At 32.9% G+C, this 106313-nt stretch overlaps 5 protein-coding genes across 6 annotated transcripts; 4 read left to right on the top strand and 1 right to left on the bottom strand.

Annotated features, from left to right (window-relative positions):
- The first annotated feature begins 1203 nt into the window (after window positions 1-1203).
- Window positions 1204-30978, top strand: LOC115881359 (DNA polymerase zeta catalytic subunit). 2 transcript variants are annotated; one of them, XM_030898805.1, is made up of 13 exons: window positions 1204-1499; window positions 1554-1740; window positions 1796-2561; window positions 5695-6015; window positions 6993-7380; window positions 20918-21172; window positions 21237-21273; window positions 21346-24457; window positions 25593-25868; window positions 25927-26117; window positions 27836-28063; window positions 28636-28858; window positions 30579-30978. In XM_030898805.1, exons 1-13 carry the CDS (start codon window positions 1361-1363, stop codon window positions 30747-30749), a joined length of 6294 nt encoding a protein of 2097 aa, XP_030754665.1. In that variant the 5' UTR covers window positions 1204-1360; the 3' UTR covers window positions 30750-30978. The 2 variants fall into 2 exon arrangements, with proteins under 2 accessions (XP_030754665.1, XP_030754666.1); XM_030898806.1 differs by lacking the exons at window positions 25593-25868; window positions 25927-26117; window positions 28636-28858; window positions 30579-30978 and having other exon boundaries at window positions 27836-27995.
- Window positions 30979-34447: 3469 nt separating this feature from the next.
- LOC115881361 (cAMP and cAMP-inhibited cGMP 3',5'-cyclic phosphodiesterase 10A-like) lies at window positions 34448-78656 on the top strand. Its single transcript, XM_030898811.1, has 11 exons — window positions 34448-34791; window positions 36453-36653; window positions 38286-38566; window positions 44728-45040; window positions 45974-46107; window positions 47197-47312; window positions 49060-49297; window positions 68677-68832; window positions 70040-70301; window positions 72893-73079; window positions 78510-78656. Exons 1-11 carry the CDS (start codon window positions 34521-34523, stop codon window positions 78598-78600), a joined length of 2250 nt encoding a protein of 749 aa, XP_030754671.1. The 5' UTR covers window positions 34448-34520; the 3' UTR covers window positions 78601-78656.
- LOC115881362 (sorting nexin-12) lies at window positions 78620-80047 on the bottom strand. Its single transcript, XM_030898812.1, has 3 exons — window positions 79581-80047; window positions 79104-79324; window positions 78620-79029 (listed from the first exon to the last, which is right to left on the bottom strand). Exons 1-3 carry the CDS (start codon window positions 79752-79754, stop codon window positions 78924-78926), a joined length of 501 nt encoding a protein of 166 aa, XP_030754672.1. The 5' UTR covers window positions 79755-80047; the 3' UTR covers window positions 78620-78923.
- A 1252-nt stretch (window positions 80048-81299) lies between these two features.
- On the top strand, window positions 81300-85105 carry LOC115881373 (cell division cycle protein 20 homolog). The gene is made up of 5 exons (XM_030898826.1): window positions 81300-81996; window positions 82062-82343; window positions 82476-82765; window positions 84576-84677; window positions 84736-85105. Exons 1-5 carry the CDS (start codon window positions 81300-81302, stop codon window positions 84928-84930), a joined length of 1566 nt encoding a protein of 521 aa, XP_030754686.1. The 3' UTR covers window positions 84931-85105.
- Window positions 85106-94598: 9493 nt separating this feature from the next.
- LOC115881384 (smad nuclear-interacting protein 1) lies at window positions 94599-101167 on the top strand. The gene is made up of 5 exons (XM_030898842.1): window positions 94599-94854; window positions 95013-95312; window positions 96987-97175; window positions 97243-97463; window positions 100695-101167. The coding sequence occupies exons 1-5, from the start codon at window positions 94697-94699 to the stop codon at window positions 100931-100933; spliced, it is 1107 nt and encodes a 368-aa protein (XP_030754702.1). The 5' UTR covers window positions 94599-94696; the 3' UTR covers window positions 100934-101167.
- Window positions 101168-106313: the final 5146 nt, after the last annotated feature.

Below are 106313 nucleotides of genomic sequence, written 5' to 3' on the forward strand. Positions count from 1 at the left end.
TATAGGTACCATTATCACATTTACATATGTAGTGCCATATTTACTAATTAGATATGACGGGAATACTAAGAAACGATAATCCAGAGAAAAACAATAATATTTAATCAATTCATGCATAATAACTTATTTTAATTGCAAATAAAATTAAAAAAATTACCGTGATTTATCATTCATATGCGTATGATCGGCATTGGCGTAACTACAGGGGAACCTGGGGGTGCCGGGCCCCCTTAGGTTCTGCTGGGCACCCCCCAGAGAAATCCTCAATTATGACTCTTGACTACGTATTAATTTTTATTTGCTTGTGATGCAGTCAAAATGACATTTTCTAGTTTTGTTTAGTTAATATTATTTTGTTGTGTTCAAAAAATGTTTTAAATTTTATTCTTTTAGAAAATTTGTAGATATTTAAGTAATCTACGGGAACACGGTTTGATAACCAAGTCTATGAAATTTATTGATAGAGAAATTCAGATAAACGTAAAACGTTCTATTTAAAAAATGTGTTTTTTAAAATTATTTTTCATTTTTAAAAAACAAAAGCACTAGGCCCCCCTGGGCTCAACCCCCCCCCCCCAGTCACACCCCAGGATAAATTGCTGGTTACGCTAATGATGATCGGTTTGTTACTACCCAAGAATCTTGTTAAGTGTTTATAATTTATTTCAAATATATAGAGCATAAACATCATCTAATTTTGTTTTTAATAATATCTGTAAATTTTTTCTATCTAAATTGTCTTGAATATGTATTAAATAATTGCAAGTAATACCGATCATTGTGCTTTTTTACGGACAATTATTGAATAATTAAAAAACTCTGTATTTCTGTTCACGTATCTAATTGTGAATCCCAATGTTATAAGAACATGCATTAACCTCGACCGTACGATTGTTGAATGTTTTGTTTATTTTTATTAAACAATCTAGACGCTTGTCTTGCGATTAAACACCATAAGATCATGAACCACAGGTTTTTAATTTTATTATGAATTCCAGGAGCTACTTACATAAATTGGATTGGTAATTCCAGTAATTTAAATTAAAATGATTGCTATCAATAAACAATAATTTTTAAATTTGCTTTATAGTTTGTTAATTGTTAATTGTTTTACTAGTTGCCTGAACAAAAACCAGAGAAATAAGAAAAATCTCTATATCTCTGATTCTCTGATAAAATCTAAAAACCTAACCAAACTTTTAATGTTGTTTTTTTTTAGTTTTAAAATGCCGATCTTTATTTACTTTTGGTTTAAATAATTTTAAAATGTTTTTATACAGATCTATCGCTTTATTTTATATGAAACGTAAGCTATAAATATCTCTTTTTTCTTATATTAAAATTCCTAGCTATTTTTAAAATGGTATCGGTAAGAATAGTTGTAATAGATTATTACATGTCTCCTCCTATTCCTGGTTTGGATGTAACTTATTCAGAATTCCGAGGCTCTTCTGTAAGTCAGGTACCCATTTTAAGGTGCTTTGGATCCAATGAAATTGGTAAATATCTCTCATTTAGTAATATTTCACAATACATTCCTGTATCATTTTTAGGACAGAAAATTTGTTTACACATACACGGAGTTTTTCCTTACTTATATATTCCATACGATGGTGTAGGTAATGTAGATAGTCTTATGTATCAATTAGCTTCAAGCATTGATAGGGCTGTGAATGTGTCTTTGAATCAAGCAAATTCATCTATGCAATATGTATATAAAATAAGTTTAGTCTCTGGCATGTAAAGACAGTAAGTTAATTTAAATATAATTAAATATTACTGTATAATATTGTAGACCAATGTATGGATATCATCAAAAGAAACATCAGTTTTTTAAAATATATTTGTATAACCCATCGTTAGTTTCAACAATAAGTAATCTGCTTATAAACAGGAATGTTTTGGATAGAATATTTCAACCTCACGAAGCACATATTAATTTCACTCTTCAGTTTATGATTGATTATAATCTTCATGGAATGAGTAAAATGATAATTTCTGATATTAAATATAGAGGGACTACTAGTGAAGAGCTTTACTCCGTTGAAAATATAGAAAAAATAACTTTATGTGAGTTGGAAGGAGATATTAATGCTGGTCATATACTCAACCAACAAGATATTATTAGTGGCAAATTAGCAGCTAATCCTGGTATCGCAGCCCTATGGGAAGACGAAAAACAAAGATTGAGAAATAAAAATCAAAGCTCTCAATTGGGTGAATTTTTGGAACTAAAAAACATGAAATTCACTCCAACAAAAAGTCACCTTATTTTCAAACAAGCCCTTTTAGAAAGATTAGCAATTTCATCCACAGACAATGAAACTGCTCAGGCAGATTTAGACATGTCAGTATATCCTGCTGAGACTCCAGCAAGTGTTTCTTTACAAAATGCTTCGATTGTTGATCTTCACACACCATCTTCATTAGAGCTATCTTTGGATGATACCTTTTGTCAGTCACAGAGTATTTTGGACACTACTCTTAAGCCTGAAAATGCAACAATAGATGAAGATGCTCAAAAGTTTTTATTGTTACTAGAAGAGTTAGCAGAAGAGAAGGTAAATTATGTTAAATTATTTTTTAATCATATTTATGATTTACATTTAACTAGTATGCTTTAGCGCATTTGGGACATCACATGGTATAAATGATGTAATCTGGGCGATCTTTTTTTTTACTGTGGTATACTAAATAATATAGAGCTAGTTGGGGGAATGGTAAACAGGGGCAATTGTAAACAGGTCCAATAACTTTTGAATTTGGCTGGTAGGGAACAAGTCGACTGGCTACAGTGGCGCCCACATCTTTGATGTGTATTGACTCAATTAAATGAGTTTCTAGTACTATTTGTTTATTGTGCAAAAACATTTTTTTTTGGAGAGCTGCTTTAAAACTTGTAAAAGGTTTTATACCTTAGCGAAATTTTGTTTAAAAATTTCAATTTGTGAATAAGTTAAGATAATTTATATACATAGTGGTCTCATTTAGTGTTGTATTAGTAAAATGCATGTTACAATTTGAGATTAACTTTTAGGGGAAATGAAGTATAGAGGTCTTTACAAATGCCCCAGTAAAATAGGATTGTGGGGTAATTGTAAACTTGATTTTGGGATAATAGTAAACGTGTGTTAACACTGATATGCTCCAAGACAGATATGAAAAAAACCAAAAAAAGAGAAACGTTAAAAATGCATTGGTTAGGTTTATAGGAAGGAATATAACATATTTATCGTCAGTGAAACGTGATAACCTGCTAGCTCCATTTTTTACGTTAATAAGTTTTTTTATACCATTAGAAAGAGAAAAAAATACTCTATAAGTAGGGAAAGCAAACATATTTTTTCCCATTAAAGAAAATTTTTTATTTCAACTCAATAATATCTGCTAACTCCTAGTGATCTGAAATAGCCACCGAAATGCTGCTATCTCCGTAATTTTCGTTACGATCACGCTAAAGCAAACACACAGATTCTTAGTCGTATGTTTTTTTAGTACAGTACAATACAGTACGTCGATCCAGGGTCGCACTAGGCCAAAGGGGCCTGGGTGGCAATGTAAGGAGGGGCTAGTGTGTTTTTTTTGGCGTATTTTTTCGCCTTATGTTTTGGTCAATTTTTCCCTATTATATGCAGGGTGAGTCTTAAATAAGTGCAAATATTTTTAGGATAGTATATTTCGACCCAAGAAACACGATTATGAGATTTTTTGGGCGAAATTTTTTTTTGAAAATTTGGAATTTAAAAAAAAAATTGGGATTTTTTTTTTAATTTTTAGTTTAAAAACATACTTTGTTTATCATATGGTAACATAGGTAGTAGATTAAATTTACAAGAAAGAAAATCCAATGATTCTCAAAATTATTGCAAAAAATTGGAAATTTTAAAAGTGAAATAACTCGGTTGTTTTGGATTTATTTGAAAAACCCGTAAAGAGAAAATATTATGTTTCTTTTATCGAGATTTGCCAGCCCTGCACATATTTGCACTTATTTAACACTCACCCTGTATAGAAATCAGGGAACTTCTCTAATGCAAGGTAAACCAATGCAATGCAAATTCCATAATGCAATGCAAAAGCAAATATTGTTATATGAGAATAATAATTCTTCTTAATTCTCATTAATTATTAATGAACTCTAAAGGGCCCCCCCTAATAGTTATATAATATGGCCAGTTCGACCCTGCGTCGATCCGTTCTGTAAATACGGGGTATCCGTAAAGGGTAAGAGGAAAAACGAAATTCTCTATATACGAGCAATTCATCGGCGTGCTATAAATAGTTTAAATAACATTACTTACTTGTACAAGAATTTCCATAATACCTAATAATTTTTATTTTTTTCAACGTCTTTTCACGTAAATGACACATAATTTTTATAAAAATTAAAAAAATAAGGAGAAAAGTAATAAAAATTTAATAAAATCACGCACTGTCTTCCAAGCTCGGTCTACTACCGTTGTATAAAAATTAGGATAAGCATGGAAGGATTCTACCATATCTTCTAAGAATTATAAGTTTAATTTTTAAATTATTTTCATATTCATTAAGTCCAAAATTCTGCTACTTCAGTTCTTTAAAAATGCAAAAAATTTTAAAATTTTCATTAAAAATTTATTCGTTTTTGGACTTGTATGTTTTGCTTCTAGACCGACGATATTATAAATATATGGTTATGAATATCATATTTTTTAATTTAATTGGTTATTTATAAATCTGTTTGGGTAATATTCATTTCCACTTTCAAAATTTCAAACAATAAAGGTTGCTATCTCGAGAAGTATATTTTTATTTCTTATTTCTGCAAGACGAATATCTGCTATCTCCCTATTGTGTCGGAAAAAAATGACGTAACACGAAATATTGAGTTTTATTGTTCCCCAGCCAATAAAATTCTTATCTTTTTATCATATTAACGCATAAAAATACTTCCCACATCTGTACATATTTTTTTGTACCGTTTTTTTGCTCTCCTGTAAAATTAGGAATAATGGAGTTAGCAGTTATCACGTTTCACCGACGATATTCGTTTTCGGGAAAGATAGTGGAATGTTTTTGAGAAACCTTAATATTTTTTGTACACTTTTGATGAAACAGTAATAAATAATTTGTCCAAAGAATTTGTCTTTATAACATAACAAAATGTTTTATTTTGTCTCCAAGGGGAAAATTTTAAACAATTAAACACATTGATAAACATAACCCAACTAAAAAAAAACAAACTTGTATAGTTTTTGGTTCATTATTACCCCGTTTAAAAAATATGTTTACATTTACCGCAAAATAGGACAATATCTGATTTTCCTATGGGGTAAATGTAAACAGGGTTTTTTTGGAACCTATTGCAAATTTCTAGCTGTCCATCAAAGCTCCTATTAAGTAAATTGTCTTAAAATATACCCTTTTAGAATTTTCAGTTCAAACGTCAAAGTTTCAAAGTTATACCTTGTTAAAATTACTTTTGTTAAAATCCTTTACCATTACCCCAACTAACCCTATATAATGTAATCATACTAAAACACACAAAATAATTTTAATTTTATAAACAAACGCTATCATATAGAATGTCTATCCCAACTGATCTAAGGCGTCGAGTATACAGTATACACTATTCATTTCTGCATGTAGTATACCGAATATTATTGATGATTATATTTGGAACATTGGAAGTTCATTTTCTTTTTTCAATTGAAGGAAAATAAAAAAGAACTGGAAGAAGACAGCATCTTGTCACAAACTATTAAAGATGCTGACCAGTCAGATGAATCTAACGAGGACATTTTAGATTTGAGTATGCCTTTAGGCTCAATGACTACACCACAAAAAATAGTTGTTAGTGCAAACGCTAATAGTGGACATACTGATGATATTGAAGATATTTTTAATACAACATTAATCCCACAAATTGATGGACAATATGATCTATCGGATAATGAGTTTTATCAGTATTCAGGTGTAATGACTAGATCAAGATGTAAGAAAATAGAAAACCTCAAATCACAATTACCAAAACAGGTATATATTTCATATTACTTATACAAGGTGACCCAAAATAACAAAATATACAGGGTGTTAATTATCTTAAATTAAATACTCTATAGTAGACTTTCTTCAAATTTGTTAATGTTATTTCTAGTAATAATGACCTAATTTAGGCCTACTTGAATGAAAATAATTAACTTCAGGGTATACATTATTGAAAATAACTAGAAAAAAATGTGCGCCACTGACTTCCAATTGTTATTTTCTAGATATTTTTATATTATATTTTAAATTAATCAGTTAAAAATTCAACTTTTTTCTCTTAAAAAAACATCGTTGCATCTTTGTGGACCCCATTAAAAAAAATTTCACAATTTTTCAAGGCAAGAAAGTCAGTGGGGCACATGAATTTTTTAGAAAAATATTCCAGTTATAACCTATATGCACGTACCTGGCGAATCTGTCTACACTTTTTTAGCATTCAAATATGTCGCACTTATAGTAACTTTTACCACAGATTATACAGATTATAAACTTATCGTCAAGAGCATTTTTTTTCGTGGTTCCAATTTTAGGAGTCGCGCACTAAGTTGGTTTGGTGCACAGCGCCTGACCGGCCTTGTGACCAGCGCAGTTATTACGCTGTTTAAACGGGAGTTTATTTTGCGCACAAGAAAATTTACTCGTTTGCTCATCGTCATAAAAACAATTTTCGTACCACGAATTAGGGACAAGATTTTTATCTGTATACTTATAGGATACCTAATCTGTGCTTTTACCATTGAAATTTCGTCGAATCGCTAAAAACACTTGGAGGAAAATTATAATAAATACAAAAAATAAGACTCTATAACCTCCAGTAGCTATGAAACAAAGCAGAATCTGGCGTTGATATAAAAAATAAATATTTTTTTACGTCAGGGATCTCCGCACGCAAGATGGTAAATGTTTTTTGAAACACCCTGTATAACTAAATTTACTCACTTTAATTTACAATGCTTTTTTTATAGAATCCAAAAAATGTATGTGCAAAAAGATCAATGCCTTTACTGGATGATATTTTTGAAAATCCAATAGAATTAGTACCGAATTTTTTACCAAAAGCTAAAAAAAATTCTGAGCACAATATTTCTTATCAAAAAGAACTTGTGAATATTGAACATTTAGATAAAACAAAAAGTTTAACAGCGTCACCTTCTGCCAAAATCAGGAAAAAAAGGAACACAACAGATAGTATTGAAAAAACTTTGAAACTTATTTCATTCAGGGTTAATAAAATGTATGCTCGAAGAAAACTAAACAGTGTTATAAAAATTATTTCTAAAAAGGAGAAGTTGTTTCATTCAAGTTATAAAAAACCAAAATTTATAGTTAAACCATCTGCAAAACGGTTTTTGGGTAAGTTTTTTCCTATTTTATTTTATTGAATGATTTTAATGCATAAGATTTAGTCATGATTGTTTATACCTAAATAATGTTTAACTGTAGTCTGTCCAACTAAAGAATATATGAGAGTGACCTTTGTTATCTGTCATTATACAGTATGTCGCGGGATTGCCTTTACAAAGAGAAAAACTTTTTTATTATTGATATTTTGAGAAAAAATCATTCTCCATAAAAATTTTTGCTTCTTCTAAAATGCTTAATCCCATGCATTTATACTTGTCCAAATTTACATACCTATTTAGAGAAAATTATTAAAAAAAACATGAAAATGTGGTTGAAAAAACATGAAAATAAAAAAGGTTTTCCTCTCGTAAACAACAACAATCCGGGAACATACTGTATAAATAATTATTCATAAGTAGGTTGAATTTTCTCAGTCATTTTTTGGATGTAAACTATCGAAATAAAATTTTCTGCCGTTGGATAGGCTATAGATGTAAATACATGAATGTACATATGCTTTTTTGTGTATATAGTATTATAATAAAAACTCTAGTTGGTTAATTTCAGTGAATTTTTGGGTACATTGCTATTAAACCAAGCACATCAATTAGAAATTATCATCCATTTGTCATGATTAGTAACAAAAAATTAAAATATATACTTAAATTAAGGAATAAACAATAAATAATGTGTTTTTTTAATAGGATTAGGATCGAAAGAAATCAACAGAAGTCCTTTGCACAATTTAAATCTGGACTTTCTTAGTCATACCCATTAATACACGGATGGTATAGAGGGGAGTGGTATATATCCCTTTTTTTCTTTTAAAACACATAACACACTTACATTTAAAAAAAACATAACATCGATATTAGCCTTGTTTATATATTCTTAAAGTTGCCCAACCGACTAGACAAAATGTGCTGCCAACTGGAGGACAAATCGTGAACCTTTCGGGGCGGAGGCAAAAATATCGATTATTTTCGTTATTTTCCTCAGAGTAATGTAATAATATAGCCCAGGATTTCTGCGAACTTTAATAGTGATCAGCTGATTAAGAAATTTAAACGAAACTTTTATTTTATTGTAAATTGTGGATTATTTTTGCCTGTTATTTTAAGAATTCCGTATTAACAAAAAAATTATTATTTCGATATGTTGGTACATTATTTATAATTTATGATAATGCTAGTTGCTGTTAATTAATATTTAAAAAAAAGTTACATACCTATTTTAATTTGATTTAATGCAGGTTTATAAAAGAATCATTTCATTCTTAGATTATTTTATTCTAAATTGAGTGCTTTACGAATTTTATGATATTTTTTTTGAAAACATGAAACTTTTTACATTTTTGATGCCAACTAATTGGCATGGTATTATTGGTATGGAAATTAGCCAAGAAAGAAAAGAATTGGCTATAACTTGTAATTTTTCGAAAAAAACATATTATACCTATATCGCTGAAAAGCTTAAAAAATGGCGCTTTTTATGAAGTCATGGCCAACTATGGTTTCCATTTAAAAAAAACATAATGTTTGTGTCATATGTCAAAAATGACAGGCTTTAGAAAAAAAAAAGAGAAAACACAAACTCATTAGGTATGTGATTATCTACAACTTTTATCTGAAAAGTTTTTGTCTAAAATACCGTATGATCGAATAAAAACGGCTTCAGCGATGGCTATGAAATGACGATCGATGATATTTCCCATATAATTTTACATAGATATAAAATGACCGCGATCTTCATTTCATAGCCATTGTTGACGCCGTTTTTATTCGATCATACGGTAGATTATAATGAAATTAGAGACAAAGTTTTAAAATAGCCAAAATTTGTTTTTTTCGAAATATCTAGTAAGCCTTGAATTTCTCCGAAAAATCCGAAAGGCGCATATTTATGACCCCACAAAACTGCAATTTTTTCCCCATTTAACCGACTCTTATCTCCAGTAGTTTCCGAGATACCCATAGAGAACATCGTAGGAAACTTACCCTGTTTAGTATTTAGAAACTAACTATTATTATTATTTGACTAGATTAATTTGATTAATAAAACTCGATTAATTTAATTTAAAATAAATTTGATCAGATTTTTTCTTCGTATATTCTACTACCAGAAAACCAAAATTATATGATAACGCACTTTTCAACGAAATTGAAGGAAGATATAGTGTATCTATCACAATACTTAATAGAATTACTACAATTAGAAGAAAAACAAAAAGAAAAAATACCCAAATACCTTCACCTACTACTCATCTACAAAATAAACTAATATAATCTCTTATAAAAACACTACACAACTACTTCTTCACTACTTCAACCACTTCTACACTGAAAAAATTATCAAACTTACTAATTAATCAAACAAAAAGAAAAAAATAACCAAATTATCCTTTCACCTACTACTTAACTGCAAAATAATAAACTACAAAAACACTACTAAACTATTTCTGGTATTCTACACCAAACATTATAATTAAACTTAATAAAATTAATCTAATTTTACACTACAACCACTACAACTACAAAGAAATAAGAACATTTTTTAAAACTAGAAGAAACAGAACCTCGATACATGCGACCAGTATAATAGATCAAGCGGACAAAGAATATAAAATACTTTAAAAATGTGCATTCAGAAAGAAAAAATATCTCGAAAATTATCTAAACAAACATTTTTTTTCTTATCAGTGAAAAGCATCGGCCTCGAAATTTGTCGGGTATTTACAATGGTCGAATTGTATAATTACCAGCTTTTATAGCATATCTAATAGACAAAAAGTATCTGGTCGATTAGTAACCAATTGGCACAGTCCGAAAATTATCGATTTTTATTTTCTCTGTTTTTATTGGTCGCTTCAAAATTCAGAGTAACAAAAAATATTTTTCTGTAGTAAAAGACTGTGAAATACGCCCCGCCATCTGGTGCTTTACGTCCATAAACATCTTAGGTTGAGCTACTTTAAAAATTCATATACAAGGATATTAGGTATAGAGAAATATCAGGAATTTTTTTTTTCTTTTTACAGACAAGCAGTGCAGATATACCTACGTTGACCGTATACAGAGAGCAACTCTGTATAAACACGTACTATATATCAGTTGCTCTCTATATACGGTCAACGTAGGTATATCTGCACTGCTTGTCTGTGAAAGAAAAGAAACTCGTGATATTTCTCTATACCTAATATCGATGTTATGTTTTTTTTTAAATGTAAGTGTGTTATGTGTTTTAAAAGAAAAAAAGGGATATATACCACTCCCCTCTAAATCCAATTAAAAAAAACACATATATTATTGGATCGCCAACAATAAAAATTAGATAAAAAATAAAGCATTCTTAAGTTAACGTCTCATTTTTGTTGTTAAAGCTTATCTGGACGGGGCCTACTTTGTTTACGCGGAATCCGAACCCGGGTCCTCGGCCATATTGTCCATTGCCTACCGACTTGGCGAGTGCCTAAATCGACTCTTACTCACGAGATATTCGATCTCATCCGGCCTCAAACCGGCGTGAATGAGCAGTGTGTGTCAATAGATTTTACACTCTTGCCATGGAATAACAGCACGAAAGCAATCATCCAATCACATGGTCTAACGTAGGGTTGCCAGTCGTGCCAAATTTTCGGGATTGTCTCGAATTTGGAGTTGTTGTCCAGATGTCCCCAAGCAACTGTTAAAAACGTTCATTTGTCCCGAATTTTAATGTCTATTTAAGCTAAAATTGGAAGTATTTAATGGCAATATCGATTTTAAAGAAATTTAACAGAAATTTGAATAGTGATGAGCGAGACTAGTCTTGGTCTTGCACAAGAGGCAAGACCAAGACTAGCGTTTAAGCTGCAAGACCAAGACCGACCAGTGCAAGGCATTGACAAGACCAAGACCAAGCATGCAAGACTATTGCGGTCTTGCATTTTTTCTACATTTGTGTGATACAAGAAATTACTTATTTTTTCAATTATTATTTAATTCTATTACAAATGGCGTTTTCCGACTAATAATTTCTTTTTTTAAAAAGTCGTTTCTGCAAAAGTCTTGTAGCAAGACCAAGACATGAAGACTACTTATTAATTGCAAGACCTTGCATTTGCTCATCGGAATGTAGAATGTTTAGGAGGAGGGTTAATCACCGCGACCTTACAGATCTATTGTGTGTTCCCCTTTATTTCTCCAACGAGTTATAACTCATCATAAGTCTCAGGGCTTTCACAAAAGCCAGTATCTGAGACGGCTCCACAGAGACCAGCTCTCCATCTCCGACATTAGCCGTACCAAAGTTTATGGTACGAATGGTTGTCTTCACGGCGCAGTCAGTGATGAGGTGTTCTGGTTTTTTTCCCATCCCCCCCTGCCTCCAGTATCTGCACTCGCCATTGTTTCTTAGCTTCAATCTACTGTGATGTGCGTTGAGGAGCCAGTTTCCTGTTAAAAACTCCGTGACAATCCGAAGATTTTTCTTACTTAAATCAAGGAAAATCTTCTAGTGTCTTAAACCGTTAGAGGATTGCCATTCCAGGTTACGGATAGAGTCTTCCAGGTTTTTGGGTTGCACCTTAAGTTGGTTTCCACTTGGAAAACAAAGCGGTTCTGGTCCAGTTCGTAGCTCCTTTTCTAGCTAGATAGTTTGATTTTTCATTGCCTTTTATCCCTTGGTAGACTGGCCATCCAGAGTAGGAAAACTTTATTTTCTTTGTCTAAGCTTCTCTAGGCTTTCTTTGACCAACTTTGAGTTGATGGTAACTAAGTTGATGGGTCTTAAGGCTGCTTTACTATCGGATAAGATGGGTACCTATTTCTTATTTCCTGTAGTTCCTATCTAAAGATGTGATTCGTTTTTATGAACTTACGAGACCAAAACATGTATTTCATTATATCAATTATAGGGAATTATATCACTTTATAGGGAAGGATTGTACAGGGTGTCCCACTAAGAACAGCTCTCGGCTGTATCTCGGAATGTATTAGCCGTAGAGCCTGCCGAAAAAAATATTTATAACTAAAGAGGCTATGAGAAATTCCTGGAAATTATTCTTACATTTGTAGATCGACCGCTAGGGGGCGCAACTGCAACAAAAAATAAGAAATTGGAGTTTTTACACAATTTTGTCTAGATAAGGTGTACTATAAGTAAGAGATTCATAATCATCAGTAAATTTTGAATATTTTTTGTTAGAGCCATTTTCCCCTATCTACCAAAATAAAGTGGTGGGAGGAGATTAGATCTGTTTTTATTTAAATATTAATAACTCCGGACTGGATGATCGGAATCCAACAAGCGAGGGCTCGTTTAAAAGAGCGTTTCTTACTCTATGTTCTACCATATAAACAATAGTAATAAGCCTTTGAACGTAGACGCTAGGGGGCGTTGTCTTACAATTTAACGTGTTTGCGTGTTTTTTGCGTGTTTTTTCAAAAAAATTAAATGCGATAGTATACGTAATTTTAACTGATAGTAAAGAGTAATAAAAGCTTAACAAGTCAGCGAAAACCGCATCTTGATATCTTTTTTCAACCCAAAGTTATTAGCAAAATTATAATAAATACCAAAAAAAAAGCCCTTAATTGCCTTATTTTGCTAACACGGTATTACTAGCCCTCATGATTATGAACATTCTGACAAAAAATAAGATAGAAATGATTAGATTATTCTAAAATCGACAATATACCAGAATACCATAACACCATATCTATTAATATCTAATAATTAAGATATCAATGACAGTTAAAAAGAAACGACGCCTCAGTGCAGTCATGCTTTGGAAAAAAGTTGCTTTTGACGTAATAGTATAAACGTCAAAGTGTTATTAGATCAACATTTTGATAGTCTTAGCAGCGTTTTTTCTCTGTTGAAGAAAGGCATTTTTAGAAAAGCAATCAAAAGATAAAAAAAGGCTGCTGAGACTATCAATATGTTGATATAATAATATTTTGATGTTTAAACTATCCGTTTAAAAGCAACTTTTTTCCAAAGCTTACCATGAATTCGCTGAGGTGTCGTTTCTTGTCCACAATCATTGGTATCTTAATTATTAGATATTAATACACCTAGCATTATGGTTTTCTGGTCCGTTGTCGATATTTTGATATATTTTTTTTATATTATTTTTTATTAGAGTGGTCATAATCAAGAGGGCTAGTGATATCGTGTTAGAAAAATACGGTAATTAAGGGCTTATATTTTCGTACTTATTATAATTTTGCTAATAACTTTGGTTTGAAAAAAGATATCAAGATGCGATTTTCGCTGACTTGTTAAGCTTTTATTACTCTTTACCATCAGCTAAAATTATATATACTATCGTATTTAATTTTTTTGAAAAAACGCGCAATGTTTGTTAAATTGTAAGACAACGCCCCCTAGCGTCTACGTTCAAGCGCTTATTATTATTGTTTATATGGTGCAATATAGAGTAAGAAACATTCTTTTAAGCGAGCCCTCGCTTATTGAATTCCGATCATCCAGTCCGGAGTTATTAATATTTAAATAAAAACAGATCTAACCTCCCCCATCACTTTATTTTAGCAGATAGGGGAAAATGGTTCTAACAAAAAGATCCAAAATTTACTGAAGATTATGAAGCTATTATTTATAATACATCGTATCTAGGCAAAATTTCTTAAAAATTCCATTTTGTTATTTTCCATAGCAGTTACGCCCTCTAGCGGCCGTCCTACAAACTTGAAAATAATTTCCAGCAATTTCTCATGATTTCATTAGTTACAAATATTTTTTTCCGCAAACTCTGCGGCTAGTACTTTCCAAGATACAGCCGAGAGCTATTCTTAATGGGACACGCGGTACACATCAAACACGCATACTGCTTATAAACGTTTACAATATTTTGTATATGCCCTCCGATAAATGTATATTTACACTTTTTTATCGCTTATTTTTACTACTTACTCTTTTTTCTAAAAGGAAGCAGACATCTTGCTCGTTAAATGTTTGGTTTAGTAGCGATAGTCCTACAGAATCAGTTTTCAACATCCTAGTTTCCTTACTGTTGTACATAAATCTCAGTTTTATTAATTTTCAGAAAATTCTCACTATCACCGCACTAGCAACACAACCATTTCTAATATTGCATTACTCACTCAGAATTACACTGCTTACAACCTTCATCTAACCCTAAAATATCCTGATGATCAAAATTTCTTGTTTTATTATGGTGGAAGGGATACCCCCGATGTTATTGAGGTACCTTCTAATTTATCTGAGGAAGAAACAAAATTTATTTGTACCGCATATCAGCCTGAACATTTCAAAAACATTAAAATACTCGATGACATGCTAAAAAGAAACTTGATATTCAAAAGTAGAATATTAACAGTTAAATCAATGTGGAATAAAAGTAGGAAAGACGTCAAAAATATTAAATCTGAGAACATATCTGTAAAACTTGAAAATTCCAAAGAAAATTTAATTAAACCTGATAACAAAGTCTTCACTAAAGCTACAGAAAAAATATTTTTTAAAGAAGTTGCATGGGCTAATAAAAATTACAAAGCTCATTTGAAATTCCTAAAAGATACGGAGATCTGCCCTTTAGAAAAAAAGACATTTAAATCGTTAGATGAAAGATTAGAAATTTTGAATAAAGTCAATTGCCTGAAAGATAAAAAGGATATAGGAAAAACCATAAGGAAATATAATGATTTTAATTAAAAAATCAATTATTTAATAATTAAGGTTCTTGAAAAAGTATAGAGTTGTAGCCAAACCAAAGTTACTGAGATTAAGCTTTAAATTGTATTAAGAATTAGCAAATTATTTTTCTAAATATTTAAAAGTGATTATATTATTTATTTTACGTGTTATATTTTACAAAAATATTAGAAAATGTTATTATTTAAACCTTATTTTCTTAATTTGTTTTTCTAACTTTATATTTTTTAATTTGTTTTCTTCTGATGAAATCAGTTGTTATTTATTTTGTATTTTGTTAAAACAATCATTATGTTTATTATACAGGGTGTCCAGAAGTGCAAGTATTTTAAGGGGTGGTAGATCTGGCCAAAAGAAACATATTTTCTCTTTGCCATTTTAAAAATAAATTGATAATAACCGAGTGATTTAACTTTGAAAATTAAAAAAGATAATGGTAACATTTTGAGAGCCGCCGGCAGGAATCGATAATCAGCCTCAAATACCAAGCAATTACCCGGATTTTAGCTTGTTCGACGCCCAGTGTTAATACATCGACTAGAAAGATTAAAAACTACTTGGAAAATTAAGATTAAAAGTAAAAAACTTAACTTACTTTGACAACACTTCATTTCATTGCGATTCTTGACAGCACTACATTAAAATACCCACGTGTATTTGGCACAAAATACATAAATTTGCTATCTAAATTATCTAGGGTTATTTTTTTGAGAATTTAAACTCCTCTGTTTTGCTATCTCACAATCTTGTTTTTGTGAATAAACACCAAAATAATTGATAATTCTATTTGAATAATAAAATTATTTTTACAAGTTTACCTTACATTTGCCTATTTTTAAGTTTTGTCAGAGGTTTACTGTTTTGAGTAAAATATCAAATGAATTTGATAACCTAAAATTCATCAGCTAAACAGATCAGCTGATTTACATCAGCTGGGGTTTTTAAATGTAGGACAAACGTCAATTACGACTATTTACATATCTAATAGAGGGCGCTGATTCAAGAAATTCGGAAAGAAGGTGAAAAAATATTTGATTTATTCAGTTTATGTTCAGTATCATTGGATTCATCGGTGGTAGAAGACTTTGAGTCTTGCTGGAATGCCGATCTCGGAATATTTAGATCATAAGTTGTATTTATGTAGAATTGTTTTACGTATATAATTGTTCATTATTTTAAGTTTCATTATTTCAGTTTACGAAACTGTATTTAAAATAGTATACGTTGTAGATACTAATACTAAACCACTAGTAATCTACAAGTATTTTTTGTAGAAATTTAAAAATGTGAACTTATAACTTATACAGAATGCGGATAACGTAGGAGGTGACAACACTGCATTCTCTCAAAGCAATATAAAACATTTCCGGACACTGAACAAGCGGCACTCAAAAGTTTTTCAATATTTTCCGGAAAATGTCAAGAAAAATATAAAATTTCCAATATTTTTTTTCGCAGAAAACCTCATGGCCGTGTTTCTGGAGTCGTACTATACTACCAGTTAAAATACTTGCACTTATTCTTGGGACGCCCTGTATAAAGATGATCTTCAGAGAAATAAGTAAACACAGATGCGCGTTGTCATATAAATAACCATTGGTAGTCATAATATATAACACCGCTTTAAACCTTAAAGTTTATATCTTAGTATATTTAAGTTATAAACAAAAATGAAATTTTTGTATAAGTATTTTAGAGTTCCTTTAGGTGTACTTATTTTTCTGAAGCTTCATAAAATGAAAGCTCGATGTAAATGAGTTGTATTATGAAGTTCTTGAGGCATATTTATGTTTTGTCATATTCTCAGAGAATAACACTTTGTATGTTTAGTACAAAATTTAGAGATTTTTGTATGTTTAAAATTACAGAGATTAAAAAAATATATATTTTTTATACTTTCATACTGAAATTACTTTAAAAACAATACAAAAGAATACAAAAATGTGCGATGCAGACTTTTTCATGTCTTATCTTTTAAATTTGTTGTTATATTTGTTTTATTATTTGTTTAATAGTTACTTTTAACAAGCACATGCCAATTTTGATATTTCTACCAAAACCATTAATAATATTAATTGATACAAATCTCTTTCAAATCCTTAAACTTTCTGACACATTTCCAATGCCTGGATAAGTATTTCCAGATTGAACAGTACGGTTTGAATTATGACATATAAAGTTACATTCAATGGATAAAAAAGAGTATGCGTCTCACCTAAATTTACTAAAAAAAGTTAGATTGTCTTATTTACACACCATTTTCTCGATCGATGTTCTCAAAGCACAACTTTTAATTGCATGGCATGATCCATCTTGTGTTTTTTGATGCAGACTCATCTGTACATTGACATGGGAGTTGGTAAGGTACTATAGGTGTTCAGTGTATATACCTAGTGTATAATTAACTGGTTTTATCATGTTATTGGTGGAGGTACTTAAAACTAAATCATTTTGCGTTTCACTTTACATCTACAAATAAAAATTTTGTTATATATTGTGCATCGTTATTAATTTCATCTGTTATTAATTGGGGATGTTTTTGATTTTCTTTATGAAGAGTAGTCATAAATACGCATATAACATTTTAATTAGACTTGCATTATTTTAATATAAGTAGATCGTAATTTTATTGTTTCTTGGTCTTAGTAGTAGTAATATACATTCAAGTATACATTTTAGATTTTTTAGAAGTTTTGGTTTTGTATGTTTGTATATTTCCATAATATTATAAAAGAACTAAAGAATATGTAGGGTTTTTTAAACATTTAACACAAGATGAAAAAACACATCTTTTAAAATTACGTAATTTTTACTTTTTTCTTTACCGTAAGATGATTATGAGTTTTAGTATTTTTTAATTATGATTATTTTTGATGTTTTATAGAGGGTGTTCACTTCATATGAATGTATGCCCTCAACATCTTAACTTTTGAGGTACAGGGTTTTTCTAAAACAACTCTTTTTTCATAATTACTCTGATGCTATTAGCTATTATAGATATCTTTGTGAAACATGATAAAGGTTTTCTATGCATTAATGTGCCTACACAAACACAAACAATTTTTGTCTATTTTAACCAGTGGGATTCATACGTGTTTTACATTGAATAATTTTGAAGAAAAAATGGTACGCTACTGGCTTCTCGTTAAATAAACATTTTTAAAATCTTCATTCTTTTCCACACAATTTTCATCTCTTGATTTTTTCGTCCGACTCGTAATTTTTGCTTTAAAAAATTAAAGTCATTTTACTAAGGGCTCAAGGCGCTGATGCGGTGATTGTTGTGTGATCGTTTCATGCATTGGCTGGATTTAAATTAAGAGATACAACAACAAAAAAATGTAGGTACAGGGTGGGTCAAATTCGACGCTTTTAAATGGAAACACCCTTTTCTATAGGAGATAGACAAAAACTAATATCGGTGTCTGGAGCTCAATTTTTGTCAAAAATATGATGGTGAAAACGGCATATCGATATCTGTTACCGTTTCGGAGTTACGGGGTATTTTTCAAAAATATACATTTTTAACAAATCGCTGTAACTTTTTTGCTATGGAAAATTTTGTATTTTTATGAAAATATTTCCAAAGCACCTTTTTACGTAGAATTTAATGGTTTAAGTATAATTTTTTTAAAATTAATAATTTAAGAATTATCAACAGAAAATTTGATTTTTTATATGGGACACCCTGTATATTATTAATTTATTGAAAAGAATTTAAAATTACCTTTCCAAAAATATAACACACTTGATATTTTGCTCGATTCCTCTTCGAGATATAGAGTATATAAAAATTCGTCCGCTTTAAATAAGTAGGCTTTGAACGACACCGGCTGTATTGCAAAAAATATATAGCTGTGAGCATCAATGCTGTGAGCATCAAAAGCGAAAATAATATTTTCTATGAGAGATGCAGAATTTAGAACAATTTAAAATATATTTAACTAACATCAACACATTTAAACTATATCTAATAACAATAAAAATAAATAGCAAACCAAGACATGAGATTTTGCTACAGGTTTTCGACATATCGACCGTCTTCTGTTATGGACAGACGGGGCAGTTTTTGGATATTTCTCGCGAAATTCATTAATTTATTGGGGGTGAAAGATACCCTTTCATAACTGCTAAGTATTTCTAATTCTTGTCTAGATTATACGGAAGAATAAGGAACCTTTACTTTTCAGCAAATATATCCATAGGATTAGATCCATGGGCACTAAGTCAGGCGGCCTCGACGGCCTACGGCTGGGATCTTGGTTAGCTATTCAATTATTCTTGAAATTGGCTGCAAAAATTTGCTGATAACTTCAGCGTTCACAGGCGGTGCGTCGTCTTGCTGGAAAAATATGTTTTCGAGTTCCATTAAGGGCATATCATCAATAAGGGGTCCAAAGCATACTAGTTAAAAGTGGCGAACTTTTAAAAATTCTGTATTTCGAAGGGGATTATTTTTTTTAAACCAAGACATGAGATTTTGCTACAGGTGTTCGACATATCGACCGTCTTCTGTTATGAACAGACGGGGCAGTTTTTGGATATTTCTCGCGGAATTCATTAATTCATTGGGGGTGAAAGATACCCTCTCATAACTGCTAAGTATTTCTAATTCTTGTCTAGATTATACGGAAGAATAAGGAACCTTTATTCTTCAGCAAATATATCCATACTATTAGATCCATGGGCACTAAGTCAGGCGGCCTCGACGGCCTACGGCTGGGATCTTGGTTAGCTATTCAATTATTCTTGAATGTTTTCTAGTTCCATTAAGGGCATATCATCAATAAGGGGTCCAAAGCCTACTAGTTAAAAGTGGCGAACTTTTAAAAATTCTGCATTTCGAAGGGGATTATAACAAAATATCAAGTGTGCTATATTTTTGGAAATGTAATTTTAAACTCTTTTCTGATAATTAAAAATATAGAGGGTGTCCCAAATAAAAAAACAATTTTTCTATTGATAACTCTTAAAATATTAATTTAAAAAAAATTTCACTTAAAACATTAAATTCTACGTAAAAAGGTGCTTTGGAAATGTTTTCATAGAAATACAAAATTTTCAATAGCAAAAAAGTTACAGCGGTTTGTAAAAAATGCACATTTTTGAAAAACACCCCGTAACTCCGAAACGCTAACAGATATTGATGCGGGGTTTTCACCATCATGTTTTTGATAAAAATTGAGCTCCAGACACCGATATTAGTTTTCGTCTATCTTCTATAGAAAAGGGTGTTTCCATTTAAAAGCATCGAATTTGACCCACCCTGTACATAAAAAATCATTTTTATGCATAGAAGATATGTATCAAATGTTGTAAAGATATCTAGGTATAATATCAGTGTTATGATTTTTTTTAATTACACCACCCTGTATCTCAAAAGTTAAGATGTTTAGGACATATATTCAGATAATTTTCTTTTGAGAATAGGTCCAAGAATCGCCCCCTTAAATACGAGTATTACCATGTTATTAAGGAACACCCTGTATAAATATAAAGTATAGCATTTTTTATATTATTTTCTATCAATACTGATACTTCCAGTTACAAAAATAATACGAATAAAAATAAGTAAATTTTTAAATATGTTATACAGTGCAATAAAAAATAAAATATAATTTTTCCATTAAAAAACAGTTGAATATAATTTCCAGTTCTAGACAAACCAACTAAATGGCGATTAGTGCAACGATTCCGTTGTTACATTATTCCGTTGTTATATTATAGCTATAAAAAATAACACAATACTATATTTTACTAATCTTTTATTTACTATTCTTAACTAAAAATCTGCTTATTTTTGTGGCATAATTTTTATAGTTATTGTCAGGGTCTAGATACATAGATACAGTTACATGTTTTATTTTAGATAAAATATCTAGTTATAAAGAATCTGAAACTTGTTTGAATGACTCTTGCAAAAACAATACATATGCATCTATTGAGAAATGTCAGAATGTCTACATAAATTGTGATGGTGCTGCTGATGATTCCTCTTCAGATGACGAACCATTATTAAATAAGAAAAAAAGAATCAAAAAGAATAAAAGTTCTACAGGATATGCCCCTTTAAAAATATCGGCAAAGAAGTCTCCAAGAACTGCAGAAAAATCATTACCTTTAGGTTAGTTAGTTATAAGAAATATTCATGAAATTCAATTTTATTAAAATCATTGTTTTTTTATTAGCAAAGCAGCTGGACACGATAAACGAAGAATACATAAAGTAAGTTAGTCTTTTATATTATTTTACTATCCCTGTAACTTTATTACTTTTGCCGTAATTTTGTTTTACCAGTTTTCAGCAAACTACAAATCCAACTGATAAAAAATACAATTCGCCTGCCAGTAGTTTTAAGCGAAAAATAAGTTTTGATTCAGAATTTCCTTCAAATACCACTATTGTAGAAGAACATTTGTCTTGTGCATATTCTCCTAAACATAAAACAAGCGACAAATTGACAGTTACTAGTGCTTTGGAGAAAGTAGAAATTAAAGAGTATGCTGAAGATTCATCAAGGTCATCTGATACGACTACTAGTATTAATCACGGACATAGTGATTCCGATATGTTTTCGGAAAATGAAGATTTAAATTCGTCGTTTTTTGAAAAGCACAAGTTTAATATGTCAGTAGCCGAAAAATATGATAGAGACACTCATTATGTAGCTAAGGAAGGATGTTCTACTATTTTTACTCCTTCAAGTTTTGAGGAGTTAGTTGAAAATCGTAAGATTGATAAAGAATCATTTTCTGGTAATTTAATGAACATATCTAGCAAGGAAAATAATTCTCAGAATTGTCAAGATCCAATATCTGGTGAAAGCTTAGAAATCAAATTATCTTCTGAAGATCTATCTCAAAAAGTAAAAACACAATTAGACGTAAACCATGAGCGAGTTGTTGTTAGGTCATATCAATCCAATAGATGTGAAATACAAAATCAGAAAATAGAAGAATGTCATTCCGGCTCCCAGAAAAGCTTGGAGAGCAAGAGTGATAATATATCATCGCTTGAGTCTTATTCAAGTACAGAAGTCAAATCTTACCAACCCATTAATGATTGTAAAAGAGAAACTGATAATAACCATGAAATTATATCACCTAATGATGCATATTCTAGTAATGAAATTCCATCTTATCAAGTGATTAATACAACTGAAATTTATAAAAAAGCATTAGGTCAATTGTCACAGACTAGTTCAATAAAATCTGAAGGAAGTGGTTCACTAAAAACCGAAAAGAATTTGGAAGATTTTAGCCGAAATAAACCTGTTCTTTTAACCCCAGCTTTCAAACCACCAAAAAGATCTGAAACTGCTGAATACCTATCCAAAAACAAGATTTCCCTTGTAAAACTTCAAGAACCCTTTTACAGCAACGTAAATGATTACACAGGAGTTGTAGAAATTGGGCAAAGAATTCTTAAAATTTCCAGCAAAGCTAGTATTCATCTGCAAGAATTTAACTCAAAAAACGACAGTCTAAACAAATATAGAAACAAATTTGTTAGAGAGAATAATTTAGTTTTAAACGCAAATAATTTGGTAAACATTAAACTGAGCCATTGTAAAAATCGACCTATTGTAATGCAGCCTTTAAAGAAACCTCCTTCAGTGAGGGAAGTTACTGAATGGTGTAGAGATCAGTTAGAATTAGAAAAAGATGATACTCCAGAATTAAATGAGGAATTATCGTTTGAACAAGCCAAGATACTCATTCCAAATAGTCCAGGAAATGAGGAAAACGAATCAGATTTATCGCTGAGTTTATCACCTTGTACACCTTTATCGGAAGATTCCAAGATCAGCCCTGTTAAAGAGAACAAACAAAGTGTAGAACATACTATAGATCACAGAAAAAAGAAATGTAGACGAAAAGAACAGAACCGTTCTTGTGAAATCAGTGGCGTCACTCAAAGCAACAGCTTCGGATTTGACAATTCGGTCAGAGACCTACAAGCTGCCAGGGCTGTGATAGAACACCAATATTTAACTACGATGGTTATGGAGCTACATACACGTACACGAGGCGATTTCAAGCCCGACCCTGAGTATGATCCTATATGCGCTATATGTTACTCAGTATTAAACGACGTGCCTGAGACTCATCCAAAGAAATCCAGAGCTAAAGGTGTCATAGCTTTAAATCGGTTACCCATCAGCTGGAATGAGCCCAACAATCATCTTTTGGATGGTGTTAGGGAAGACTGTGATATTGATTACGCTGACAGTGAGGAAATGCTTATAAGTATGTTTTTAGATAAAATAAAGTATTGGGATCCAGATATTTTGGCTGGATACGAAATTCAGATGCTTTCCTGGGGATACTTGGTTGACAGAGGGTTTTCACTGTCACTAAACCTTATACCATTACTTGGAAGAACTAAAATCAACAGATTCGGTAAAAATACACTAAAACCTTCACATTTTGATCTAGAAACCGATATTATTGGTAGAATAGTTCTAGACGCTTGGAGATTAATGAGACACGAAATTGCTCTTCAAAGTTATACATTTGAATCAATCGTATACCATATACTTCACAAAAGAGTGCCTTCTTACTCGTTTAGATCTTTGACATTTTGGTGGGACCACAGAACAAATCTTTTCAGACATAGAGTGGTTAGTTATTATCTATTACGAGTCGACACGGTCTTGGAGATATTTCAAAAGCTAGACTTCATAAACCGAACGTCCGAGTTAGCTAAACTTTTCGGTATTATGTTCTACGAAGTTCTGTCTAGAGGTTCTCAATTCAGAGTCGAATCTATGATGTTACGTCTGGCCAAACCACTTAACTATGTTCCAGTGTCACCTAATGTCAAACAACGCGCTCATATGAAGGCTCCTGAATTTATACCTTTGGTTATGGAGCCAGAATCTAAGCTGTACAACGACCCTGTTATAGTTTTAGACTTTCAGAGCTTATATCCGTCCATTATCATAGGTTATAATTATTGTTTTACCACTTGTTTGGGTCGAGTACGTCATTTAGGAACGAACGTACCTTTCGAGTTTGGATCAACCCAACTCAAAATACCTCGAAAACTAACAGAAAAACTTTCTAAAAGAGATCTATTAAATTTTGCACCCTGTGGAGTGGCTTTCGTGAAGCAAAAAGTTAGAGAGGGTATACTACCAAGGATGTTAAAAGAGATCTTGGATACGAGACTCATGGTGAAAAATTCGATGAAGCAAAACAAAGGGGATGAAACTCTGCAGAAAGTGTTGCATAGTCGTCAGCTCGGTTTGAAGTTGATAGCTAACGTGACTTTTGGTTATACAGCGGCCAGTTTTAGTGGGAGAATGAGCTGTGTGGAGATAATGGATAGCATAGTTAGTAAAGCTAGGGAAACTTTGCAGAGGGCAATTGCGATGGTAGAAGAAAACACAGAATGGGATGGAAGGGTATGTTATATTTTTATTTATTTATTTGTTTTTATACAAGGTTTCTCATGCAACTTGCTGTTAGTAGTAGTGTAATTAGGGTACTTGCTGTTAGTAGTAGTGTAGTAGTGTAATTTAGGTACAAATTAGCATATTTTAGGTAAAGAATAATTTAAAAAAATTATCTGTCAGAAACAAAATTTTAAATTGTTTTATTTTAAATAGAAGCCACCTGTATATTTTATACATTTTAAATTCTAAACGAATTTCTAAACACATTTTATATCAGATAGGATGTTCTGTATCTATTTAGGTTAACAGTCTAGTATTTGTTTTATATACCGTTTTCAAAATATTTTCAATTCAATGCTAAAAATGATATTTGCAGAAATAACGATTACATTTAACAAACTCTAAAGAGTGCACTATTTTAAATGGAAATCTTTATTTTTGTTTTATATTTTTCTGCATCATAAATAATGACAGTGTTTCATATTTCCTCTTTCTATACCCATATAAGTAGGAGATCATAGCCATAGCACAGATTATACAGATTATAAACTTATCGTCAAAAGCATTGTTTTTCGTGGTTCCAATTTTCGGAATCGCGCACTAGTTAGGTTACTAGTTTGCGCACATGACACGCCCATTTATGGCCTCTTAAATTGTGCACAGCGCCTGGCCGGTCCAGTTATTACGCTGTTTAAACGCGAGTTTATTTTTGCGCACTGGAAATTTTACCATTTTATCTTCGTCTCTTCAACGCTAACCGCGCTGATCTCGCCTATCGACTATCTTTCTCACAGGATTGATTGTTGAACGGGCCGGGAATCCACGAGCTTGCGACGTTACTTATTGACATCTTGATAGAAACTGCAGACCTGCCGCGTCTTTTGCGTGCTTTTAATGGACACAAATCGAAAAAAACGCTTAAAACGGTAAAATCGCAAAAAGCGCTTCAGACGCAAAATGCTAAAAATGCTGTAGGCTAATAGAGTTTAAAGAATAATTTAAGTAAAAATTTAAAGAAATATATATTTTTACCTATTTTATTTTTATTTAAATAAAGATGAGTTTTCATTACTTCGACGGATCTTATTCCGTCATATTTCGAAATTATACGTATTTTTTAACAACGGCGATTTTTCATTAATAGGTCGTTTATGGTGATACAGATTCGTTATTCGTCATGACAAAAGGAAAAACCAAAGAAGAAGCGTTTGAAATAGGCAAACAAATAGCCGAGGCCATTACAAACGACAACCCCGACCCTATTAAACTAAAACTGGAAAAAGTCTACCAACCCTGTATACTACAAACAAAAAAGCGGTACGTCGGATACATGTACGAGTCTCCCGATCAAAAAGAACCGGTATACGAAGCCAAGGGTATTGAGACTGTTAGAAGGGACGGTTGTCCGGCAGTTTCAAAAGTTTGTTCGCTGTATATTAGTAATTTTTATTTAATTTTGTAAATATTTTTTCTTCTAGATGTTACAAAAATGTCTGATCCTCTTATTCGACACCAAGGACGTGAGTAGTATCAAGCAATACGTTCTAAAGCAGTTCAATAAAATAATAGCTGGTAGAGCAAGTATTCAGGATCTTACATTTGCTAAAGAATACAGGGGAGCTAGTGGATACAAGCCAGGGGCTTGTGTTCCAGCACTTGAATTAGCAAAGTATGTACCATTTTTCAAAATAAATACTCTAAATAAATTAAACAAAGTAGGTTTAGTTTATAACTCAAGAACGGATGGACTCGTTTTGCTGATCTCTGATTTGTTGGATTGGTCTCCACCCTGAATGGCAGAATAACTGAAGGGTCCAGGGGAAAAACATGATAAGCGCCTTACTACTACGGTTCTTTCCGTGTATTCTAGATTTTTACTAGGCATATACTAAGGGCTGGCAAAGGTTAGTCTTGGGTCGAGATTTCCGTATGTAAGAAGAGTACAATGCGTTTATAATGTACTGAACAAAGAGAGAACAGTAAACACGTTGCCAAACGTACGAAATAAACCGAGAAACTGCGCACATTGATAAGAGACGTGGAACGGGATATAGCAGATTTGTCGCAGTCCACCTGTCGACGGTCGACCCAATCAGTACCCTGTACCTCTGTCAGTACTTAAAGTTCTAGGGAAAGGTGTACATCATGCGTTCAGCTTCATGATTTAATTACGTCTCGTGATACTTTATTTGTTTATTTATTAACGAGTCGTTGTAATTTTTCCTATAGCTTGAAAATTTTTAAGTGCAAGTTAGAAACACTTGGATTTTTGGTAAAAATAAGTGGAATTGGGTTGGTGTTCGACAGTGGTCGCACTATTAGAACTCAAAATGAATCGATATTTTAAAATCTATTAAAAATAATTGATTGTAGTTTTTTCAAAGACTTTCTTAACATTTCTGCTATATTTTCTTCGCAGAGAGTATGTGAAAATCTTTATAAATAAAAAAGTTACACGTTTGCTGAAAATTGCTATGCACTAAAAGTAAATGGATAGGTTGTTTAAAATTTTTGAATGGAAAAAAAACAGCATTATCGAATTTTTCTTACTTAAACATATTGTAAAACATCCGATCTTCAAAATAAAAAAATTTTCAATATCTTAAGTGGTTCTTAAGTTATGGCGTGTTATGTGTTAAAAAGAGTTTTAAATTATCCCGATTACTGCCGTTTTATCGTTACAAAAAATTGACACCCTAACGATATCCTTATAATTCCATTTCAGATGCTCAGAAACATATCTAATGATTTTATTTAGTTATCTTTTCGAAAAAAAGTCGTTTAAAAATAAGCATTTTGCGATCGTGATTTTACTTTACCTGATGAAAGGGAAAAGCGCGTACCGGCAACGCCGAAACAGAACACCGTCGCAGTTCTCTCATTCCGACTTAATAAGATCCCTATGCCATTTACTCCCACACGTTAGTACCGACCCAAAAGTAACAGTTACCAGCACGGTATTATAGGATTGCCCTGCAGAGTTTATACATTTTGTAGGGACCAGTTAGACCTACTATAATATTGTAAAATCCTAAAAATAAGAAATTGGCGTTATATATCCCAAAGATGACCAAGGTATAAATGAAATTAAAAAAAATTCATTTATACCTTGGTCATCTTTGGGAAACTTACAGCACGTAAAAATCGGCAACCTTTATTTCTTTGTATCTCTCTTTATCAATTGGTTATAATAGGCGGTTGAAAAGTATTGCTAGCTACACTACTTTCCTTGTATAACGAACGGCTCGAGCATAACTAGTAGCTGTTACCTTTTTAGCTTAACCTAGCTAATCCCAAGGCATGTAAACGCTATATACGGACGACTATTGTTATATTATATTACAGCCTGAGTTTTATTTTAATATATTTACATCTTGTTTTTTGAAGAAAATGGCGTGCGATTGACAGGAGAAGCGAACCAAGAAGCGCCGAAAGAGTACCCTATGTTATCATTAATGGGCCACCAGGATTGCCGCTTATTCGACTTGTCAGAAGTCCTATGGATGTATTAAACGACAACTCGCTTAGGCTTAACTCCCTCTATTACATAACCAAAGTCATTATTCCACCCCTTAATCGGTGTTTGAATCTGATAGGAGCCGATGTTATGACTTGGTAAGTATTAAATAAAGGATTTTTTATAAAATAGAAAACAAATGATATAAGGATTCTTGCCAGTTAACTGCTGATATAGAAATTTAATTCCCCGCTGTGTTTGTCATAATGTGGATCAACCTGCTCTCACTACCGGTTTCCATCATCAGGTGAGCTTGGGCAGATCCACAAAATGCACGCAGGCCGCTATCTCCCGTTCGGGACTTAATATCTAACCGACACTTTCCGACAAGTCGGAATTAACTATCTCTGCGCTGTGGTTGTCATTTTGTGGATCTGCCCAAGCTCACCTGATGATGGAGTAGGGCTCCAAAACCGGTAGTGAGAACAGGTTGATCCACATTATGACAAACACAGCGTGGAATTAAATTTCTATATCAGCAGTTAAGTGGCAAGAATCCTTATATAATTTTATTATAAAGGATTTTTTGACATGGTCTTTAATATACAAATCTTACACGACTTTTGGAAAATTCACCTATAATTTTTGACCTATAAAAACTTAAAATACTGTAAAATTATTGATGGTAATTTATAAATATTTGCAACATTGTCAATGAATATCTTTGCAGGTTTAACCAAATGCCTCGAAAAAATATTCAGTACCTACCCAGTTCTTCCCCTACGACCAAAAGTACGATTTCTCAGTATTTTACCTCAAAAATTTGTGCTAGCTGTTCCCAACCTGCTCAGGAGGGGCTTTGTGTTAAATGCTTACAAAAACCAAACGTTACTGCCTTAACTCTAGCAGAAAAATTAAGAAATTGGGAGAAAAATTACTTTGATACTAAAGTGGTAAGTTTGATTTGATAGTTATACAGGGTGGTCCGAACTGTATTCCGGAAACTTCAGCAGCATCTTCTGCAGATAAAAATGAGTAAAAAAGTTCGCATAAATGTATGTCCTAAAATGCTTAGTTTCGGAGATACACGGTGTAGAAGTTTCATTTTTATTTCGATTTTTTCCAAATAATTTCTGAAGTAACGTCAATATTTGGATGAAAATTGTTTTTTGGGAGTTTTTTGATATGAGAAATTAGATTTTGATATCAATACGACTCCTATTTGTAGGGGGCGCCGCCACATATATGTTTTAACTGTTTTGAAAATTAATAACTTTTTCTCCGTACCTGTATAAAACTACTGAGTGAAAAAATATACATTTTCTTGGCTTTTTACGTAAAAAATGTCTCTGGTAAAAATCGCTACAAGCAACCGTTCTCAAGATATTTAGAATGGGAATAGTCAATACACGTCATTATTGACGAAAAATAAACACATTGAGTAGATAGTTATTTGACTAAATTCGGAAAATTTTTATTTTTTTACATTAATCATAATTTTTTCTGCGAAAAAATGATGGTAAAACAGTTTCTGTTAAACTTTTGACACAAAAACATTTCAATTATATTGTTACAGATTCCGTGGGTCCACTAATTTAAACTCACGATAAAATACTAACCAAACCAAACGAATTTATTTTCTCACTTTATACACACAATTTATACTAATTACAATACACAATTTATGCAACTACTATTACTCTAACTTTTCTGGCACCTTCGCCAATTAATTCGCAATTTAAAACGCGGTATTTTCAAACTTCAAAACTGTCTCAACTGCCGATCGCGCGCCTTTTATATAGCTGTGGATCTTCCGGAAAGTTTTATTCTAGAATTCTGTAGTATTTCTTTTATTTTCTGGTGAATTCGCCAGGTTTCAAGAACACGTTGCGGTTTAGTTTCTCGCTTCTCCGACAGATGGCGCCACATACGTTTTGACAATATGATTTCAGCCTAATAACTATTTAGTCAATATCTTTAATTTATGTCAATGATGACAGGTATTGATAATTTCGATTTCTGATATCTCGAGAACCTTTAATTACTCGTAGCGATTTTTACCAAGAGACCTTTTTTACGTAAAAAAAAGTCGTAAATGTAATTTTTTTACTTAGTAGTGTTATACAGGTACGGACGAAAAGTTATTACTCTTCAAACCAATTAAAAAATATGTAGGTGGCGCCCTCTACACGTAGGAGTTAGGTTGACATCAAAATCAAATTTCTCATAAGTCAAAAAATTACCAAAAAATAATTTTCATTGAAATGTTGACGTTTCTTCAGAAATTATTTGGAAAAACTCGAAATAAAAAGGAAACTTCTACACCCTGTATCTCCGAAACTAAGTTAGGACATACATTTATACGAACTTTTTTACTTATTTTTATCTGCAGAATATGCTGCCGAAGTTTCCAGAACACAATTCGGACCACCCTGTATACGTATATTCTTCGTATATTTCATTTCTTGGTTAATACTATTTTTTTATCAGTTCAACTTTTGCAATTACTATTAGTGATTTTATAAATATAAACATAAATTATAGTTAAATATTATCTTCTAATATATGTTTTTCTTATTTTTACCTATTCAAGATTTTTTTTTAAACTTTAACAGTAGAGATACATAAACCGAAAAAAAAATAACAGTTTTAAAAATGAAGAAAACTTTACAGATATGTCATTGCTGTACTGGTCATTTAGAGGACATCAAATGTATATCCTTAGATTGTCCCGTGTTATATCGCAGGATTCAAACTTATAACGATCTGCAACAGTCAAAATACGTACGAGATATCTTTGATTCTACATTTTCTGAGAATAACTTTATGTTTTCTTTAGAGTAAATAAGTAATTATAATTTAATTTGAAACATATTTTAAAAACTGTTGTATTTATTTATTTATATTCTCTAGAATTATGAAAGAAACATATTGATATAGGTTTTGTAAATAAAAAAATTAAATTCATATGTCTTGGCATGTGTTTATGTATTTTGTATATAAATTTGTTAATTTTATAAAAAAAAGTATTTTACTTTTATTTTTATACTTAAAAAAAGTATACTGTATTGTTAAAATAATAAATATTTCATTTTGCTAAAAATTAGTTTTAATTTACAGTTATGACAATTTATTTCAATCTATGTCATTATTTCAATATTCTTTTTAACCTGTTATAAAAATAATACGTATCTACTATGCTATATTGTCGACGTTTCCTCTTACAGTAATGCATAGATAAATGAAACAAGTTTAGATTGGAAAGTGCCCATAAGGAAAATGTAAACACTATTTGGCGCTGTACTTACAACGGTCGCGACCCAAAGTTTTTGATAAGTTCGGCTTTTTCCGAAATTATGTCGCCGAAATTTTGTTTATTCAAATTTATTATTATTTTTGCAGTTCACGGTTCACAACACAGTTTTTTAGTTTTTAATGCCACTTCTTCACAATTATTATCACGGGTTTGAGTAAGTAAAATTTAAATTAAACTCACAAGATAGCAATAATTACTTTGAGAATGGACGCATTAAACACTTTTCGGTATTTTTTCAATAAGGGCGGTTTAAATTGTCAAAGAATTGTTATTGTTTGCGGTTGTTCTCAGTAACCGCTATAGCAGTGCCAGATCGCGTACAACGGTCGCGACACAAAACAATTATATATTTTGACGCCGGGCTTTCCAATCTAAATTTATTTCCTTTATCTATGCAGTAATCATGGCTGGGAAACTTAAATGGAAATGACGGTTCATTAAAAATAGTTTTTCCTCCAAGATGCAGAGGCGCAAAATATTAAAACTGTCAATATTAACAATGCAAATGTCAATATCTGACAATAATAAAATTTGATTTTTAACTGTCACTCAGAGACGCTTTTGTTGTGATTTTACGGTTTGATTTCGTTTTGATTTGTCGAATTATTGTAAAATTAAATTCCTTCAGAGTTTTTGCCAGTATTCTGTTTTAGACAATGTTTTTTTAAAAATGGTGGGACAATTTGTGTTTTGTATAGACTCTTAATTATTTTTTATCATGGAGTTTAATTGTTGTACACCTGGTTTCCGAAGGATACAATGGTAAGTAAATTAAACATATCTACTTACAGTTATAGATTTTTTAAATTAGTACTGCTAATAAATGCTACTTGCTGAGCAGTTATTTAAATTTTTTTACGGTGCATGTAAGGAATTAAGGACGCGCGTTGTGTTATATTAGCATGTTCAGCAGATGATTACATCTAATTTAATTTGTTTTTATTATTTCAGGTCTCAAACGGAAACAAACTGGGAATCTTGCCTACACCAAAATTATATAGCCGTTTCCAATTCACTTCAAAGGGAGGAAAATTATGTAAAACTGCCTGCTATTTGCTGAAAACCGCCAAAGATTAAATTATAACTGTAACAACTTAATATATACTATTTCTAGTCTTTTTAATATATTTTTAAATTAATATCCAACATATAAGAACACTTTGTATGCTTTTAATTAAGTTGATTTATCGTTTATAATATGTTCGACCTAATTAAAAGCACACAAAGTGTTCTTACATGTATGTCTAAATTTATTTTAAATTAATTAAAACAACCCCCCTTCCCCGCACCCCTCTCTTCCATTAGTATTTCTTCCTCCGACTACCAGAGGCGCCCTTGTATAATAAAATTGAAATGTATTATAAGTTGCCTATCTATTTAATAGTATAAGTCTTTTATCTATGGCAGTAATGTATGAACAATTAGAGCGTCCGCACACGCGTCGTCTCGAACTCGAAGCGAAAGCGTCTCGAACTTGGAACGAATCTCCCTCCATTCCTACGAAAATAATAGTAGGTCCACGAACGCGTCGTTTGGCGGTCGACGCGGATTGATACCTTAGATTATACTTACTCTGAGATTGATATTATTATTTTTGTACGAAGGTAGAGCGGAAATTCGCTCGGAGTTCAAGACGCTTCCGCTTCGAAAGCCAGACGACCCGTGTGCGGACGCTCTTAGTCATTTTAGTACAGTTATACAGTACGTCTGTCCGTTCTGTAGCTACGGGGTATCTGTAGCTATGGGACGACGCGTCCCATCGATAAAAATTCAACAAATTTGCAAGTAGCCAATAAAATGAGTGGGCGGAGCTATTTGCGGTGACGCACTCGTCAAATCGACGTATAAAATATATTGCTGTTTATTTAAATGTTTTTTGTCCGCATTCCTTTCATAGACACAGATCCAGCAGTTGTACTGTAATACCTCACATAATATTCCAGATTCTAGTGGTGTGTCTTAATTCAATTTCATTTATACCTTGGTCGTCTGAGAGAAATTTATAGCACGTAAAAATCGGCAGCCCTGTATTTCTTTTGCCTCTCCGTCTATGAATTGATTATAAGTTAACTAACATTATCATTGTCTTAGGTGTTGCAGATCACAGGCTAAAAATCACAGAGGGCTAAAAAATCAGTTAATAGTTTTGCCGCAGATTAGGTATATTATATGTATACAGATAAAAATCTTGTCTCTAATTCATGGTACGAAAATTGTTTTTTATGACGATGAGCAAACGAGTAAAATTTCCTGTACGCAAAAATAAACTCGCGTTTAAACAGCGTAATAACTGGGCCGGTCAGGCGCTGGCACAATTTTAGAGGCCATAAGTGGGCGTGCTATGTGCGCAGACTAGTAACCTAACTAAAAAAATCCTATATGGGTATTTCGCCACTGCAAGAAAATCTACAAAATAAAATAGTTATTTTATGTAAACACTTTAAAAATATACATATTTGCCTAACGAACAAAAAAATGCTTAACGTTTCGGAAAGTTTATCTCTTTCCGTCGTCGGAAGCAAAAAAAATAAAAAGAATAAAGAAAAAACTATTTAAAATATTTAAATTCAACTATATGCGAACGCTTTAGTTTTTTTTTTAAACAGATACGTTACAAAAACCGTTGACGTTCTGTTAAAATGACATTATATAAACAGAACGATATATAACCAATTACCATACCACATTTTTTATTATAAACTATTTTATTTTTGTTTATATTCTGATATTAAAGCATTAATTTTTTTTTAATCACCAGAATTATTTAATACTTTACTATCAGAATATAAAAGAAACTAAATTAAAAAATTTTTTGCCCTGACCCGATCTCGAACTCTGACTCCTCGCTTGATATTAACCTCTACGCGCTGAGCCATGGAGACTTGATCGGTTTGTATTCAATACTAGAATTTAATGGACTAATAAAACTATAGGATCTTCTTTCAATGCGCAGTAGGGAACGCAACGTTTACCGGCAGCCAGACGGGCAGCATGCTGTTCCAGAGAGCATAATAAACGATATATTAAGGAGGCAACTTTTTTAAAATACTTGTTTTCCCGACGTTGCTAGCTCTTGTACTATAACTAATAATAATATTGAATGTAATATATTAATTTCTAATCTTTTTCAAATATATTTATTGTTTTACCTCAGTATTATTTTCTGAAGTAACACCTTTTTTGTACCTTAATATATAATTATAGTTTTATAACTTGTCAACCCATATTTTTGAAATATTTTGACAGTAAGCATACTTACATAAAATAATTTATATACTGATTTTTAAATACATACCAAAATGGCTACTAAGAAAATCTTAAAAGACCAAATGACTTTGGATACTTCTGACAAAGCTACTAGAAGAGTGATAGCGCCCTATGTGAAAATAGTTCGCAAAAGTAGGGGGGTTTTGGACAAAACTAAAGAGAGCCAAAAGTTCAGCTTTTATTTACAAAACAAACCGAGTGTGTTGATGCAAGATCTTTCCTCGTTTTTGTCGGATAGTGTTGATTTGGCCTCAGTGTTGCAGGAAACTGCAGAAGTTTTGAAACTAGTTACAAAAGCCTACGGTAAGTGAAGTAATTTAGTCTTGATTTCTGATTCAAATAAATGCTGAAAATGTAATAATATACGGGGTGTGCAGTTTAAAAAATACAACTTACGTACATGCTGTATTTTATAAAAATAATTTTACATTGCAGCTGTAGTAGTTCTCCAACACTCACATTTTTTAAAAATATTAATCATTTATCTACAATACTAATAAGGAACAATACAGCGCAAGCTGTCCTAAGTAATTAGACTTGTGAAGGATCTGACAGCTAAAGCTTGATTTTCATGCATCCGTTGTCCGACGATACGATGATACGATATTAATTTTATTGGTTGAATTTAAAGATTTTGATTGGTTAGAAACGGTTAACCAATCGAAGCCTTTAAATTCAACCAATAAAATTAATATCTTATCATCGTATCGTCGGACAACGGATGCATGAAAATTAAGCTTAAGGCTGCCCTAAGATTAAAGGAATCCAATCTGTAGAACCCGACCAACTACGGTTACTCGAGGATAATGTTAATGATAAGAAAACACATGTGGTGAACACGAGTCCACATCTGCTGGACAAGAAAACGGACTATATGCTCACCAAACATGATTTTTGAGAAAGGATAAGGATTCGCATCCCGACAAGAGAAAAGTGGGAAAGTAACCTAGTAATGAATACTCAAGAGATAGCAGTCTGCATAGATATTTCCGTGACTTTAGGAGGCGTACAGACTCTTCTTCAAAGAGCGGGCCAGGGGAGAGGCCGTGGCAGATGACCTACCACTTGTGACGATGAACACACTGAAGGAAGCTATAGGAACTACCATCGAGGCCAAGCAGCAAGAGACGCGGCAACACCGTGAGGACTGCGGTACAACTCGAAGACTGTGGCCAATGGTAGATAAAAAGACTAAACAACTACTAAAGCACAAAAATAACCTAGTACGCATAATGAGATGAAAGATTTCCGAGTAGGATTACTGCAGAGAATGGGGAGAGGAAGAAGAAACCATAGAGCACATGCTATGCCACTGGAATACCGACGCTTTCAAACTTTAGGGCACGGTTTTTTGAAGGAACTAGAGGAAAGCAAAAGCCAAAATCAGCGACATCGGGAATTGAATGGAGTGCTTGCAGCTGGAAGTGATTTAACGCAAAGAAAGAATGAGAGGAAGGTTTGGTACCATAATACAGAGATCTCGCAATGGGCCTAAGGCCTCCGAGTGAGGGATCAAACAGGATCCCAAAACCCAACAACTTAACCTAACCTAATCTACAATACTCTACCTAACCTACCTAATCTACTACAATAACTCGAATATGTCAATAACCCTATCCCGTATAAAGTCAGAAGTGTCTAGCCCCAGCAGCCAACTATTAAGCTTGACCGATCAGGTTGGTTAGCGTGGTTATTGGTTGTGTTTGGTCAAAAACTCTAAAGTGATTGGTCGGGCTTAATAGTTGCCTGCTGGGGCTAGACACAAGTGATAAAGTCTGTCCAACGAGTTAGTGAAGAATTTCAGGAAGAACGACATCGAAGAACGACAGAATATATAATAAAAAAGTAATAATCTGTAAATTAAAGTGACAGACAACAACTGTTGTCACTGTGTCCTCTCGTTGAACAAACTTATTTAATTATTTCTGTATTCTTTTGACATGTCTTTTTTAAATCCAATTTAGGTGTAACTCTTTATATGGTTGATACTGCTTCGGAAGAAATCTACCAGGTTCCCAAGAATATAACTGATGAAAGACACAAAGTTAATTGGAAGATTCAGAAAGGCAGTACACTGGCCGCGTATGTGGCTTACAAAAAAGAATACGTTATGGTTGATGATATCCTCTGTGACGAAAGATTTCCTGCTGGATTAGGATACCAAGGTATAAATAAAAATATTGTTTTATGAATGTTTAAAGCGTTGATTGAAGAAATAAGAAGTTGCGCAACCTTATGGGCGATTTCGTGGCACAAAATCTGTCCGAGATGTAGCTGGCGATACCGTCGCAGACCGATACCCGAGATTTAGTTTAGCTCTGCGCCGCTGCGCGCCGATAGTCGTTTACAGCGCAGCGGATAAAGAATACTGTACCATAGTTCTGCTTTCAGTCGACCGAGTGGGCGAGTGGGTGGTTGCCGGAGACAGTGTTGCCAGAACTACGGATTAATTCGCATTATACGCATTTTCTATCATTGAACAATTTAATATAGTATTATATGATTAAACAAAGAACGGCGTCAGAGTTGGCTTGGAAATTAAGATCGTTGTTATTTCATATGTAAAATATTATGGTAAATGTCAATAGTCGTCATTTCCAAGACCTATAAAAGAATTTTTATTTATTCTATGTTTAACACGAATAAATTTTCAATACATAAACGCGGATTTTTCATCCAAAGATATTGTCGTCAAACGTAATACACATTTTAATATGGCAACACTGTCGCTTTCAGTTCCACACCGTCTTCGATATGCCTTCGCTAGCCGAATTAGCGAAAATGAGTGTTTTATGCGTTGGCTGCAGAACGAGTAGAGGCTCCACCGTACAGCACTTGAGATTGAGATGCGCTTGAGACGTACGTGGAAATCAAATCAGCCTATGTAAGGGGAAATCACGAATTTGCACATTAGGTTGTGTATCTTCCCAATTCTTTCAATCAACCGTCTAAAGTATGTTCAAAGAGTCTGGTAAGATTTCGCCAGAAGATATCAAATAAATGAGGATACAATTTACCAGTTAATTAAAGTGACAAACATCAGTTGTCACTATCGTGTGTTATATCTAGCTATTTATCTGTTTGGCAGACTTTATAGTTTTGTACACCCGAAAGTTGTTTTATATACCACAAAAGTTAATAAAATTACCAATTTTTTCGGTCTTATAGCTTCATTCACAACCTCGCAATTAGTGGAATAAATTAGTGGTTTCAATTAGCGTAGTAAGTTTGTTCCTTTAATTTCAATGTAAGCATTCAGAACGTCAAAATTAGTCGTAAAAAAAGTTATCAAACTTTTAACTTTTCCATTAATTATACTTCAAAATTTGCGAGAAATGCCATTTTGACCTTTGATTATCTTCCGTCAAGAGAAATTGTGGTTAGAAATCAAAATTTGATTGTTGTATAAGTTAAGTATTAGGCTTTCTCTATGGATACAACTGACTAACGCAAGCTGTTGCTAGGATTCTATTAATTTTAATTGTGTTTTCCTCGCAAAAATATAGTTAGTAGAAAAGCCAAAAGTTTGTTAACTTTTTCCAATAATTGAAAATTACTACCACTAATTATGACGTTCTGAATGCTTACATTAAAATTAGGTGAACAAACTTCTACGTAATTGAAACTACTAATTTATTCCACTAATTTCGAGGTTCTGAATGAAGCTTAATAATTAGATTTTAAAACAATAAACTTTTTATTTTCTAACCACAATTTGATTGTTTATATGAAGAAAAATTAATAAACATTACCACCTACCAATCATAGAGCCTATTAAAATTTTCGGACATTTTCAGATGACATGATCAAATCTGTTCTATGCGTACCCATCGTAACGACAGATGGCGATTGCTACGCTATAGTGGAAATGTACCGATCTGTACCAGAGCCGCCTTTCAACAAGGAAGACTTGAAGATATCCATAGTGGTATCGGGATGGATGGGAGCAGCCATACACCAGAACAGACTGAGGCTGGCCTTACAGAAACAGCAAGAGTTGAACGACTACTTGCTAGATTTGATTAAGTGTTACTTTGCGGATAATGTGCCTCTGGAAAAATTAATTACGGAGATTGTGGTAAGATTTTCTGAACTCTATATAAAATTTGTCAGGGTCCATGACAGTGACAATTAATTGTTTTTTCTGCCATATTTTTAAGTCGTATCAATAATTGCTTTATTGTTATAAGATTTCTCTTGTTTACAAAGCTGTGGCAAATAATAAATAAACATAAAACAAATACAAATATACAAAACTTTGTCAAAAAAATTAAAAAAAACAATAAAAAACAAGATAGCACAAAATATACACGTAGAAATTATTAAAAAACAATATCTACAAATAATAAAAATAAAATAATAGAATAAAAATATTTCCCGACAGTCAAACAAGTAAGTCGGACCTACCAAGAATCAGCGAAAAACTCCTCCACGTCTCTCGACTCATTGGATTTTGGTATCGCTTAAGGCGGGTTCTCACTTGTCAGTTTCGCTGACGCAGTCTGACTGATTCATTATCAATGAAAAATAAAAATCAACGATTGTATTCACACGTTTCATGTTTTGCTACATTCAGTATTCAGTTGGTCCAAACATTTTAACGTGGTGATTTCGCAGACATGAAAATGGTTAAAACAAAATTGAAAATAGGTGTTCGCGAAGTTTGTTTACAATTAGCAAATGAATTACAGAATATTCTGGTGAATCAGAAAAGAAAAAAACGTTTTTTTAAAGCAGATACGTCTACAAGAAACCGTTGACGTTCTATTTTAACAGAACGTCAACGGTTTCTTGTAGACGTATCTGCTTTAAAAAAAGCGTGTTCTCATAATAGTTTGAATTTAAATATTTTAAATAGTTTTTTTTTCTTTATTCTTTCAATTTTTTTGCTTCCGACGATAGACTTTCCGAAACCTTAAGCATTTTTTTCTTTGTTAAGCCAATTTGTATAACTGTAAACATAACTTCTGACAAGCAGTGTCCGTTTAGGTTTAACGCAGAAGTGTTTACAAAAAATAACTATTTTATTTTGTAGATTTTCTTGCAGTGCAGTGGCGAAATACCCATAAAGGATTTTTTGGAGATATATATTAAAATAATTAATTACAAATTACCAAACCAAACTTTAACTTGTAAACTGAACAAATCACGAAAATGTAGTTCTCACGCTTCAGTTTCTATTCATTATTCGATAATGATCAGTCAAAAATGAAAAAAGTAGAACTGGTTTTCACTTTAACTGAAAGTACGAATTTACTGATCATTTAACATGAAAATGTGTTCTGACGTTCATTATTTGTTCAGTATCACTGAATCAGTCAGACTGCGTCAGCGAAACTGACAAGTGAGAACCCGCCTTTATAGGCTTGGTGCGTTTCAGTTTATTTCAAAAAATTTCGATGGCAGCGCTCTATACGGCAGAAATCAGAAATTTTCGCTATGTATTTCACGCCGTCCCGGTTTCAGTTCATGTTGATCGCATTAAAGTGATATTGAAATCGTGGTTTTGTCATAATATTTAAGTATTTTCGTTTTCTGCTAGTGCAGTTATTGAAACTATAAGATACTTAGGTACGAGGTTTGTGGGATATAACGCTGTTTCGGGTAGTAAAAATTAAGTGAAAAAGAACTCGAACTGGGCGTCGCGTTGTGTTCTGACAATTTCAAATGTTAATCAAATTGCCGAAAAATGTTAACGCGTTAAAGGAGGGCGTAATTACGTGGTTATTGGGTGCAATAACATTCAATAACTCAACTTTCTCGAATATTCAACTCTCCCGAATCAACATTTTATAGCTTTACAGCAAGTGCCTATTACATAATCAAATAATTAAATAGACATACTATGAGAGGATAAAATATATTTTGCAATATTAATGGTATACTCTTTTTTAAATCAACTAGTGCTAAAGTTTTTTTATGAATATCAATGCAACCTTCAAAAATTTTCGTTATAGACGAAATAGTCCAAGTTATGTCCCCTCCAGCAAAATCGGTGCGTATTTATTTAGCGTATGGCGTACATGGATTTAATTACAACATCAAATGTATAATATTCAAACACAATATAACATGTAAACAGATTGTCACAAATTGTAAAAATAAAACTAGATATCTAAAAAGTTATACACCAAACATATTACAAAAAGTACACTTAAATTTTAAAATCTAGGCTATTCATCCAGTTCAACACGGTGTCTGTGGCTTCAAAGAAATCGCTCGCTTAACCGGTGCGTAAAACTATGCTCGCTACCGTTTTTGAACTCATCTAAAAAGTTTTATTAGCTTCAATAATACATTATAATACAAGTTAGACCTTTTGATGATATCAAAATATTAACTTTTTTATTTTTTTTTTAGAATTTTCACAAACTATACTTCCTAACACTTTTAGAATAATTATACAGGGTGGCCCATCGAAAACGTTCCGCAAGGCATGACAGCCAGAGTTTTTTTTTTCAGAAAATTCAAAAACACGTCAATTTTATTTGTGAGGGGGACAACTTTTGCCCCAAAAATTATTGCAAAATCTTCAACCCTCTAAGCGGGGGTGTCATCCCCCAATTTTTTCAAATGGGAAGGGGGGTCAAGTAGCACCGCAATGAAAAGAGCTTTCTATTCTCTATATTTCCCCGCTTCGTTTTTGAAAATCAGTCGAGTCATTGAGAAAATATGAAGGATTGAAATTTGAAAATTTTATTTAAACATTTATCAGAGTAAATGATAAGGATAAATTCCTTCGACCAATTTGCTGTTTTTTATTATTATTTCTAAATGTTTACGCATTTTTTCACTTGCCACAAGGTTGAACGATCAGGTGCGGTAGTTGTTAGATAGCTGTTCTGTAACTTGTGCGTTGTCTCAATGACTCGACCGATTTTCCAAAACGAAGCGGGAAAATATAGAGAATAGAAAGCTCTTTTCATTGCTGCGCAACTTGACCCCCCTTCCCATTTGAAAAAAGTTGGGGGATGACACACCCGCTTAAAGGGTTGAAGATTTTGCAATCATTTTTGGGTCAAAAGTTGTCCCCCTCACCAACAAAATTGACTTTTTTCGCATACTCGCTATTTAAACCAATTTCCGATGCACGTGATCAACTTTGAGTGACTAGCGATGGCGACAGCGCTGCCAGATTGTGATGGATTTATGAGATGAATCTTAATTATTTAAAATTGACAAACAACATATTTATTATATCATTTTTTACGTTTTATTTTTAATTTAATAACTAATATTTTAGTGATTAATTGATTTATTATTTGTTTTATAGCTTATTTTACTTATTACATATTGGCATAAACTAGTCCATTATGAAGATTATTATAAGCGTTATTATGGGTTATTTATTAACAAGTAAGAGGGTGCTATTAATGCACAAATTAATAATCACAGAATTTAATAAAAACTAACTTTGAAAGTGGCATAATGTGCTTATCAATCAAACTTACTTTTCTGACTGCAGTCAAGGGTAATAAAGGACCTTTATTGTCACGTTCTCGTTCAAAATAGCTTAAAAAAACAGGGACGCTACAAGCTTATTGCTTCGACTGTTTAAATGCTTCGGCATATTTTCAACACACAGATTTCAAGAAATGCTATACAAAAACTCGAAAGTTTAGTTCTTCAAAGAACTGTTGTGTGCTTAAAAGTGCAATTAAAAAAAAAGACTATGAAAATAAGCAAGAAGGAGAATTACTCACAAAGATTCAACAACAACACGATATTATACAAAATAATGACTGGCACTAGGATAACTGATTGTCAGATAATAAAGGGCAACATTGCTGAACACGGCGCAATGTGACCAACATAGCGATAATAAAATTCGGTTTAAACTAATTTTTGCATCTTTAATTTAAATAAAATATCTGTTACAATCATTTTCTCTATAAAGTAAAATGAAGAGCTGCTCGGTATCTTAAATTATACAGCAAATTTAAACGTTTTTGCCAAAATTTCATTTAGTCAGGTTTATAGCCTTTAGTGTCAATGTCGCAGGGCCGGCGGAAGGGAAATATTGAGACCGGGCAAGTACACTATCTGGCGCCCCCCCCCCCTCGTAGTTATTATAACTTTCTCTTTCCTTCAATACTATACTTTAACTACAACTAAGCATATTTATGCTACTTGAACAATAAATTTTCACTTATTACTACTTATTACTTACTACTATACTTCAAAATTCTTCTCTTCGTTCAATCTTAGTCTGCGGTTGTTGTTTTGCTATACCAGAAGTGGGTCTCGAAAGTCTTGAAAGTGACCCACCCCTATAACATTTTTATTTTTTTAGATAAAAACGAAATTTGGTATGTTAGTATATGACATAAATTAGGATTGATTGACGTATTCAATTGTTTTTGGTAACTTTCTGTTTTACCGGAAATGTCTAAAACTTTTGATTTTTAAATGACACCCTCGATATCTTTCTACTTTATTCGATAGAAAATGACACTCTGGGTACAATGATGATATGTCAACTTTTGACATTTTCGCTTAAAAAATCGTATTTTAAATTTCAATCTACAGTGCCATGGTTGTGTTAAAAACACGAATTTTTAAACAAGGAGCCTTGAAATATATATTTGATCGTCTAATGTTTTTCGTGTTTTATCCTGGCCGGTTAAAAGATGCCCAAATCGTATTTTTAATCATATATCAATTTTTTTAAACGGAACAAAGGTTACAGGTGTCGGTTAGGTTAGGTTTAGTTCATTAGCATATTTGGAAAAGGCATTTTTTTATGAATAATATGGTACCACACACTAGGTATTTCGTGTCAAATTGTTGTTATGAACCGCATGTTACAATTTCAAATAAACCATATGCGAAAATGTCAAAAGTTCACATATGATAAGTAATTCTGTTCAGAGTGTCAATTTCTATCGCGGGTGCCATTTAAAAACCAAAAGTTGTAGTAATTTGCGGTGAAACAGAAAGTGACCAAAAACAATTGACTACGTCAGTTAATTCTAATTTATGTCGTATACTAATATACCAAATCTCATTTTTTCATCCGAAAAAATAAACAAGTTTAGGGGTCCCACTTTTGAAACTCACCCGGTATATAGAGTTATAAGAATAGAATTCCAACTTCGGCACTCTCGTTCTGGTATAAGTGATCTTTGGAAACATTAGTATTTAATTGCAAGCAGTTGCATTACTTTTCTATAAGAATTTAAGAATTTTTTTTTTCTTTTTCACAATCCATTCATATTTCATATTTCATGCAGAATCAGTATATATGATCACTATGATCAGATACAGTTTTGTCGGCTTCAAAATGAGGTCTTTGTCTTGTTCTTATGAGAAAATTCTACGATTCTGCTACCATTTTCTGTGTATTACTACATATTCAATCCGGAACAATCAAAACCACAAAAAAAAAGATCGATATATTTTCCTACTACCGTTAATAAATTAATTTAATTAATGAGGCAAACTTACTTTTTTTTGATAATAAGGATATCGAGCTTCTTGCGAATAACTATTTGGCTCGTATAATTTTAGGGCATATCAGAGCCTTTAATAACAAATAAAGGGTATCGGTAGTAGAAAAGGTGCGATTTTGAGCGGTCAGTCTAAAATTGTCAATTTTGCTAGCTCTTGACCCAAAACAGTTTGTTTAGAGAAAATTTATAAAAATAATTATTTACAAAAAGTTGATAGCTTTTGAGTTATAAGTAAAATACCACGAACAAATCAGATTTATAATTTTTTATTCTATTTTGTTTAAGATTCTTCCACGAAAATGAATTCGCAAATTCCAGTTTCAAATAGAGCACCAAAAAAATATATAGGATAGGAGAAATCAAAACTATCCCGAAACTTTGGTGCTAAGGATTTTTTGGGCATAATTTCAGTAAACTATAATAGGATAGGCCTAGGATATTTTTAGTAGTGTTTATAATAATTAGTCAGATATTTTTCCATATGTGGTATGGTATTTGCTAATATTTTAATGTGGAAATTGATAGTACCGATTAATTATTGATCTGGTTATTCATTACTATTTGTTTAGGTTACTGTTTTTAAATATTCTAGTTGTTGCCGTGGCGCCCCTCGCATACGTTGCCCCGGGCGACCACCCGGGTCGCCCGGCCCTGCAATGTCGATATGATTGATGACGTGCATCGGAAAATGTTTTACGATTACAATATTTGTATGCACCGGTGGAAAATGCACCAAGCCTATAATGCTGTACTCTATGGCAATATATAGTCTTGATTTTTCTTTTAGAAATTCGCCAAGGCTACATTAGGAGCCGAACGCGGCTCCTTCTTCATCATCGACCCCGAGACCAGCGACATGACGGCCGAAGTGTTCGACGAAGGCATAGATGGCAGCAGCACCACCATGCACAGGAAGAACATCAAGGTGCGTCTCTCGAAGGATCGCAGCATACCGGGCCTGGTGGCCAGAACGGGCGTCACTGTGAACCTGAGAGACGCCTACAACGACCCTAGGTTCTTTACCGAGGTTGAACCCAAGACCGGGTTAATTACGAGGTCGATATTATGTATGCCGATAGTCAGCGTTGATAATATTTTAGGCGAGTAAAGCTTGATTTTCATGCATCCGTTGTCCGACGATACGTCGGACAACGGACGATATTAATTTTATTGGTAGAATTTAAAGACTTTGATTGGTTAAAAAATAACGCAAAATTTATTGCATTTTCATGCTTCCGTTTATCGGATATACGTTGGTGACATTTTATATTTTCGTTTCTAGATTTTGCTATTTTACTTATATTTTTATTAAGGTTAGATTAAATTTGTCAAAAAAGTGTCAAAACGTCCGTTATCGTATGAATGGGTCCGTTGACGGGCTGAAGTAAAATATTTAGGGATGAAAAGTGGCGCGAAAACGCTATATATGACCAATCAGAGCATCGTCGGACCATCGTAACGTATAACGGATACATGAAAATCAAGCTTAAGAAACAGAGGTGGTCAAAACTGTTATATTTAAATTTTGACTGGCATTGAAAAATAACAGTTTAAAGAAATGTTTCTGTTTTTTACTGAAATTCGAGGAACGAGCATTGGTATCTCCGTAACCGTAGATACGAACATGGTTAAATTGGGGCAAAGTTGCGTTTTGGGATGTTCACCCAGATGCCATCATAAAAGTTTTAAAATTTCAAGGATTGCTGAGTTTTTTGCAAAAAAACTGGATTTTTTGAAAATCAATTTTATTTTTTCTTGTTGTTACTTTTTAGAAAATCAAAAAGCTATTTATAATAATAGCTAATCATAGTAGTAGCGAGTGATCCATGTAAAAGCACTGTTATTTTCATATCTGTTAAATTTTAGAAGTATCAAAACGGTTAAGAACTGTTCTTTAGTAGGGCTGTAACAACCCGTCTTTAGTAGGAATGAAATTATTGTAGAAAAGAAGAAAATATTAACAGTTACCCGAGCAGTTTTCTTATAAATATTGAAAATTGTGAATTAAATTATATTTTCCTATAATATTACAGGTGTGGTACAAGTGGTAAACAAAATAAATGGCGTCGTATTTACATCGTCTGACGAAAACTTATTCAAGACTTTCTCTGTATATTGTGCTCTAGCTTTACACTACGCCAAACTGAACAATAAAATGCATAAAACGGTAGGTATTTACTGATTACCCATAATTCGTTCGAATCCGCATATCATTACGAATTTTTTGAACAAAAATTCATTAACTATTCAATGGCTAAAAATAATATTTATTATGATCTATACAGGGTGTCCCAGGCTGAGCGTACATTAGAAGTTTCTAGAGAACTACAACATCTAACTCGGAGATTTTTTGCACATCATAGTTTCACAAGGAGATATATCGATTAAAAATATTTTCAATATGGCGGCACTTCCGGAAATACCGGAAGTTGACAGCAACTTTCTTATTTTAAATGGGTGTCCCATTTTTTATTACATACTTAAATTCCCTGTAAAATTTTATGAATTTTGATATTAAACACTCTATATCTAACATTGACCGTTTTTGAGAAAAAAAATATTTAAAATTTTTGAACGAAAAAAAGTGCCTGTCAAAAATATGTGTATACCCTAAACGTCAAATTGAGTAATTACCACAGCCACTGTGCCATAAAGAGAAAACATGCGGCTATCTAATTTAAAAATTAAATTGTTCGAATGTCATATAATAATGGAGCGATTAAAAAATTATCATAAATCAATTTTTTCTAATGGAAACCGACTTTTTAATTCGTTGCTTTTGATGATCGTGATCATTTATGAATTTTTGTATGAAATTTTGATACGTGATCATTTATGAAATTCACTTAAATTAACTAATTATATATTTTTTTACATTTTTTAAATAAAATTAGAACGGCACTGATAAACAGGAATTTAAGTCGGCCATATTTGAGTCCCATCGCGGTGGACCTAAGATTTTTGATATGCTCCTTCCTTAGTCTTCTTATTCAAAGCACGAAACGTCAAAATAAATAAAAAGATGGGACTCTTCGATCTTCATTCCGAATTTCAGCCCCCTAACTCATATAGGACCCGAATTACGACGCTCCAAAGACCTATCTCAACTTCCTCATTGTCTTACTACTTTTTTGGTCGTTACCACTTTACGTGACGCGTGTCGTGACATGTCACGGCCTTGAATTTCTACTCGCAGAGCGCGTAAAGAAGTTTCACTTCAAAAAACTTGTATTACGCATATTTTTTTTAATTGTAGGGTCTTCTAAATGAGTCAAATATGCAGCTTTTAAGCCTTCAGATAAAACCGTGTTCACACGATATCATGAACTTTTTGGAGAACACAGAGGTGAATATACCGAGTGGCTTTGATGAGTAAGTGAAATTCGTATTCGTATACATCTGTATTATGAACAAATATGTTTGAGACTCAGTGAAATTAGCAAACCTAGAGGGATTCCAATATACAGAGTGCTACAAATTCGAGGTACGAGCATTGGTATCTCGGAAACCGTAATAGATACGAAGATGGTTAAATTGGGGCAAAATTGCTCCTTGGAATGTTCACCAAAAGTGCCATCAAAAGAGTATTAAAAATTTCAAAAAACGGATTTTTTTTGAAAATCTATTTTATTTTTTCCTGTCGTTACTTTTTAGAAAATCAAAAAACGAATTGCAGATTCGCATGGCCACTTTATTAGGGCTATCTGATAATATTTTTAGATTTTCAAATTAGCTGATAATTTGTGAGATACAGTGGCCAACTTAATTCTTTTAATGACGGATCTGCACATGGAAAGAACTCAGTTTCCTGGGTACAATGATATGCTACACTTGATACTTTTTTTTTGTTTTGGGTACCCTAACAATAACGAAACTATTTAATTATTATTTAAAATAATTTCAAGTCCGACTCTGGTTTTTTAATTTATTTAATCTGATTATATTCATTGCAATAATATTGATCAGCGCTAATTAACATTGAATAAGGAAAATCAAGCCAAGTGAAAGATTCAAATAAATAATATCCAGGTCAGCAATTTAAATATATTATTTTTAACTTTTTTTTATTGTGAATCTGAAATCTCAGTGTATGATCTAATAATATGCATAATATTAATCGGAGTTATTATAAATAAATCAACTTCTACAAACTAGTTTCTAATGCTCTACACATTCAAACGGGCTACCACCCTTCATAATGCACAAATTTATTTTTCCTTAAATCTCATTTATAGCTCTTTGAACATGTCTTCTTCTTATACTTCCGAATCTACCGAATGCATTTTGTACTCTTTATTGTAAATATTGAAATGTATTGATTTTACACATGCTTCATTACACTGCTCTACCATTTCTAATCCATCTTCCGGGGAAACGATTTGATTGTTTGTGTTATATTATATTCATGTTATTTATTTTTTTATTATTTTATTGCATTTGATTTTCCGGATTTAATGTTTTACCCAACGTCATTGTTAAGTTTGAATGCTTATCAATATTGTAACGATGAATAGATTAAATATTAAAAAAAAACAGAGCCGGACTTGAAATTAGTTTAAATAAATTATGTTCAAATGTCCAAAACAAAAAAAAATACTAAGTGTGGCATATCATTGTATTCAGGAGACCTAAAAAACCTAAAATAAAAAATGCAGGTCCTTATTTAAAAAAATTAAGTTGGCCTCTGTATCTCACAAATTATATGCTAATTTGAAAATCTAAGAATACCATCAGATAGCCCTAATAAAATGACTATGAAACTGTACAATTATTTTTTTTGATTTTCTAAAAAGTAACGACAAGAAAAAATAAAATTGATTTTCAAAAAAATCCGTTTTTTCCAAAAAAACTCAGCAATCCTTGAAATTTTTAAAACTTTTTTGATGGCATCTTGGTGAACATCCTAAAGCGCAACTTTGCCCCAATTTAACCATGTTCGTATCTATTACGGTTACCGAGATACAAATGCTCGTACCTCGAATTTGTAGCACCCTGTATATTTCAACAGTCGTCACTGTTTTTGTTTACGTTTTACAATTTTGCCAAATTTAACAGAGATAACAGTTGAACACAAATTTATAGTATGTAAAATAATAAGTTGTATTTCTCTTTCTTGTAGTTTTAGATGGTATATCTCCGTGGAAGAAGAACCCATTATGCCGCAAATGGTGTACCACATGCTGAAAACGGTTGTTGGGTTTACAGATATGAACATAGGTTTACTTGTCGATTTTATTTTAACAGTCCGAAAATGTTATAGACCAAATCCCTACCACAATTGGGAGCATGCCTTCAACGTGTCACATTGCATGTATAATATATTGCTCAGAAATCCTGCGTTGTTTACAGAAGTAGAGGTAATCTATAATCGATACCAAATAAACTTTTAGTTACCTACGTCATCAAGGGCGCGATTATTAAATTAAGTGTTGCCAACCATGGACATATTCGACACCGGGCTGACTAACTAGAATTTAAATTTCCCACTTGCGATTCTGCGGAAGCGCTGAGTGACCAGCTGAGTTTTTTTATATATGACTATAGTCAGATAATAACCGACTATAGTCAGATAACAACCTATTATAGTCAGATAACAAATGACTATAGTCAGATAATATTTTTAGAGACACCCCGTATACTTTTATAAAAACATGCCGCCGCCACTGGACATTTATAAATGAAATCAGCCATGTTTTATTACTACTACCTTCCCTTTACCGACGCCGCGCTGTTAGAAACTCCCTTGCCTCTCTTTATAGGAGCATCTTAAGTTGACCACCCTGTACGTAAGTTCGTAGGTATATGATATAAATGTGCATTATTTGACATATTCAATTGTTTTCTATCGCTTCCGGCTTAACCGGTTTAACGTACATCCTCGATCCATTTGAAAACATTTACTGATAAATACGATTTTGCACACTTTAAAAGGCTCTGTTGAGGTTATAAAAACCAAAAGACAATCACAGCTATCTTTCCATGACTACTTGATCCAAAATTAACCGTTTTCACGCATTTATGGCGCTCTGGATTGAAAATTAAAAATTTTTGGAGGATAGGTTTTAAAAATGGGCAAATTGGGTTACATACATACATACATACATACAATGCAAGTTAAATAAAAGCTTTTAAATATAGATTAGGTTTCTTATCTTTTCTCTTTGTAATGGTGCGTTTAGACTTGAGCACGCACGAGCTGAGCGTGCGCGCACGGCATTCATTCGCGCTCTCGGCTCCGTTCAAATTAAAAACTTATTTTTGGACGAATGAAGTGATCCATTTGTGCGCGCACAGCAGAGTTGTGTTGGCGAAAATAATGGACGACCAAGAAATAGTCGAGGCTGCAGTCATTGTTATGCACAGCTTAATAATTAAAAAGGAGAAAAAACGAAAACATCGTGGCTGGTGGCAAACTCAAATTTTCAGAAATCGATATAATTTACTGCAACAACTTCGTGTCTGAGGAGGGCCATGATCAGTTCAAAAACTTTACAAGAATGACCAGACCCGACTTTGAATATTTACAAAATTTAATAACACCAAAAATTACGAACAAACGATACAAATTTTAGAATAGCAATTTCATTAATAAAAAATGTCTATACCTATGTGGCGGATTCATCTATCCAAAAATATCCTTATGGGTTTTTCGCCACTGCACTGCAAGAAAAATCTACAAAATAAAATAGTTATTTTTTTATAAACACTTCTGCGTTAAACCTAAACGGACGCTGCTTGTCAGAAGTTGTGTTTACAGTAATAAAAATTTGCCTAACAAAGAGAAAAATGCTTAACGTTTCGGAAAGTTTTCTCTTTCCGTCGTCGGAAGCAAAAAAATATAAAGAATCAAGAAAAAAAAAATATTTAAAATATTTAAATTGAACTATTCGAGAACACTTTACTTTTTAAAACAGATACGTCTACAAGAAATCGTGGACGTTCTGTTAAAATGACATTATATTAAGTTAAACTTCAAAATTAACAATTACTACCTGATAATTACTTAATAAGGTAAAACCAAAAAGCCCAAACTTTCTGTATGATAAACTTTTTATAACACCTTTTTTTACACTTATACTGTGATTAGATGTGAAATTTAAGTATCTATCTGTGTTTGTGGGTTTTCTGTAAACATCTAAAATTAGTTTATTTTGAAATTTTGACACTAAAACATCAAGAAATGGCAAACGATTACCTCTCTCTACTTCTAAAATAAATTTTATGGTAAGTTCGCGAGAATTTATATATTCCAAAAAAATGTCTATTTCAGAAACGTTATGTTGCCATATTGCAAAAATATCATCAACATAACGCAGCCATATTACAGGCTTTTTTGAAAAACTATTTATTGTATTATTTTCAAAATCTTCCATAAAAATATTACTTAACAAAGGAGAGAGAGAGGTGATCTCATTGCCATACCGAAATCTTGTTGAAAAAATTCATTATTTAATTGGAAATAAGTAGTTTTTACACAAAGTGTCAACAATTCCAAAATACTATCTATGTTTAATTTTGTTCTATCTTATAAATGTGTATCTTGTTCTAATCTATCCCTAACTATTTTAAGTGATTTATCTACCGGCACATTAGTGAAAAGACTAACAACGTCAAAACTAACCATTAAACTGTTAGGTGTTATATTAATTTTTGAAATTTTTTCTATAAAGTGTGGTATGTTTTTAATGTATGAATCGGTGTTATTTGCAATCGGATTTAATATGTCTAGTAAAAATTTTGCTAACGGATGGCATGGAGAATTTATAAATTTATTATTATTATTTTTTTTTTATTTTTTTATTTATTTTTTTTTTATTTTTTTTATAAATTTTTATTACTGTAAACACAACTTCTGACAAGCAGCGTCCGTTTAGGTTTAACGCAGAAGTGTTTACAAAAAAATAACTATTTTATTTTGTAGATTTTTCTTGCAATGCAGTGGCGAAAAACCCATAAGGATATTTTTGGATAAATTTCATTAATATCGACATATTCAATATTAATTTTATTTACAAGATCTTGCCATTTTTTAATAATACACAGAATGTGTATTATTAAAAAATGGCAAACCATTTTTAATAATACACAGAATTTTTTAATAATACACAGAATGTTTAACATCCCATAATATAGGCAACTTTTCATATTCTTCAATTAATAATAACGAAGATTCATTGATCCACTCCATAATTTCAATAAAGAAAACGAAAAAAAATCACACACGCACGCACGAACGCAGACAAAACAAATTGCCGGTGCAAACTGAGCGTTCGCGCACACATAAAATCCCTTTGAGCACAGACCAAAAACCGACACCAGACGGCTCACGTTCGCGGCTGCTCGCGTACAGACAGATTCAGAGTGAGCGTGCGCGCACAGCCGTTTACACTTGAGCATTCGCGGAGGATCAGTGCGTGCGTGCTCAAGTCTAAACGCACCATAAAGTTTCTGCAACTTCATCTATGTATGTATGTATATATGTAAACCAATTTGCCCATCTTTAAAACTTAACCTCTAAAAATTTTTAATTTTCAATCCAGAGCGCCCATAAATGCGTGAAAACGGTTGGTTAATTTTGGATCAAGTAGTCATGGAAAAATAGCTGTGATTGTCTTTTGATCTGTATAAACTCTACTACAGACCCTTTTAAAGTTTGCAAAATCTTATTTATGACCTTTTAAGTCAATTTTTTCAAATGGATCGAGGGTGTACGTTAAACCGGAAGCAATAAAAAAACAATTGAATATGTCAAATAATGCTCATTTATATCATATACCTACGAACCTACGTACAGGGTGGTCCACTTAAGATGCTCCTATAAAGAGAGGCAAGGGAGTTTCTAACAGCGCGGCGTCGGTAAGGAGAAGGTAGTAGTAATAAAACAAGGCCGATTTCCTTCATAAAATGTCCAGTGGCGGCGGCATGTTTTTAGAAAAGTATACAGGGTGTCTCTAAAAATATTATCTGACTATAGTCAGTTATTATCTGACTATAGTCGTTTATTATCTGGCTATAGTCAGTTATGATCTGACTCTAGTCATTTGTTATCTGACTATAGTCGGTTGTTATCTGACTATAGTCGGTTATTATCTGTAGTAGTTGAACATTCAGATGTATCGGACGTGTTGATATAAATCCGTAAATTAATCTAGTTTATTGAATAGATCCGAATAACAGAAATATTGGTAAATAAATGCACGCGTAGCACAAGTGATTTTTTGATAAAAACTAAGAAAACAAAACCAGATTTTGAGATTTGAAACTAATAAAATTCAAATAAAAACGTAATTGAATATTTCGGCGCCGTGGCAAAAAAGCGTACGATATCTTTTCGGTAAAAAGTGTACAATCGACGAGTTTTTTTTTCTGTTTCGACTAACGTTGCGCGGTTGCCAGACAGTTGCGATTGTAGTTATGGTTGGAAAATATAAGAAGAAAAATGTTATTAAGTGCAATGCTTGTTCAGCAAACATTACAAAATCGCAAGCATCTATGAGATGCCATGGTGGGTGTAGTGGATGGTTTCATGAGGCGTGTACGAAGTTATCTAATGAGGAGTACTTAATATTCAGTTCAAAAACTTATAAGAATGTATGGAAATGCCCAAAATGTGTTGAAGCATCTGATGGAGACGGTGATGGAGACGAACAATCTGAATCGGATGAGGAAATCCAAACGACAAGTTCCACTTCACAACAGCGTTATTCTATTCATGAATCATTAAATCAAGCGAACCCCTCTAATAAAGATATATTAGATGTTATGACAGCAAAATTTTCTGTCTTGGAGAAATCTATTCAGTTTACCAGCGATATACTTGATGATTTACAAAAAACAATTAAGGCAGTTGGTCAGGAGAACGAGCGACTCAGGAAGGAGCAAAATGTATTAAAAGGCAAAGTTAAGGGTCTCGAGGATCAGGTTCATGTGCTACAACAAAAAATAGATAATGAAGAACTTCAGAAAAAAGTTGTAATGTGGTCGTTGTTGGGTTACCAGGCAGCCCTACTGATAACTTACGAAAAGTGTTCCATAAACTTCGATTTGCTGTTCAAGATGAAGAATATACTATTTTGCCGCTTCGCACTGAAACTCAGCTTGTGAGATTTACTAAGCCAGAACTCTCTAAGAAGCTACTGGAACTTCGAAAATCCATCAGAGTGCTTGATACTAAGGATTGTGGAATAGACGGAGAGACGAGAAGAATCTATATAAATGAAGACTTGCCAAAAACGACAAGAGACTTATTGAAAAAGGCCAGAGAGTTGAAGAATTTTGGTTACAGGTATGTTTGGTGTAGGAATGGAAGGATATTTGCTAGAAGGGATGAGGGCGAAACTTTAGTTAAGATTAAGGATTTGGAGTGCATTAATAAATTAATGAATAATTAATATAACAATTTATGTTTTTTGCTATGTACTTTTTATTTAATAATGGATTCACTTAAAAAAATTAAATTTGGACACGTAAATGTTCGTTCTCTGAACCCTTGTATAGATGACATTGAGGAACTGTTAATGGAACATGAAATAGATTTTTTGGGAATAACGGAAACTTGGCTTAATCATAAAGTAGATAGTAAACTGGTGGATATTTCCACTCACAAATTTCTTAGGCAGGATCGTGGCTCTGGGCGGCGAGGAGGTGGTATTGGAGTTTTTATTAGGGATTGCTTGGAACATCGTATCGTTCAAGAGTATTGTAATAGTGACGCTGACTTAGAACAGTACTGGGTTTTGCTACAACTACCAAAAATTAAAATGATAGTTGGTATAATTTATCGGCCGCCTAAGGGTAGTGTTTCTAATGCACTTAATAATTTGGAAACATCGCTCTTTAGCATTTTACCTCAATGCGATGAAGTGATGCTTATGGGCGATTGATAAATATAGATATGTTGTCTGAAGGTATACACCAGAATCAGGTTAACGATATACTCAATGCCTTTCAATTAAAACAACTAGTAGTATCACCAACTAGAATAGTCGAAAAAGTAGTACGCTTATTGATATAATAGCTATGAGTAATATTAATTTGTTCGCTGGCGCACCTGTTCACGTAAATATGCATGATATTACAGATCACCACATGATATTCCTTAATCTAGGAATAAACATAAGTAAAGAAAAATTAAATTTCATTCTTATAGAGATTTTCGGAATTTTGATGAGACTGAGTTTAATAATGACTTGCGTAGATTGAGTTGGCAAAGAATATTTCATACTAATGATATTGATAGTAAAATTGATATTTTCACTAATTATATAATGGGTCTCTTTGAAAAACATGCTCCCTTTCGACGAGTAAGGTTGACAAAACCAAGAGCACCATGGTTTAGTACGGAACTTCGTCTTTTGAAAAAAGATCGTAACCGTGCCTTTAGTCGGTATAAAAAAAACATTAAGTCTGGAGGATTATGCAGTTTATAAGAGAGCTAAAAATAAGTTTACACAAGAAGTGCGAAGAAGTAAATATGAATATCTCGAAAATACTCGAAAAAATCTCAGTAAGCGTGAAATATGGCAAGCACTTAATAACTTAAATGTACATAAGCGCAATAATACTAAAAAAATTCCAGATAATCTTAAAGATGTGAACACAATAAATCGCCATTTTGTAGACTCTATAGAGGCTCTGAAATGTGTGACTGATCCTGTTACTGTTAACTTTTACAATAATAACACATTAGCGCACGTGAAAACATTTCAGTTTAATAGCATTAATGAAGCAGATCTGCTTGATGCCCTTGCTAGCATTAAATCCAATGCAGCAGGCTGCGATGGTATATCTCTATTAATGGTTAAATTGTGCTGTCCTTATATTGCCCCCTACCTTGCTCATATTTACAATTGCTGTTTAAATAATAGCTATTTTCCGATTAGTTGGAGAAATGCAATGATCATGCCCTTGCCAAAAATCTCCAATCCTACAAGTTTAAAAGACATTCGACCTATAAGTAAATTGCCAGTTTTATCAAAGATATTGGAAAAGTTGGTATATAGTCAAGTTTTAAATCATTTAACTAAACATAATTTGATCCCTGATTGCCAGTCAGGATTCAGGAGTAAATATGGTACTTCTGCCGTTTTAGCTAAAGTTTTGGATGATATATTAACAGAATTAGATACAGGTAAGGGTGCAAGTCTGCTTCTATTAGATTATACTAAGGCATTTGACACCTTGGGGCATGACCTTTTACTGGCAAAGCTTCATTATTACGGGTTTTCGGAAAATGTTGTGGAATTGGTTGGCAGTTATTTGTCTAATAGATGCCAGTGTGTAGTTCTCGATGAGGCTCAGTCGGATGCTTTACCGCTTTCTAGGGGTGTACCTCAGGGTTCCATTTTGGGACCACTCTTGTTCCTTATTTACACCGCTGATTTGAAAAATAATGTTGTGGATTGCAACTGCATCAATTTGCCGATGACACGCAAATATATGCAACTTACACTGCTGAAAATGCAGCAGCTGTTTACAATAATATTAATTCTGCTCTTGAGAAAATAAGTAAATACTCATTGAATCATGGTCTTCAGTTGAATCTTGGCAAAACTCAAATGATTTGTTTTGGTAAGGTACCCTTAGCAAAGGGATTACCTGTTAAACTGAATAACGAAATAATCCATCCATTAAAAACTGTCAAGAATTTGGGTTTGGTTCTAGATTGTGATTTGAGATTCCGAAATCATGTCAATTCGATTGTGCAGAAAAGTTATACAGCATTGAGGGGATTGTATAGGAATAAAAAAATTATGAGTCAAGCATTGAAACGTAGCCTATGTGACAGTTTGGTTCTTAGCCATGCCAACTATGCTGACATTGTCTATGGACCTTGTCTTGATGTGCACTCCTCTTCCAGAATACAGAAGATTCAAAATTCATGTGTACATTTTATTTGTTCTCTGGATAGAGGGGAGCATATCTCACCTTGGCTTAAAGAATCGAAGTGGCTTAATATGTATGAACGCCGTAGACTGCATTTGGCTACCTTTGTACACAATCTAATTAAATTACAGACACCATTATATTTAAAATCTAAATTAAAACTGCGCCAAACTGTTCAGAGCAGAGACACTCGAAATATTAATCAGTTATATCTACCTCAATATAAGACCTCTTTATATCGACGATCATTTACGTATTCTGCGGTCTCGTTATATAATTCCCTGTCAAGTGCTTTAATAGCTAAGTCCCTCGGTTCATTTAGATCGGGGTTCAGAGATTTATTATTCCATAATTGGAGTTGAGTATACTTTTTGAAACCAGCTATGCCTCTCCTTGGCTCTCTCTTCATCAACACCAATACATGCCTGTTGCCTTATGTTATTGCATAATGTACTTATAAGTATTAATTGTTCTCTATGTGTGCTCTATGTGTTACACTTAATAGTTTTGTTAATACTTTATATTTTTTTGTATTTTTTTGTATTTTTCATTATTTTTTTTTTGTTATTATATTTATACATTTGATATATTAATTTAAGATAAGGTAGTGGATATTGATATTATTTGTTAGGTTATACTGTAATGGTACTCGGTTAACTAAGCAGTTATTTACTGAAATTCGCCGAGGATTATTAAAATAAAGACATATTATTATTATTATTATTATTATTATATATAAAAAGAACTCAGCTGGCCCCTCAGCGCTTCCGTACGATTCAGATGGTAGCTTTGCCGTAAAAAATGTCAACTTGACATATTTAATTATTTCTTGTTTTTATTCGCACTTTAGTTTTGTATTGCGAATTTTCGGTTTAAGTGAATTGTGTTGTAGTACGTTAAACTTGCAGTCGAAAATAATTGTTCTTTTTAGAACCGCTTGTAGTGCGAAGTGTGCAAGATGCCGGAGCAGATTAACAGCCGTTGCAAAAAACTCATCTCAATCTTATTATAATATTCTGAAATGAAAAACGAGACTTGCGCTTAATGTCCCTTAACTGCTGTTAAAGAGGTTATTTTGTTGATGTAAATAATAACAGTTTATTTATTTATAATTAACAGATTTTTGTTTCCCAAAATATTTTGATTAAAATAAAATAAAAAGTAAATAATAGAAAAAGTAGTAGTAAAAGTCGGGCAACGCTGTACCGGTCGGCAAGTTAGATCACGTAGCTAAAACTTTATTTGGTATATCTACTAGTGATGGGAAAAAACGATTAATTTCAATAATCGAGTACTCGAGTATCAAGCGATTGCAATAACCGAGTGATCACTCGAGCGAAATATCGCTCGTATTTAAAAATACTGGTTTTTGTCCGTCGCATGTTGTAAGTATTCGTTAACGCCAAGCGCCAAGCAGTAAGCTGCGTGCGCAGGACACATATTCTTTCGGTAATGAACAGCAAGTAGTAAGCGGCCAGCGATTCGCTTGATCGCTTGGTTTAGTTTATTTCGAAGCATTGTCGATGTAGGTCGTAAAATTTTGTCCCTCAGATACGCAACGGATAAATATACCGGGTGCGTCTCAAAAGTGGCTCACCCCTATAACTTTTTTATTTTTTCAGATAAAACAACGAGATTTGGTATGTTAGTATATGACATAAATTAGGATTGATTGACATATTCAATTGTTTTCGGTCGCTTCCGGTTTCTCCGGAAATGACTACAACTTTTGATTTTTAACTCGCACCTTCGGTATTTTTTTACTTTATTCGGTAGAAAATGACACTCTGAATAGAATGACATATCACATGTCAACTTTTGACATTTTCGCATATTATATATTTGAATTTGAATTTGTAAGATGCGGTTCAGAACGACAATTTGACTCGAAGTACCAAGTGTGTGGTATCAAATTATTCGTAAAAAAATTCTTTTTCGAAATATGCTAATGAGCCACCCTCGTTCCATTTGAAAAAATTGAGATATGATCAAAAATACGATTTGGGCATCTTTTAACCGGCCAGGGCAAGACACTAAAAACATTAGACGGTCAAATATATTTTTCCAAGGCTCCTTGATTAAACATTAGTGTTTTTAACACAGCCATGGCACTCTAGATTGAAATTTAAAATACAATTTGTTTTTAAGCGAATATGTCAAAAGTTGACATATGATACGTCATTCTATTTAGAATGTCATTTTCTATCGAATAAAGTAAAAAAAATACCGAGGGTGCCATTTAAAAATCAAAAATTGTAGTCATTTCCGGTGAAACAGGAAGTAACAGAAAACAATTGAATACGTCAATCAATCCTAATTTATGTCATATACTAACCTAACAAATCTCATTTTTTTATCTAAAAAAATAAAAAAGTAATAGGGGTGGGCCACTTTTGAGACGGACCCGGTCTATACGGCGTCGTATAAATTTGCTACCTGCAATGTATGTAGAAAATTCGCTCGGCTTTTTATCGAGTATGTCACATTAAAATCGGATTTCAAATTTCATTCTAGGATCGCTTGCGTTCGTCGCTTGGTACTCGTCACTTGCATCGCTCGTTCATAATCGAGCGATGTCGGTTATTTCAATAATCGAGTACTCGAGCGAATTTTCGCTCGAGTTACCCATCACTAATATATACGGGGTGTCTCAAAAGTGGCTCACCCCTATAACTCTTTTTTTTAGATAAAAAATCGAGATACGGTATGTTAGTATATGACATAAATTAGGATTGATTGACGTATTCAATTGTTTTCGGTCACTTCCTGTTTTACCGGAAATGAATACAACTTTTGATTTTTAAATGACACCTTCGGTATTTTGTTACTTTATTCGATAGAAAACGACACTCCGAATAGTGATACTCTGAATATCATATGTCAACTATTGAAATTTTCGAATATGGTTTATTTTAAATTGCAACATGCGATTTATAACGACAATTTGACTCGAAATACCAAATATGTGGTATCTGCTTTTTCCAAATATGCTAATGAGCCAAATATGCTATTTGAGCCAGCTTTTGTTCCATTGGAAAAAATTGAGATATGATTAAAAATTCACGTCGATGTATCTCAGCGAGTAGACATGTCTTTTAGCACGCTCCCCATATTTTCTAAAATTTAGTTACTTTCAGTAAAAGGAAAACTGTGACAAGTGGTTTCTAGTAAAAAATAAAACCTAAAAGACTCCGTTAATGAGTTTTTAGATTTAAAAACCAACGAGTTATAATATTTATTGGCTAATTAAAAATTGACCAATCAAAACTCTGTATACCATATTAGAGAAATTCAGCAACATGGGACGGAATGAAACACCTCCTGCTCCTGCTCCCAGCTCCAGAAGTACAAGTAACTCACGAAAAACTGAGGACGATCTGGAAAAACTAATTAATAAGGTATGTGCTACTTTTATCAATTAACTAAAAGAAGAATTAAGTGATAAAACCAAGCAAATTGATGTTAAAATAACCCAGGTCTGTGAGACATTAAAGAACATTGAAACAAAAATTGATAGCAATAAAAAAGAAATTTCCGAACTGCAGCATCGTGTCGAAAATTTGGAACAAAAATCAAAGGCGAACTCTCTACGCATATGTGGAATTAAAAGAACTAAAGATGAAGACATACCAGCCATCCTGGCTGATATTTTTTCAAAAAAATTAAATATACAAGTGTCTTTAAAAGACATTGACTATGCTTTTCGATTAAAATCAAAAAATGATGAACGAGATGGACCGACGCCGATTATTGTAAACTTTGTAAGCAATATGACAGGTAATAAGATTATTTTAAAAAATATATATATATATAAGATAAATTTCTATATCAGCAGTTAAGTGGCAAGAATACTTATATAATTTTATTATATACCTATACTGCAAGAAAATTGTTTTCTATTTTATAATTTGGCTCGCCTGAAAAAAAGCATTTTACCATCCTTTTACTATTGATAGTGCGCCTCGGTGGTACGAAAGTTGCATTGCACGCTGGCCGCTATCTCCCGTTCGGGACTTAATATCTAACCGACACTTTCCGACAAGTCGGAATTAACTATCTCTGCACTGTGGTTGTCATTTTGTGGATCTGCCCAAACTCACCTGATGATGGAGTAGGGCTCCGAAACCGGTAGTGAGAGCAGGTTGATCGACATTATGACAAACACAGCGTAGAATTAAATTTCTATATCAGCAGTTAAGTGGCAAGAATACTTATATAATTTTATTATATAGATAGATATAGTATAGAAGAGTGTTAACTGAATAATGTTTATTCCCAAAAGCATTTTTTTATTTGATAGTTTTTTGTTTTGTAATTTAAAGGGTATGAGCGGATATAAAAGGGAAGGCATTTTCTTTTGGATGGTTTATTTGTCTGGGGATGGCTAGCATCATGGACTCGGGCGGTCAGCAGAGCAATAGAACGAGTAAAAAATGTTGTGTAGGACATTTAAATGTTCGTTCTCTTAATACCGGTTTTGACGAATTGGTACACTATTTGAATGATTACCGGTTGGATGTATTGGGTCTATCTGAAACTTGGTTGTCATCTAACTATGGAAATGATGCTTTCAATGTTACTGGATAGTCTTTTGTTAGAAAGGATAGAGATGGTCGAGGAGGGGGTGTGGCAGTATACATAAAAAAACATTTATCATACGAAATTGCTCATTTGGACATTGCTACTAATTCGTGTGAATTTATAGCCGTCCAGTTAACTATAAAGCAAAGAAAAATTTTACTTTTCAATGTATATAGGCCTCCTTCGTCAAATATTGAAGATTTTATTAACTTCCTGGAAAACTTGTTGAGTTATACTGTGCCATTTTATGATAATATTGTTACGGATTCCGTGGGTCCACTATTTAAACTCACGATAAAATACTTAACGAATTTATTTTCTCACTTTATACACAATTACTAACTTATAACACACAACAAACTAACTATTCCTTCACCAAATTGTCCGATTTTCAATTTCCACGCGGTATATTCAAATTTCAAAACTGTCTCAATTGTCGATGGCTCTGGCTTATATACTCTATTGACTGCTTCTCGAAATTTCCCAATTCTCGGAAAGCGTACTTCTTCATACCAGACAATTCTATTGTCTGATTCCCTACTTCTCGACTTGACTAAAAGATGGCGCCTGAAAAAGTCTTTTAATTTCTGGCGGATACGTTGCGGTTGTGCAGGCAACCAGTAATACATTTTTAATTTCTGGCGGATAGGCCATTTTTCTTGACATTGCCCCTTTCTCAAATTTGATCGTCCCGATCAAGGTTTCCTGTCTGATATCTCTTCAATCGATCCAGATGAACTACTTTCATCTTCTTCTAGGGCTGCGCTGAATCCGGTACACAACATCATTTATCCTCTTGATGACTGTATAAGGACCTTCCCATGCTGGAGTTAACTTTGGGGACCTTCCTTTCTTGCGCTGTGGGTTATACAACCATACCCTATCGTGCTGTTGAAATCCCGTAGAATTAGCTCTGAGGTCGTAACGAGCTTTCATCCGGTCACTGGCTAGCGCAATCTTACTTCTAGCGGCCTTATGAATGTCCAATAATCTTTCCTTCCTAGCGATTCTTTCGAACGACAGTCCAACGCTATCCTGTTCCCTTTCTTCCCCAGATCGAGTATTTGGTCCTTGTCTAGCTGCGCAAATCTTACAACGTTGACACCATTTCTTGACATCTTCGCAATAATCCACCCAGTAAAAACGGTCTCTCAGCTTGCTCAGGGTCTTGTTTACCCCAAGATGGGCTCCAGTTTTACCACCATGAATTTCTTCCAATACCTGGGTAACTTTCTTCCTTGGTACCAGTAACTGAGTTGTTACTGTCCTGCCATCCGCACTTTCCCACGTGCGCTTTAACAATCCATTCTCAATAACCAGTGAATTCCACTGAGCCCAGAGAACTTTAAAAACGAGCCCTCTATCCGCAATATCCTGCCACGGTGGTCTCTCGCCGTTACCTTCCTTGAGCCGTAGTATTGCTCCAATGTCTGGATCTTCCATTTGATCTTTCCTCAATTGTATCGTCGTCCATTGTTCGTCAGTTCTCAGTTTAAAATTCTTTACTCTGATAGTGCTTTCGCGATGTTGCATTTTCTTGTCCAGGTTAGCCCGTCGTCGATCTGGCTCGTTGCCGATAATTTGTATCCGTCCTACACGGCACCCAGAGGTTTTCTCTATTTTCCCGAACACAGTCTTCTTTGGTATCACCAGGTATCATCACAATTTTCGATGATCTTTCTTCCATATTTCCTGGTGGTCTCTTCTTTAGATACAGAAAATTCCTCATTTCCGATTTTCAGGATGTTTCTATGGTGATCGAACGAAAAACCATGTTGACTGATCACATCCATACCCATGATAAAATCATCTTCAATGTCTGCCACTAAAACGCTATGCCGAAACTTCAAATTCCCTAACTCCAGTTCTATGAAAGCCTCTCCCCGTACAACGGCCATTTCCCCGTAACTGTACGTAAATACACTCTTCTTCTAAGAGGCATCATCTTCAATCCTTGCACCGAGTTAGTCCGCACCAACGATACCATAGCGCCTGTGTCCACAGTCATTCGAATTCTTCTACCATTGACCTTCCTGTTGATCACCAAACTGTCAGCGGTTTTTCCTAGACTCCTAACGGAAAACATCCTAGGGGCTCTGTTTTCTTCAGCCAATACTCGCTCATTAGTGTTGATTTCCTGGTGCCTATGTTCTCTCGATGGTAAACGGAATCGCATTTGGACGCGGCAATCCCGTTTGTGTGGCCATTCCTGCCACATCTATAGCAACTTATGTCCTGGGATCTTCCGATGTGCCGATGTTCTCTGATGGTGAATGGAATCGCATTTGGATGCGACAATCCCGTTTGATGTGGCCATTCCTGCCACATCTATAGCAACTTATGTCCTGGGATCTTCCGATGTGCCGATGTTCTCTGGATGGTGAATGGAATCGCATTTGGATGCGACAATCTCGTTTGATGTGGCCATTCCTGCCGCATCCATAGCACCTCATATCCTGGAATCTTCTTTGGTTCTCTGTCTGGGTGTTGTTGACTCTCTTGTTCACTAGTAATTCACATAGTTTATTAAACATCTCCTCCAAACGTATGTGAGAACTCTTTGGCTGTTCCTCAACCGTTACCGAGCCTATCTTCTGTTTAGGAATGGCGCTAAAAGCAGCTTCAATTTCTAGCGCCCTGACCAGTGCTTCGCTGCTGGTGGAAAATCGGGATATTTGCAGCGCCCTCTGCAATTCGTTGTCCCTCAGTCCGCTGATAAAGCACTGAGCAGCGAGTTCCTCCCTAAATCCTTCCGGTGCCTCAGGATACGCTAGGTGTACCAGCCGACGTAAGTCTGCTTCAAATTCCTGCAGACTCTCTCCGGACCTCTGCAGGCGTGTCTTGATCTGTGCCTGGTAAAGTTGGCGTCGATGTTGGTCGCCATATCTTCTGTCCAGTGCAGCGACCAAAGTTTGGTATTCCTGCTGCTGGGCTGCAGGAATAGTTTGCAACAGTTCCAGTGCAGGGCCTCGCAGCGCGATGACAAGTGCTGCTGCTTTCTCTTGGTCAGTCCATCCATTGGCAGCAGCCGCTGCTTCAAACTGGCGGTGGTACATCGTCCAGGTGGTTTGTCCATCGTAGGTCGGGGCCTTGAGGTTCGCAGTTCCATGAACGCCAGGTGCCTTTACTTGTACCTTGGTCTTCTGTAGGTCCATCTCTAATTTTTCCATTTTCTGCTGAAGGCGTTCCTCAAGATCTTCTACGACTTCTTGGAAATGGTTCTCCTGTCGTTTTTCTAGGTCTTTAAAATTCTTCTGTAGTCGAAATTCCTGATTTTCTAAAGTTTTCTTAAGACGGTCCTGATCTTCTTGTCTTTCTTTTTGGCGGCGCGTTTCTATATCTTCTAAAATTTCCCTCCATTCATTCTTCTGACGACTTTCTAAATTGCCTAAAATTTTCTCAAGCCGGTCCTGTTCTTCTTCTTTGTCTTGTTGTCGTTGAATTTTCATATCTTCTAAAATTTTCTCAAGCCGGTCCTGTTCTTCTTCTTTGTCTTGTTGTCGTTGAACTTTCAAATCTTCGAAAATGTTCTCAAGCCGGTCCTGTTCTTGTTGACGTCGTAGTTTTCCTCTCTTCCTTTTCTCTTCTAATCGGGCTCTCTCTCTTCTTCTCGTTCTTTTACGGAGTCTTTCTTGTTCTTTTGCCTTCTCTCTTCTCATATTCTCCATAAAATCGCCCAATAACTTGCTTACTTCCTCCATTTTCTTCTGCTTGTTCTCTTTGTACCAACCATAAAAATATACTCTAATTGGGTCTAAAAAATCTTCCAATCCACTTAATTTCTTCTTAAAATCCTCTTGAATCGCACTTCCGACACCAATTGTTACGGATTCCGTGGGTCCACTATTTAAACTCACGATAAAATACTTAACGAATTTATTTTCTCACTTTATACACAATTACTAACTTATAACACACAACAAACTAACTATTCCTTCACCAAATTGTCCGATTTTCAATTTCCACGCGGTATATTCAAATTTCAAAACTGTCTCAGTTGTCGATGGCTCCGGCTTATATACTCTATTGACTGCTTCTCGAAATTTCCCCAATTCCGGAAAGCGTATTCTTCATACCAGACAATTCTATTGTCTGATTCCCTTACTTCTCGACTTGACTAAAAGATGGCGCCTGAAAAAGTCTTTTAATTTCTGGCGGATACGTTGCGGTTGTGCAGGCAACCAGTAATACATTTTTAATTTCTGGCGGATAGGCCATTTTTCTTGACAATATGATATTTATGGGTGATTTTAATATTAACTTTTTAAAACAGTGTCCTGTAACATTGAAAATATCTAAAATTTTAGAGTCTTTTAATCTTGTACAAGTTATCAACGAACCAACTCGTGGTTCGGATGGTGCCTGCAGCCTAATTGATGTAATGATCACAAATAATAATTTTAATTATGATTTCAGTACTTCCGTCCCTGTATCTGAGTCAGTTTCTGATCATTGTTTGATATATGTTATATTTACTCTACAAATATCCCATAGCTCTACGAAATATATTGAATATAGAGATTATAATCATATTAACCAGGAAAATTTTAAAAAAGATGCAATTATGTTACCTTGGGAAAATATTTTTTATATAGCGGATATTAATATTAAAATAAAAACTCTATATAATTACATTTTTTATCTCCTCAATAAACATGCACCGTTGAAAAAGAAAAAAATTGCAGATAAACCATATTTACCCTGGATAACGGATAACATTAAATTATTAATCAAACTTAGAGACAAAGCACATCAAAAATATTTAAAACAACGATCTGAAGCCAAATTACAATATTATCGTCAACTCAGGAATTTTACAAAACATGCTATAGTTAGAGAAAAAATTAGTTATTTTAAGGGTTTATCGGAAAAGACTGGTAAAGACTTCTGGAAAGATGCTAAACGATTAAGTTAACATTTAAATCAAGTCCGGAAGTTCCTGAAAACTTAGCGGATGTAGATAAGCTTAATATTTTTTTTTCGAACTGTCAGAATTGCATTAATAGTACATCAAATAAAAAAAATAGATTTTTATAGACAAAATAAGCATGAAAAAATAGGGAATAATGTTCTAAATTTCAAACTAATAGATGAGTTATCGTTACATCAAATATTAAATTCTATTCGATCTAATGCTGTCGGTGAAGATGATTTATTCTATCAATTAAAACACTAAAGCTGTGCATGCCTTACTGTGGTAAAGCGGTAATAAATATAATTAGTACTTCTATTTTAGACAATGTCTATCCCGAAATATGGAAAAGAGCTATTATAACACCTCTCTGTAAAATTTCCAAACCTTTAAATAACAACGATCTAAGACCCGTGAGTATATTGCCAGCAATTTCTAAAATTATAGAAAAACATCTACATAATCAAATTGTTTCATTTGTAGATTCAAATAAACTAATACCAGAATGCCAATCTGGTTTTCGTAAGAACTACAGCACTATCACTTGTTTACTGAAGCTGGTTAATGATATTAGAACAAATCAAGAAAATAAAAATATGACGTGTCTTAGCTTACCAGACTTTAGTAAAGCATTTGATACTCTAGACCATTCATTGCTCCTAGCAAAATTACAGTATTTTGGATTTTCAGACGGCTCTTTAGAATTGATAAAAAACCTTTTAAAAGATAGATCACGTTATGTTGTCATAAACGGGGAAGTTTAAAACAAAAATCTAGTTATATTCCTATGATTTCTGGGGTTCCTCAGGGATCTATTCTGGGGCCACTTTTATTTTCGTTATATGTAGCTGATATGGATAAGGAATTACAGTTTTCTAAATTGCAGCAATATGCAGATGATTCTCAAATTTATTGCAAAATAGATACTAATAATTTGGCACAATTTCAGTTAAATTTTAACGACGATCTTAATAAAATTAAGAAATATGCTCTGGATCATAATTTGAAATTAAATGCCGGTAAATCTTGTGTTATAGTATTTGGTAGTGATATAAACAAAATTACAAATACAGCTGGTAACATGAATATCCATATAGATAATGTTGCGATTAACCATTGTTACAGAGACTAAAAATCTTGGAGTCTATTTTGATGCGAAACTTTCTTTTCAGGCACATATAACTACTAAATTAAAGGCTGCTTATATACGGTTGAAGAATTTTTCGTCTCTTAAGAAATATATACCATCAAAGACTAAGTATCAATTATGTGACACACTTATTTTATCTTTATTTGATTACGGCGATGTTGTTTATGGTACATCCATAAACGCTAGATTCTCTAGAAAAATCCACATACTTCAAAACTCGTGCCTACGGTTTTCTTTTAACATTCCTTTTAGAGATCATATAACGCCACATCTTAAAAATTTATCTATTTTATCCATAACTAACAGACGACAATTTCATTTAATGACATTCATTTATCGAATTTTATCTACAGAGCAGCCTCCCTATTTGTTCTCATTGTTTCACTACGTTGACCATGATCATTCGACTAGACAAGTGCATTATTTTAAAATCCCTCAACACCGAACAGCTAACTTCCAAAAATATTTCAGTTTCATATGTTAATAGACATAAGTTTCATTATGCCTCTCTGCTTATCTCCGCTCATCCCTGATAAAATTATATTTTCACTTTTTTTATATAATTTTAATTTTTTTAATTCTGTTATTTTTATAATTTAATTTATTTCTATTTTGTATTTGGGGTCGCACCACTTTGGCACTTTGTGCCATTGCATCGGTTTTTTAATCGCGGTGCGATCCCTTTAGACACACCTTTATTAATACTAATATTATTCTGTAAAACTTAATGGAGTCTAATAAAGAAATTTGAATTTGAATTTGAAAAATTAACCGGACCTTTTAACCGGTCAGAACAAGACACTGAAAACATTAGACGATTAAATCTATTTTTCCAAGGCTCCTTGATCAAAAATTAGTGTTTTTAACACAACCATGGCGCTCTAGATTGAAATTTAATTTGATTTAATTTTAATTTAATAATTTTGTTTTAAGCGAAAACGACAGAAGTTCTGTCAAATAAAGTAAAAAAGATACCGAGGGTGCCATTTAAAAATCAAAAATTTGGCGGTCAAAAAGAATTGAATAACGTCAATCAATCCTAATTTATGTCATATATTAACATACCAAATCTCGTTTTTTATCTGAAAAAAAAATGAAAAAGTTATAGGGGTGAGAGACTCACCCAGTATATGTTTTTATTTTACCATTACCATTAGTTGACTTAAGATTTTTTTCTTTATGGTTTTGAAAATGGTATTTATTTCCAGATTAAATCTTTAATAATAGCCTGTCTGTGTCATGATTTGGATCATGGTGGATACACTAATAACTTTCTTCAATTAAACGACGACGTTTTATCACAGCTCTATGACGAATCGTTTTTAGAAAATCACCATTATCAAGTAGCGATGACAATATATAAAGTAGGTAACATAGTGACATAGTCTAATCACATCGGTATCGGTAATCTGAATAGAAGATTAAGGAAGAAGTATAATACTATCCATGTAAAAAATGTTTATATAGGGAAATTAAAATAACTTTGGTTGCACATCATAATACCACAGATTAGGTATCCTATAAGTATAGAGATAAAAATCCTGTCCCTAATTCGTGGTACGAAAATTGTTTTTTATGACGATGTGCAAACGAGTAAAATTTCCTGTGCGCAAAAATAAACTCGCGTAAAATAACAATAAACAGCGTAATAGAGAGATATCGCTAAACCGAATAGCGTGCATGGACGTTAATAAGGCCAGGTGTTATTTCCTTTACGTGAGGTGGTATTAACACTCTTCATTTATAGTTATCGGATCGGAAAGAATTCTGTTCGCGTCGCGTCCGCTATTTAAACTTAACCTAACTTTGAATTTAAAACTTTGAAATTGTTTTGTTTACTAGGTATTTTAAAACTAAAGGACTAAAGTGCTTATTTCCAGTGCTTTATTGTTCAACGTCTGCCAGTGGGTTTAGGGCAACAAGCAACAAATTCTCTTAGAAGGGCTAAGTCCTCATCTGCTGTAAACCTAAGCCTCTTTATAGGTTCTTTAATATTGGAAGAGGTGGAATCCATATTTTGGGTCATATTTGTTTAATTAAAACTAATCCCAACTACTTAAATATCAAATTACCTAATAAAACTAAAGTAATAATTCAAAACAATTCATACATAACCTAAAATAAAAGATCCCGCCGGCCGGCCCCGGTTGTCAAATACCCGCACATGCCCATTTGAGCAATTTTTAAACGTTATTTAGAAATAGCGCTTGGTGTAATTCATCCGCAAATTACGTCAGGCGGTAACTTTATTAGCGGGTGTTGCGTTAAAAATTGACTCGCGCATTTCGTAACCATGATAAGGTACGCGTAAGTACTGCATGACGCTATTCGGTTTTCCGATATCTCTCTAATAACTGTGCCAGTCAGGCGCTGTGCACAATTTTAGAGGCCATAAAAACATAATCATTAATTTTAAAAAATGTCTATACCTATGTGGCGGATTCATCTATCCAAAAAAATAGTATAGAAAACAAAGTATATAGTATAGAAACAAAGTCCCATAAGAGGTGATTCTCCTTACCTCTATCCTCCATAATAATAACTAACGATTTCTGTTTACTTGTACTTCAGGTCTATCCTTTTTACAACGTATCAGACTCGTTGTGGCAAGAATTAAACACAGAAATAAGGCAGTGCATCATAGCCACGGACCTAGCGAATTATTTCAAAGTCCGTCTGAAGCTGATGCAAGTCAATACCAGCGACCAAGGACTGGATTGGTCTAACAGACACCACAGACACCTTTGTAAAGCCATTATGATGACGGCTTGCGATCTGTCCGGTTCTTGCAAACCTTATATCGTGGCAAAAAATCTAACTGATAATTTGATTAGTAAGTGAATAGTAACACACAACGTATACAGTTCATACCAAATAAACTTTTAGTCACGTGATTGAGCTTGACCGGCACAGCGTTGCCCACTTTTGTATATTTTCTTTTAAGCAAAATATTTTAGGAAACGAAAATAAATTAATTATAAATATATAAACAGTTATTTACATCAACAAAAATCACCTTCTTAACAGCACTTAAGGGCCATAAAGGGCCATTACTACCGCTTTCCCGTTCAAAATATTCTAATAAAGTTGCGATGCGGTTTTTACGGCTATTAAGCTATCTTGTACACTTCGCACTAAAAGATGTTCTAAAAAGAGCAATGTTCTAGTAGACATTTTCAAGCTTAAAGTATCACAACAATATTTATTTAAACCAAAAACTCGTAATACAAAACTGATGTGTCAAAACGAATGACAATGTGAATAAATAAATAAATGCGGCAACTTGACATTCTTTACAGAATGCTACCCCCTGAATCCCAAGCGCGAAATTTAAATTCCAGTTAGTCAGCACGGCCGCGGCGCCGGATATGTGAAATGGTTGGCTACAATGAATTTAAAAATCGCGCCTTCAATCACGTAACTAAAAGTTTAATTGATATGAAATATACATATATTCGGTCTGGAAAAGAATATATCATATTAATGACAGTTGTCTGCAATCCAGTGTAATGATAATAATGACTTATCGGTTTAGAACGTCTTGCGACGTTGTCAAATGCTTCCACGTCATTCGCTTAGTAATGCTTATGCCCACTTGCACCGTGTGTATAAACTTTGTTTAAAGGCTAAACAGTTATTAACTATAATAAAGTATGTATAGTTAATCACTGTTTAGCCTTTAAACAAAGTTTATACAAACGGTGCAAGTGGGCATTAGTTTTTCTGAAGTCAATTACAATATAATTTCGGCACTGTCTTTATCAGCATTGTCTGGACCAGTGGCGGATACAGAGGGGGGGCCCATGTGGCCCGCCCCCCCCCCCCTAACATCTGTAAATTGGGTTAAATATTAGCCTTTTGGGTTAAAAATTACACTCTAAAAGGCATATTCTACATTACATTTTTATTTGGACCCCCCCTAAAATAAATTCCTGTATCCGCCCCTGGTCTGGACAAAGGAATTAAGAGTCCCAGTTCTTCAAATTGACTTCGGAAATACTATACTCCTATAAGACAAGTATATATTGTAATCGCAAAACATTTTCCGATGGACGTCTTCAATCATATCGACATTGACAAGTCTATAAAACTGAAATTAATTTTGGCAAAAATGTTTAAATTTGTTGTATAATTTAAGATACCAAGCAGCTCTTCATTTGACTTTATAGAGCAAATGATTGTAACAGATATTTTATTTAGATTAAAGCTGCAAAAATTAGTTTACCCGAATTTTATTATCGCTATGTTGGACACATTGCGCCGTTTTCAGCAAGGTTGTCGTTTATTATTTGACAATTATCCTAATGTCAGTCATTATTTTGTATAATATCGTGTTGCTGTTGAATCTTTGTGAATAATTCTCGTTTTTTGCCAATTTCCATAGTCTTTTTTTAAAAACACAAACAGTTCTTTTAAGAACTAAATTTTCGAGTTTACACCACTTTCAAAGTTATTTCTACGTTAGTTTTTATTTAAGTTATGTGATTATTAGTTTGTGCATTAATAGCACCCTCTTACATGTTATTACCACTTATGGCGTTGTAAGATGTACATTAATAACCCATAATAACGCTTAGAATAATAATCTTCATAATGGACTAGTTTTTGCCAATATGTAATAAGTAAAATAAGCTATAAAACAAATAAATCAATTAATTACTAAAATATTAGTTATTAAATTAAAAATAAAACGTAAAAATCAAGATTCATCTCATAAATCCATCACAATCTGGCAGCGCTGTCGCCATCGCTTGTCACTCAAAGTTGATCACGTGCATCGGAAATCGATTGCAAATCTCATCTTACTAGAGTATTTTATGGATATCTTTCGCTATTCACATCCGATGTTAACATGGATGTGCAGTCGTTAATAGTTTCGATGTTACCAAATTTGAATTTGAAAACAATAACATTATGCTGGTATACAAGGTCAAGAGCCCCATATCTTATGAAAAAATCGTCCGATTTGAATTTGTGTGTTGTTTAAAGTAATTGTGTCAGTTAGTTTTGACATAAGAAACGTCAAAAGTTGATGTCCGATCGCAACCAAATTTGGTGGGTAGGCTATGTGAGCGGCGGTGCACACTGCGATTGGAACTAAACTTGGCACGTGGATAGATGTACCCGAATGGAGTCTTCAGACGGACAGACTGAAGTAAGAAGAAGTTTCACTTCAAATATGCGCACATAGTGCACACACCATTTTTTTCTTAAAAATTTATTAAACTTGAATAACTCGGTTATTTTGGCTTATTTGAAAAACGGTAAAGAGAAAATATGATTCTTTTATCGAGATCTACCAGCCCTGAAAATATTTGCACTTATTTATAAGACCCACCCTGTATATTATCTCCTGAAAATTTTACCAAGAAAAGCTACCTTGAAAAAAATTTAAGGATTAAAATTTTGTTCTACATTTTATAGAGGAATTCTACAATCAAGGCGACAGAGAAAAGGCAATGGGCCTCACCCCATTATCACTCATGGACCGTGACAAATCAGCAATGATTCCCGAAGATCAAGTTAATTTCCTTAATATTATTGTGCTACCCTGTACGGACCTGCTTAAATCCGTGTTGCCAAATTGTGCAGACCTCAGTGAAGAAGCATCGTATGTATTTATACCTATATTTCGTTCAGATCGTTGATTGAAGAAATAAGATGCGCAACCTTATGGGCGATTTCGTGGCACAAAACCTGTCCGAGATATAGCTGGCGTTACCGTCAGCCTGTCCAAGAATTCCGAGATTTTAGTTTAGATCTGCGCCGCGGCGCGCTGGTAGTGGTTTACAGCGCAGCGTATACGGCACCTAGCACAATCCCATTGGCCAGATTTGAATTTTAAACCAATTAAACTCCGAGTGCCATACGCGAGTATGGAATATAAGACAGTGCGCCATATGCGCTTAAGGAATGTACCTTAGACATTACTATTAACGCTTTGTTATAGAGCATTCCATCCAAAACCAAACCAACCCCACCAAATAGCTAACCTAACCAACGCAATCAACCCCACCAAATAACCATCTTAACCCACGCAACTAACTCCACCAAATAATCAATTTAACCTCACCAAAAAGAGTGAAACCAACGTAATCCGTATTTTGATTGCTATTAAATATTTACAGCTTTTTTTTAAATAAAAACAGTTGTAAAAAAAATAAAAACGTTATGGTCCGGCGCGAGATTTGAACCACGGACCTATCGTTCACGAAGCGATGGCCTCAGTCACGGAGCCACAGCTACTCTTTTTTTTTCACAATAAGGGGCCGTCCTCTGCCGGAAACACTGCGACCTGTGAGGCCTATTGTGTTTGTCCCCTTTCTATATCTGCACCCATTCTCCTATCCCTGTGCCCTGCACTAACTTATGCAGGTCCTTGATAGGATGAGAGCATATAGTTCTTCCGGTTCTAGCCTAGCTTTCCCAAATAAAAAGTGTCGCTTGCGATCCAGAGCCTCGCGGTGGCATATTATGTGCTCCGCTGTTTCAGGATCTTTATCGCAGAGTCTGCAGCAAAGACTTCCTTGATACAGGTTGAGCTTGTTCAGGTAACACTTGACAGCCATATGTCCTGTCAAGAGGCCTGTTGTAATCCGCAATTTATTCCTACTAAGCATTAGCACAGACATTAGCAGTTCTTTTGCGGTTTTAGAGCTAGGTCCTTGGATAAAAGCCTTGCTGTGCCTGTGCCCCTGTCTGTTTCTCCAGTGGACATTCTGCTTTTCCCTGATCCAGAGTTTTAGTGCACTACGGGCCATACATTTGGGTATTCCCAGTACTGGCTCTGGACCAAGATAAGATGCCGATGATTCTTGCCTAGCTAGCTCATCGGCTTTTTCGTTGCCTTGGATGCCGCTGTGGCCAGGCACCCAGAATAATTTAATTCTGTTCCTTCGAGCCAGAGCTTCCAGTTCACCTAGGCATTCCCAGACGAGTTTCGACGATACCTTTGGGCTCATAAGCGCCCCAAGTGCCGTCTGACTGTCTGGACATATATTGATGAGCTTATCTGAATAAGCTCTTCTATTATTTTCTCTCGCACATTGTAGAATGGCGAAGATTTCTGTCTGGAATACGGTTGAGTGTTTACCCAAGGAAAAGGATAAACTTATATACTCTTGGTCTTTCCCCAAATACTCCAGCTCCTGTTCCTTCAGCCGTCTTTGACCCGTCTGTATACCAGGTTAGTCCATCCTGAAGGAATGTTATATCTGTCCACATTCCTCGATCCATTTTGTTCATCTCGAATGGTTTGTGGTAGTGATAAAGAGGGGTCATTTGGTCCGATCTCATTTGGAGTAGAGGTCCTCCGATAGGATTTCCCATCTTTGAGTGTCCGGTTTCTGTCCTATTTCCCAGAGACAAGACACTTTGTTGTCGATAGAGTCCCATTCTTGCCTCCGCCTGGATCACTATGTGAAGAGGCGGAAGGTCCAGAAGTGCCTCCATTGATGCAGTGGGCGTTGATTTCATCGCCCCTGTTATGCTCAGACAAGCAAGTCTTTGCACCTTGCTGAGGCTGAGCATTGTTGTTTGTTGCATTACCTTAGGCCACCATACCAAGGATGCATATTTTACTGAAGGCCTCACCACTCCAGTGTACAGCCAGTGCACCATCTGTGGTCTGCGGCCCCAGATTTTTCCGTGAAGGCGTCTGACTACCGCTAGTGTAGTCATCGCCCTCATTGTGACATTTTCCAAATGTCGGTTCCAGGTCAGTTTGGTATCAAGCGTGATTCCTAGATACTTGACCTCCCCGCTACTCTTGCAAGATTAGCTATAACCAGGCGTTACTTTCTGCTGCAAGGTACATTCCGTAAGTGCGCATGGCACCGTTTTACATTCCATACTCGCGTATGGCACTCGGACTTTAATTGGTTTAAAATTCAAATCTGACCAATAGGATTGTGCTAGGTGCCGTATATATGTACGGAATGTATAAATGCCTACCGTAGCAGACCGTACTTCTGCGTTCAGTCGACAGAGTGAGTGGTTGCCGCAGACTACTGGTAGTAGGGCTACTGATTAATCTGTAGATTTACGGATTTTCGGTACGTTAATAAAATTAGATTTTCTACCATTAAACAATTTAATATAATATTATATTATTAAACAAAGAACGGCGTTAGAGTTGGCTTGGAAATGAAGATCGCTGTTATTTAATATGTAAAATATTATGGTAAATATCAATAATCGTCATTTCCAAGCCAACTAAACGACTTTTTTCGATCATACGACATATTCAGTACCTATAAAAGAATTTTTATTTTTTTTGTGATTTCTATATTTAACACGAATAAATTTTCAATACATAAACGCGGATTTTTCATCCAAAGATATTTTCGTGAAGCGTAACATAAATTACACATTTTAATATGGAAATAACACTGTCGCTTTCAGATCCACACCGTCTTCGATATGCCTTCGCTGGCCGAATTAGAGAAAATAATTGTTTTATGCGTTGATCTCAGAACGATTGGTGTCTCCACCGTACAGCACTTGAGACGTAAGGGGAAATCAAATCAACCTTGTCACGAATTCGCCCATTAGGTTAGGTATCTTCCCAATTCTTTTAATCAACGATTCAGTTTTAATTTTGTACCTGATCAAAACAATTTAATGCGCGTTTGCTGATAAAATATGGTGTGATACAATCCCGCGCTTTTATTGGGTAATAAGCAATAAATCTTCGCGGCGGTTTTTAACTCGGTTTTCAATCGGCTATTTCGTTAATCTCGTACGTTTAGCGCTTAATTACATGTAGTTATTCTGCGATTACATGCAACTTTCTTGTGGTAATATTAAAAATTTACATATTTTCCAAAAATATTAAAATAAACCCCTCTAAGGTATACGTTAGTGATGGGCATTACGATTCTTTTTAGTTAATCGAATCACACGGTTCAATTTCTCATATTGAATCGACTCCTACAATTCGTTCATTTGAACCAACCACATGCACAATTTACGTTTCATAAAAACAAGTATCGTAACTGACACTACCGGTGATAATTTTGTCCGACAGGCTGATTCTCACTATACATTCCGTTTCAATTCCATATCCATTCCATATCCGTTCCGTATTTTTTAATGTATTGACGCTATACGTAAGCTTCCGTTCCGTATCAGTTTCATACTATTTATTATACAGTTTATATCATTACGAAAGTTTTATTTTAAAAATTTGTATCTTTTGAAAAAGGTAATAGATTTAATTAAGAGGTGAAAGAATAAATAATATATCAGCAAAATGTTAACACAGCTGGTATACAAATGGAAGAACTTGACAACGCTGTTTCCGACACGCTTCAGCCCGTCCGTCAAAAAAATGTATGGAAGGAAAGAATATGGAACGGAAGAGAAACGGAACGGATAGTGTGCATTGTCCTATTAATTTACATGATATAATATTTTATGTAAACGGAAGGTAGCTGATATGGAAGGAATAGTGAGAATCAACCTTTAAAGGACCAGAAAAAGAAATACACATACATATAATACAGTTCTTTCATTTGTTTTTCAACACTTATGGCACTGGCGTAATTGTATTGATTATTTTACCAATAATATTAAATTATCAATCCAATTCTTATATAGATACTATTTATTAAATACTTCTTAATACTAATTTATTATTTTTAGGGTATATTTTAATTCCGATTTGATAATCATATAATAAATAGTATATAATAATGAAAAAAATGGCGCCCAGATGACATTCCCCATATAATTTTACATTTAAAATGACAGAGATCTTCATTTCATAACCGTGGTTAACGTCGTTTTTTTATCATATTGAGCAGAGGCCAACAATATTTATTTGAAGTTGCAAAAAACACGATTTCGTCTTTTAATCCGACATTTACCTAATGGTTTATAGTCGATAAATATTATTTTAACAGAAATATTAACGTGAAAATTAAATACATCACAAATACTCCCGTACTAAGCACAGTATAAATAAATGTTTTTTTTTTTGTAAATAACTTTCTTATCGTTTGCATTTTATGCTTATGATGTTTGTTTAGGGTTTTTGTTCAAATCTAAATATTGGTGCCCGACTCTATGTATAAAGGCGCATTCTCACGACTCGTGTACTTGACAAACATTTGTAATTGGTATACAGGGTATACACGGTGCGTAGGGCATCTATACAGAATTTCTAAGTTTATTATAGGAACTACGCCGTACTCCCGCCAGATCCTGTAGACCAATAAAAAATACTTGCCAAGTACACGAGTCGTGAGAAGGCGCCATAACGATCGCATTGTGATCCGATTCGATTATCGCGACTCTTTTTTACGGCCCATATCGTTCAAATTTTATGGATCCGTGCTTGCCACGATTCAATTGAACGAACCGTATTGTAAGCAATGAATAAATTCTTACGACTCTCTGAACGAACGATCGCATTGTGATCCGATTCAATTCTCACGACTCTTTTTTACGGCTAATCGTTCAAATTTTATGGATCCGTGCTGGCCACGATTCAATTATGAACGAACCGTATTCTAAACGGTGAATTGAATCTCACGATTCATTTTTAATACTCGTTCAATCTTTGCCCACCTCTAGTACACATGCTTTTATATTGTTGCGGACTCATCCCTCGGGCTAATATGCCCCGCCCTTATTCTAGAACCAGCAGAATACGCCAGAAAGACGGAGAACGGCACCTAGGAAAAGACGATTAAAATCTAGACTGTCTGCTGGGCTCTCTCTCTTTGAGTATATAAACTGAGGCCAGTGCAAAAAAGAGAGAAACAATCGGTAGTCGTGCTCGCGCCTTTTAAAATAAATTCAAATAAACCCCTTTTTAGATGAATAGTAGAAAATAAGTTTGTAAAGAGTTCTTTAAGTAATTATTGTTTTGTTACTTAGTGTAAAATAAATCGTGTTTAAATAAATTGTAAAGTAGGGTTGCTAAGTTTTTTAAATGAAAAAGCGGGGGTTGGTATTATACAGTGGAGCGTTGAAAGCAAACAGTTTCCTTTGAAAGAATTATTTTGAAATATAATAACTGAAAACCATTTTTTAGGCTGTTAAGAAAGACGTGGCAAGAAATCATATATTTAAAAGGCCAAAAAAGTTGGAGACAAGAAGATTCAATTGTAAATCCAATAGATTAGATAAACCAACAATAACTAGCATATAAATAAATTTATTTTGAGTAAATAGTATATAAGTAGTTTTCCTATAACACGTAAATCATATATATCACTATACATACAAAAAATTACATTAAAGCATAAACCTAATTATTCTCCAGGATTGCTTTCTTAATTTTAAAAATTAGAAATATACAGATCCAATATCATTTTAAACATATTACTCATAAAGTATTCTTTGTGTAAATTTTTATAAAATTATGATAAAATTACAAAAAAAATCAATGTGGATATATCCAAAGGAATCATCATAGAATTAACAATTAATATCCAACAATATTCAATTAGGTGTTACGAATTTTTCCTGGAACGTAGTTTTTATCGATAGTAGGTTCCTGCAAGAACATATGTAGGCACCGTTCGTTCTGGGCAAGTGGATGACCAGCAATTCTAAAAGAAATTATTGAATTATTGCTAGTAATACACTTCACATCTAAATAAAATGAATAAAACATTGCACACACTTGTTTATAAATACTTCCAATCCTTTTCTCCTCTCCTCAATAAATTCTTCCTCAAATATTCCATCATCATTTCGAAAAGGTAGCTGCCTCTTCCAAGCTTTTCCTGGCAACGCTGGGACTACAATTTTGCTGTCTCTCTCGAGTTCATTTCTTAACCACTCAAAGTCACTGTACCTTCTTCTTACGCTTGATTCTTTTACTTTAAATACAGGTAAATTTGTCTAAAACAAATTAAGTACTAACATAAAAATAGAGAATTTAAATATGCTCAGTTGACAAATAAATATATAAAAATAATCTGTCTTTGATAATTATTGGGAAATTAAAAATAGCACTTAATAAATAACGATGCACTTTAATAACAAAACTAAAGTACAAGGTCTTTCTTTTGTACCTTTTATTCTATGAGTAATCTATATTTACAAATAGCAGTTGGGGGGAGTATACCACTAAAAAATAGGTTAAAAAATTGCTTACTCTCATTTTTACTTCGTAATCAGTGAATCGTTTTTTTCCTACACCTATAGTTGTTACTGGATTTACTACATCGATTTCTAGAAAATTTGCAGGGGCTGCATAAGCATCATCCAAGGTTTGTTTTTTAACGTTGAGCCTCCTAGTTGCTTCGGCTGTTGATTCAGATTCCATCATTTTCAACTCTTTTTATAGCCCTAATATTAGTCGTTCTTTACGTAATTTTTTACCATAAAATTACGGTTTTTTAATTTACATTAAAAATTGCCGAAAAATCACTTCTAGACGAAAAATACCGAAATCGAAATTTGATGTCAAATGTCAAACAGATATTCTGTCAACTGTCATGTAAATTATTAATACTTGGGTTTTCATCAAATACGTTTAAAATAAAGTATACGGAGGGTACCGCTTAAATTCCTGTCCCGATATTGAAGGATGGCTATAGAATTTCAATGCATTTCCTACATAAGTCTATCCTTGGTTTGTAGTAGGTTTGACCACAGAATATACTAACGAAAAAGAAGCCCAAGTTCCTTGTAATAAATCGGTTCTATTTTCGTAACGCCATCTCTCGACATAGCTGACATTATAGGTTAGCCAAAGGGGTGCGGGGCCGGGGGGAATTGTAAAATACACTTTTTTATTTTAATTATTTTTATTTGCTATTTGTAATTTTATTTTTAAAACATATTATGTAAAACAATCACATAATATGTCTTAAAAATAAAATTATAAACGGAAACAAAAGGAATTAAATAATCTGAAAATTTACAAAGTTTATTGATAAAAAGTTAGGCTATGCAAATTGATAAGTATATTAAGTATAACCTCTTTGGTAAAACATTGTTAAACAAACATTAACAAAGTACTATTACATAAAAACAGGTGATACAATACTTCAAAATTAATTTTAACATAATATCAAAACCGAACAATCAAACTGCAAACACAACCACACTTATCACAACAGAAATTAACACACACGTCCACAGCAAATGTCCAAGAAAGACTGATCATTCTGATTGGTCCTGGTCCGGTCGTAGCTCACGTCGTATTGTCGGTAAGCAAAATCCCTGTCCAAAAATTTGACGATCAGCGCCATCATCCGTCATAATTGGGAAACTCTTGCTGGAACCATTTTTAATATTTCACTTACATGGCCCTGGGTTTGACTAAACAAGGATGAACCTATGTCTTGAAACCCTTCGACTCGATTTTCTGTCCTCCTTCAATACTGGGACGTAAATCCTCTCATTGCTCTTATGGGGAGGCCGTCGTATATTTTATTTAAACGTATTTGGTTTTCCTAGACTTGGGTTAAAATTAACCAGTTTTTCACACATCAAAAAAATTTACTTTACTCAAAACGGAAATATAAATGGTTGATATATTTTACCATCCACGAATCTTTAAAAATCCGTTAAAACAGAAAGAACAGAAATGTAATATTTGAGTTAATAATAATGACCGATCATATAAAAATATATGATTTTACCATAAAATATGGATTTAATGACGTCACCGGGAAATATTATAATATGCTTGTATACTATAGTTTAGACGAAATTGCTTTAATTTTCTGTCTTTTGACTTTTGACTTTGACATATATTTGAAACTTTAATTTTCTTATACAGATAACGGCCATAATTCACTTATCAAAAGTTAAAAGTTATTCAAAGTTATTTTACCCTGTGATAAATCGTGAAACCTCAATTAAAATGTCTCAATTTAAATTTTGGAATGATGTGAACAGTATACTTAGTTTGGATGGCCCGATAACCAAAGGTCCACAATCTAGATGTGAGAGAAAAAAAACTAGCAATCTTCTGTCTGGAAATAGCAGTTTAAATTCTTCTAAACAACGATCTTTATCGACTTCTTGTCTAAATAATACATCAAAGACTCCGTCAAAGGATAGCGATGGTTATTTGAATAGTAAAACTCCATCAAAAACACCTTTGCGAAAGTCTAAAACTCCAACACCGAACAAAAATGCCAAAACTCCAGGTGGGGACAGGTTTATTCCATCTAGAGTGGCAAGCAATTTAGAGTTAGCACAGTTCAAACTTTCCCAAGATGAGAACGAACCAGAGGGCAATACAGCAAAAGAACTCAAAAAGGCTATTACAGATAATATTAAAGGTTCAACTGCTAGTGGAAGTCACAGAATACTTTCTTACATGAATAAAGCGCCGGCAGCTCCGGAAGGTTTTCAGAATCCTATGAGAGTGTTGTATTCTCAAACAAAAACACCAGCTTCAGTTAGAAATACAAACAGATATATTCCACAAGCTCCCGATCGGATTTTAGATGCACCCGACATTGTTGATGATTATTATCTGAATTTAATGGACTGGGGTTCAAATAATATATTAGCTGCAGCTTTAGGTTCAAGGGTTTATCTGTGGAATGCAGGTATGTTTTGATTATAAAGATATTTAATATATGTATTTTATATAAATTATGTTTATTTTAAACAGGAACTGGCAATATCTCACAGCTTTTGGAATTAGAAGGCAATGATTATGTATGCTCATTGGCTTGGATGCAAGAGGGTGATTGTTTAGCTGTAGGCACAATGGAAGGTACAGTTGAGCTGTGGGATTGTTCCAGAACTAAGAGACTTAGAGTAATGAATGGTCACTCAGCTAGAGTTGGAGCTTTGGCTTGGAATTCCTATATTTTAACCAGTGGATGTAGAAGCGGGCAAATTATTCATCATGATGTTCGGCAAAGAGAGCATATTGTAACAACAATTAGCGGTATGTTTCTTATACTAAATATTTTATATTATCCAAATATTTTATATAAATTCCTCTTTATTTTTTAAATTTTAACCTGAATTTTTTGCAATTTACACTTTGTATAAACATGTTTATTATTTCAAATCTCAGGCCATACTCAAGAAGTATGTGGCTTGAAGTGGTCACCCGATGGCAAATATTTGGCAAGTGGAGGAAACGACAATGTCCTTAATATATGGGCGGCAGTAAATGAAGGGTTCCATACCGAATCGACCCCCTTACATGTATTCACTCATCATCAGGCTGCCGTAAAAGCTCTGGCCTGGTGCCCATGGCAACCACATATTTTAGCTAGCGGTGGCGGAACGGCGGATAGGCATATTCGCGTGTGGAATTGTAATACCGGATCTTGTGTGAATGCCACAGATGCTAAGTCACAGGTTTATTTTTTGTTTGATTGTTTTTGGAATTCGATTAAGTATTTATGTTATGGAATATGGCTTGACCTAGTGTTCTGAAAAAGCTACATATCAGGTTATTTTTTGCGGTTTTTCCTTCAATATTTATTACACAAAATATGCAGACAGTGAAGATAGAAAGAAAAATATTTTTAAAAAATAGAAACGTTTTTTTTTATAAAATAGTTTCCGATTTCAAAAATACCATTATGTTATCATTTATCTACCAAGATATTCTTGAAACACGGCCATATTAATATTAAATTTCTATATCTCGATTCGTTTAAGTAAAAATCTTTCAAAATTAAAATATGGTTAAGTAGATGATTATGGGTGCGTTCAAGGGGCACAGCGGCTTACTTCCAGGGAATATTTACGCTGACTTTGCTTTATGACATTTCGCGGTATTCCCTATATAAAGGGCGAAAAGAAACAGCAACTTTCACAGGTTTGCGATATTGTTTAAAAACATATTATATTGACTGATTTTATTTCTAACGAAAAATGATAAATTATTTTACATACAGTGGACTACAGATAAGGATATAAACATTGAAATACGGAAAACTTCTGATTTCTGCCGTTCGAGCGCTGCGGTCGGAATTTTTGTCTAAGTCAACTGAAATGCACCAAGCCTATAGTACGAAAACACACAGCATTCCCTTTAAAAAACCAACTTTAGTATGAAAATATGTTTGAATCATGTACAGGGTGAGGTTAATAGTTTTTGTTTAATTTGTTTGATCAAATGTTAGAAGTCAGTGTGGTAAATAATACTCAGTGATGTCATTGTTTCTGAAGTTGGAGAACTAAAATTTGGTAGAAGAATTTTAGATAGATGCTACAGGGTGTTCAAAACTTACTTAACAGATAAAACGATAAAACGTAATATAAATTGATAAAGGTGTTAATTTGCTTAGCAGATATATAAAATTTTGATAATTCTTACATTTTTTCATGGTAACTATGATGTTATAGCGTAATTGTATTAAAAATATGGATAAAAATAGAATAAACTGGAATAAATCGCGAACTATTAAAAATAGGTAAGTGACATACTTAATAAAATTGAAGAGTTTTGTAAAATCTATCAGAAAAAATTATATTATATAGGGGGTTCGATTTAAAAAATTTCAGATTTTTATTTTTAAGTTGTAGAAATTCATAAATATATTTTGAACACCCTGTAGCATTTAACTAAAATATCTTTACATCTATCTTTTTTTCATCTCTATAAAACTCTCCTACCAAATTTTGGTAGACCAACTTCGGATATAATGTCATAACTGACAATTTTTTACTACACTGAAATCTATTAACATTTGTTTAAACAAATTGAAATATTACAAAAACTATTAAATTTAAGTATATAACATTATATATAAAAAGGTTATAAAATTTTAAGCAGAATCTAAAAATAAAATATAAAATAGCATATTGTCTTTAAAAAAACATATGTTATATCCACCACACTTTTTTGAGGCACCCTGTATACCCTATAATAAATTTAAAATGTGTATTTTAACCTTCCCTATAACTTTTATATTTAACATTTTTTTATAAACCTTGAAACAAATGAGATAATGGACTTTACTTTATCGTTGACTCACCCTGTACATCTATGAAAATATTTTAGATAGATTATCTCTTATAATAAAATTATATAGAAAATCTCAGTAAAACTGACATCGTGCTTTTTCGGAATACTGGACCACACTGTCATTTTTTTACTTTTATGTATTTTAATTATATTTTTAAATTTTTTGAAACAACACCCAATATATTTCTTTAGGTTTGTGCTCTATTATGGGCTCAAAACTATAAAGAGCTAGTTTCTGGACACGGATTCGCAAATAACGAAGTCAGTATTTGGAAATATCCTGCAATGACCAAAGTATGTATACACTACTCAATAAGTTGCTAGAGAATTCTAACAATTTTAACGATTTTAGGTGGCCGAATTGAACGGGCACACAGCTAGAGTACTCCATCTAGCTCTGTCCCCTGACGGAACAACCATTCTATCTGCAGGCGCAGATGAAACACTGCGATTGTGGAGATGCTTTGTGAAAGATCCCGTCAAAACCAAGGACAAGGAAAATGGAGTTAAGGCAAAGCCAAGTGCATTGAGGCAATGCATTCGATAGACTGAAATAGTGTTAGCTGGCTTGTGGGTTCATGTTGAATTATTTTTATTATTTTGACTGATAATTTGTGTGATTTTTTTATGTTAACTATATGTAGTTGGTTATATTAATTTAGTTTTACAACATGATGTAATTACCTACTGATTTTTTATACTGGACAATAAATAAATTATTTTTGTGTAATTTATTTAATACCATTTTTTTTAATATACCAGTGTTTATTGTTTTATAAATTGTTATAGAGGCTTAGTGCATTCTCCACCGGTGCTGCTACCATCGGAGAGTCCCGTAAACAACAGTTTCACGAGCTTAAATAGCGAGTAGAATGAATATGCGAGTAGTAGGACATACACCAGTGGTTGGACAAAACGTATTTATTCGGAAATAAGTTAAAAATATGGTTTATAGTGTTACTTCAAATAATTAAAAACCCAGTTCTGCCAATTCTTCCGCTTCTTTCTATTACATTTTCTTTAATTGTCACTCTGAAACTCAGTGGTGGCTCATCAGGTGCAGTAGGTGAAGGAGCACTTCACCGAAAAAAATAATCAAATTAAAGAAAAAACTTTACTGTTTAAAATATTAATTTAGTTTAATATATTTACATGTATCTAAATAATAAAATGGTCATTTTTTATAAATTATTTTTTTTCCGAAACGAATAACGAAAAACTGCATAATAGGTCCACCCTTTGAATAAGAAGACTAAGGAAGGAGCATAATGCTATCCATGTATTCATGCATGGTGGGCGGAAAAGCCACCATAAAAGCTCTCTAGGGTGGGGATCCTTGACAGTTCTGTTTGACGATTCATTTGACACATTTGAATTTGATTTGAAATTTTGTGGATTTGTCAGTCTTTACGGAGCTTATTTTATGTTATTTATTATTTATTCCACTACTGATAGTTGTATAAAGGTAGTAAATCTAGATGGAAATTGTGGCAGAACTTAAATTAACAGTGACACTATCGCGATTTATCGAAAAAGACTCTAAAATAGTTGGTTGTGTAGCGTGCGGTAGATCTCGGCAAAAATTGAGTGAAATAATGGAACAACTTTTCGCTAGTAAGTGACTATATAATATACATACGTGTAGTAAAGCGATCATTTATGAAATTCACTTAAATTAACTAAATTATATATTTTTCTTGCATTTTAGCTTTTATTTATTACTTATCAAAGATTAGATGTCAAAGAATTTAGATACGTTAATTTGACTTACCTGCTTCAGTAGCGTATCGGATGTTTGTGTTAATAAATACTTATTATAACTTATCTATTTTTATTAGAATTATATATTTTTATAACAATTTTAGTAACTACCAACATTTATTCACAACGTAAAATAAAACAACAAATTATTGAGTCTACCCCACGTCTACCCTACACCATAGTTTTACATTTTTTAAATAAAATTAGAACGACACTGATAAACCGGAATTTAAGTCGGCCATATTTGAGGCTCATCGCGGTGTACCTAAGATTTTTGATATGCTCCTTCCTTAGTCTTCTTATTCAAAGGGTCCACCGCATCGTTAATTCCGACCGAATAAGTAGCATTATTGGCCCGCACGCGCCTACGTTTTCACGAAGCCACAAGTGAAGTGAAAATATTTGTGAGCCGAGCGGCTGCACCGTTTCCATGGTAACGTGACGTCAGCTTAGCGGCAACATGTCAATTCCCCGCCCCGAAATTTTTTATCGGCGACCGATGTGAATGAGTTTTTGGGCAGTTGGCTTCGTCTTCCTTTATGCTAATATTCGGCTACTTCGGCGTGTAATTAACAGTCTAAAGACTGTAAAGTTGTTAAAATTATTTATTGTTGTTTGTTAATGGTTTTTGTTGATTTAACTTGTTAATTTTTGCTGTTTGTGTTTGTTGTTAATTTAACACATGAAAAATTGAGCTTATTTACAAAAATTAGGAAGGTTAGTAATATAAATAAGTCGAATTTATTTTGGTTAATATTGATTAGTAAACATTAATGTAATATTAATTGAATGGTTCCTCGGTTGTAATCAACAATTTTTTCAATATCGAAATTTCAGTGAAAAAAAAACCGAGGAAAAAACGTTATACCTATGAAAATTACAACCTTATTTCACTGAATTCTCTATTTTGAAAAAAATGTCGGTTACAACGTTTTTCGGGGAAGCCCTTCAATAAATACAGTGTTACCCTAGAAATGATCAGCTGATTAATTCTACCCACCTCGTTAGGAGGGTTAGTAGGATCACAACATATGGCAAAAATCGAGTTATTCGGATCACTTTCCGAACGCATTGACTCGTTTTGAGATCACTTTTCGAACGTCTGGATTAGTAATCCTATCAATCAGATCCCAGTTTCCAAAAACCCCTGTAGTCAGTCGTAGTCTTTTTCATCGACAACATACAGTTACGGCAGCTTTGAGTCAGTAGCGTGTGGCTTAATTTATTTCATTCTTTTCTTGATTGATATATTTTGTTTTTTTTTTAGTTTTATTTTCGTTTATTGTGTGTGTGATATATTTGGTTTTTGTAGTTTAGTAGTACAATGGAAGTCCGAAATTCTTTTTAGTTTTAATACTCAATCATTGTCTGCGGCATGGCATTCAAAGTAGTTTTTATTATTAGGTATCCTGCAAAATGACAAACAAGATTCATTTCTAAATTACTGTTTTTCTGATTATCCGTATCTATTTTTAATTTTTATGGATAGCTCATGACAATTCAGAGAGACAAGAACAGATGTCTCGTTGTTTTTTATAAGGTCTGCCGTTTTTAATAAGATGTTTGCCAGATCATTTTGGAAATTTTCAGTACCCGTGTGTAATATTCGGACACAAAGTTTTTTAAATGTTTTTCTAACTGGATGAATTTATCCTGGATGGGAATAATGATAGGTTTACAAGATATTGGAATTACAAGAATTACAGGAATTACAAGATAAAGTTGTCGTACCAGATTTTTATGAGTGCAACTGTACACTCAAATCTTGCGACAAGCTTTTATATAATATAAAATTGTGTAATGACGTTATAAGTTCATAATAAAAGTTTTAAAGAAAAAGTTTATTTTTTCTTTTTAATGTATTTAAATAAAAGCTTGTTTTTAAAAAGTTTTTTTTCTTAAATTTATTTTTTACTTTTTAAGTTATGCTGGTTTCTCAGTGCCACACACTTAAACTCAATTCTTTTTCTTAAATCACTTCCTATGGGCATCCTAATAATATGTGTATCGATTTTCTTAAAAAAAAGGAGAACTTAAAAAAACGACAGATGCCAAATTTGACAGTTCAAATGTGAGACAAATAAAATGAAAACCGACTATGGGGTAGGGAGCATCCAATATATCAATTTTTATCAAAGGACAACTTTGAGATTTTTTTGACAGCTGTCAAATTTGACAGCTCAATTTTTTTTTCTTTCATTTTAACCCATGGCCATCCTATATATAGATTTTTATCAAAATCGGACAACATTGAAATTTTTTTGACAGCTGTTAAATTTGACAGCTCAATTTTTTTTTCTTTCATATTAGCCCATGGCCATCCTATATATCGATTTTTATCAAAATCGGACAACTTTGAAATTTTTTTGACAGCTGTCAAATGTGACGGGTCAAATTTTTTTTGACGGCTCGGCTTTTATAAATATAGTCAAACATTTATATTTAAATTCATCAGTTACTTTTCTGCCTTTAACTGATTTGTTAATTTGTGCAATTTGAATATTAACAAAATTTGCTATTTGCCATTGATGGACATAATTTGTACGTAGTCTCTTTAGATTGTTCAATAGATATTTTATTGGGTATTTCCTTTGAATAAGAAGACTAAGGAAGGAGCATAATGCTATCCATGTATTCATGCATGGTGGGCGGAAAAGGCACCATAAAAGCTCTCTAGGGTGGGGATCCTTGACAGTTCTGTTTGACGATTCATTTGACACATTTGAATTTGATTTGAAATTTTGTGGATTTGTCAGTCTTTACGGAGCTGATTTTATGTTATTTATTATTTATTCTACTACTGATAGTTGTATAAAGGTAGTAAATCTAGATGGAAATTGTGGCAGAACTTAAATTAACAGTGACACTATCGCGATTTATCGAAAAAGACTCTAAAATAGTTGGTTGTGTAGCATGCGGTAGATCTCGGCAAAAATTGAGTGAAATAATGGAACAACTTTCCGCTAGTAAGTGACTATATAATATACATGCGTGTAGTAAACCGATCATTTATGAAATTCACTTAAATTAACTAAATTATATATTTTTCTTGCATTTTAGCTTTTATTTATTACTTGTCAAAGATTAGATGTCTAAGAATTTAGATACGTTAATTTGACTTACCTGCTTCAGTAGCGTATCGGATGTTTGTGTTAATAAATACTTATTATAACTTATCTATTTTTATTAGAATTATATATTTTTATAACAATTTTAATAACTACCAACATTTATTCACAACGTAAAATAAAACAACAAATTATTGAGTCTACCCCACGTCTACCCTACATCATAGTTTTACATTTTTTAAATAAAATTAGAACGACACTGATAAACCGGAATTTAAGTCGGCCATATTTGAGGCCCATCGCGGTGTACCTAAGATTTTTGATATGCTCCTTCCTTAGTCTTCTTATTCAAAGGGTATTTCTTTAATTCTTGTTTGTAACTCCTGGCATGTTTTTTAATTTTAATTGTTTATTCTCTAAAGTTAAATGTTTAATTGATTTTTTCATTTTTACTTTTTGAGGAGTATGCGCGGTTAACGGTTCATTTGTTTAGATAAAAGTATTGTGTAAATAAAATTCAGTTTCAGTCAATCACAGTATTTTTTTAATATGACCCTGTTTATCAATAGTTTATTTTCTGGGAAATTTTTTGATACCATTTAATCCGGCCCTGACTCGGCACCCATAATAGTGTTTTCAAAGTCAAATTTTATAGAAATTTTAAACAATGGGATCTGGGCAGAGTTAGCCTGCCGTGTGATTTATATGCCGTGCTTATACCTTACCGAGTGCCTTACTAATTCCTCGTGCCTTACTAATTTATGTTAAAACTACATATAATTAAGTAATTAATACTGAAACAATACAATTCTCCATTTTTTATATTTATTTAGTCTCGTCTCATATTTCAAATAACTATATTTAAATAAATTTTTATTTTGTTTTATTTATGATAAGAAAGAGTACAAGATACATTTAAACTGAAAGAGGGTCCGCCATTGAATAACTGGAAATGGAAATAAAAAACTGCCAATTGGAACATTAGTTCTCCAGATGACAACGAAGGCTTTTTGGTGGCGTATTCTGTTTCCACGATTTTTACCACGATTCAACACAGAGTTGACACTTCTTTCTAGTTAATTATTTTATGAATAAAATTTTTTAGCTCAGTAATAAGCCACCTAGATTTTTTTCAAATAATAAAGATATACTCACGCAAAATCATAAAAATTAAAATATGCAGAAAAATCTTTGTCTGCGGGGTAAGTAACCTTGATAATATTTTGAAGATATATGAATTCCTCGTTCAACACCGGAATAATATACTGGGTGTTCCATTTGAAATAAAGGAGTAACTTGCTTTTAAAAGTGACTAGTGTTTCATATTGAATTTTGTCTCACCCTGGATAATTTTCGGGTCAAATCTTAAATTGGTTTTACATACAATGCTTATTAAGGTTATAATTAAATATCAGGCTATACAGGATGAATTACAATTTAGGTAGCTATTATTGAAATTTAAAATGTATTCCTCATTTTCACAAAATATGAAATATGTCAAAATCCATACGTTTTAGCCATGTGCTTTTTTAATGAAACTCAGCTTTATTTTTTTCGTAGAATCCAAAAATCAATGAATATGTAGGGTGTTCCATTACAAAAAAAACAAGTTCGATGCCTAACTTTTTTTGAGGACACCCTGTAGAGCTCTATATATTTTTGTAATTTTTTTAAACCAATTTGTTGCTAAATCCTTACACTTTTTAGCCTCATTTTATATTCAACATTAAAATTTTCATGTGTCTATTATTATTTTTCTTTTGATGTTTTTTAATATCGAAACCAGAGGTATTTATAATACTAAATTTTATTGACTTAATTGCACACACATAAATGAACTCGTAGGTATAATTTACATTTACTCACAATACTATTATAGAAAGGGAAACCTTTATTATTATAGGCACTTTAAATAATGTATTGTACTTTAGTTTTCAGGTAATAACAGGGCAATATATAGTAATTAATGGTAATAACAGAATTAATATAAAGAGTACTACAACAATATAATCTAAGACTAAGACCTACACATAACAGATAATTCAATGTTTTTGTTACCGTTTTCTGTAATTATTAATTAATAGTAAAAAAATTAAAACTATGAATTTTTAGGTCACCATATATTATGTACTTATAAAGGTCTACAGAAAACAAAATCTTCAATTTGGCACTTTTTTCATTTGGAAATTCTTTAAATAAAAAAATTAAGAAAGGAGTATAATATTGATATCCATATTCCATGCATGTTACCTATATTATCTATGCAATGCAGAAGAGTAACTATATAAAATAAGTTACTTGTAGAACAAGGCTTGTAGTAAAGCATACAATTATTATTAAATTCGCTTTAGAACTATTTTATTGTATTTACTAAAATTGTGGCCACGAAGGCCTATTGCATGTGGCTCAAACTAGAACCTTCTTAGAACTAACTAATAATTTACTACTCTACTTCTCAAAATTAATTAGCATATATACAGGGTGTTTCAAAACAAATGCGAAAAACTTCAGGGGGTGATTCCTTGTTAAAAATAAAGGGTAGTTTGCTTTATAAATGTTGGGTCAAAAGTCAACCATTAGGGAGATATCGCGGAACAAAGATGGCGGAAAAATAATGTTTTTATTTTTTATCTTGAAAACGAAAAGCGATAGACTAATGAAATTTTATAGGAGCATTACTGTTATAAAAACACACTTTCTGGTATTTTTTTTACTTTTTTAAAATGAGTGGAAGGGGTTGAAATAAACTACCCCTATCATTCTTGTTAACGAAATTTAAAGAAAAATCTTATCAAACACATGCAAGATGCATTAATTTGGATAGTTTAGTTGATTTAGAAACTTTTTTATCTCTTGTGTTTTTTTGATAAAAGTCACCGATTTGAAATTAAAAAATAAAATGTAAAGCATTACATGTCAGGACAAAAAACATTTTTAGATAAAGAATCTAGTTGGCTGCTGTAATTTTCTTAGGAAAACTCTAGTCGACCGCTGTCACTTTTAGGATATTTCTAATATTATTTAATTTGACATACTCTACTGCAATACGTTATTATCTTACGATCAATTAATTATTCGGAAGCCTTTTTTCTTTATCTAAAAATGTTTTCTGCCCTGACATGTAATGCTTTACATTTTATTTTTTAATTTTAAATCGGTGAGTTTTATAAAAAAAAACACAAGAGATAAAAAAGTTTCTAAATAAACTGAACTATCCAATTACTTTTTTGCATGTGTTTGATACGATTTTTCTTTAAATTTCGTTAACAAGAATGATAGGGGTAGTTTATTTCAACCCCTTCCACTCATTTTAAAAAAATGAAAAAATTACCAGAAAGTGTGTTTTCATAACAGTAATGCTTCCATAAAATTTCATTAGTCTATCTCTTTTTGTTTTCAAGATAAAAAATAAAAACATTGTTTTTTCGCCATCTTTGTACTGCGATATCTCCCTAATGATTGACTTTTGACCCAACGTTTATAAAGCAAACTACCCTTTATTTTTAACAAGGAATCACCCCCTGAAGTTTTTCGCATTTGTTCTGAAACACCCTGTATATGTAAATTTGACTTAAGTATTTCAGTAGCGTATCTAGTATTTTAATTATATATTTTTAACTATTTTTATTAGAAATATATATTTTTTAAAAATTGACAAAAAACAAAACTAACAAATTATAGGGTCTGCCCTGCTTTATATTTTTGTACTTTTTAAATGAAATTATTAGTACGGCACTGATAAACCGGAATTTAAATCCTATACAGGGTGATTCCTGTAAGTCGGTCATGCTTTCGGGGAATGATAGGGGACGTCAAAATATTAATTTTGATATAGCACACTATGGGTCGGAAATGCCTCTTACTCAAGATACAGGGTGTTAAATCGTTACCATATTTATAACACCCGCAACTCATCACCATCTCGAGAGAGACGATCATATAGAGATGAACGCTAATAGACAGTGAGGGGCTCGGATTGTTACCCACTAAAAACAATCCACCTCCGAGGAACCAGCTGCCGAAGTATGGCCAGCTATTATTCCTGCTGATATTGGAGAGAAAAAAAAGGGGTTTATTAATTGTGGGGTTTTGGGAGGACTATTTTAAAGGAATAAGGGGTAAGGGTGGTAAGACAAAATTAATTTTCCAGAAGAATAGTTTTCAGATGGGGATAATTGAAAAATTGGTTTCTATAGTCCTCGGGATTGTAGTTGAAGGGTTTTATTAGGGTGTCATTAGGGATGGTACCAATTTTTTCGTAGAGCAACTCGTCCTCGATTGCACCACCCTGTATATTTATCTACCTATAACTGGGGGCGTCTTATTGCCTTTTACTTCTTGAGTAGGTACCTATTTAAGCTCAGGGTAGTTCTTGAGATCTCCAGTCTTTATTTATATAGTGCATATATTGAGTGCCATCATACTGTGACGTTGTGTTTAGAGTTGTGTGGATTTTATAATTATTTAAAGGACATGTGAGTGCTATTCTAATTTAATCTCTAGTAGGTATGTATATTAAATTATTGCTTTTACTTTTAATTTGAAACTACAAAAGGTAAAAAGTGTACCTTAAAGTAAAAAATAAGGTACCTTAAAGTAAAAAATAAAAGAAATATATAGGTACTCTTTGCAATTTCTTTCTATTTCTCCATGCTAAATAGCAAGTATAACTTAGAAACATATATGAGAACCTAGTATGAACTAAGTATTTTTTAGATATATATATTTATATTATTTTTTACGAATTTTTTTTTCGCTTTTATTATATAATATAGTACAGTTATACAAGGATAAAATATATTTTTTTTCAAAAGTAAATAAAACTCATAATTTTACTTTGAGGTATGTATATATATACACCTTTGCATTTTTAATTATATTAATTTTTTTGGGTCTCTACTTTTTCTTGAAACAAACAAAATATATTTAATTAAAAATAAAAGTAGTTTCTGGTAATGTACTATTAGATAGGTACATTTGTGTTTGAAGTAAAGCGTTTCACCAAAAATTTTACAAAAAATCAGTTATTTATATTAATAAATCCTCTGGTAATGACCTTAAGTAAAAAGGATTATTAGAATTATTATATGTATTATATTATGCATCTGTATTTTATATCATAAATCCGCACACACAGCTTTTGTCCTGCTAATGTTTCTTTTTTTCTTTGTATCAGTTTCTTTAGCGTTTCATTTAGAATTAATTTACATAAAATAGATATTTATAGATTAATTTGAATTAGCGCCGTATACAATAATTTTTATCGTACTTCCATTTCCAATTTTTTCCTGGTTATTAGAGATCATATAAATTTAGACATATTAAATGAAACCCCCCTAAGCATAACCAGATTTCAACTAAAATGTCCTAATGAAGAAGTATATTATTTATTCTGTAGACATAATTAACATCTAACCTCATTTTTAGAAGTCAAATTTTTGTGTGCCTTTCCTGTTTGAGTTTTATCTGTTTTGTTTATAAAAAATGGCTCCAAAAAAACACCATAAACGGGAAAGATCATCATCATCGGACAGCGAAGCTTCAGCATCATCGAACGAGTCAACTCACCGTAAAAAGAAAGACAGAAAAAGGGACAGTTCAGAGGAAAGTGTAGACAAATCAAAAACATCGAAAACTCAAAGGTATGTTTTGAAATAGTGTAGCGAGAAATACTTTATTAATTTTAGAAACTAAAATATATATTGTTTTCTAGGATTGGATAACTTATTTTTACGCGAATAATTTTCAGTAATCCTCCCAGATTCTATTAAAGCTAAAACAAATACAAATACATTTCCAGAAATCAGAAACGATCTTCAGAAGATTACACCCACTCCAGGTCTGATCAAAGGTCTCGTAACAGATCTGTATCTAGGTCACAATCACGTGATAGAAGATACCAACATAGGGAACGATCTAAGTCAAGGGAATATAGTAGACGAGATGCTGACAGGGACAGAAGAAGTGGACATAACAGTTCAAGAGATAATGAAAGGGATGATGGAAGGAGGCAGTTTAGAGATAATAGAGATAGAGATGACAATAGAAGAGGTGGTTTTCATAACAGAGATAGGAGAGATCAGTTTAATCGAGATAGGAGGTAAAGTAAAATATAAATATGTAGAAAAAGTTTAGGCCCAAGTTTGGTTTACTTGAAATCAGTTATGTAAGAAATATATTGTTTATTTAGTATTTGGAAGCCTTTTCGAATAGTATGTTATAAAAAAGTTTCTGCAGAAATGCATAGTTTTTCAACTTTAGAATAGCTGAAATCAGGGCTACTTTCGTTTACTTGAAATCAGTTTTGTAACAAATATTTGTTTATTTAGTACTCGCGTGTACCAGCGACTTCGTTCGTATCGAATTAATCATTTGTAATGGTGATGATAAAGCAAAGCAAGAATTTCCATTAACATACAAACTGGATAAAATTTTCTCACATTTATGTCAGCATGAGAAAAAACAATATGGCGATATTATTATATAACTTGGTAATATTTGAGGGGTAGTTTCATCTTGTTGGAATTTGACTTTTCGAAAAAACTGTTTGCCAAAAATAAGCTTTTTATGTCAAGCAGTTTAAGCAGAATCGTGGTTAAGAAATTACCCAACTTTTTGGAACACCCTGTATGATTTTTTAAAAAATTTCAAAATATGTAAAAAAAACAAATAAATTATGCTTGTCCAAGCGTTTTCCCGAAAGACTAACCGTTTTTTAAATAACAAATATTGTAATATTTGAGGGGCGTTTTCACCCTCTTGGAATTTGAGATTCGGGAAACCCCTCCTTATCGAACCTCTACACCCCACAGTCAATCCGTTTGCCAAAAATCAGCTTTAAACGTCAAGCAGTTTAAGCAGAATCGTGATTACTCAATGGTCATATTTTATGAAACACCCTGTATACATTTATAAAAAATCTTTTAAAAAAACAAGAGAAAATATAAGTGTTAAAGAGTTTTTCCGAAAAACTCACTGGTTTTTAGATAAAAAATATTTTAATATTTGAGGGATAGTTTCACCCCCTTAGAATTCGAGTTTCGAAAAATCCCTTCTTATCGAACCTCTACACCCTAAAGTCAATCTGTTTTTCAAAAATCAGTTTTTTACGTCAAGCGCTTTAAGCAGGATCGTGATTAATCAATGACCAGATTTTTCGAAACACCCTGTATACATTTTTAAAAAATCTTAAAATATGTAAAAAAATAAAATAAAATATACGTGTTTAAGCGTTTTTTCGGAAACTTGAACGTTTTTTAAATAAAAAATATTGTAATATTTGAGGGGTAGTTTCACCCTCTTGGAACTGGAATTTCGAAAAATCCCTTCTTGTCGAACCTCCTCTACACCCTAGAATCAACCTGTAGGTTTCAACCTGGTTTGAGCAGGATCGTGATTAATCAGTATGTCAGTCACTTAATGATTTTATATATTAGTATAGATTTCTAAGCCTTTTTGAATTGTATGTCAAAAACATTTTTCTGCGGAAATGCATCATTTTCAGTTTTTCAACTTTAGCATAGCCGAAACCAATTACATGCAAACACGTTTCTGTTTTTCATTCTACAAATTTTTCTAAACATAGACATTGTAAATCATTCACCTACAATTAACTTTTACAGTATTCATTTTGAAGGTCTGATAAATATCTCACTTTTACTGTAAAAGTTGATTTATTAGACTTATAATATAAATTTCTAAATAGGTTCCCTTGTGGGGCAGATTATAATATATAGTATATTAGCTTTGTAATAATTATTTTTTTTAATTGCAGAGGCAACAAGAGATTTAGAAGTCGAAGTAGGTCCTACGACCATGCAAATGCGAAATGGGGTAAAAATGAGAAGGGCGATTCGAAAAATGATAGGAAACAAGGTGGAGAAAAGGAGAAACCTAATTTTTCCTTGTCCGGAAAATTAACCGAAGAGACAAACACATATAGAGGAGTCGTCATTAAATATAGGTAATTTTGAATAATTTTTGTTTACCACAAAAATAATATATAACCACATATTTTTTGATATCTTTAGTGAACCACCGGAAGCAAGAAAACCCAGAAGAAGATGGAGACTGTACCCGTTCAAGGGAGAAAAGGCCTTACAAACACTGTACATTCACAGAGAAAGCGGATATTTAATTGGTAGAGATAGGAAGGTTGTTGATTTACCTGTTGATCATCCTTCATGTTCAAAACAGCATGCAGCCTTACAGTATAGATTGGTACCATTTACTAGGGAAGATGGATCATCTGGTAAGAAATTTATGTTAATGTAGGTAGTAGGCAAATCAGTAAAACTTAAATAAATAAATGCCTTTATTGTCAAAAAAAAAAATACAATTTGTAGACACAGGTAAAGTAAACAAACAAAAGAGAATACAAAACAAAATATAAAAACTAACAAGTATAAAACAAAACAAGTATACAAATTACATAGTCAGTCTTATTGTTTAAAATAAACATTTATAAATGTTTAGAATGTCAAAGAATAAAAAAATAAAAATAAGATTCAAAAATATTTAGTAAGTTTATAGTAAATATAGTAATAGCAAATATTAGACCAGTGTTTACAAGATCAAATTCGATTATCAAAATATAAGTTATTTACGGCGTAGAAAGCCTTATTGTCTAGTAAATAAGATTTCAATGCGTTGCGAAATGAAGAAAATGATGTTATGGATTTGATTTCAAATGGCAGGTGATTGTGCATTTTTTTCAAGTTGTATAATATTGAACTTTTAACTAACTCTGAGCGTGGGGTAAGTAGACAAAGCGTTTTAATAAATATTAAAAAAAAAACATTAAATTATAAAGCTAGAATAGTATACGGTTTTGACTCAAATTTTTTTGAAGTTTATAAAAAGTATTCATAAAACTATATGTATATCCTTCAAATCCTTCAATTTAATAGCTGTTAGTAAGATGTTTCACATCAAATATGCGCACATTTTTTGAAAAAATGAACTTGAACTGTTTTTCAATTTTTTTTCATCGTTAAACCCAAGTTCTATCACAGATTAGGTATCCTATAAGTATACAGATAAAAATCTTGTCCCTATTTCGTGGTACGAAAATTGTTTTTTATGACGATGTGCAAACAAGTAAAATTTCCTGTGCGCAAAAATAAACTCGCGTAAAATAACAATAAACAGCGTAATAGAGAGATATCGCTAAACCGAATAGCGTGCATGGACGTTAATAAGACCAGGTGTTATTTCCTTTACGTGAGGTGGCATTAACTCTCTTCATTTATAGTTATCGGTTCGGAAAGAATTCTGTTCGCGTCGCGTCCGCTATTTTAGATAAGTGTGAGATGGCCTTTCTTGAGAAGCTGATACATGCTTACGTAATAGGCAAACGGATTCAAATATAAATAAGGAAGGAAGAGTTAATTTTTTTAATTTTTTAAAAAAGTCCTGGCAATGAGTTCTGTTGTCCTGGCAATGAGTCCCAGTGAATATCGAACAGCTCTCTTCTGGAGCTTGGAAATACGGTCAGAATGGAAGGGCATATCTGAGGTGCGACTCAAAAAGTGCATTATAAACAGTTCTAGCCACTGACAAGTTAAGCTCCTTAGAAACAGATCTTAATGCAAAACAGGCAGAGCTTAATTTTTCGACAAAGCGTCGATATGCATGTCCCATTTTAGAGAATTGTCTACAACAAGCCCTAAGAATTTTACAGATTTTACGACGTGGTGTTGTTGTTAAGTACAAAAGGCTGCAGCGAGATTGTATATGACAAAGCTTTAGTTTTAGAAATGTTGAGACTCAGGAGGTTCGAATCGCATCAAGATTTAATGGTGATTAAGTCATTTGATATAATCCTATGAAGTGCCGTGACGTCCTTGTTGCTCCAAGTGCTCCAAAGCTCCAAAACTCCAAAACATTAAAACTGAATTAACTGTTTTAATCATCTGCTGGTCATGCTAACATGGTTAGCAAAACGCGCGTCCAGTGTAAAAGTAAAAGTATTTTAGTGCATTTTGGTGATTTAGTGTTTTATTTTGCTGTTATAACACCAAAGGTTCCAACCGCTAACTGTAATTATTACACAAACCACGAGGTGACGTGCACGCCAACCTCAATTGGTCTCCTTATCTCAATTTAATTTTTGAAGTGAAACTACTTTACGCGCGTTGGGAATAAAAATTCGGTTACGGCCTTGAGTGACGGCCGTAACGCGAGTGCCATGTGCAAGCTAGCGGGGTAGATACCCCTTTATAAAACAATCTAACCCGGCTATCTCATGATAATCTACCCCGATGTAAAATAAGTTTGTGGCAACACTGGATAACGATTTATACCATACGCGGCTAAGAAAATCACTATAATAAACTTGATATTGTACCAACCTTTTGATGTTGATTTCATGCATATTTTCATCGATAGGTTTGTAGCTTCTGAATAATGGTCTAGGTAAAGCACCTAGTTCATTTGCCAGCTCAGAATTAGAATTTAGAGTTAGTAACTCGCAATATTCAACGAGAATATTCATATAATTTAATAAAATTTCTGTAAATCGCTATAAATAATTAATTGTTTGTAATTGAACTGTAATTTCTGTATTATTAATCCGGTAAATGATGGAGATAAACAATTGTGATTGATTAAAATTTTATTTTTAAATGAAAATTTTGTTAACAACATTCTGAGAATTCGAATAATGAATTGAATAATGACAAGACAAATGACGTCTGCCTAAAAAAGACAGCGATTTAGAGTAACAATTTGGTTATGTGATTGACAATTTTGATTATGCAAAAGAAATACATATTCTATGAGTTTGCCTAACGATTAACATTAATTTAAAAATAAATCCCCAACATGAATAATGAACAAAACATTTAAACAAAAACAGACCAGAGACCACACAAAACGAATTGTTGGTTAGTAGCAGTTAGTAGTAATCAATCAGAGATATAGATGTAGTAGTTTGGTTTAATGGCCACGGCCGCCAAGCTATCCGGCCGAGTGATAGAATTATCGTTTTTTTAATAAATATTAAAAAAAACATTAAATTATAAAGCTACCGTATGATCGAATAAAAACGGCGTCAGCGATGGCTATGAAATGAAGATCGCTGTCATTTTATATGTAAATTTATATAGGAAATGCCATCGATCGTCATTTCCAAGCCAACTGGACGCCGTTTTTATTCGATCATACGGTAGAATAGTATACGGTTTTAACTTTTTTAATAGCTGTTAGTAAGATGTTTCACTTCAAATATGCGCACATAGTGCACACACAATTTTTTTGAACTGTTTTTCAATTTTTTTTCATCATTAAACTCCATTGCAAAGTTCTATTCTGTATTTGCGAATTTATTTACTTCTTGTCAAAAACAATTAGGATAAGAAAATTTGACTATGTTGTTTCAGTAGCCTATGTGTTTTTCTCTTATTAGATAATTATATTAACTTATCTATTTTTTTAAAAAATATATTTTATTTTTTTTTAATGAAAAACACTTATTTTTTAGGTAAACGAGTTAGACCATACTTGATTGATTTGGAATCTGCGAACGGGACATTTATCAATAACAAGAAAATAGAACCTAAGAAATACGTCGAACTGCTGGAAAGAGATGTCATCAAATTCGGTTTCAGCTCTAGAGAATATGTTTTGCTCCATGAAAATAGTAAAGATGAAGCTATGGATGATGATGTTAAAGCTGAAGAAGATATCAAAGTGGAAGCTGAAGTAAAGGAAGAACCATAGTACAATATTATTTATTTATAAATGGAAATAAGCGAGAATTTTTAATTTTTTTGAGGTAAAAACATATTTTTTTATGAAATATCCAGTGATTATTCAAATTATCTTTAATTTAGTTATATTTAGGTATAAGAGTTTAGATTTTGTTGTATATCAAGCTGGAATCATAGTCTGATGTGTTTAAAAATTCTGACGAGTATCTAAAATACTTCATAAATATCAAGTTAGGAAAACTAATGTGGTTGTTTTAATTTATCTCATTTGAAGGGTAAGGGAAAAAACAGAGGATGTCACAAAATTGACTTTTACATAGAATACTGATTTAATGTTTGATTACAGGATATTAAAGGATATCGTTAGGGTGTCATTTTTTTATAACGAGAAAACGTCAGTAATCACGATAATTTAAAAACTCAACTTTTTAACACATAACAGGCCATAACTCAAGAACCACTTTAGATATTGAAACTTTTTTTTATTTTCAAGATCGGATATTTTACAATATGTTTTTATAAGAAAAATTCGATAAGGTTGTTTTTTCCATTCAAAAATTGTAAACAATCCATCCATTTACTTTTAGAGCATAGCAATTTTCAGCAATCGTGTAATTTTTTTATTGATAAAGATTTTCACATACTGTCTACAAAGAAAATACAGCAGAAATATTAACAAAGTTCTTGAAAAAACTACAATCTATTATTTCTCATAGATTTCGAGATATCGATTTTTGAATTCAGGGTTCTAATAGCGCGACCACTATCGAACACCCACTCAATTCCACTTATTTTTACCACAAATGCAAGTGTTTCTAGCTTGCACTTAAAAAAATTCAAGCTATAGGGAAAATTACAACGACTCGTTAATAAATAAACAAATCAAGTATCACGAGACGTAATTAAATCGTGAAGCTAAACGCATGACGTTCACCTTTCCCTAGAACTTTAAGTACTGACAGAGGTATTGATTGGGTCGACCGGCCAACTGCGACAAGTCTGCTATATCCCCTTCCACGTCTCTTAGCGATGTGCACAGTTTCTCGGTTTATTTCATACGTTTGGCAACGTGTTTACTGTCCTCTCTTTGTTCAGTACATTATAAACGCATTGTACTCTTCTTACATACGGAAATCTCGACCCAAGACCTTTGCCAGCCCTTAGTATATATTTATATACAGGGTGGTCCGAACTGTATTCCGGAAACTTCGGCAGCATATTCTGTACATAAAAATAAGTAAAAAAGTTTGTATAAATGTATGTCCTAAAATACTTAGTTTCGGAGATACAGGGTGTAGAAGTTTCATTTTTATTTCGATTTTTTCTAAATAATTTCGGAAGTAACGTCAATATATGGATGAAAATTGGTGTCTGGGAGATTTTGGCGTGATAAATTTGATTTTGTTACTATGAGTAATTGTTTTCGAGATATTTGGAATCGAAATTCTCAATACCTGTCATCATTGACATAAATTAAACATGTTGACTAAATAGGTATTAGACTGAAATCATACATTTGAAATGTTTTTGTGCCAAAAGTTCAACAGAAACTGTTTTATTATCATTTTTTTGCAGAAAAATTTATAATTAATTAAAAAAATTAAAGATTTCCCAAATTTACTATTTCAGTGAACTAACTATCTACTCAACGTGTTTATTTTTCGTCAATAATGACATGTATTGTCTATTTCCACTCTAAATATCTTAAGAACGGTTGCTCGTAGCGATTTTTACAAAGAGATATTTTTTACGTAAAAAGGCACAGAGATGTATATTTTTTTACTCGGTAGTTTTATACAGGTACGGACAAAAAGTTATTACTCTTCAAAACAGTTAAAACACATGCAGGTGGCGCCCTCTACTAGTTAGGAGTCATATTGACACCAAAATAAAAATTTTCATGTCAAAAAACTCCAAGACAAGAAATTTTCATTCAAAAATTGACATTACTTCAAAACTTATTTGGAAAAAATCGAAATAAAAATGAAACCTACACCCTGTATCTTCGAAACTAAGCATTTTATGACATACATTTATACGAACTGTTTTACTTATTTTTATCTGCAGAATATGCTGCCGAAGTTTCCAGAATACAGTTCGGTCCACCCTGTATATAGGAACCTATATCTCTGCGGGGAGCAAAGGGGTTCAGTGAAAGTTCTCCATCGGGTTCTATTTTTGGCAGTTGTTTTTGCTGCCTTCGATGTTGATCCTACTTGTTGAAGCTCATCCAGTATGGAACGTCTCCATGTTTGAGCAGGTCGTCCTTGCTTTCTTTTTTCCTTGGGGATTCCACTCCAACACTGATCTCGCTATATTACCATCAGGTTTCCGCCAGGTTTGACCTATCGAACCCCATTTTTTTTTCTTTTGCGAATTTCAATGCCTACTTCTTGTTGGTTTGTAAGATGAAGCAGGTCGGTATTGCGTATAGTGCCTGGCCAAAATATTTTTAGTATTTTTCTCAAGCAACGATTGATAAACACCTGTGGGCGGTTGTAGATATTTTTGTCACTCTTCATGTCTCGCAGCCATATAGTAAAACTAGTATGACGTTGGAATTGAATATTCTTAATTTTGTTTGTATGGAGAGTTGACGGGGGGTCTAAACTGATTTTAGTTGGCCAAAGCCTCGCTGCGCCTTCCTGATCCTGCTGACAATATCCGCTTCTGCGCCACCGTTTGCTGTTACAATACTTCCCAGGTAAGTAAACACTGTTACATTCTCGACATTTTTGGTTCCTACATTAAATGAAGTGTTGTTATTTGTGTTGATGCGCATTGATTTTGTTTTGTCGATGTTTATGCTTAATTCTACTTTGTGTGCTTCTGTTTTTAGGCATCTGAGCATCACTTCCATGTCTTTGAAGGATTGCGTTGTGAGACAGATATCATCAGCATAATCAAGACTGATGTCAGAGTCCATGGTACTCCCAATGTTTGCTGTGGCTTTAGTCAAAATATATATTGTCTATTAAAAATACTATTTAGACCCAAAAATAAAGGATCGCTTTAAATATGTTTATAGAGACCGTACTCTTTTGTGTTCATACATGCTCTTAGAGAGCTTGCACACACACCGGCAAAATCGGGGCAGATGCGGTACTAAAATTCATAGCAATATAAATAAATTAGCTACTTCACATACTAGGGTCGGCAAGGTTTGAGTTTGGGTCGAGATTTCCGTATTAATACAATGCATTTATAATGTGCTGAACAAAGAGAGAAAAGTAAAAACGTTGCCAAACGTATGAATTAAGGCGAGAAACTGTGCACATTGGTAAGAGACGTGGAAGGGGATATGGCAGCTTCGACGTGTTCGACACGGTCACGCCGCATAAACGTAAAATATAAATTTAAATCGAAGAACATCATTTGTTCATCTTCACGTTTTAACACAGGTTTTAATTACCTCTCGTTATACTTTATTTATTTATTAACGAATTATTCTAATTTTTTTTATATCCTGTAAATTATTAAATGCAAGTTAGAAATTAAACGACTCTAAAATGCCCAGAAGTTTACCATGAAATTTTAAAATCATGGCTGAGGGAGTAAAACTTATAATAGTTATGGGATAACTAATGTGATGGGATAACTAATAAGTACTCGATTATTGAAATAACCGACATCGCTCGATTATGAACGAGCGATGCAAGTGACGAGTTACGAGCGACGAACGCAAGCGATCCTAAAATGAATTAAATTGAAATCCGATTTTAATGTGACATACTCGATAAAAAGCCGAGCGAATTTTCTACATACATTGCAGATAGCAAATTTATATGACGTTATCCGTTACGTATCTGAATGACAAAATTTTACGACGTAGGTACCTCGACAATGCTTCGAAATAAACTAAATCAAGCGAATCGCTCGGCGCTTGCTACTTGCCATTCAGCGCCGGAAGAATATGTGGTCTGCGCACACAACACTGCTTGGCGTTATGAGCACAACAAGCGACGGGCGAAAACCCGTATTTTTAAATAGCGATCGCTCAAGTATTGAAATCGCTTGAAACTCGAGTACTCGATTATTGAAATTAATCGGTTTTTCCCATCGCTAGTCAAAATCCCCTAATTATGCATATGGAGTGACAATTTTAAACAGAAATCCGATATATATTCCAGCTTGTATTCAATTTAATACAATCTGGAATAAAAAAAACTAAAAATTGCATTCTAAAAAACTTTATTTTTATTTATCTTAAAATAAGCTTTCTAACATTTTAAATTTACATTTTTAATAAATATCCAGTTAAAAATGTTTTCTTATCTCTGTAATTGTCAAAGAATTACTAAATACTACTAAATTACATCTCTAAAATTACATCACAATTTGACTTAACATAAGTCTGTATTTACAAATATACACATGCCTTATGACCTATGCAAAACCTAATCAATATGAATAACATAAAAATAGGTTTAAAATAAAATATCAGTAGCTGCTCACAAACCTGACGAGTCACAATCTATTCAGAGTTTATATATGGAAATATTTTATCTTCTTTTAAAAGCATTGTTTTTCAAATTTTTTTCTATCCTAAAACTTATTCTACTTTATATTATAGTTTTTTTATAGAAAATATGTGTTAAAATACTGAATACGGATAATAAATAATATCCGTATTTTTTGGCTTTGGTATGTTTAGTAGTATTCATTATGGTCAAATAAATTTTAATTAAAAATTTCATCTTCAAAATTGACTACAATTATTGTTACTAATAGAATAGTATGTTTACAATAGAAACATTATTATTATTTATTTGGCCATAGGACATCAATAGGAACAATTTATTTCTATCACTAATTTTTCTGAGTATTCTTACTATCCAAACTTATAAACCCTGAAAATAAATTTGTTCTATAAAATAAAAAAAAAATGTGATGAGCATTTTGTACAATTCAGTTTTAAAAAGCTATAAAAATATATAGTAAAAATCAAACAAAGTTGCGTATTTATAATCGATGTTGGAATGTCTTTCATAATGTTTTCTACCATACACCTATCTCTGTTATACTAACAAAGAATATTCTATAACATTATACACATTGATCCTTCTGCACTAATACATTATACGTAAAATATGCTGTTATTTTCTAATTATTTTCTACAAATACTGCAAACTCTTATCAAATTATGCATGTGTAAACTTTTTTGAAGTGAAACTTCTTAACGCGTGATGGGAGTAAAAATTCAAGGCTGTGACACGATACGGCCTTGACATGCGCGCTAGGGAGAAAAAAAAGTGCTAAGTCAATGAGGAAGTTCAGATGGGTCTTTGAAGAGTGGTAACTCGGGCCCTATGTGATCTAGGAGCTTGAAACTCGAAATGTAGAAGAGCTCTTTTCAAGATATTTTGACGACGTTTCGTGCATTAAGAAAC

Source organism: Sitophilus oryzae, unplaced genomic scaffold (genome assembly GCF_002938485.1).
Source record: "Sitophilus oryzae breed Bouriz unplaced genomic scaffold, Soryzae_2.0 scaffold_1717_pilon_pilon, whole genome shotgun sequence".
Classification (NCBI taxonomy): Eukaryota; Metazoa; Arthropoda; class Insecta; order Coleoptera; family Curculionidae; genus Sitophilus; species Sitophilus oryzae.

What these genes read in the sequence shown, in the direction of transcription:
- LOC115881359 (XM_030898805.1), top strand. Translation starts at nt 1,361, where the DNA reads ATGGTATCGGTAAGAATAGTTGTAATAGATTATTACATGTCTCCTCCT. An exon ending in AATCACAATTACCAAAACAG is followed by an intron (nt 6,016 to 6,992) that starts GTATATATTTCA and finishes CTTTTTTTATAG; the next exon opens with AATCCAAAAAATGTATGTGC. An exon ending in CCAGCACTTGAATTAGCAAA is followed by an intron (nt 26,118 to 27,835) that starts GTATGTACCATT and finishes TGTTTTTTGAAG; the next exon opens with AAAATGGCGTGCGATTGACA.
- LOC115881361 (XM_030898811.1), top strand. Translation starts at nt 34,521, where the DNA reads ATGGCTACTAAGAAAATCTTAAAAGACCAAATGACTTTGGATACTTCT. An exon ending in ACTAGTTACAAAAGCCTACG is followed by an intron (nt 34,792 to 36,452) that starts GTAAGTGAAGTA and finishes AATCCAATTTAG; the next exon opens with GTGTAACTCTTTATATGGTT. An exon ending in ATACCGAGTGGCTTTGATGA is followed by an intron (nt 47,313 to 49,059) that starts GTAAGTGAAATT and finishes TCTTTCTTGTAG; the next exon opens with TTTTAGATGGTATATCTCCG.
- LOC115881362 (XM_030898812.1), bottom strand. Translation starts at nt 79,754, where the DNA reads ATGATGGAATCTGAATCAACAGCCGAAGCAACTAGGAGGCTCAACGTT. An exon ending in ATTACGAAGTAAAAATGAGA is followed by an intron (nt 79,325 to 79,580) that starts GTAAGCAATTTT and finishes AATTTGTTTTAG; the next exon opens with ACAAATTTACCTGTATTTAA. An exon ending in TTGGAAGTATTTATAAACAA is followed by an intron (nt 79,030 to 79,103) that starts GTGTGTGCAATG and finishes AATTTCTTTTAG; the next exon opens with AATTGCTGGTCATCCACTTG.
- LOC115881373 (XM_030898826.1), top strand. Translation starts at nt 81,300, where the DNA reads ATGTCTCAATTTAAATTTTGGAATGATGTGAACAGTATACTTAGTTTG. An exon ending in GGTTTATCTGTGGAATGCAG is followed by an intron (nt 81,997 to 82,061) that starts GTATGTTTTGAT and finishes TATTTTAAACAG; the next exon opens with GAACTGGCAATATCTCACAG. An exon ending in TATTGTAACAACAATTAGCG is followed by an intron (nt 82,344 to 82,475) that starts GTATGTTTCTTA and finishes TTCAAATCTCAG; the next exon opens with GCCATACTCAAGAAGTATGT.
- LOC115881384 (XM_030898842.1), top strand. Translation starts at nt 94,697, where the DNA reads ATGGCTCCAAAAAAACACCATAAACGGGAAAGATCATCATCATCGGAC. An exon ending in AAAACATCGAAAACTCAAAG is followed by an intron (nt 94,855 to 95,012) that starts GTATGTTTTGAA and finishes ATACATTTCCAG; the next exon opens with AAATCAGAAACGATCTTCAG. An exon ending in CAGTTTAATCGAGATAGGAG is followed by an intron (nt 95,313 to 96,986) that starts GTAAAGTAAAAT and finishes TTTTAATTGCAG; the next exon opens with AGGCAACAAGAGATTTAGAA.